At 56.9% G+C, this 139,129-nt stretch overlaps 3 protein-coding genes across 4 annotated transcripts in view; 2 read left to right on the forward strand and 1 right to left on the reverse strand.

Annotated features, from left to right (window-relative positions):
* Positions 1 to 8,703: 8,703 nt before the first annotated feature.
* Positions 8,704 to 74,355, forward strand: Ahrr (aryl hydrocarbon receptor repressor). Its single transcript, XM_077791392.1, has 10 exons — positions 8,704 to 8,765; positions 15,307 to 15,488; positions 35,487 to 35,584; positions 60,842 to 60,931; positions 66,110 to 66,236; positions 67,554 to 67,690; positions 69,029 to 69,228; positions 72,189 to 72,250; positions 72,493 to 72,634; positions 73,365 to 74,355. Exons 1-10 carry the CDS (start codon positions 8,704 to 8,706, stop codon positions 74,353 to 74,355), a joined length of 2,091 nt encoding a protein of 696 aa, XP_077647518.1.
* A 9,181-nt stretch (positions 74,356 to 83,536) lies between these two features.
* On the forward strand, positions 83,537 to 100,614 carry Exoc3 (exocyst complex component 3). Of its 2 annotated transcripts, none has more exons than XM_026381441.2 (13): positions 83,537 to 83,573; positions 84,305 to 84,475; positions 86,136 to 86,355; positions 87,491 to 88,172; positions 90,372 to 90,489; positions 91,253 to 91,378; positions 92,408 to 92,508; positions 94,244 to 94,354; positions 94,429 to 94,579; positions 95,819 to 95,941; positions 98,347 to 98,508; positions 99,041 to 99,168; positions 99,917 to 100,614. In XM_026381441.2, exons 2-13 carry the CDS (start codon positions 84,332 to 84,334, stop codon positions 100,086 to 100,088), a joined length of 2,238 nt encoding a protein of 745 aa, XP_026237226.2. In that variant the 5' UTR covers positions 83,537 to 83,573; positions 84,305 to 84,331; the 3' UTR covers positions 100,089 to 100,614. The 2 variants fall into 2 exon arrangements, with proteins under 2 accessions (XP_026237226.2, XP_026237224.2); XM_026381439.2 differs by having other exon boundaries at positions 83,549 to 84,027.
* A 6,487-nt stretch (positions 100,615 to 107,101) lies between these two features.
* Positions 107,102 to 139,129, reverse strand: part of Slc9a3 (solute carrier family 9 member A3) — a 34,555-nt gene continuing 2,527 nt past the window's right edge. Inside the window, exons 2-16 of the mRNA XM_026381445.2 lie at positions 119,651 to 119,953; positions 117,589 to 117,749; positions 115,653 to 115,731; positions 114,957 to 115,134; positions 114,271 to 114,491; positions 113,796 to 113,998; positions 112,813 to 112,902; positions 112,601 to 112,671; positions 111,749 to 111,878; positions 109,705 to 109,820; positions 108,987 to 109,116; positions 108,576 to 108,752; positions 108,228 to 108,300; positions 107,707 to 107,820; positions 107,102 to 107,355 (exon numbers count right to left, since the gene is read on the reverse strand). Of these exons, the coding sequence (XP_026237230.1) occupies positions 107,102 to 107,355; positions 107,707 to 107,820; positions 108,228 to 108,300; positions 108,576 to 108,752; positions 108,987 to 109,116; positions 109,705 to 109,820; positions 111,749 to 111,878; positions 112,601 to 112,671; positions 112,813 to 112,902; positions 113,796 to 113,998; positions 114,271 to 114,491; positions 114,957 to 115,134; positions 115,653 to 115,731; positions 117,589 to 117,749; positions 119,651 to 119,953 (2,300 nt within the window). The remainder of the gene's footprint in view (positions 107,356 to 107,706; positions 107,821 to 108,227; positions 108,301 to 108,575; positions 108,753 to 108,986; positions 109,117 to 109,704; positions 109,821 to 111,748; positions 111,879 to 112,600; positions 112,672 to 112,812; positions 112,903 to 113,795; positions 113,999 to 114,270; positions 114,492 to 114,956; positions 115,135 to 115,652; positions 115,732 to 117,588; positions 117,750 to 119,650; positions 119,954 to 139,129) is intronic.

The following is a 139,129-nucleotide window of genomic DNA, read 5'->3' on the forward strand; positions in this document are numbered from 1 at the left end:
TAGATAGAGGACTCTATGGAGTATCTGTCCTGTTGGAGTGGATAGAGGACTCTCTGGGGTATCTGTGTCTTGAGGGAGTAGACAGAGGATTCTCTGGATTATCTGTGTCTTGATGGAGTATACAGAGGACTCTCTGGAGCATCTGTGTCTTGACGGAGTAGACAGAGGACTCTCTGGAGTATCTGTGTCTTGTTGGAGTAGACAGAGGACTCTCTGGAGTATCTGTGTCTTGATGGAGTAGACAGAGGACTCTCTGAGGTATCTATGGTGTGTTGGAGTAGATAGAGGACTCTCTGGAGTATCTGTGTCTTGATGGATAGACAGAGGACTCTCTGGAGTATCTGTGTCTTGTTGGAGTTGACAGAGTACTCTCTGGAGTATCTGTGTCTTGATGGAGTAGACAGAGGACTCTCTGAGGTATCTATGGTATGTTGTGTTAGACAGAGGACTCTCTGGAGTATCTGTGTCTTGTTGGAGTAGACAGAGGACTCTCTGGAGTATCTGTGTCTTGATGGAGTAGACAGAGGACTCTCTGAGGTATCTATGGTGTGTTGGAGTAGATAGAGGACTCTCTGGAGTATCTGTGTCTTGATGGATAGACAGAGGACTCTCTGGAGTATCTGTGTCTTGTTGGAGTAGACAGAGTACTCTCTGGAGTATCTGTCTCTTGTTGGAGTATACAGAGGACTCTCTGGGGTATCTGTGTCTTGTTGGAGTAGACAGAGTACTCTCTGGAGTATCTGTGTCTTGTTGGAGTAGACAGAGTACTCTCTGGAGTATCTGTGTCTTCTTGGAGTAGACAGAGGACTCTCTGGAGTATCTGTGTCTTCTTGGAGTAGACAGAGGACTCTCTGGAGTATCTGTGTCTTGTTGGAGTAGACAGAGTACTCTCTGGAGTATCTGTGTCTTCTTGGAGTAGACAGAGGACTCTCTGGAGTATCTGTGTCTTGTTGGAGTATACAGAGGACTCTCTGGAGTATCTGTGTCTTGTTGGAGTAGACAGAGGACTCTCTGAGGTATCTATGGTGTGTTGGGGTAGACAGAGGACTCTCTGGAGTATCTGTGTCTTGTTGGAGTAGACAGAGGACTCTCTGCAGTATCTGTGTCTTGTTGGAGTAGACAGAGGACTCTCTGAGGTATCTATGGTGTGATGTAGTAGACAGAGGACTCTATGGAGTATCTGTCCTGTTGGAGTTGATAGAGGACTCTCTGTGGTATCTGTGTCTTAATGGAGTAGACAGATGACTCTCTGAGGTATCTGTCTTGTTGGAGTAGACAGAGGACTCTCTGGAGTATCTGTCTTGTTGGAGTAGACAGAGGACTCTCTGGAGTATCTATGTCTTTATGGAGTAGACAGAGGACTCTATGAGGTATCTATGGTGTGATGGAGTAGACAGAGGACTCTCTGGGGTATCTGTGTCTTGTTGGAGTAGACATAGGACTCTCTGGTGTATCTATGGTGTGTTGTAGTAGACAGAGGACTCTCTGGAGTATCTGACTTGTTGGAGTAGACAGAGGACTCTCTGGGGTATCTATGGTGTTTTGGAGTAGACAGAGGACTTTCTGGGGTATCTATCTTGTGTTGGAGTAAACAGAGGACTCTCTGGAGTATCTGTGTCTTCTTGGAGTAGACAGAGGACACGTTGGGGGTATCTCTAGTGTGTTGGAGTAGCCAGAGGACTCTCTGGAGTATCTGTGTCTTGATGGAGTAGATAGAGGACTCTCTGGGGTATCTATGGTGTGTTGGAGTAGACAGAGGACTCTCTGGGGTATCTATGGTGTGTTGGAGTAGACAGAGGACTCGTTGGGGGTATCTATGGTGTGTTCGAGTAGATAGAGGACTCTCTGGAGCATCTGTGTCTTGAGGGAGTAGACAGAGGACTCTATGAGGTATCTATGGTGTGATGCAGTAGACAGTGGACTCTCTGGGGTATCTGTGTCTTGTTGGAGTAGACAGAGGACTCTCTGGGGTATCTATGGTGTGTTGGAGTAGACAGAGGACTCTCTGGGGTATCTATGGTGTGATGGAGTAGATAGAGGACTCTATGGAGTATCTGTCCTGTTGGAGTGGATAGAGGACTCTCTGGGGTATCTGTGTCTTGAGGGAGTAGACAGAGGATTCTCTGGATTATCTGTGTCTTGATGGAGTATACAGAGGACTCTCTGGAGCATCTGTGTCTTGACGGAGTAGACAGAGGACTCTCTGGAGTATCTGTGTCTTGTTGGAGTAGACAGAGGACTCTCTGGAGTATCTGTGTCTTGATGGAGTAGACAGAGGACTCTCTGAGGTATCTATGGTGTGTTGGAGTAGATAGAGGACTCTCTGGAGTATCTGTGTCTTGATGGATAGACAGAGGACTCTCTGGAGTATCTGTGTCTTGTTGGAGTAGACAGAGTACTCTCTGGAGTATCTGTGTCTTGATGGAGTAGACAGAGGACTCTCTGAGGTATCTATGGTATGTTGTGTTAGACAGAGGACTCTCTGGAGTATCTGTGTCTTGTTGGAGTAGACAGAGGACTCTCTGGAGTATCTGTGTCTTGATGGAGTAGACAGAGGACTCTCTGAGGTATCTATGGTGTGTTGGAGTAGACAGAGGACTCTCTGGGGTATCTATGGTGTGATGGAGTAGATAGAGGACTCTATGGAGTATCTGTCCTGTTGGAGTGGATAGAGGACTCTCTGGGGTATCTGTGTCTTGAGGGAGTAGACAGAGGATTCTCTGGATTATCTGTGTCTTGATGGAGTATACAGAGGACTCTCTGGAGCATCTGTGTCTTGACGGAGTAGACAGAGGACTCTCTGGAGTATCTGTGTCTTGTTGGAGTAGACAGAGGACTCTCTGGAGTATCTGTGTCTTGATGGAGTAGACAGAGGACTCTCTGAGGTATCTATGGTGTGTTGGAGTAGATAGAGGACTCTCTGGAGTATCTGTGTCTTGATGGATAGACAGAGGACTCTCTGGAGTATCTGTGTCTTGTTGGAGTTGACAGAGTACTCTCTGGAGTATCTGTGTCTTGATGGAGTAGACAGAGGACTCTCTGAGGTATCTATGGTATGTTGTGTTAGACAGAGGACTCTCTGGAGTATCTGTGTCTTGTTGGAGTAGACAGAGGACTCTCTGGAGTATCTGTGTCTTGATGGAGTAGACAGAGGACTCTCTGAGGTATCTATGGTGTGTTGGAGTAGATAGAGGACTCTCTGGAGTATCTGTGTCTTGATGGATAGACAGAGGACTCTCTGGAGTATCTGTGTCTTGTTGGAGTAGACAGAGTACTCTCTGGAGTATCTGTCTCTTGTTGGAGTATACAGAGGACTCTCTGGGGTATCTGTGTCTTGTTGGAGTAGACAGAGTACTCTCTGGAGTATCTGTGTCTTGTTGGAGTAGACAGAGTACTCTCTGGAGTATCTGTGTCTTCTTGGAGTAGACAGAGGACTCTCTGGAGTATCTGTGTCTTCTTGGAGTAGACAGAGGACTCTCTGGAGTATCTGTGTCTTGTTGGAGTAGACAGAGTACTCTCTGGAGTATCTGTGTCTTCTTGGAGTAGACAGAGGACTCTCTGGAGTATCTGTGTCTTGTTGGAGTATACAGAGGACTCTCTGGAGTATCTGTGTCTTGTTGGAGTAGACAGAGGACTCTCTGAGGTATCTATGGTGTGTTGGGGTAGACAGAGGACTCTCTGGAGTATCTGTGTCTTGTTGGAGTAGACAGAGGACTCTCTGCAGTATCTGTGTCTTGTTGGAGTAGACAGAGGACTCTCTGAGGTATCTATGGTGTGATGTAGTAGACAGAGGACTCTATGGAGTATCTGTCCTGTTGGAGTTGATAGAGGACTCTCTGTGGTATCTGTGTCTTAATGGAGTAGACAGATGACTCTCTGAGGTATCTGTCTTGTTGGAGTAGACAGAGGAATCTCTGGAGTATCTGTCTTGTTGGAGTAGACAGAGGACTCTCTGGAGTATCTATGTCTTTATGGAGTAGACAGAGGACTCTATGAGGTATCTATGGTGTGATGGAGTAGACAGAGGACTCTCTGGGGTATCTGTGTCTTGTTGGAGTAGACATAGGACTCTCTGGTGTATCTATGGTGTGTTGTAGTAGACAGAGGACTCTCTGGAGTATCTGACTTGTTGGAGTAGACAGAGGACTCTCTGGGGTATCTATGGTGTTTTGGAGTAGACAGAGGACTTTCTGGGGTATCTATCTTGTGTTGGAGTAAACAGAGGACTCTCTGGAGTATCTGTGTCTTCTTGGAGTAGACAGAGGACACGTTGGGGGTATCTCTAGTGTGTTGGAGTAGCCAGAGGACTCTCTGGAGTATCTGTGTCTTGATGGAGTAGATAGAGGACTCTCTGGGGTATCTATGGTGTGTTGGAGTAGACAGAGGACTCTCTGGGGTATCTATGGTGTGTTGGAGTAGACAGAGGACTCGTTGGGGGTATCTATGGTGTGTTCGAGTAGATAGAGGACTCTCTGGAGTATCTGTGTCTTGTTGGAGTAGACAGAAGACACGTTGGGGGTATCTATGGTGTGTTGGAATAGACTGAGGACCGTCTGGGGTATCTATGGTGTGTTGGAGTAGACAGAGGACTCTCTGGAGTATCTGACTTGTTGGAGTAGACAGAGGACTCTCTGGGGTATCTATGGTGTGTTGGAGTAGACAGAGGACTCTCTGAGGTATCTATGGTATGTTGTGTTAGACAGAGGACTCTCTGGAGTATCTGTGTCTTGTTGGAGTAGACAGAGGACTCTCTGGAGTATCTGTGTCTTGTTGGAGTAGATAGAGGACTCTCTGAGGTATCTGTGGTGTGTTGGAGTAGATAGAGGACTCTCTGGAGTATCTGTCTTGTTGGAGTAGACAGAGGACTCTCTGGAGTCTGTGTCTTGATGGAGTAGACAGAGGACTCTCTGGGGTATCTATGGTGTGATGGAGTAGACAGAGGACTCTATGGGGTATCTGTGCCTTGATGGAGTAAATAGAGGACTCTCTGGGGTATCTGTGTCTTGATGGAGTAGCCAGAGGACTCTCTGAAGTATCTGTGTCTTGATGGTGTAGACAGAGGACTCTCTGGAGTATCTGTGTCTTGATGGAGTAGATAGAGGACTCTCTGAGGTATCTGTGTCTTGATGGAGTAGATAGAGGACTCTCTGGGGTATCTATGGTGTTTTGGAGTAGACAGAGGACTTTCTGGGGTATCTATCGTGTGTTGGAGTAGACAGAGGACTCTCTGGAGTATCTGTGTCTTCTTGGAGTAGACAGAGGACACGTTGGGGGTATCTCTAGTGTGTTGGAGTAGCCAGAGGACTCTCTGGAGTATCTGTGTCTTGATGGAGTAGATAGAGGACTCTCTGGGGTATCTATGGTGTGTTGGAATAGACAGAGGACTCTCTGGGGTATCTATGGTGTGTTGGAGTAGACAGAGGACTCGTTGGGGGTATCTATGGTGTGTTCGAGTAGATAGAGGACTCTCTGGAGTATCTGTGTCTTGTTGGAGTAGACAGAAGACACGTTGGGGGTATCTATGGTGTGTTGGAATAGACTGAGGACCGTCTGGGGTATCTATGGTGTGTTGGAGTAGACAGAGGACTCTCTGGAGTATCTGACTTGTTGGAGTAGACAGAGGACTCTCTGGGGTATCTATGGTGTGTTGGAGTAGACAGAGGACTCTCTGAGGTATCTATGGTATGTTGTGTTAGACAGAGGACTCTCTGGAGTATCTGTGTCTTGTTGGAGTAGACAGAGGACTCTCTGGAGTATCTGTGTCTTGTTGGAGTAGATAGAGGACTCTCTGAGGTATCTGTGGTGTGTTGGAGTAGATAGAGGACTCTCTGGAGTATCTGTCTTGTTGGAGTAGACAGAGGACTCTCTGGAGTCTGTGTCTTGATGGAGTAGACAGAGGACTCTCTGGGGTATCTATGGTGTGATGGAGTAGACAGAGGACTCTATGGGGTATCTGTGCCTTGATGGAGTAAATAGAGGACTCTCTGGGGTATCTGTGTCTTGATGGAGTAGCCAGAGGACTCTCTGAAGTATCTGTGTCTTGATGGTGTAGACAGAGGACTCTCTGGAGTATCTGTGTCTTGATGGAGTAGATAGAGGACTCTCTGAGGTAACTGTGTCTTGATGGAGTAGATAGAGGACTCTCTGGGGTATCTATGGTGTTTTGGAGTAGACAGAGGACTTTCTGGGGTATCTATCGTGTGTTGGAGTAGACAGAGGACTCTCTGGAGTATCTGTGTCTTCTTGGAGTAGACAGAGGACACGTTGGGGGTATCTCTAGTGTGTTGGAGTAGCCAGAGGACTCTCTGGAGTATCTGTGTCTTGTTGGAGTAGATAGAGGACTCTCTGGGTTATCTGTGTCTTGTTGGAGTAGATAGAGGACTCTCTGGGGTATCTATGGTGTGTTGGAATAGACAGAGGACTCTCTGGGGTATCTATGGTGTGTTGGAGTAGACAGAGGACTCGTTGGGGGTATCTATGGTGTGGTCGAGTAGACAGAGGACTCTCTGGAGTATCTATGTCTTGTTGGAGTAGACAGAAGACACATTGGGGGTATCTATGGTGTGTTGGAATAGACTGAGGACGGTCTGGGGTATCTATGGTGTGTTGGAGTAGACAGAGGACTCTCTGGAGTATCTGTGTCTTGAGTATCTGTGTCTTGTTGGAGTAGACAGAGGACACGTTGGGGTATCTGTGGTGTTTTGGAGTAGACAGAGGACTCTCTGGGGTATCTATGGTGTGTTGGAGTAGACAGAGGACTCTCAGGGGTATCTATTTTTTTAAAGTGATCTGTGGGTTTTGTGTCTCTCGTAGCTTTCCTATTCCACCTAAATGTTTGAATAATGAAGAGTCTGTCTTAGTTGCTGGGTGCCATAACAAAGTACTGCAGACTGAATGCTTTGCATAAGGACCGCTCCCAGGATTCTTCCGGAGGACAGTTGAGGGTGAAGCTACATCAGGACTTGGTTTTGGGTGGGCAACTTCTGGCTAGCAGGTGGCCTTTTTCTCACAGGGTGGGACAGGTGCTCAGAGTGTCTCACCCCTCCCTGTGGTGCCAGCCCTATGGGAGCAAGGCTCTCTCCAGTACCTGTTGTGACCCTATCATCTTGCCGCCCTGGCTTCAGTGCTGTCCTGGGAAGCATAGGGTCAGCATAGGATTTTGGGAGGACACAACTCAGTCCATAACAGATTCTCTGACATTCCTTTTGGTGTCTGTGGGATCTGTAGTGATGTTTCTTCTTTCTTTCCTGTAAATCATGACCTTATTTCTTTGATGGGTCTCGCAAGAGGTTCTTCAATTTTGCTGATGTTTTAAGGAACACCTGGAGGTTTTTGTCCTTAGGCTGCAAGTCCCACTGCCTCCTCTTTATTGTTTACACCCTTCTTGTTTGGGGTCCATTCTGTCTTCCAGTTGCTTGCACTTGAAGCGTAGATTGTTCTGAGTTGGTCCATTTTTCCAGTGAGCATCTGATGCATGGATTTCTGTCGGTGCTCATAGCTGGGTCCTGTGGCACTGGATACACTGATGTTTTCCTTTTTGTTCTGTTTATAAGAGTATTCCTAAAATTTCTTTGATGCCTTCTCTTTGGCCGGGTGATTTTGAAGTGTGTTGCTTTCCAGGGACTTGGTATTTTCCCGCTGCCTTTCTAGTTCAGTTCTGTGGTCTGTGATTGCTGATGTCCAGGCACCATCTCTCCTGGACAGTGTTCTGCTGTCATTGGACAGCGTGTTCTGCACCTTCCGTGAGCTCCATCTGCTGCTGTTTGGACATCTGCACCCTTGCTGATGTCCACTGTCCTTGTCCTGCTGACCACTGAGAGAGGCATGGCCATGTCTCCAATGTCTCCCTTCAGTTTAGGCACCTTGGTTCTGTGTGCTTGGAAGCCCTGCTGCTGGGTGTGTACACATTTAGGGTGCCATGTCCTCTGGGAGATGCGACTACCATGCGATGCTGCTTTGTCCCTGGTGATGCTCCTTGTTCTGAAGGCCACCTGATCGGGACCTCAGGCGGCTGCCGGTGTCTTCATTTGGCATCTGTGCGGTGGCCCTTCTGTCCCTGTACTCAGCTTACCGCTGTCTTTAGTTCCCAGGGTCCATGACCAATCCTGGTGCAGTTGGTGTGTGTCTGTCTCCTCCTCCAAACAGCATGTGCCTGAGGTCAGATGAGGGCGTCTCAGCACCCCCAAGGCCAGAGCCTGGGCCACTGCCATTGTCTGAGGAAGTTTTATTAGGGCTCTGATACCCTAAGTGCTTGGTAAATCAAGACCCCCTAGGTGAACGGGGCTGTTTCCCTCAGGTGGGGGCAGGTGAACTGGGCGGCCAAGCTGGAGGCCAGAGTGGAGCCGAGCACACAGAGTCAAGAAGAGGCTTTCCACAGCAGAGGGGAGGCCAGGTGGCCCCAGCAGAGGCCATGAAGAGAGACCCTTCACGGCGCGGCTCCTGGGCCCAGGCCCTCCTCCCCAGTGCCTGCGAGGAGCCTTGCTCAGACCGACGGCGGGCGAAGGCCCTGCTGCAGTCTGATAACCCTGCCCAGCTGACCTGCACTGGGGTCAGGACAGTGTGGACCCCCAGAGCAGAGTGGCCTCAGCTGACCTTCCTGATGCTGGTGGCTCTGGGACATGGTGGTGGACTCTGGAGGGTCACCTGGGGTCCTCTGGTGCTTCCAACTTGATTGGCCCCTTTTCATTTTCAGGCCCAGAGATGATGATCCCCCCAGGGGAGTGCACCTACGCGGGCAGGAAGAGGAGGAAACCGGCTCAGAAGCAGTGAGTGTGACGTCTTCTGCCCGGCGGCCGCCACTGGGGACGCCGTGCTTCACTGAGAAAGGGAGCTCAGGGAGGGTGGGCGCGTGGGGCTGGGCCTGCTGGTGGCCAGGCGCGGTCACCTCTGCTGCCGGCCCTCTGCAGAGGGTGCCAGAGGGTTCTAGAACCTCCTGCCCTTCACCTGAGAGGCCCGATGGGGAGGACGCCCAGAGCCATCTCGCAGGTGGTGCCCAGTGGTGAGGAGACTCCCGGGCTTCTCCTGCCTGAGGCTGCGGGGGAGAGAGTTAGCACCAGATGGGACCCGGGACTCTGTGCCCAGGGACACAGACACCTCTGTCCTGGCCCCTCCACCTGCCCTTGGAGCGACCTGAAGCAGGAGGAATGGTGTGTGGTTTGGTTGGGGCCACCTGTTAGGAGGGGTGCAGGGGCACACATCCTCAGGAGCCCAGAGGCCGTCGCCGCCGAAACTGTGTGACAGTGTGGACTGTGGACAGTGTGTGATGCCAGGAGAGGCTGAGGCAGGGTCTGCCTGGCAGCCTGTCCACGTGTGGCCTCTGTGGTGGAGCAGGCCTCCTGTGTGAAGTCACCGTGGGCTCCAGTCCCCTGCCCACGCCAAGGCTGGTGAAGCTTCGATCGACCGGTTGGGGGCCGGGTTTGGGAGGCAGCTTCTCCCTGGTGGCACGTGGAGCCGGAGCCACCTGGGCTGCAGGCCTGGAGAGGGCTGGGTGGGGTCTGTGGACCGGCACAGGTCCTCGGGGGCTGAGCTGCACACACTAAGGAGGAGCTGGGGTGTGGAAGCGAGCTCCGAGTGTGGGGCAGAAGGAACGTAATGGCCGCTCAGCTGAAGTGCAGAGCTCTGGTGGGCAGTCCGGGGCAGCAGAGCCGAGCTCCCTGCCTGTCAGGCAGAGTGTGAGTGAGCCCTCAGGCATCTGCTTCTACCTGCCCATGATCTGGACAGGTGAGCCCCTCGCCTGGTGGGGACCCCAGGGGACGGCGGGTCTCCGCTGTTGGTCCCCTCCCCGAGGCACCTGAGTTTAGCTGCTTCTCATGAATCCTCCTGAGATATGTGTGGGTAGACCAGCACAGGCTTCCCTCCTCCTGCGAGCGAGGCGCTGCGGTGGACCGTGCCCTGCAGCCTGCTCTGCCATCGGCCTGTGAGTCTTTGCAGCTCCAGGTTCCTGGGCTGTAGTGCAGATGTGCTGTGCAAGTGATGCCCACCCAGGCCTCCCACATGTCCCTGTGGGATGGGGACGCGAGTGAAGGACACACCCGCTGCTGCTGCTCACCCTGCCGCAAGCTCAAGGGCTTGGTCCCAGGAGGGTCTTCTGTCCCCATGGCCACCCAGACCTGGTGTGGGGCTGCAGCAGGCAAATCAGACCCCAGGCTGGTGCCCATGTTGGGGATTGGCCTGCTGCTGGCCGGTGGCAGGGGCCGGGATCTGGTGGTGTCACCCTCACCAGCATCAGACCAGGTACAGTTTAGGCTTCCTACCCCTAGCCAGGAGCTTGTGATGCAGTCTCCCTCCCTTGGCCTAGAGTGCCGTGTCGCCTCCTCGGCCAGGCCTAGATCCACCGTGTCGCCTCCTCGGCCAGGCCTAGATCCACCGTGTCACCTCCTCAGCCAGACCTAGACCTGCCATCTCCTCCCCGGCCAGACTAGACCTGCCATCTCCTCCCCGGCCAGATTAGAGTTGGCGCATCTCTTCCTCAGCCTGACCTAGAGCTGCTGCCTCATCCCTGGCCAAGCCTAGAGCTGCTGCCTCATCCCTGGCCAGACCTAGAGCTGCTGCCTCATCCCTGGCCAGACTTAGAGCTGCTGCCTCATCCCTGGCCAGACCTAGAGCTGCTGCCTCATCCCTGGCCAGACCTAGAGCTGCCGCGTCTCTTCCCTGGCCAAGCCTAGAGCTGCTGTCTCATCCCTGGCCAGACCTAGAGCTGCTGCCTCATCCCTGGCCAGACCTAGAGCTGCTGCCTCATCCCTGGCCAGACCTAGAGCTGCTGCCTCATCCCTGGCCAAGCCTAGAGCTGCCGCCTCATCCCTGGCCAGACCTAGAGCTGCCGCCTCATCCCTGGCCAGACCTAGAGCTGCCGCCTCATCCCTGGCCAGACCTAGAGCTGCCGCCTCATCCCTGGCCAGACCTAGAGCTGATGCCTCATCCCTGGCCAGACCTAGAGCTGCTGCCTCATCCCTGGCCAGACTTAGAGCTGCTGCCTCATCCCTGGCCAGACTTAGAGCTGCTGCCTCATCCCTGGCCAAGCCTAGAGCTGCTGCCTCATCCCTGGCCAGACCTAGAGCTGCTGCCTCATCCCTGGCCAAGCCTAGAGCTGCTGCCTCATCCCTGGCCAAGCCTAGAGCTGCTGCCTCATCCCTGGCCAGACCTAGAGCTGCTGCCTCATCCCTGGCCAGACCTAGAGCTGCTGCCTCATCCCTGGCCAAGCCTAGAGCTGCTGCCTCATCCCTGGCCAGACCTAGAGCTGCTGCCTCATCCCTGGCCAAGCCTAGAGCTGCCGCCTCATCCCTGGCCAGACCTAGAGCTGCCGCCTCATCCCTGGCCAGACTTAGAGCTGCTGCCTCATCCCTGGCCAAGCCTAGAGCTGCTGCCTCATCCCTGGCCAGACCTAGAGCTGCTGCCTCATCCCTGGCCAAGCCTAGAGCTGCTGCCTCATCCCTGGCCAGACCTAGAGCTGCCGCGTCTCTTCCCTGGCCAAGCCTAGAGCTGCTGTCTCATCCCTGGCCAGACCTAGAGCTGCTGCCTCATCCCTGGCCAGACCTAGAGCTGCTGCCTCATCCCTGGCCAGACCTAGAGCTGCTGCCTCATCCCTGGCCAAGCCTAGAGCTGCCGCCTCATCCCTGGCCAGACCTAGAGCTGCCGCCTCATCCCTGGCCAGACCTAGAGCTGCCGCCTCATCCCTGGCCAGACCTAGAGCTGCCGCCTCATCCCTGGCCAGACCTAGAGCTGATGCCTCATCCCTGGCCAGACCTAGAGCTGCTGCCTCATCCCTGGCCAGACTTAGAGCTGCTGCCTCATCCCTGGCCAGACTTAGAGCTGCTGCCTCATCCCTGGCCAAGCCTAGAGCTGCTGCCTCATCCCTGGCCAGACCTAGAGCTGCTGCCTCATCCCTGGCCAAGCCTAGAGCTGCTGCCTCATCCCTGGCCAAGCCTAGAGCTGCTGCCTCATCCCTGGCCAGACCTAGAGCTGCTGCCTCATCCCTGGCCAAGCCTAGAGCTGCTGCCTCATCCCTGGCCAAGCCTAGAGCTGCTGCCTCATCCCTGGCCAGACCTAGAGCTGCTGCCTCATCCCTGGCCAAGCCTAGAGCTGCTGCCTCATCCCTGGCCAGACCTAGAGCTGCTGCCTCATCCCTGGCCAGACCTAGAGCTGCTGCCTCATCCCTGGCCAGACCTAGAGCTGCTGCCTCATCCCTGGCCAAGCCTAGAGCTGCTGTCTCATCCCTGGCCAAGCCTAGAGCTGCTGCCTCATCCCTGGCCAAGCCTAGAGCTGCTGTCTCATCCCTGGCCAAGCCTAGAGCTGCTGCCTCATCCCTGGCCAGACCTAGAGCTGCTGCCTCATCCCTGGCCAAGCCTAGAGCTGCTGCCTCATCCCTGGCCAGACCTAGAGCTGCTGCCTCATCCCTGGCCAGACCTAGAGCTGCTGCCTCATCCCTGGCCAGACCTAGAGCTGCTGCCTCATCCCTGGCCAGACCTAGAGCTGCTGCCTCATCCCTGGCCAGACCTAGAGCTGCTGCCTCATCCCTGGCCAGACCTAGAGCTGCTGCCTCATCCCTGGCCAAGCCTAGAGCTGCTGCCTCATCCCTGGCCAGACCTAGAGCTGCTGCCTCATCCCTGGCCAAGCCTAGAGCTGCTGCCTCATCCCTGGCCAGACCTAGAGCTGCTGCCTCATCCCTGGCCAGACCTAGAGCTGCTGCCTCATCCCTGGCCAGACCTAGAGCTGCTGCCTCATCCCTGGCCAGACCTAGAGCTGCTGCCTCATCCCTGGCCAAGCCTAGAGCTGCCGCGTCTCCTCTGGGCCAAGCCTAGAGCTGCTGCCTCATCCCTGGCCAGACCTAGAGCTGCCGCGTCTCTTCTGGGCCAAGCCTAGAGCTGCTCTGTCTCTTCTGCTGTGAACTCTGGGTGGAAACCTGTGCTCATTTTCCTGAGAGACGATTCATGGTTTTGTGCTTCTTACTGGGCATCGGGGACCCTCCTGTCCTCTCTAGGAGGGTCTACTTTCCCCAATTCCCACTTCGCTTGTGGAATCTTTGCCATGCAGAAAACTTGAACTTCTGTGGAGCTGAGTTGATCACCTTTCCTTTGTGGGTGATTAAACTTTACGTCTGATTACAAAGAGCTTCTGTGTTTCCAGTTAAGAGGATTTCCCTGTTTTATCTTCTAACACACACACACACACACACACACACACACACTTTTTTAAAAAAAAAATTTAGACCTTTAAGCGATTGGACTCTCCCTGAATGGCTTTACTGACCTGAGGGGGTACTGGGCAATGTGGAATTGTGGCTTGAGGGGTCATGTGGACAGTCACTGTGTTAGTCTGCTCTCTTTTACTGAAACAAAGTGCCTGAGCTGGGTAATGTATAGAGAATGAAGGTTGGTGCAGCTCACATTTTGAGGCTGGGAGTCCAAGGCGTGGTTCTGGCTCTGGCAGGATGGGTCATGGTGGAGGCCTATGTGGGAGGGGGAGGTCAGCGTGGGGAAGGACTCCATCAAGCCCTTTGGAGAGTGTGGCCTTAGGACCTCCCCCCGGCCCCGAGGTCCCACATGGAGGCCCAGGGCCTCAGTGGAGACCACACTCCAGCAGGGAGCTCTGGGGCTCTGAGCTCAGCAGCTGCTCATGCTCACACGCTTTCCGGCTGTTGTGCAGTGCGGAGGCTGAGGCCAGCTGGTCTGGGGTGGGCGTCCCTGTGAAGGTGGCCGTGTCCATCCTGTGGGAGACATACTCTGGGAAACAGCTGGACTTGGCTCTGTTGTTGGCGTCCAGAGAGCCCCTCCTGCAGCCCCTGCTGGTGCTGGCTGCCCACATCTGCAGGGGCTCTGGCCTCCTGGCCAGGGCTGAGGGCTGTGGCTAGGTGTGGCCTGGCATCCTGGTCTGTACGTGGGTGGGCTCAGGTCTGCCTGTGCCATCTCCTCCTGAAAGGGCAGGTGGTGAGGTGTGGAGTGTCGGCTGGCACACAGCCACAGAGGGACGCGTGGAGATGCTCCTGAGCACCCCAAGGCACAGGGCAGGGCAGCGCTGGCCCTGGGGGGCCATGTGACTCTCAGTCGCAACTTTCTCCAGAGGTGAAATGCCTGGAACAACTGGTAGCGTGCTCCTCTCTCCACTTCCCGTCCTCTGGGGTGGCTGAGCCTCCCCAGGGACAGTGTCCGAAGCTCGGAGCAGCCTGGAAGTGTGCTGCTTCCCTCTTCACTGGGATGTGACTGAAGTCCATGTTTCAGTTCAGCGGATGAAGTGAATGGGCTGATGGAGCCTTGCCGACGACACCATTTTCGAATCAAGATCACGAACATTCCCATCACTCCAGGTCTCCCGCTGCCCCTGGGACACTCCCGTCACTCCAGGTCTCCCGGTGCCCCTGGGACACTCCCGTCACTCCAGGTCTCCCGGTGCCCCTCGGACACTCCCGTCACTCCAGGTCTCCCGCTGCCCCTGGGACACTCCCATCACTCCAGGTCTCCCGGTGCCCCTCGGGGACCCTCCACCTCTGCCCCAAGCAGCCTCTGGCCGGCTTCCTGCTGCTGTGGGCGAGTTTGCATCTCCTGGCATTTTGTGCAGATGGGATGGTGTGTGTTGTGCGTTGGGCTCCGCTGCTGGTGCGGTGGGTCTGGGATCACTGTCCTTCTGGTGGCCAGAGGTGTCTGGCCGCATGGCTGTCCCGAGGGTGTGACGTGCTGGTTCTTCCCAGGTGGGGCAGTGCCTGTGAGCACGGACCTCCGGTGCTGCCGAGGAGAGCGCCCAGGGTGGTCAGAGATGCCCAGGGTGGGTCTGGGCTCACCACCTGGGGGGACTCCCTTTCTCCTGGAAGGCATCGGCCTTGTCAGGCCACAGGGACCACTGCAGGAGGTGGCGTGAACACAGGTTTTCCACGCACCGTCTCTGCCCAGACAGCCTGGCCAGGCGTCCTCGTCCTGCTGGGCTGTGGCACAGGGAGGTGAACAGCATGTGACCCTCCCCTGCCCTGCTGTCCTCTGCAGCTGGTCTTTTTTTAAATATTTTAATTGTCGATGGACACGAGACCTTTATTTTATTTACTTACTTTTTACGTGGTGCTGAGGATCAAACCCAGTCCTCACATGTGCGAGGCAAGCGCTCTGCTACTGAGCTACAACCCCAGCCCGGTGCTGGTCTTCGTCCCCAAGCTGTAGCCTGAGGCGTTGGGCACTGGCCTCCTGTGCGTCTTCAGGAAGGGGTTTCAGTTCTCGTCAGCACTTGCGGCTCCTCTGCTCATGTTCCTAGCAAGGCAACTCCAGAGACCAGGTTTCCCGCCCCTGAGGCCAGAGGCGCCTGCCTAATGTGGTCTTTTTCCCACAGGAGGCCTGCCCTGGGGGCCGAGAAGTCAAACCCTTCCAAGAGGCACCGGGACCGCCTGAATGCAGAGCTGGACCACCTGGCCAGCCTGCTGCCCTTTCCCCCCGACGTCATCGCCAAGCTGGATAAGCTCTCTGTCCTGCGCCTCAGTGTGAGCTACCTGAGGGTGAAGAGCTTCTTCCAAGGTAGGACTCTCACCCGCAGCCACCTGGACCTCATCTGATCCCACCTGTGTCCACCTGAGTGCCAGGGGTCTCACCAGGGCCCCGCTGTGATCAGGGAGTGTGGTGTGCGGTGCATGTGCATCTCCTCCTCCCGCCTCCCCAGACTGCCTTGCTCAGCCCATGCTCAGGCCATGGGCTTTCTCTGGGGCCAGGTTACAGGGCCCTGGCTGCTCCTCCACACTCCTAGGCAGGGGCTTTCCACCACCTTGATAGGATGGCCCTAGGTGCACTGAGTACTGGGAGCCAGGGTAGCTGAGGAGGCCTAGATAGCCCTAGCCCTGGGCTCCCACACCAGGGACTCCAGAGGAGCAAGAGGTCTACTTTATGAAGGAGCAGGCTCAGCCATGGTCAGAGGCAGGTGTCTACTGTTAATTGTGTGATTTGCCCTGGGCACCGTGGGTGCTGCAGCTGCTGGGTGCATACCCCTGTCTACACTCCAGATCGGACCCCCTACCCTGGGCACTGTGGGTGCTGCATCTTCTGGGGTACATACCCCTTGTCTACACTCCAGATCAGGCCCCCTGCCCTGGGCACCGTGGCTGCTGCAGCTGCTGGGAACATACCCCTGTCTACACTCTAGGTCTGGCCCCCTACCCTGGGCACTGTGGGCACTGCAGCTGCTGGGTGCATACCCCTGTCTACACTCCAGGTCTGGCCCTCTGCCCTGGGCACTGTGGGTTCTGCAGCTGCTGGGTACATACCTCTGTCCACACTCCAGGTCTGGCCCCCCTACCCTGGGCACTGTGGGCACTGCAGCTGCTGGGGTGTACCCCACCTCACCCACAGTCCAGGTCAGGCCCCTCCCGAGCTGCACTGGCTCCAGGCACCCTGGGCGGCAGGGTTAGCGCCCTTCCCCAGCGTGTTGGGCCTTTGTTCCGTCCATCTCTGTCCACCAGGCTTCTGCTCTCTGTCCCAGGCATACTTAGAACTGTACCTAGTTTCTCCTTAGCATATGATGTAGGTGATGGCCAGGTTCTGTCTTGCCCTCCTGCTTCCTTGGACTTCCAGCTCTGGGTGGTCCTGGGCTGTGGATCTCAGATGGCCTCGAGAAGGCTACACGTGTGGACTGTGGAGGGTTTGGGCAGGCTCCGGCAGCCTCTGCTGTCCTACAGGTTTGCATTAGGCAGGGTGGGTGGGGCCATGGATGCTGTGGGCAGGCCTCTGCAGGTCCTGAAGCAGAATGGGACCCGTCTCCATGTGTGTGCCACCCCTGGCCCTGGTGCCCCTGGGCATGGAGAGGAACAGGGAGAGGAAGGCTCGGCACTGACATCTGAGGCAGCTGTCCTGCTCTGGTCTTCTGTGGTCCTCTGCCCAGTCCTCTTACCCTAACCCCAATCCCCACAGGAACTGAGTCCCAAGGCACTTGCAGAGCTTGTCCCAAGTGTAAAGGTGATGGCGCACTGTGATTCTTCTCTGGGTTTCCAATTTCTTGTGGAAATGCCCTGGCTTTACCGTTTCTCCACCCAGACCAGGTTCCTCCCACCCAGCTCTGCCTGGGTTGCCTGCGGCCGGGTCAGTGCCCACAGTTTGCACATCTTCTCCAGGAGGGTCTGTGTGTACAGAAGGGTGTGTGTGTCGTTTGACCTTGCCACCTGTGGGCAGCTGGAGTGGAGTCTGCCCTCCAGATCTGCTCTCCTTGGAGCGTCCTTTTTATTAATGAACCATGTGAGCTGGGCACAGTGGTGCACACCTGTGATCCCAGAGACTCAGGAGGCTGAAGCAGGAGGGCTGCAAGTTCAAGGCCAGCCTAGGCAATGTAGTGAGACCCTGTCTCAAAATAAAATAGAAAGGGCTGGGTGTGTAGGTCAGTGGTAGAGGGTGCATTCCACAGAAGTGCTAAAAAAATGTATATATGAAAATAAGTAAGCCAAATGGGCTCAGTGAATCCCAGATGCCCTGGGGATAGTTAGCAAACATCAAGGACAGGAGGGGCAGCCTCGGGGTCTGGGCAGCTTGAGGTGTGGTCACTTCACCTTCCTGGCACTGACACACACAGACTCAACCTCGGGGTCAGATTGGGTTTCCTCGCTGGATGGATGAGAAGAGCCCCAGTTCTGCTGCCTCTGGCTGGTCCCCCCTGAACCTCCACACTGAGCGAACAGACAAAATGAATTCCTGACTCACACCTAGCTCCAGAGCTGGTGGCGTGAACTGCAGGAATCCTGGGTCGCTGGGCGTGGGCTGTGCTGAGAAAGCCAATCCTTGCGGACACAGGCTTGTGGGAGCCTTGCCACTCTTACCATGAGCTCAGTTTATACCCGCCTTGCTTCCTCCACCATCCGGTCTCCACCAAGGATCCTGCACATGATCCTGCCTGGTCCCCTCATGTGGTTCATTAATAAGAAGGACGCTCCACTTGAACAGATCTGGAGGGCAGACTTGAAGGGGACCGGTAGATTTCGAGACTTTCCTGAATTCGTGTGCAGTGTGTGCTTAGAAGGGAGTCAAGCTGCAGAGATTGGATCTCCATCTGTGCTTCCTGACTGAGAAGTGGACAAGCTTATTGCACTGAGACTCTATGAAAAGTCACCTTTGGGAAGGACTTGACCTGGGAAGTTCCAGCCTCGGAGGGTGAAGACAACCTGGAGGTGTGACGACGCGTGACACGGGCTGAGAGCTTTTGTTTTTATTTACTTGGTTTCTTTTTTTTTTTTTTTTAAAGTATTTTTTTTTTTAAAGAGAGAGTGAGAGAGGAGAGAGAGAGAGAGAATTTTTAATATTTATTTTTTAGTTCTCGGCGGACACAACATCTTTGTTGGTATGTGGTGCTGAGGATCGAACCCGGGCCGCACGCATGCCAGGCGAGCGCGCTACCGCTTGAGCCACATCCCCAGCCCTACTTGGTTTCTTATAGAGCACTTTCAAGTTGCACAACCCTCTGCTGCCGCCGCCTTCTGTGGGCAACTGTCAGGCTGGGATTTTCCACCCTTGTAAACTTCACCATCCACAGAAGGGGAAACTCAGGGTGAAGACAGCAGTGGGGGAGGTGATGTGGAGGAGGCGGTCACATCCTGTCCTGGGGCAGGAGCAGAGCTGGGCCCCTTCCAGGCCTGAGCTGGAAGTGGGACCTCTGGCCCTGGGCACTGACTGGGAGGGCCTGAGAGGCCCCGGCCTACCCTGTGGACGGCATCCTCTAGATGACTCAGGAGGACAGGAGCATTGATCAGATGAACAGAGGTACATTCTGTGGAGAGACTGGCCTGAGAGAGAACCGCCCGGAACAGCAAGCAGAAGGGGAGGCTCAGCCAGGACCCAGGAGGACCTGGAGACTGTGGTGGAGTCTCGGGTGTGTGCTGGGAGGCGTCGGGGCTGCCGTGGGAGTGTGGCCGCTGGAGGCTGCTCTGGGTTCAGCCTGCGGCACCCAGGCCCGGGCCCTCCTGGGGCTCCTGCCTGGGTCCCCCATGGTCTGCACTCACCTGGTCTATGCGGCATGTCTGCTGCGCTATGACCCTGGGACAAAAGGTCTCTGACACCAGGAAGGTATGTCCTGGGCCCTGAGTTCAGGGATGTGCCTGAGCGAGTGCTGGAGACCAGCAGGAGCTTTCAGGCCGTGGATGGAAGCCGCAGTTTTCACTGAGACCCTGACTTCAGCTCTCACCCTGGGGTTGTCCTTCTCAGCCAAGTGTGGTGGCGCTTCCTGCTCCGCGGAAGGCGGAGGCGGAGGATTCCTTGCCCAGGAGTTCCAGACCAGCCCGGGCAGCACAGTGAGACTCAGCTCACTGCAGCAGTTACCCTTCTCCTGACCATCCATCTTCATCATGGACTGCGCGCTGGGTCCCCAGCCCAGGTTCTGGAGCAGCCTGGTGGCATTTGGAGATGAGGTCTCTAAGGAAGCATTTCAGATCAAGTAAGGCCCTGAGGGGGTTCTCACCTCACGGGAGGAGACCTACCTGAGGCTCGCCAGGCGTGCGCCCCACAGAGGAGCACCACACTGGAAGGCCACCGTCGCCAACACCCAGATCAGGTGCCTCTGCGGTGCCTCCAGCCCTGGGTCTGGGTGGTGGCATTGTGTGACCAGCAGCCTGCGCAGTCTAAGACCTGGGCACTGAACTCCAGGTGGCTGCAGGAGCACCAGGTGGGTGCTGGGAGGCTGTCGGGGCTGCGGTGGGAGTGTGGCTGCCGGAGGCAGCTCTGGGAAGGTCGCAGCTGGCCTCCACGGTGCTAGAGATCACCTGCCCTCACCGCAGCATGGAGGTCAGAGGCAGCATGAGCCGGGCTTCTGGTGAGGACTCAGAATGGGTGCGTGGCTGGGGACCAGAGGGGAGGGCACACTCCTCAGGAAGTGGCAGAGCTGGCTTCAGGGTGTCCGTGCAGTAGAACCTGCACGGGATGAGGCTGCATCTTCAGCCGAGTTTCCTAAGCAGGGTGTTGGGGACTGATGCCTCTGCTATGGTAGAACGTGTGAGGAGAGACACAGGGTAGGAATGGCTAGACGGAACCAGACCTGGAAGATCTGGAAAGTTCCTGGCCTACTCATGCCCAGCCATTTGCTAAGGCCCCTGTGGGTGTGGACCACAGCCCTAACTGTCCCAGTAGGACCCAGGGGAGCTGGTTGCACCAGCAGACACTGCCCGCGTGGACGGCAGGAGCAGGATGGACAACAGGACACAGGTGCTCCCTGTTGCTCTGGGGAGCAGAGCTGAGGCTGGTCACTGGGCCTGTGGTGCAGTAGGGGAGTCCTCCTGGGCGCGCCTGGCCTCCCGTAGCCTGAGGTTCCCCTGCTTGGCTCTCAGCTGCAGGGAGCATTGCCGGGAGGAGCCTCCTCAGTCCCATCTGGGCTGGTGTTTAGACAGCGCTTTGGCTGGGACTGGAGCGGGTGCCGGAGGGAGGGGAGGTGTGGCAGCTCCTGGGGTGGAGTGGACCCTGCACCGTGGTCTCGTGGGGTACTCTTGGTGGTGTCCTGGGCTGGTCTTCTTTTCCTTCCTCTTCCAGCTGCTTCCAGGAGGTGAGCCTGGCCATGAAGACAGACTTGTTCCTTCCCTCCTGGCGGAGCTGGCTCTCCCCAGGGCCCAGGGAGGAGCTGGCCTCAGTTCTGTGCTTCCCTGGCACTGCCCAGCAGTCTCTCGGTGGCTGCTTCTCCCAGCCTGGGAGTGTCCAGACATCCCCAGGCATCACCATCCTTCTAGCAGCTGTACAGCACCTTTGGTCAGGTGGCCCCACAGGCTGCTTGAGCCTAAGGGTCAGTCTAGTGACATGTTAAAAACTGAGTGTCTCAGGTGAGGCCAGGGGGCTGCTGAGGGTAGGATACTGGGGGCCAGGTAGACTGCTGGTCCCTCGGCCCCTGCACTGGTAGCTATAGTTCCTGGGTGGGAGCAGCAGGAGAGGAAACAGGCCAGGAGCCGTCCCCTGAGGCTGGCGTGGCTGTGAGTGGAACCCAGGGGGCTCTCAGGTGTCTTGGGCACGAGGGAGACCACCTCGCGTCTCTGGACAGCCTGGTATGGGTGGCACCCTGCAGGTGGTCCCTGGCATTTCCCTCCTGAGCCTGGCCCTTGGTGCTATCTCCAGGCACCTCGGGCAGCATTTGGACCCCCAGCCTAGGGAGCCGCAGTGTGGCCTACCAGGTCCAGGGCTGTGCCGTCCAGCTGCCAAGGTGGCAGGGTCCCCACCTGCAGCCCATGCCCGTGGAGAGCTCCAGGCACATTTGCCCCTTGGATCAGCGTCAGAGGGGTGGTGGCCTCGGGGCCCTCACCAGCCCTAGGAGACAGACCACTGAGGGGCCTGGGGAGAAGCTGCTGCTCTCCTAGTGCAGGAGGGGAAGTGACTCACAGGATCCTCTGAGGACACCCTCCTGTTGACTCTGGATGTGCCTCCTCTGCCCAGCTTTCTCTGGGAGAGTGGTATCTGTTGTCCTGGGGCCTCTGCTAAGACTCATACTGAAAGAGCCCCTTCTTCTTCATGCATGTGGGCTTAAATGCACAGTCCTGGCCCCCCTGGGATTCAAAAGTCTCATCTCTTCCATTTCCAGCCAGCAACCAATTCATCCTTCTGCTGACGGCAGCCAAAAATGCAAGATAAAGCAGGATAACCCTTTCAACATTGATGGATGAGCTGGCAAGAAATTAAGGAGTACTCAGAGATTAAAAACAAGGAAGCTGAGAACACAGAGAGAGCTTAGCAGGAATATTAGGGTGTACCTCAGGCAGAAGGACGGGAGTTCCAGGTGAGGATTTGTGATGCAGAAGTGACAAGGAGTGGCAAGGTGGTCACTCGGAGAGAAGCAACCTGAACACAACTGTGCAAAGCTGTAGCAACAACATAGTGAGAGCAGAACAGGAATAAAGTGTGGCCATGATGGTGTGTGGCTCTGAGGATGGCGATTCAGGTCAGAGCATTCTCAGGTCCTGGTATTGACCCTGGAGGCTGATTCTCTAACTTCCATATGGAAGTGGACTTTAATTTTCAAACTAATGGAAAGGGAAAAATGAGAAGGAGATAATGTGGTCCAAAGGAAAAGACAAGAAAGTAGGGGAAAACCACTACAGGGGTGGAATAGATAGGCAGCACAACAATAAACGTGAATGGACTAAGCCTGCCATGTAAAAGGTAGAGATCGTTGGCGTAGATCACACACGCTGTTCACAGAAAGCCCATCTGATACTCCAGGGTGCAGGAAGGGCCGGAATAAATGACAGGAAGGTACTGCGAGAAGTCTGAAGAGAGTATGTTTCTTTCAAAACATTGATTTTGGTCTAAAATGTTTATTGGAGTGAGAGCTGGTGGGGGAGAGATTTTTCAACAAAATTATTAAACAGTTAATCTCATCAAGTGGATAAAATAATTCTAAATTAGTACACTTCTAATATCTCAAAATGTATCAAGCAAATATTGACAGAACTATAAAAAAGAATACATAAATTCATCATTAGAAAGATTACAAATAGCTCATATTTAGTAAGACATATAAAGAATAAAAATTATAGATTTGACAAATGCAAAAAATATAATGGCTATATCCCAAAACAAAATTATATATATCCAAAACAAATTTATAAATGAATTTTCTAAGTGCATTGAACCATTTTGGTCAATAAAACAAATCTTAATAAATGTCAAAAGTCACAATCAAGCTGGGCACCATGGCACACCCCTGTCATCCCAGCTTATTTTGCATTTGAGGTCCCACCATGATTTCTTTATGATTGTGACTTTGTGGGGGTGGTTACAGGGATTGAACTCAGGGTCACTTTACCACTGAGCCACATCCCCAGACCTTTTTATTTTTTAATTCGAGACACTAAGTTGCTTAGGGCCCGGCTAAGTTGCTGAGGCTGGTTTTAAATTTGTAATCCTCCTGCCTCAGCCTCCTGATCACTGGATTGCAGGCTTGTGCTATAATACTCAGCTCAATTAGTTTTGATAAGGAACAGTATGATAAAAATAGAGCCAAAGAAAGGAAATAATACAAAATAATATGTGGATTGAAATAGAAGAACAAGAGAACATTAAAATGATCAACTTTATAAATTCTGGTGAGATTGATCAAGGAAAAAAGTGACCAGTATTAGGGGGTTGGGGATAAGCTCAGTTGATGGAGGGCTTGCCTCACATGCACAAGGCCCTAGGTTCAATCCCCAGCACCACAAAACAAACAAACAAACAAAAAACAGTATTAGGAACATAAAGAATATACACACAGAAATATATAAAGCAATATATATACAGTATTAGGAATATAGATGCATCTATATAGATTTGAAAGCTAACTTCAGGCTGTTAGGAACAAATAAATGCTAATAAATTTGCAGACAAATGAAAAATTCCTAGGAAACAAAGCTTCCTAAAACTGATTCAAAATGAAATAGAAAACCTGAATAGTCATGATACCATTAAAGAAAGTGAGTCATTAGTTTAAGTCTCTCCAGAGAAATCTCCACACAATATATAAGGGGAAATAATTCCACTCTGTACTGAATCTGCGGTTTTGAATTCGAATTGGAGGTATTGGTGTGAACTCAGGATTTTCAGAGTATGCTGAAAATATAGTGTACAGAGAAATACAGTCTACAGAGAGATGGAGACATGCCTATGTATATAAAGAGTGTATGATTTACCCCTGTCTCCTGAGGGGCCTGGGGAGAGTGCACCCCAGGAGCAGTGAACACACCTAACATCCTGTTATGACCTGGATATGAAGTGTCCCCCAGAAGCTCATGTGAGAGAATATTCAGAAATGAATCTTCAGAATTGAAATATTCAGGAATATTCAGAAATGAAATGACTAGATGATGAGAGCTGTCACCTAATCAGTGGATTAATCCACTTGCATGGATTAACTGGGTGATCACGAAAGGCAGGCAGGGTGTGGCTGGAGAACGCAGGTCACAGGGGACATGCCTCTGGGGCTGATATTTTGTCCTTGGCACATCTCTGTCTCTCTCTCTCACCATCTCTCTCTTTCTCTCTCTGCTTCCTGGCTGCCATGTCCTGAGCTGCTTTCCTTCACCACACCCTTCCACCATGATGTTCTGCTGTGGAGGTGGCGACCAGGGACTGAACCTCTGAAACCGTGAGCCACAAATAAGCTTCTCCTCTGCTGAGTCGTTTCTGTCCAGACTTCTGATCACAGCAACAAGCTGACTGCCACACATGCAGATCTTCCTTTCTAAAGACCCCACACTACTAAAAGCCACAAGAGCTTTTGGGCTCCTACCAAAGATGGATTGGGAAAATACAAGATGACCTCAGAAGTTCATTCACCAGAGGGCAAGGTGGACTCAGAGTGGTAGAGTGTCATTGTGAAGGGGCCACGGTCATGCCAGGGTGGACTCCGGAATTACGATGAATCACAGTAGCAATGGCTGACCACCAGTAAATAAGTTGGGACTCCGTCAGTCCACACTGACACAAACGAATGTAAAATAACCAGGAGCTCTTCCTCACAGCGCACTGCTAATGAACAAATCCAGGAGAGATGGTGTTAGAGAGGAGCGGTCACTTGAGCTGGTCACTGGTTGACCCCTGCAGTCAAACTCAGGCAAAATCATGCTCAGGTGCTGAGATCAGTGGTGAAAGTGGGTGAGAAATGAGATTTTTGTCGTCATGAACAAAGGGTCTGTTAATGGCCTTAATTACCCAGGGGGAACCCAGCATTTGTTGTTCTGGGGTCTCACTTCACCCTGCCAGAGTGGATGTCCACACTGTGCCACTGCAGGACCTTCTGGGGTGATGGCGAGCAGTCTGCAGAGTGAGTGTCCTGGAGTTCATGACAGCCAGGAGCACTGGGCAGAGGGCAGAGGGGCAGGGCCAGCCCAGCAGGCTGGTGCAACCCCAGCCTCTGCTTCAGGATGTTGGCATGTCTGGGAAGGGTATTTGGCTGCTTCGTATTGTTAACTTGGTGCTGTCTCTAAATAAAATAAGCCCATGGAGGAGCAAAAGCCTGAGAAGTTGTGGGGAAGTCACCAGGGCCCTCCACTGTGATGACACCCAGCCTGGCTCGAGGGGAAGAGGCCATCCCCAGGGAGCAGTGAGGGCATGCAGAGCTGTGGTCCTCGAGACCGGGGCAGGCACATGCATCCCGAGGGGGGATGTGGGGTCTGCAGGAGCAGGGCTGGGTGGGTGTGAGGAGGCTCTCCAGGGCCTGGGGGTTGGGTGCTGATGAGAGGGACCCTGTGACTCTCCTGCCCGTCCCCGGCCTTCTTGAGGCCTTCTGGTGCCTGCTGAGCATGTGACATCTGTCCTATGGATGGGTACCAAGACACCTGCACGCAGGAGTGTGACGTCGTCAGTGGTGCCGTCAGAGCCACAGGGCTCCAGCTCCTCCAGAATCCTCTCTGGTTGTCTGAGTGAAGGGGACAGTCCCCACCTCCCCACCTGCCCTGTGGTCTGCTTGCTCTCTGCCATGCCCACCACGCCTCTTTCCCAGAGGGCAGCATTTCAGCTTTCACACGTGGAAGAGGACGCGTGGCGTCTGGTGCTCAGTGCTCGGCTTTTCACCGACAGCACCCTCTGGTTCAGCCCATGTTGCGCCAGTGACCGGTGGTGTCCTTTTGAAGGCTGTGTAGCGTGCCCTCGTGTTCACAGCTCGTCTTCTCAATCCCGTCACCCTCTGCAGCCATGTCGTTCTGGTCCTTGCCATAGTGACAGGACCCTCTGCAAGCACACTAGGGGGGTGGCCAGTGCAGAGCTGCAGGAGCCTCCTATGTCTCCATGGTGGATGTCGCTCTGCACTCCCACCAGCAGGGGCGAGAAGACCCACTCTCCACTCCCTGCACGGTTATTGTTGCCTTTCTGACAGGTCCTCCTTACTGGGTGGGGGACAGCTCTGGGGGCTTGACTTGCCTTTCCCTGTTCCACACTGCTGCACATTTTTTCATGTGCTTTTGGCCTTTATAGGTCTTCTTTTGAGCAATGTCTGTATGGATTATCGGCCCACAGATAAGCATGTGGAGTGATTTGTGAATTTTCTATTTTGCTTCTTTGGTCTGTCTTATTTCTCCGCCAGCACCATGCTGAGTTGGCCATTGTAGCTCTGCATTACTGGGATGGTGAGCTGTCCATCACTCTGACTGTAAGACCAGACATAAGCTACTTAAGGAGGCAAAGGTCTGTTTGGGCTCATAATTTTGGAGTGTTCAGTCCATGGTCAGCAGACTCCATTGCTTTGGGACTAAGTGAAGCAGACATCATGGCACAAGGTCTTGGTGGAGGAAGGCTGCTGGGCTCCTGCATCTGGGAGGCAGAGCTGGGACAAGATGCCCTTCCAGGGAACACCCGGACAGACCACTTTCTTCAGCCACACTCCACCACTGAGAGCCTCACCACCTTCCAGTTGTCCGTGCAGCTGTCAGTGGATTGAGTCACTGCGAGGTCAGAGCCCTGATGATCCAGTCACCAAAGCCCCAGCGCTGTGTATTCCCTCCCAGGGACCAGCCTTTAGGGGACCCTCCAGAGCCAGCCTTAGCGAGGGTGTTTTGAAGTCAGGTTGTGTTGCCTCCAGCTTGTTCTCCTCTCTTGGGGTTGCTTTGGCAACTCTGGGTCTTTGTAGGTCCATATGAAATTTGTGAGTGTTTTTCTAGTTGGGTGAACAATGTCATTAGTACTTTGATGGGAATGGAATCTGTAGGTTGCTTTTGGTTGTGTATAAAAAACAACGTTAGTTCTTCCAATTCAGAATGGAATCCTCCCATTTTTGGTTTTCTTTATAATAATTTTTTAAAATTAATGCTTAATAATTTTCACCGTTGAGATCTTTTACTTCCTTAGCAATATTCATTCCTATGTGTTTTGTTTATTTTGTGATATTGTGAGAGGGATTACTTTTTGATTTCTCTTTGAGCAGTCTCTTATTGAAAACGCTGTTGTTTCTTGTGTACTGATTTGGGGTCCTGCAGCTTGATTTGCTGATGGACTGTTTGGTGGATTCTCATTCCTGAGATGCATCATCTGCAGTGGGATGATTCCACTTCCTCCCTTCCAGTGTGGGTGCCCTTGTCCCCTCTCTGGCCTGACTGCTCTGCCCGGACTCCTAGCACTGTGTTGGGTGGGACTGGTGAGTGACATCCTGGTTGTGTTCCAGATCTTGGAAGAAACGCTTTCGGCTTTTCCCCTGCATGACACACACAGTGTGACGGTGGCTGTGGGTTGTCATTTGTTGCTTTGTCATGTTGAGGGGTCCCTTCCATTCCTAATTTGTTGAGGGTTTGATTTGTCTTCCTCTCCTGGTTCCTTGTGCTGATTGTCAGCCTGTTAACCTGTGATCTTTCTGTTTTTCCGTGAGTGCTCCTCACTGTAGACTGTAGGATGGCTTCTGCTGTTTCCCGTAGGTCTTTGTTATGTTGTGTTTCCATGTTTATTGTTTCAAGAAATTTTAAAATCTCTCTATGCATTCACCCATCATTCCACGGCCTGCTGTTTAATCTCCATGTATTCAGGCAATTTATAAAATTCCTTTTGTCGAATTCTAGTTTTATTCCATTGTGGTCAGAGAAGATAACATGATATGATTCTTATTTTTTTGAAAATTTGAGGCTAGTTTTGTGGCCCAACATATGACCTACCCTGGAGAATGTTCCAGGCCCTGAGGAGAAGAATGTGTGTCCTGCAGCTGTGTGGTGAAGGGCTCTGTAAATGTGGGTTTGGTCAGTTTGGCCCATGGTCTAGCTCCGCTGTTGTTTTTTGTTTTAACCATCTGGATAGTCTGTCCACTGGTGAAAGTGAGGAGTCATACAACCACAACAGCTTTGGAGCCTTCTCTCCCTCTAGATCTAATAATGTCTGCTTTCCATAATCTGGTGTCTCAGCATGGGTGTATATGTGTTTATTTATTTATTTTAAGAAATTAACATTGGTATAGTATTATTATTTTTAAATAGAGAGAGAGAGAATTTTAATATTTATTTTTTAGTTTTCAGCGGACACAACATCTTTGTTTGCATGTGGTGCTGAGGATCGAACCCGGGCAGCACGCATGCCAGGCGAGCACGCTGCCGCTTGAGCCACATCCCCAGCCCCTGTATATGTGTTTGTGATTGTCATTTCCTCTTGTTGAATTGTTCCCTTTATCTCCTTTTCTCTTTTTACAGTTTTTGGCTTGAAGTCTGTTTTATCTGAAACGAGCAGCTGTTCCTGCTTACTTTGGGGGATCGTCTACTTGGAATCTGTCTTCCAGCCCTTCCGTTCCAGTCTGTGTGTGTCTTTACTAGTGAAGTGAGTCTCCTGTAGGCAGGACGTAGCTGGGTCTGAATGTATTCAGGCCCTCTCTGTCTTTTGACTCGGGAATTCAATCTGTTTACGTTCAAGGTTTTAGTGATGAGGACTTACTCCTGCCTGGTTTTCTGGTTGTTTGTCCATTCTTTGTCCCTTTGCGTCTCTCTTGTTGTTCATATTTGTGGTTTTCTGCAGTGGTGAGGTTTAGTTCTTTTTTCCCTTTTTCCTTTGCATCTATCCTTGGCTTTCCTGCGCTCACTCGCTTGCCTTCCTTCCTTCTGTGTGTGTATATCCAGTTTTCCCACTTTCTGAAGAGCCTGTCCCCTGGGGCACCATGGATTCCGGGACAGAGGCTCCATTCTCAAGATGGCTGTGGCATCTTGAGCAAGCTCCTCTAAAGCAGAGCTGCCCTGCGTGCTCCAGGCAGTCCCCAGTCCCTGGTGTCCAGGCAGACTCCAGTCCCTGGTGTCTGCTGGGGCTGGGGCACAACTGACATGTGCCCCATCCTCCTCTCTCTGCCACCTTCCACGACTCTGGTCCTGCCAGGCTCCCACCCCCCATGCTGAGTTCCGGCACTCTCCCTTAGCCACTTACTCTGAAAGGCAGTGTTTTATTTGTTGGGTTCTCTGGGGCTGGGTGAGCGTGGGCACCTCTGACCGGCCATCTCAGGGCCTCCTCCTTAAGTCTCTACTCAGCCAACATGCAGCAGCCACCTCGGCCATGTACTCAGCCTCACGCCACCCAGAAGACCTGATAGAACCTCTCGACCTCCCTGCTCCCCTCTTCACACGTGGCCTAAAGTGGCTGGATGCTGTCACTAATTCCCTGCTGATCCCCAGATGGGGACTGGCCATGATGCTGAGGAAATGAGCCAGGGCCTGGGTGGATGAGTGACCATGTCCCTAGGAGGTCCAGGCACTGGCAGCATCAGGCCCCAGAACACTCTACTCCACCAGGCTGTGTCTCCCATGGTGACATTGTGAAACTCTTATGGCTGCTGGAGGCCCACAGTGACGGCTGATGGGAGGTTTATGGGAGGAAGCAAAGACCTGGATGATCACAGGCAGGCCAACTCTTCATCAGTGTTATTGGAAAGTTTATGGTTATATAACTTATGAATTTACTCATAAGTTCATTATAAAGAAATCGGTTGCTCTCTCTGGCCCCTGAGCTGGACCATCGTCATGGACATGAAAGTTTACAGGTGGGGCAGGGTCTGCACCTGTACATGTGAGGTGGGCTAGCATCCTCGCCTGAAGAAGGTGGGCTGGCATCCTTGCCTGTGAAGCGAGGCTCTATCCTGCGGAAGCCTCAGGACGGCTCTCGGCCCTGGGGCAGTACCCAGGCACATTCCTCTGCACACCTCAGAACTGTGCTTTATTAATGGAATAAGTATTGGGCTTTGGAAGATCTGATTTCAGCAGGCACTTTTTTGTTTTGTCATGTTTTGTTTTACAAAACTTCTCTTGACTTTTACTGACCCTGATGTACTTTCTCTTGATATGTCTTGCTGAAACTTGCATTTCTTGTTGAAACTGAACAAGAATGACCAAATGATTAGCTTAAAACAGATGTTTCACATCAGGAAGAAACATGGGTCTACATTGTGTATACATAATGCTCTTTTTCCCCCAAAGAGCTATTTTTGGTTGCATCTTTCAGAACTTCTCAGGGCTTGGAGCAAGGGTGCATTTCGTCTGCAGGACGCCCTGCAGCTCTGGTTGCTGTGACTTGAGAAAGTGGTTAACAGGAGATGGTTAACAGCAGGCTGCTGTTCCCCGGTCCTCGGTGCCTCAGAGGAAGTGCATCTTTTGTGGTTCTTTTTGATCTGTATGGAAGTGAGAAATCTCTAAAACTCACTGGCGCATTTTGAAAAATCTGGAACTTCTTTCTACAGAAAATGCAGCAGGTTGATGCAGTGCCCATCTGGGACTCTGCTCCTGCCTTCTAGGCATTGCCCCTGTGTGAAGGAAGTGTGTGTATTTATATTCCGGGTGCTTTTCTTGCCCCAGAGAATCCAGGCTTCTGATGCCTCTTCTAACCTCTTCCCCACAAGCTGTAGCTTGTGGAAGGCCTCGTGCCTTTTCCCTCCTGGCACAGCTGTGGGGATCACAGCACCTCCACGCACCTCCACGCACTCTCATGCTGCCACTCATGCCCTGCCATGAGTCAGCCATGCCCACAACTGTGCTTCCCCTCCTCAGACCCTCCCTTCCCGTTCATTCTTACACCCCACAGAGTTCCCACACACCCTTGCCATGTTCACACGCACCCAATAAGTAATTGCACTCAAACACACAGACGTTCACACTGCTTACACCAAGTGTCCACACACCTTCTTACACTGTGCTCACAGGTGGACACTCACCCACACACTGTCACAACCTCACACTCTCTCACACACCCTCACACACCATCTACAGTGCTCACAGGTGCACACACACACCCTCACACGCCATAGCATTCATTACCCACACTGGCATGCAGCATTTACACACACCCTCACACACATCATCTCACTCACGTGTACACACACTCATTTCCACTCTCACTCTCTCATTGGCACCTGCCATCACATTTATGGTCACTCTAGAACATAGCCATGGCCTCCAAGGTGACAAGTGGTAGCCTTGCCACCTCCTGGCCCCCAGTCTACATCTGGCAAGGTTCCTGGACAGGAGGTGTCAAAGGAGGCTGCCAGCAGGCTCAGGTGATGGGGGCACATCCCCATCACACTTGTCTGATCTCCCCATGTGGTGGGAGGAAGAACTGACCCAGAGGTCACCTGCCCAGCGTGTGGCATAAGAGATGAGACGCAGCACCAGGTCCCAGGCTCTTGGCCAGTGCTGAAATAGTGGCATCTTGCTGCAGGGAGAACTCTTCCCTTCCCACACTGTGTTCTCCTCAGGCCCTCCGTGGTTGGATAGTGTCCACCCACCCTGGGGAAGCTGCACCTCCTGTATTAGACTCAGTTCAGACTCCTCCAGAAACACCCTCTAAGACACACCAGGGAAGTTCCTCTGTGGGCGCCCATGCTTCCTGGGGTTGGCATATAACCACGGCACTGGGCACGGTCCTTATCTAATAAGGGCCTCTGTGGACATGGACCTCTTTCCCAAAAGCTGCAGCTGACCAGAATTGGGCATGGGGCCCTGGGCTTCTCTTCTGAGTCCATGAGGCCCTGTGGCAGAAGTCCTGTGTCCCAGTTTCAGAAGGTGCAGCAGGGGCTTGGCAGGACCTGTGGACCCAAATGTCCTGAAGGACAGGTGGCTCTTGCTGTGGGGATCCTATCTGCAGTGGGGGTCCCCAGGGTGGCTGTGGTGGCGGGCCACCTCAGGAAGCTTTATGAGAGGGAGTCACATCTTCCCTGGTCACTCTAATCCTGTAGAACCTGTCCCTGTAAGCCCTGGTTCTTGGAACTGCTGTCCTACTAAGTGAGGGTGGACAGTGGAAGTGGGGTCTGGGGCTTTCCTCCTGTTTGGCTGCTTCTGCCCTGGGTCACTGCTGTGTGTGCTAGGTACCAGCACAGCCGGCTGGGTCCCATGGGCCTCTGGGTGCACCTGTCCCTACACCTCAGCCTCCCTCACAGGTTTGGGCTGGTGAAACCTTGATGCATGGCATGGCCTCAGCATGGAGCTGTTACCACCCACCACCGCTGTCCACCTGCCCTCGACCCTAGACCTGGGCAGTGGGTCCATCTGCCTTTCCTGCCCAGGGGGTTGTGGAGCTGAGTGCAGAGCCTCTGTGGATGAGCAGCTAGGGCTCTTTACAGCCTGAAGCCTGCCTGAAGTTCCAGCCAGACCCCTCCCTGGTGCAGATGGAGGAGAGGCCAGATCAGGCAGGGAAAGTCTCCAGTGCAAATGGGGGGCAGAGCCGACCCCCCATTTCTGTTCTGGGTCTGTCTGCCTTTCTTTGCTGCTGTCTCGTTTCCTACCTTCTTTTTCAGGACCCCCTGCTCTGCCTGCACCCTCCTCTATCTGTAGAAGATCTAAAATAAACATTATTCAGTCCTATAAACAATTAGGAACATCTCTGCTCCAGCTGGCTTGTCCAGCCTTATCCCTGACCGTGGGGAAGGGTGACCACAGGACTGTCTGACCCACACTGCTCTGAGGTCCAGGAGCTGGTTTCACGGGAGCCTGGAGCAAGGAGGCTGCCACTTTCCAGGGATCACAACGCTGTCCAGAAGCAGAGATGGCTTGGTCTTTACAATTCTCCTTCACTGAGAACACTTGGCCCGGCCGAGGCACAGGACCTCTCTGTAGCCACTGGAGGGGATGGTCCCCCTGGCACAGTATCCTTGGTATGTCTCCTGGGTATGGAGAAAGGGTCTCACAGCAAGGAGGTAGGAAGGGTGGGACACCTTCAGGACTGGGTGGCCCAGTCCAGGTCACAACCCTCCCTGCCTTGCTGCAGGTTCAGCTGTTTCAACTGTCTCCATGGTAACTCCTCACATTCGGGCTATTCCCAAAGAGCCTCTTTGGGATGCAAAAAAAATCAACCCAGTGAGAATGGTTCCAGTGATTCTGCACCAGCTGGAGGGCTGCTTGGGGTGTCCCCGCGAATCTCCAGCACCCAACCTGGCTGAAGTTCCTGGGGTCGGTGGTTGGCCGACCCACCCCCTGCGTTTTAGCAGGGGGAGGATGTGGGCTGGTATTTAGGCTGAGCACAGCAGGGGCAGGGGAATCCTGCTGGTTTCCAGGGCCAGCCCTGATGGCGCCTCTCTGGCCTGGGAATGCAGCCTGGGGGCTCAGCAAGAGGGCTGCCCACTCTTTCACTGCGGGGGCCCACGAGGCCGTCCTCTCCCTGCAGCCCTGCCCGGGATCCGCGGACAGCGAGGATGGCAGTGGGCAGAGGCGGTTAACTGGGGTCACAGAGACCCTCGGCACCTTCGCTGGCTCCCAGAAGGGACACCTGCTCTGAGGAGCCGCCGGCGCAGGCTGGGCTCGCTGGGCGGTGCCGCGTCCGGCCCCGGCAGCTCCCCGCTCCGCTCGCACGCGATCAGCCGCCCTCGCGTGACGCGGCCGTGGCCGCAGGAGGAAGCGGCGGCGCCCGGGGCACGCGATGGGCGGCGGCAGCGGCGGGGGCGCGAGGGGCGTGGGCGGCGGCAGCTGCGGGTGCACCGCCTGCGGCAGAGCTGGCCCCGCCCCTCGGTCCCCGGCCCCGCCCCTCGGCCCTCGGCCCCGCCCCTCGGCGCCCCGGAGCGAGCCCCGTGCGGCCCCGGCTGGCGGCCTCCGGACTCGCGCGTCCCCTGCGTCTCTACTCGGGCACCCGGGGAAACGGCGGAGGAGACAGGCTCAGGGATACCAGGGCCTCGGCTGCCTTCCAGGGCCCCGTTCTGCCTACTCTGCGCCGAGGGAGAAAAAACTTGTGGTTTATTAAGGGATTAAAAGTAAAGTGGCTTGGAACTTAGTGCCGTGAACAGAAATCCAGTGCTTATTAGCTGTAGGAGCCAAGGCCAGAGAGGCCGCCATGCAGCCACCATGTCACCATCTCCTGGGCTCGGCCACCGGAGGGCCTCACCTCGAGGGGGTTCTGCGCCTGGCACCAGAGGGTCTGACATTTCCCCCAGCGTGGCTTCTGGGGGGAGTGGAGGTGGCCAGCCCAGTTTCGGCAGAGTGAGGGCTCATTCTGTCCTCAATGCTCCAGCCCATCCTGAGGCCAGGCCCAGATCTAATGGGGAGGCCTGTCAAGCAGCATCTGGACCCCAGACTGTGCAGGTGGGCCTGGGGCTGGAGCCTGTGCTTCTACCTAGCTCAGAGCATGCCCATGTGCTGGTCCCTAGACACCAGAGTGCCGAGAACCCAAGGGAGATGGTCAGTGGGTTCCACATGGACATGGGACAGAGGTCTAGGGGGAATCGAGGCATGGCACTGAATGTCTGTGGCCTGAACCTCACCGTGGGCAAGTGGCAGAACCCCACTTGTTCCAGAATGGGGGAGAAGCCCAGCCCAGCCTGAGTGGGAGGTGAGGCAAGCTTCATTGAAGCACCACTTTTATCTCTTCGCAGCAGCATAGCCCACTGCAGCCTCTCCAGAACAAGGTGGGCTGTGGACAGGCAGTGGGTCTCTTCCGAAGGTGCCGTCCCGTGCTGGCTGGTTTTTGTTTGGGCTGGGCTCCCTGGGTAGTGGGGGTGGAGTCAGCCAGCAGCCCACCTTCATGGGAACCTGGCTCCATGCAGGAACAAGGGGCTTCGGGGTGCTGCTTTGGAATCAGAGCTCTGTGATGTCCCTGACAGGCGAGAGGGGGCAGATCTGATGAGAGTGGCACCAGATGAGACAGTCCTTCCCAGGACCAGTCCCCAAATGGAAGATTCCCCAGTTGCCCTTTTGGAAAAGGAGCATGATTCAGGTGCCCATGTTACCAGTTTATTTATCTTAAGATCAGAACAAGTACCTGGGGTCACATCTGTCCGAGAGGACAGGGCTCCCTCGAATGAGGTGCAGCTCTCCTCCTCAAGTCTGAGGGGCGAAGGAGGCTGCTTCCCCCCCCAGCCTTTCTACAAGGCCAAAAGTGGTAGCCACCTGCGATCCACCCTCTGAGCACCTGGGCCAGCTCCTTACTGGGCCCCTCTGGCCCCTCAGAAACCAGGTGGCAGCGAAGATGCTGGCTGTGGAGTTAGAGGCCAGAGCAGTGTCCCAAGATGAGCACTTGTCAACAGGGCTGTGAAGGAGTCTGAGTCCCCTCAGACCTCACCCCAAAGCGATAGGGGCACCCCCAGACTGCTCTTCCACCCCCCAGGCCCCATCCTCGGGCTTCCTTTCCCACCATGCCTTGTCTGGTCTGTGTCTCGGTCCTGCTCATGCCAGATGAGGGGAAGAGAGAATATGCAGGGCACAGGGGGACAAAGGGGCTTTGACCAGCCTGGGAGGGGCATGGGCGGGGCCATGTTGGGGTCTACCAAGGCTTGAGTCTCAAGAAGGAGCTGTGAGGACCCTGTGAGCTAGGTGGTAGACAGGACGTAGCAGACACTGGACTTCATCCAGGGTGCTGGAGTCAGGGCAGACTGAGAGCAGCTTCTGGAGAGCAGAGCTGGCAGGTGGTCCTGAGGGACCACTTCCCATCTGGGCTCTGTCCCCCATGCTGCCTGGGGCCTGGTCCCTGTTCCTGCTGCCCCCACCCCACAGAACTGTAGGGCTTTCCAGAGCTGCTGGACAACTCTGTGTGTCCTGTACAGGGTAGCAGCCCAGCCCAGACTGGACGTCCAGCAAGAACCATGGGGTGAATGCTGGGGAAACCAGAAAAGTGTGGCTTAAGAGGATCCACAGCGGCCTGGGTTCTCACGAAGGGCTCACTGTCTCTCTTCTCTGACAGCCGTGCAGGAGACACACGTGCAGTCGGCCGGGGCCTCCTCACCTGGAGACGGTCCACACAGAGGGTCCCCCGTGCAGGAGGGACGGCTGCTATTGGAGGTGAGTGCCCACTGAACGGTGGCCCTGTGCAGCCTGGGTATGCAGGAGGCCCTTGGAGTAACAAGGAGCTGAAGTCCCCACATTCACTCTTGCACAGTGCCTGAGACTGTCCCCAGGTGGCTTAGGCTGGGGTCTGCAGGTGGTGGGCAGCTTCTTGGGGCCAGGCCCCCAGGCTGGAACAGAGCCACCCTGGCCTCATGGCCCACCTGCTGGATCAGGACTGTTCCTCATTCTTCCTTGTCTGGTCACTTGTCACTGAGACAGAACCTAATAAAAAAAATAAGACATTTATTTTCCAAGTTAAGCATCCAGAAAAGTCAGCACCGAGCTTCTCCAGGTGGGTTCCCCCTGGGCTGGCAGTAGAGCCAGGTGGGGCCATTCTCCTCTCACCAGAAGTTGGGCTTTTCTCTTCCTGGAGGGAGTGCTGAGCCCTGGGTGCTGGCTCTCCCTGGGCCAGTCCTGCCAGGTCTGTGACCCCTTCAGGGAGCAGGAGAGAACAGCCTGTGGGGGCCGAGGCCTACCACAGGGTCCTGCAGGAGCTGGTGGGAGGGATCTTGGGTCTGACGTGGAGCAGAGCCAGGGGGTGGCCTCGGGGCCAGTGGGCAGTATCCGTCTGTCCCCCACATTTGCTGGGCCAGCCTGGGCTGTGCCCCCAGGTGACTGTGCAGATGGAAGGTGTGGGCAGATCTCTGTGGGGGGCTCCTTGTGGGCTCTGCTGAGCCCTGGACCCTCTGCAGCTCCCTGCACCCTTTGTAGCTGGATCTGGGGGAGTGGGCTGTGGGAAGGCACTGGCCATCTGATCACCCATCCCCAGTGCCCAGGCATCAGGCCCACCCTGTCCTCAAGTGCTAGATCTTCAGAGCCACCCACAGACAGGCCAGCACCCTCAGGCGAGGCTGCACCTACTGGCCTCGCCTCCTTCCCTCGTGGCTTCTCTTGAAGTTTGAAACTTGCACAAAGCAGAGAGGAGCGGGCTGTGGAGGGCCGGGCGCCAGTCTCAGACTTGGCGAGGGTCAGCCTGCGCCCCTTGTTCAGGTGTCCTCACTCTGTGCTGGCCCTACCCCTTCAAGTCCTGCCTGCGAGGTTCATTGGAGCCCTCTGACCTGTGTCTGTGGTTCCTTGACCTTCCCGGTGCCCAGGGGTGCCCAGAACACAGCAGGCCCAGAGGGGGATCTGAGACGCGGGGTGGCGGTTTCTCCGAGGTCCCTGGCCTCTGCCGAGGGGATTCTCTGATGAGAATCGAGGGACTTACAAATCACATCCTCTGCCGTGTCAAGCACAGGAAGGAGCCGCGTCCTCCCAGTTTCCAGGGTTCCTCTGACTCCGTGGGCATCTGTGGAAGCTCAGCCACCTTTTCCTGAGCCTCCATAAGCCCTGGACCTGAAAGCCAGGCGCCTCAAGTGGGGAGGCAGGCCTCGCTGGCTTCTGTGCTGCTGCCTGGCAGCCTGAGGGATGCTTGGAGCCTCCTCCTGGGAGCTTTCCCCAGGAAAGCGGTGGGAGGGGCCCCAAGGCTGGAGGTCAGGGTCTACTGCCACCTGATCCCTGGAGCCCTCGGAAGCCCACCCACCCTCCATCGCCAGCCAGGTCAGAGCCAGTTCCCCCACTCTGCTTTGCAGAAGGCAGTTCAACAGTTACTGGAGAAGGCAGAGAACAAGTTCCAGTTCTACCTTGTGGGTCCATGACTCCGTGTCTCTGTTTCTGGACATTTGCTCTGACTGGAACTGGGTGGGTGGATCCTCCTCCTCCCATTTCTAGTGCAGGGACTCTCAAATGTTGGGGCCAGAGGTACTTTTTGAAACTTAAGAATCTTCCCAAACAGCAAAGTAAGTGAATGAAGCCACAAAAACGCCAACATCACTCTTCCACCTGACCCTCCACCTCTGAAAGACACTGGGAAGGAGGGCTCCTGGCAGGGGTCGGGACTCCAAGCTGCCTAGCGGGCAGGGGCAGTGTGAAGAGCCTGTCGATTCAAGACCGAGACTCAGCAGCAGGGCCCTCAGCCTGTCCAGGGTTCCAGGGGCTGGGCCTGGCCTGGCTATTTGGTCCCCATTCTTTAGGCTCTTGGGCCCAAGTCCTGGGCTCCTCCAAGGCCAGTGCCAGAGGCCACCCCAGTGTGTACCTGGACCCAGGTGCTGAGTGGGAACGGGCAGAGGAGGGAGATTGGGAGGGACATAGGATGGGAAGGGCTGGGGCCGGAGCCTGCACAGCCCGGTGAGCCCCTGTAGTCAGGGCCATAGGTTCTCGGTTCTGTGCTGGGTGGGACTTGCCTTTTGAGGGCCAGGGGCTTCCATGACAGCTTGGCTCTGGTGGGCTTGTGGCGGTGGGTGGGCTTTGTGGCACTGGGCCTGAAACCCAGGATCTGGCCTTGGCTGGGAAAGTGCTGAACCACTCAGCTCCTCTCGGGCCCGCCAGGGTTCTGTGTCTTCAGCACAGAAGGCCTGTGTGTGTCTGCTAGCTTTACACCTGAGTGTTCTGCATTTTTGTTGCTACTATTCATGGACTTTTTTTAAATTTTAAGTTTCTGTAATTTATTGCTGGCATCCAGAAAATCAATCTCTATCTTTTTTTTAACATTCTCTATCTTTTAATTGTTACATTCCGAGCATTTTTATTAGAATGACCATTGATGTTATTGGACTCCAGGCTGCATTTTATCTTTGGTCTCCCCGATTTCATCAGTTATGTCCCTTTTTGGTATGGGAATATTTTTTAGTGTTCCACTTTATGGCTTTTGAGTGTATATTTTATTTTATTATTTCTTAAGTGCTCTAAGGATTATAATATATGGCCAACCTGACGTTTAGAGGTAAGATTCTGGCACTTCACGTAAGACCTAAACACCTCATGCCAGGTACCCCTCTGCCCTTTCCCTTATGTGGTGGACTCTACATACATGAAAACCTTCAGATCATATGACTGTTTCTTTCTATAGTCGTACTTTAAGAAACCTAAGAGGCGAGACGAGCCTGTCCTGCGGCTGCAGGTCGTCTCCATGTCTGATGCGCTCCCTCCTCCTGAGGAACTCCATGGAGCACTGTTACAGTGTAAGTTGCTGGTGATGAGCTCTTTGGCAGTTTTGCTGGGTATAGAATTCTGCTCAGGTGGTTCTTTTCTCTCAGCACTTTAAAGATGTCTATTCTCTTTTGTTCTCCATGGTTTCTGATGAGAAATAGAGTCATTCAGATTATTGTCCCCTGTAAATGATGTTTCCTTTTCTCTAGTTGCCATTAGAGCTATTTCCTTTTCTTTGGTTTTAATTTTAATGCTTAGCTATGGTGCATCTTGTTTAAATATTAGAGATTGTTCTGTTTTAGGTTCCCTCATCTTTTTGAACCTATAAGTTTATTTCTTTCACCAAATTTGTGGAAAATTCAGCTATTTTTCTCAAAAAAATTACCGTGCCATCTTTTTGTCTTCCATTTCAGGAACTCAGCTGAAACAGATGTTAACTCTTTCTGTATTTCCTCATGGCTTCCTGATGCTCTGTTCTTTTTCTCTAATATTTTCTTTCTCAGAATGGATAATTGTTATTGAATTGTTTTTAACTTTATAGATTCTTTTCTCTCTCACCTTCATTCTATTATTGAGTTCATCTAGTGAAGTGTTTATTTCATATTTCTGTGAGTTCTAAAATTCCCATCTTTTTTATAGTCTCTTTCTCTGTAGAGACTTGATTTTTTTTTCTGTGTGCTTGTCTCGGGAGTATTTACCTTTACCTTGTGGAGTGTGATGACATTTGCTATTTTATAATTCTTACCTGATAATCTCACCTTTGTGTCACCTCAGAGTCAGCTTCTGCTTATTGTCCTTTCCCTTGAGTTCCTTCTTCTACTTCTTAGTAAGCAACTTTGTATTGGATGTCGGCAGACCCATAACTCCAAAGGTGTCCCCGTCCTGATCCCCAGCGCCTGTGGGACTGATGTGTGTGGTCCGAGGGATGGTGCCGTGTGACCAGGGGGAAGACCTTGAGGTGGGAGATGGCCCACCAGATCCTGAGAAGGGCAGGACCTTTCTCGCCTGCATCCTTCTCAAACAGGATTTTGCAGGTGGAAGAAGAAGGAGTGGGCCAGGGAACGTGGGTGGCCCCAAGAAACAGAAAGGCAAGGAAATGGGTTTCCTGAAGCCTCCAAAAGATCGGCCGCCTCTTGGCACCCGATTCTAGTCCAGTGCTGTGGCATGAATGTGGCTTATTGTTCAGTTGTGTCCCCCAAGGATCCCTTGTGTTTGAGGGCTGGGTTCCCAGGGTGGCACTGTGGGGAGGTCCTTAGGTCATTCTGAGCATGTTCTTGGAGGGGACTGTGGAACCCTGGTCTCAAGTGGGGCCAGGTGAGAGGCCCAAGGGCCAAGAAGCCCCAGTCCCTACGGCATACACAGAAGGCAGTCTGCACTGCCCACATCTGGGGTCCTCCTAGGGCACCAGGTTACACCCACGAGTCACATGGTCCCCTAGGCAGCTACTGCTGGCCTGGGATGTCTTTGCTCACAGTGAACCCTGGGATAACTGACAGTGCTGGCAAGACAGTGACAGAGGAATCTGGGGGCTGGGGACATAGGGGGCCAGCCAAGGTGGACATGGGGGACCGAGGATGGGTGAGCAGGTAACAGGTGGGTCGCCAGCAGACCAGGCCCAGGAGATCCTTTTAAGGGTGGAAGTATTCCATGTTCTCCGTGGTTTTTACACATGGTCCTTGGACACAGAGAAAGCCACAGGAGTCACTAAGCATGGTGGCCCTGGGTACTGGTTCCTCAAGGGAAGCTGTCACCAAGCACCACCAGGAGCCCACCACCTGAGAGCCTCGCTCAACCCTGGGCACTGGGAGCCCGGGCCAGACACTGCTAAAAACAGTTACCAGGCCCACCACTCTGCTGAGGGAGGGGGAGGGGTGTGCCGCTGCTGGGCGGTGCCTGACCCCATGGTCAGTGGAGTGCTGGACCCCAAGCCCAGGCCACCTGCTCCAGAGCCCTGACCTGTGCCCCTCCAGGCACTGTGGGGAGTTTCTCCACCCGGAAAAGAGCACAGGGCACCAGCACAGCAGCAGACTGCAGGGGGAGGCTTCCGAGATTAGAGGAGCTCAGTGGTTGAAAGTGTGAAAGCAGGACTCCAGGTCCTGAGGGTCCAGGAGGGAGGGAGGGAGAATCATGGAGGCAGCCCCTTGCTGTGTGTGTGCACTCACTCTGGGGCAGCTTCTCCATCGACTGTCCTGTGCACAGTGCTCTAGATTCCACTGTGGGCCCATTTCCCAGCCCAGTGCCCGGAGTGCCTCTGCCACCCTCAGCCCTGGAGGCTCATAGCCCTCATCCCTCCTGCTGTCCTTATTTTGGGGAGCCAGAATGGTCCAGTCATTGTTCCTCCATGTTCCTCCTGGGTTCTGCTGCCTCTGGCTGCCCTCGTGGGCCATCTCACGGCACCACAGCTTGATGCTGGGCCCTGTGATCACCCCGTGCCTCCTGTCCCTGTCTTGCCGAGACCTCCTCATTTCCTGAGGTTATGTATTTGGATGCGTATTTATTTAGAGGCATGCTTGTGTTGGCCTGTTGGTCTCTGTGTTAGTCAGCGTCTGTGTCACTGTGACCAAGAGACCTGACGAGGACAAGGTGCAGGAAGAAAAGTTTATCTGGCTCACAGCTTCAGGCCAAGGTCAGCCCTCTCCCTGCTCTGGGCCCGACGGTGAGGAGAAGTCCATGGCAGCAGGGCTGGGTGAAGGAAGCAGCTCGGACATGGCCCCAGGAAGCAGAGAGAGCTCCCCTCATCAGGCACAAACAAACCCAAAGGCACTCCTCCTCCGCACCCCACCTGCCACCATGTCCAGGAATTAACCCATGGACGAGGCTGCACCTCTCATAGTCTGATCCCTTCTCCTCTGAGCCTTCTTGCATTTCTCACCCAGGAGCTTTGGAGCACCTCATATCTAAATCACAATGGTCTGATCTGGTGCTACCCCACGTGGTGTCTCCCTGGCTCCTAGGATCCTGCTGGGGGGCACCAGACACACTTGTGCTTCCCTACCTCAGTCTGGCCCCTGGCCCCAGCCCTATGTCACTGCTCACACCTGGCAGGGACAGTCCCCTGTGCCTGGAGAGGAGATGAGCAGAGTGGAGATAATTTCTTCCACTTCTTCTTTGGCTAGTCCCCAAGATGCCTGGACCTGGGCAGTAGCCCAGGCTCCTCCACACTCTGGCCTTTCTGGAGATCCAGCCTCACTTCCCCACACGTGGCTGCCCAGGTGGGTCATGGGGTCACCAGGTAGTCATCAGCCAGCAGTCACAGTTTTGCTACTCTGGTTTTACTTACTTGTATCTATGACCCTCAAGTCACCCATGACACAGTGATATAGAAGAGCTAGAAAGTGTGAAGGCAGCCACCATGGCTCAGGAGGCTACACCAGGAGCAAAGGCAGATAGGGATGCAGTCCTTGCAAGTTGTCAGAGCTTCAGGGCAGAGCTGTCCAAGCACATGAACTACTCTAGGCCTAAGTCCACAAGGGTCAGCTCGAGATGTCGGCACGGAGTCGGCTGGGTCTGGTCCTCTGCAGGAGGAACCGTGCTCTGCTGAAGCCACAGGACAGTCAGCGGTCATCGCCATGGCGACTTTCCAGGGCAAGGATCATGACAAGTGACCAGGTGCCAGGGTCAGCATGCAGCATGTCCAGGCTCGGGGTGCTCCTCCATTTGTGCGCCTTAGGGGAGGGGCTGCATGGGGGGTCTGGTGTGTTCCATGAGCTCACGGGCATGATATTTTCCCATATGGGTTTCGCACACGCGTGCGTCCCTGTGCATCTGATTAATTCAGGAAGTCCACAGGTAGTCGTTCCTATTAGCACAATTAATTTACTTACCAGCTTGTGTGTTATGGTGGTGCCAGGCAGACGGAGGCTGTTGACTTGTAAACAAATGGGTGGAGTCCTTCCACCAGCACTCAATCTGAAAAGGGAGTAAGTTAGGGAAAAGCACTGCTTTCACAAGGTAGAGTCACCAAGGGCAGGTACAACCTGAGGACTGCTGTTCTGCACACCATGGAGCCACTCAGGGCAGGCACAGCCTGAGGACTGCTGTCCTACACACCATGGAGTCACTAGGGCAGGCACAGCCTGAGGACTGCTGTTCTGCACACCATGGAGTCACTCAGGGCAGGCACAGCCTGAGGACTGCTGTTCCACACACCATGGAGTCACTCAGGGCAGGCACAGCCTGAGGACTGCTGTCCTACACACCATGGAGTCCCTAGGGCAGGCACAGCCTGAGGACTGCTGTTCTACACACCATGTAGTCACTAGGGCAAGAACAGCCTGAGGACTGCTCTTCTACACACCATGGAGTCACTCAGGGCAGACACAGCCTGAGGACTGCTATTCTGCACACCATGGAGTCACTCAGGGGAGGCGTAGCCTGAGGACTGCTGTTCTACACACCATGGAGTCACTCAGGGAAGGTGTAGCCTGAGGACTGATGTTCTACACACCATGGAGTCACTCAGGGCAGGCACAGCCTGAGGACTGCTGTTCTACAAACCATGGAGTCACTCAGGGCAGGCACAGCCTGAGGACTGCTGTTCTACACACCATGGACTCACTAGGGCAGGAGCAGCCTGAGGACTGCTGTCCTACACACCATGGAGTCACCAGGGCTGGCACAGCCTGAGAGCTGCTGTTCTACACACCATGGAGTCACTAGGGCAGGCACAGCCTGAGGACTGCTGTCCTAAACACCATGGAGTCACTCAGGGCAGGCGCAGCCTGAGGACTGCTGTTCTACACACCATGGAGTCACTCAGGGAAGGTGTAGCCTGAGGACTGCTGTTCTACAAACCATGGAGTCACTCAGGGCAGGCACAGCCTGAGGACTGCTGTTCTACACACCATGGACTCACTAGGGCAGGAGCAGCCTGAGGACTGCTGTCCTACACACCATGGAGTCACCAGGGCTGGCACAGCCTGAGGACTGCTGTTCTACACACCATGGAGTCACTAGGGCAGGCACAGCCTGAGGACTGCTGTCCTAAACACCATGGAGTCACTCAGGGCAGGCACAGCCTGAGGACTGCTGTTCTACACACCATGGAGTCACCAGGGCAGGCACAGCCTGAGGACTGCTATTCCTCACACCATGGGGTCACTAGGGCAGGCACAGCCTGAGGATTGCTGTTCCACACACCATGGAGTCACTAGGGCAGGCACAGCCTGAGGACTGCTGTTCTACACACCATGGAGTCACTAGGGCAGGCACAGCCTGAGGACTGCTGTTCCACACACCATGCAGTCACTAGGGCAGGCACAGCCTGAGGACTGCTGTTCTGCACACCATGGAGTCACTAGGGCAGGCACAGCCTGAGCACTGCTGTTCCACACACCATGGAGTCACTAGGGCAGGCACAGCCTGAGGACTGCTATCCTACACACCATGGAGTCACTCAGGGCAGGCACAGCCTGAGGACTGCTGTTCTACACACCATGGAGTCACTCAGGGCAGGCACAGCCTGAGGACTGCTGTTCTGCACACCATGGAGTCACTCAGGGCAGGCACAGCCTGAGGACTGCTGTTCTACACACCATGGAGTCACTCAGGGCAGGCACAGCCTGAGGACTGCTGTTCTACACACCATGGAGTCACTCAGGGCAGGCACAGCCTGAGGACTGCTGTTCTGCACACCATGGAGTCACTAGGGTACACACAGCCTGAGGACTGCTGTTCTACACACATGGAGTCACTCAGGGCAGGCACAGCCTGAGGACTGCTGTTCTACACACCATGGAGTCACTCAGGGCAGGCGCAGCCTGAGGACTGCTGTCCTACACACCATGGAGTCACTAGGGTAGGCACAGCCTGAGGACTGCTGTTCCACACACCATGGAGTCACTCAGGGCAGGCACAGCCTGAGGACTGCTGTTCTACACACCATGGAGTCACTCAGGGCAGGCACAGCCTGAGGACTGCTGTTCTACACACCATGGAGTAACCAGGGCAGGTGTAGCCTGAGGACTGCTGTTCTACACACCATGGAGTCACTAGGGCAGGCACAGCCTGAGGACTGCTGTCCTACACACCATGGAGTGACTCAGGGCAGGCACAGCCTGAGGACTGCTGTTCTACACACCATGGAGTCACTAGGGCAGGCACAGCCTGAGGACTGCTGTTCTACACACCATGGAGTCACTAGGGCAGGCACAGCCTGAGGACTGCTGTCCTAAACACCATGGAGTCACTCAGGGCAGGCGCAGCCTGAGGACTGCTGTTCTACACACCATGGAGTCACTAGGGCAGGCACAGCCTGAGGACTGCTGTTCTGCACACCATGGAGTCACTAGGGCAAGAACAGCCTGAGGACTGCTGTTCTACACACCATGGAGTCACTAGGGCAGGCACTGCCTCAGGACTGCTGTTCTGCACACCATGGAGTCACTAGGGCAGGCGCAGCCTGAGGACTGCTGTTCTACACACCATGGAGTCACCAGGGCAGGCACAGCCTGAGGACTGCTGTCCTACACACCATGGAGTCACCCAGGGCAGGCATAGCCTGAGGACTGCTGTCCCACACACCATGGAGTCACTAGGGCAGGCGCAGGCTGAGGACTGCTATCCTACGCACCATGGAGTCACTAGGGCAGGCACAGCCTGAGGACTGCTGTTCTACACACCATGGAGTCACTCAGGGCAGGCACAGCCTGAGGACTGCTGTTCTACACACCATGGAGTCACTAGGGCAGGCACAGCCTGAGGACTGCTGTTCTACACACCATGGAGTCACTAGGGCAGGCGCAGCCTGAGGACTGCTGTTCTGCACACCATGGAGTCACTCAGGGCAGGCGCAGCCTGAGGACTGCTGTCCCACACACCATGGAGTCACTAGGGCAGGCACAGCCTGAGGACTGCTGTTCTGCACACCATGGAGTCACTCAGGGCAGGCACAGCCTGAGGACTGCTGTCCTACACACCATGGAGTCACTCAGGGCAGGCGCAGCCTGAGGACTGCTGTCCTGCACACCATGGAGTCACTCAGGGCAGGCGCAGCCTGAGGACTGCTGTTCTGCACACCATGGAGTCACTAGGGCAAGCACAGCCTGAGGACTGCTGTTCTACACACCATGGAGTCACTAGGGTAGGCACAGCCTGAGGACTGCTGTTCTACACACCATGGAGTCACTCAGGGCAGGCGCAGCCTGAGGACTGCTGTCCCACACACCATGGAGTCACCAGGGCAGGCACAGCCTGAGGACTGCTGTTCTACACACCATGGAGTCACTAGGGCACGCACATCCTGAGAGCTGCTGTTCTACACACCATGGAGTCACTAGGGCAGGCACAGCCTGAGGACTGCTGTTCTACACACCATGGAGTCACTCAGGGCAGGCACAGGCTGAGGACTGCTGTCCTGCACACCATGGAGTCACTAGGGCAGGCACAGCCTGAGGACTGCTGTTCTGCACACCATGGAGTCACTCAGGGCAGGCGCAGGCTGAGGACTGCTGTCCTACGCACTATGATGTTACTCAGAGTAGGGCATAGCTTGCTCTCCACCAAAGGCCTATGATATGAGGCAGGTTGTAAACAGGAAGATTTGCTGAGTCATGTCCCAGAAGGAGGGAATTTCTCTACTTCTCTGAAAGCAGCAGGTCCAGTTGAGCAGATAGGGTGGCTCCTGCCAACCTGGGTCACCTGCTCCTTCCAGCTCCGTCTGCCAGTGGCCCCCACAGGCCCAGTGGGGCCAGCCTTATGGATGACCTGCAGGTTGGAGTCGGGCCATCTGGTCCTGTAGTAGCAGACAGTCACCGAGTCGTCCTGTTGCTCTTATGTGGTTTCAGAAAAACCACCCGTGGTTCCTGAGCAGTTCCCAGGAGCCATGTGCCTCCCCTACTTATGTGTGCAGAATGGGGGGCTGTGTTTGCTGACAAGCTGTTCTAAAGAGACCCCTGGAAACGCACCTTCCCAGAGGGGACCTCACAGTAGCTGGACTGACATCTGGCCACGCTCTGGTGGGGTCATTGTGCTGCCCTGTGGAGAGGATGGAGCTACTGGTGATGTGTGGTGGAGCAGCAGGGGGAACCTCCGACCCTCCACTTCCACTCCAGGGGTATCAGGTAGTCTGGTACAAGGTCAGGAGGCCAGGTATCCTGCAGAACCTCAGGTCAAAGGAAGCCTGACGCCCCAGAGATCTCGCCACCAGCACTCAGGGCTGCAGGGCACAGAGCAGGGGACTCTGTAGGAATTGGCCCAAGAGGGCCGAGTGGTGCCATCAGGATCAGGGACCCTGCAGCCAGAAGCAGGGGACCAGGTGCCTGGGTGGGGCTGGGACTGGGACACAGAGGCTCTGGGATGAGGCGTGTCCTTCCGGCCAGGGCCGTAACAGGAATGTGCTTTGCTAACATCCTGGCCTGGTGTCTTTGGGTTCAGTCGGGAGCACAGGGCCTGGCAGAGTCACCGTTATGGGAGCCACTGGGTAGAGACAACACCCCACCCCTCCTCTGTCCCTGACTTTTGGAGGGATGAGGGTGGGGATAAAGTCCCAGGGCTGGGAACCAGGAGATGGCACCTGGGCATGGCTAGGATCTGTTTTTCTGGGATACCCTGGCTCCTGTCCAGCTCCCCTGGAAAGAACTCTCTGCTGCCCCAGGCCTGCTCCATGCTCAGTTCTGAGGACTCCCCAGTCAGGAGGCTGCAGAACATGCTGTCCATCCCCTGGTCCAGGGCTTCCTGCTTCCTCTGGGATTTTCTGCCGCAGAAGCCCATGTTATTACCATGTGTCAGCACTGCTGGGCCTATTGTTCCAAAATGCCTTTGAAGTGGCTTTCCCTTGAGGGTTCAGCAAATACAGATAAGTGTGTAAGCAGGTTTCAGCCAGAGGGACGGCACTGGCCTGTGACTGTCCTGTGAGGCAGGCCCAGGTGACAGGTGGTCCAGCCATGCATAGGGGCGTCCAAGCCTGCCCAGGGCAATGCCTGCTAGAAGCGCCCTGTCACACATTCCAGTGAGGTTGTGCAGCCTCCCAGCTCAGCTGACCCTCACAGGCACAGCCCCTGGCTCCTATCCCTACCCCAGAGGGCAGTTCAGGGGTCTGGGACTGGGCCTGGCCTCTCTGTGACTTTTAGACCCCCAGGACTCTCCACCAGCAGCCCCTGACTATCCATCATTAGCCTCTGATTGTCCACCATCTGTCCCCTCACTGTCCACCATTAGCCTCTGACCATTGGCACTCACTGGGCAGTGGTGGTCGCCTGGCCCCTGCCCTGTTCTTGCCCGCTCCAGGCCACTGGCCCTGGGTTCTGAGTGCCGTGTCCATTGTGCTCACATCGCTGGGGCAGGTTGTAAGTTGGACACTTGCTGAGGAGAAGCAGTAGAGTTGTCCTGCCGTACCCCCATTGGCTCCAGGAAAGCCTGCACTTTCAAGGTCCTTCTGCCCGAGTCTTGGGCCCTTCGAGTCCATGCTCCAGGGAGAGTGGTGGATGCAGAGCTGGGCACCCAGGCTCCCACTGGTCCTGGCACAGACTCAGCCTCTCCTGGACTCCATGCACTGTTGTGTGAGGCTCCCAGGAGGAAGCAGTCCATCCTCACGGCCATGCTCCCTACAGCGGGCCTAATCCCAACCTCTTTTCTGGCCTCTTCAGCTGGAGCAGGATGGCCCTGGGCTCTCCTGGGAAAGGCCTGGAAACTTGTCTGGGGCAGATCTGACCCTGAAGCTCTTCTAGACTGAAGCTACTTGTACAGGACATACCTGGAGAGGGTGTCCCGGGTCTCAGGGCAGCAAAATGCAGCTTCTGCTCCAGGACCCTGAGCAGGAGGGCCTTTTCCTGGATGGAGGGTCGTGGCATGCTTTGCCATCAGCACTGGGTCTCACCATCTGTAGCTGGGCTCTTGGTGCTGAACTTGCCTCCTGCAGGTGTCTGCACACAGAGATGGGCCTAGGAGTGGTTGGTTTGGTCCTGGGGATTGAACCCAGCTCTACCACTGAGCCACATCCGCAGCTCCCTTGATTTTAAATGTTGAGTCAGGACCTCATTAAGCTGCCCAGACTGGCCTGGAACTTGTCATCCCCCTGCCTCAGCCTCCCTAGTGGCTGGGATTACAGATATGTGCCACTGTGTCCAGCTCAGGCCGGGTTTTCCTGAGATTTATTCTCTAGGAGATGACGCTGGGCTTTGGTATGGCCTCAGCAGTTCAGCCCAGAGCTCCGGTCCTGAGATGTGTTGGTGGATGTGGGTCCTGTGCCCGCTCTGCTGCACGGTGCTCAGGGCCAGCTGGCCCTCACAGGTGTCCCTGCTCTGGTGAGCCAGACAGGTTGCTTCATGTGCTAGGGCCACACGTTTTAAGGGACTTGGAGCCCCTGAGGTCCCTGCCCCAGCCTTTGAAGCCTGCCTGGTGTCCCTGTCCAGCCTCTCTGCCCCCCTAGTGCCTGTGCTGCAGCCAGCCACTCATCTGAAGGAGAGACAGAGGCAGGTGAGCTGGGCCTGACAGCCAAACAGCAGCTCCCTGTGGCCCCACAGCACACCTCTGGGTCTGTTTCTAAGGCTGTGCCTGCTTGATGGAAGAGGTTCAAGGCCAAGTTGACTGTTTGTGGGGTCTGTAAACAGCTAGGCATTCCCCTCCCCAGCGAGAATGCTGCTCACAAGCACGCGAACCCCATGTGGCGCCCTGCGAGTGATCTGGCTCCAGGAGGCCGCGCCAGCTGCCTGTGCCGCCCGCTCGCGTGACTGGCCGGCCTGTTGCTGCTCGGTCGCCTGGGCAACAGCTCTCAGGGGAGGACAGGCTCCCAACTTCCCCTCTGCCAAGGAGGAGCACGCAGGGGGCTGTTTAGAATTGTTCCTTTTTCCCTCTTCTTTCCCTTTGCGTGACCTTGACAAAAATAATCTTTGAAGTACTTGCTATTTTTCTGCCTGGGGCTGGAAGAAATCAGGATATTCCAAGAGTTTGCCAAAGGAAGTCCAGATGCTTGAAGCTCTGGCCTCTCTGCCTGCAGTGGCCCTGGCCAGTGGGCCTTGCTGCTGCCCACCTTCCCAAGCGGCAGGTGCAGCGTGCTGTGGCTTTTGGTAACTGAGCAGAGACCTGACTTTTCCCCTTAAAAATAATGCAACCTTTGGGCCTAATCCTTTTTCCACTTGGAAAAGTTACCTCATTTTCCATGTGCCATGTTTGAAAAAAAACCAAAATACTCTTGCAGGATTAAAAAGAGAGAGGGAAAGAAAACAAACACTCACAAGGCATATTTGGGAGATGGCTCCACATGTGTACAACTGCTTGGCGTGACAATTTTGGACCAGAAAGTCAGTCTGATATTGAATCCATATGATTCCACAAACAGCATTTTATGGTCTTTTAAAAAAAAATTCTGCCTTGTGAGTTAAAATTAAGATTGTTTTTTCTTGTGACTAATCTCATAAAGTCTTTTTTAAGAAGACATTTTATATACTCAAGCCTTGAAAGTCTCTTTGGTCTTTGAACTATTCTTAGTAGGATATCGTCCGTGCGTGCAGTGGCGGCACTGGGAAAGGCGGTGGTGGAGCTGGCAGGCACAGCCCAGGGGCAGCAGGGGCTCTCATGCCTCCTGGAGGGCGTCCTGCTGAGGACCACACCTGCCTGGCTGAGCCAGGCTTCTGTGGTGGCCCTGCAGGGTGGGACTGGACCCTGCGACTGCCCTTCTAGCCAACTCCACCCCTAGCTCCTGGGTTCACACATGAGCAGACGGCAGAGTCACAGGTGGTCACCGGAAGTGACCCCTGGCTTCCTGCCTGCCTCGGGGCACCCCAGCACCCCATCTCTGCCTGAGTCCCCCAAGCAGGGGCTGCCAGGGCTCAGAGGTGGGCACCAGATGGCCACCTGTACCGCCAGCCTCGGCCGTCTAGGTCTTCCTGTTCTGGGACATGGCCGCAGGCTCCTGACTGAAGCCAGCCACTGCAGGGATGGTGGCCCTGTCCAGTGAGACTGATGGGGCCAGTGCCGGGCTGGGCTTCCCAGGTGGTCTTCCATGCTCCTGTCATGCTTGGAGGGGGTAGTGCAGACTGTCCTTCCTGCTGTGGCCCCGCAGCCCACACCACTGTCTGCAATAGCCCTATCCGTCCTGTGTCAGCCTTCCAAGTCACTAGGGTCACAGTCAGGCCACTGTGCCGGCCGCAGTGCCGAGAGCAGCAGGAGCTGTCCACACTCCTGAGCCTTCCCTCGTCCCAGGGGTGTTCCCAGGACATGTGAGCCCTCCCCGTTGCGTCTTCTCGAAGCTGTCCTGGCTGCCTGCACACCTGTTCCCACCAGCATTACGCACCAGGCCAGTCCAGGGAGCCACCAGTGTCCAGGAGAGAGGAAAAGAGGAGCAGGACAGAGGGACAGGATCGCCTCCCACACAGAAGAGGAAAGGGCCAACCCAGGAGGAGACGTGTGTGGACCATCCTCTGAGGCCGGCAGCAGCTCAGATACAGGACTCGACTGCGACCAGAAGGCAGCCTGAGCAGAAGTGTGCAAAGCCCGTGATCCCAGCGGCTGGGGAGGCTGAGGCCGAGGTTCACAGCTCAGACCAGCCTCAGTAACTTAGCATGGCCCTGAGCAACTCAGCAAGACCCTGTGTCAAATAAAAAGGGCTGAGGATGTGGTGTGGCGGTTAAGCGCCCGCGGGTTCGATACCCAGAACCAAAAAAAGAAAAAGTGCAAAAGACTGGAAGACATTTCTCAAAAGAAAACACAAATGTCCAACAGGCACGTGAAAATATGCTCAGCCTTCCTAATCTTCAGGGTCAGTAATCAGAACCACAGTTAGGCAGCACTCCCCCAGGAAGCACCACAACGGCCAGAACACTGTGGGTGAGGACGTTGGTGTGCATGTGAGGAAGGTATGGAAAGCTCAGGTATTAAACAGAACTAGTGCAGGATCCATCTGCATCGCCAAGCCCACTGCAGCACTGTTCACAACAGGTGAGACAGGCAGACGACCAGATGCCTGTCACCTGGTGACTGGTGAGGGACATGAGCTATTGTTCTTCGTGTGCACAAAGGAATATTATTCAGCATTAAAAATTAGTAAGTCTAGGCCTTTGCAGTAGCACAGAGGGAGCAGAGGGACTGTCTGCTCTGAAGCCCACATGATCTCACTCATGTGGAAGCTGCAGAAGTGGCACTCAGGACGGAAGGAAGGACGTGACACACACACTGCAGCACGGATGGCCAGAAGACGCTGTGCCGTGGGCAGCAGGCCGATCTCAGAAGGACGAGGGCTGCGCCCTTCCACTCACAGAAGTTCAGATGCACAGAGAAGGCTGCGTGGAGATCCCCGGGGGCTGGCTGGGGTGGTGCTCACAGGTGCAGGCCACGAGGTGACGCAGTGAAGCCGTGCACTCAGGAGTGGTCACAACGGTGGGCCTCACATCCCTGTTTTATCACATCTCTGAAGAGTTGGAAACAAACTCTGTCTTGGCCAGTGGCACGAGGGACACAGCAGTCTGGCTTCAGTGGGTTGCAGCCTCAACACAAGTGCTAACACTAAAGGTGCTTTCGGAGAACCTTCCGGAAACATTTCTCTGAGCTGTAGGAGGACTGGCTTGGGTTTTGAGGTTAAGTGACTCTGGAGTGACCCATAGGTGGTGAGAGACCCTCTACACCTGCTGTCTGCAGGTGGGCTCCGGCCACTGGCACTCTCCAATGAGCCCCTGAGCACAGGAGACAGACCTGAGGAGGGGTCTCTCACGCCTTCCTGGTGCAGCCCCAGCCCCAGGAGGAGGAGCTGTGTCCTTCTGCAGGTCAGTGGGGAGGCAGACTTGGCCTCCCGTCTGGTGACATCAGCAGATCCCAAGTGTTCCAGGTCCCCAAGGAGGACTGAGCCTCGTGGGGGAGAGTGGGCCATGCTGAGGTGGCCCTGCGGCACCCTCCAGCTCTCCTCGCCAGCAGGGCGCCCAGCTGCGCGGGGAGGAAACGCACAAGGCTGTCTGCATTGATTCCTTACAGACTTCCAGGGGTGTCCAAGGCTGCCACAGCCCCGCAGGCGAGAAGGCAGCAGCCGGTGGCTGGGCTTCCAGGCTGGCAAGGCAGGGCCCCCTGAGGGCTTCCGGGGGTTTGGTCCTGCAGTGCCCACGCCTGAGACGCCTGCTCCCCAGTGCTGCCGCGGGTTTGTCCCTGCTCCTCTCCCTTCAGCTTCGGGAAGGTCCGGCTGCGTGGGACCAGGACCTTTCCTGGTTGAGTCACACCTGAACCCTGGGAAACAAACTGCAGGGGAACAAGGCAGGGGTTCCGGCTCACGCCCTGGGTGTCTGTCACCAAAGGGCTCCCTGCGTCTGGCCTAACGAGGCAGGAAATCCGTGGCAGAGCTAATTGGGGTGAATCAGGGAGAACTGCAGAGACAGGCAGAGGGAGGAAGGGGCCCTCTGCAGCGTGGCCCAGCCCTGCTTGGCGCCCCGGGGAGGTCCTGGCACTGCAGGGCCTCCACCCAGGGGGGTCCCCATTCCCGCCATCGCCCCCTGCTCTTCCTGCCTCTGCTCGATGCTTCCTGCTGCACAGTGCCAGGGCACAGCCCAGCGGCTCCCTTCAGGAAGTGGATTTCTGTGCTGGTTCTGCCTCATGACCAGACTGCCCCGTGTGGGAGCTGGGGACCTTCTGAGTAGGGTGTACCTGAACAGTCGTCACAGCGCTGGAAGGGAGAACGGGAAGTCTCAGGATCAGGGGAGGCGGGGATCTGGTGTTTAGGGGCAGGCTCTGGGAAACCTTGAAGAAACAGAAAATCCCCAGCTGCTTGAGCCCCCCAGCATGGAGCGGGGAGACCACCAGCCGTGGGAGCCATGAGGTGTGCAGAGCCCTGGGGCCCAGACCTGCCACACAGCTCAGGAGAGAGTGGCCTGGAGGGTGTGAGTGAGCTCAGGCCTCAGTCCCTGTCGGGGGCAGGCAGGAAGAGGCATGCTCCCCTGGACACGGAGCCACCGTCCTGGGACAGAGGGAGCGGTCCTCCCAGACTTCTCCGCTCTTCCTCGACACACTGATGAAAGCCACGGAGCACGGAGCCCAGCTCTGCCTTGGACTTGGGTGGCACCTGTCCCCTACACCAGGCTTCTGCCCATCCTGGACCAGGGTGGACGCTCTGTGGATGCTGCTGGCAGATGCTGTCCCCTCAGCCTGTTTGTCCTCTGTGCCTCATGGCCACTCGCTTGTCACTCTCCACATGGAGTGTGAAGAGTCAGCTCTTGGGGAGTTCCCTGCTGTGCTTGTCAGTGTACAGCTCAGGTCCACCATGTTCCCCAAAGGCTGGGTGCTGAGGGCTGGGTCCCTGGCTGGTGGTGCTGTGGGGAGGTGGTGGGTCCCTGGGGCGGGCCTGTGGATGTGCCACTTCCCCCGCCCTGCCCCTCTCCTCTTCTCCCTGCTTCCCGGCCCCCCTGAGCTGAGCAACTCGGATCCACACCCCATCTCACCATGCTCTCCTCAGCCCAGGCCTACGGTGGAGCTGGCGACCGTGGACTGAGACCTGGAACCACAGCTCTTGCTCCTCTCAGCCGACTTTCTCAGGCACTTGGTCCCAGCTGTGAGCAGCTGACTGGCCACTGACATTGCAGTGTGTTCCCAGGTTCACCAGGGAAGACAGCTTCGTGGTGCTGACTGACCTCACGTGCCCCTGGGGAATCTTCCATTTGTTCAGACACAATAGGTGACTCTTGAGATGCTCTGAAGCTGTCTTCATGTGGGTTTTGCACACTTTGTGTCAGGTTTATTTGCACGTTGTTAGCTTCCTCGGTGTCTCTGTAAGTGGGTTTCATCTGCTGATGCGTCCTCTGGTTGGGCCAGTTTTCTAGTAGAGGTCATTGGTAAGGTGGGCTCATTCCTCACCGATCCCTTTATTGGCTGTTTCCTCATCGACTTGCTAGGGCTCCGGGCTGCACGGAAGCAGAGAGGAGCTTTGCTCTCTCCCATTTCCTAGGCCCCAGTCAGTCGCTCACATCTGCACATCAGTCAGCTCCTCTGATGAGCTTCAGGTGGCAGGACCGGGCAGCACCTCTTCTTTAAGTCCTTTGGGCTTTGTGGGTGTGCTGTGTGTCTCAACCACCCAGCTTGGCCACGGCAGTGCAGCTACAGGCACAAGTTAAGAGCTGGTGTGGCGTGTCCCAGTGACGGTCATGCGTGGACAGTTTGCCCACCGCGGGAGTGGGCAGCAGGGACACTTGGCCTCATTTCTTGATCTTACTGGAGATACCTTGAATGTTTCTCTGACAAAAAAGTCGCTATCTCAGGAGTAAAACACACATACATATGCTAAGACCGCATCAACAATTCCTGTTTTTTCAGTGTTTTTCTTTTATCAAGAGTGAGTGTTGGATTCTGTGGAAGACTTTTTCACATCTATGGAGAACAGTGAAGATACTTCTTAGGTCAATAATGTGGTATATCGTATTAATAGATTCCCAACGTTACCAACCTTGCATTCCTGGAACAATGATCCTTGTCATTGATATATTGTTTTATTCATGTGAAATTAATTGAAGTCTGTTGGTATTTTGTTTAGCACATTTATGTCCATGTTCAAAGGTGGTGTGGGTCAATAATTTTCCATATCCAGGTGAAGTACCAGTGCCATACTTAAAAGGGTTTGGAAGTTTCCCTTCACTTTCTATGCTCTGAGACAGTTTATGGGGCATTGATGTTATCTGATCTTTGAAAATTGGATAGAATTCCATGTAAGAACCATCTGGTGCATTTGGGTGGGGTAGTTAGTTCCTTGGTAACTTTCGCTATTCTTCTGATATTGATCTTGTAAGCTTGTACTCTAATGGGGTCAAGACTGTCAAATTATATTTTATTAGGAAAATACAGACTTTATTTGGGTTCTCGAATTATTTGTAGAGAGAACTTTCTTCCACTTTTATCCAGTCCACCCGCCTGCCCCAGGGAACCACTTTGTGATACTTCTCGCTGTCCATTCATGCGGCCTGTTCTTGGACTTCCTACAGACAGACTGTGCACGTGCCTCTGGGTCCCTCCTTGACTTGACACGATGATTCTGAGATCCGTCTGTGCTTGTGCACCATCACTAGTGTTTTAAATCTGCTTCTCACTGTGTGATGACATTCCAAGACGGGACTCTTCCTGCAGTGGTGGTCACTGGGTTGTCTCCAGCTCCCGGTTTTGATGCACATGGCTGCCATGAAGAGCCTTGACCAGGTTTTTTGTGAACATTCCCGTTCTCGTGGGTCAGCACTGGGTGTGGATCCTCATGGACACAACCAGCGTGCATGTTTCATGTGTGGGGCGCGGTGTGGTGCTCTGATGTGTCCGTGCCGTGGTGATGATAAGTTAGGGTGATCAGCCCTCCATTCTTTAAACACCTTCCGTGTTTGGCGTGGGGAACATGTGAACTCCTCATCCAGAGCTGTACAGACCAGAGCTTTTGCTTTGTGGACAACTGTCACCCTACGACGAGCTGTGCTTGGTGCCTGCGCCCTCAGCTCCCCCCACCCAGTGACCTCTGCTCTGTCCTCCACTTCTAGGAAACCAGCTTTCTTAGCTTCCCTCATGTGTGGGAGCCTGTGCCGGCGCCTGGCAGTCTTCACTCTGAGATCTCCGCCTGCTCCACCAAGTGGCTGCAGACGGCAGGACCTCCTGATTTTTTGTGGCTGACTAGGGCTTCCGTGTGCACATGATCCAGGTTTCTTTACCCATCTCTCTGCCGATGGGCACGAGCGTGGTGCCCTGCCTTGGCATTTTCCCAGGACGAACCTGGCATGGGCCTGGTGACCTCCAGCTGCTCTGTGGGCACGGTGGGTGGCATTCCCCCCAGCGGGGCACGAGGGCCCCCCGTGCATCCTCTCCAGCACTGCTGCCCCTTGTCTTTTTGATGAAGACCATCATCTGGGGGCAGGGGGTCGCTCACCTGTGAGTCTGACTGGCCCGGCCTGCGGTTGCTATGCCCGGTGTTTCTGGGTGCGGTCAGCATTTGTGTGTCTTCCTGGCAGGAGTGTCTCTGCGGGCCAGCTGCCCTTTCCACTGGGCACTTGCCACTGTGTTCTGATGTGGTGCCTCTGCTGAGGGTGGCCTGCAGACCCCTCCCGAGGTCCCCCCTGCCCCGACGTCTCCACACCGAGCTCATCTTCTGGGTCTGACAGGCATCCATTTTTGCTTTTGTTGCCTGTGCTTTTGGGATCTCACCCCAAAGTCTCCCCTTGTGTGTCTTAAAGTGCCTCCCAAAACCCAAGGAACGAGAATGAACGTTTAAAAGCAAAACAAAACAAAAGATGGGGGCATAGTCATGTGACCAAGTGCTACTAAGCCATTTTAAAATTTTAATAAAAGAGAAATAAGTCATTGATAAAAATACCAGAGTGGAATTTCCGGGCACCTAGTGATGTAGGACCACTTTTATGAGGAACTGAGAACAGTTTCCCAAGCAGCCACCGTGTTGGGTCCACATCCCACCGAGATGCCCCGTGACCTCCAGCGGCCCTGCTGTCAGCCGCTCTCACAGAACCGTCCCGGTGTGTGCGATGGTCTGCACTCCCCAGTGACTGACGGTACACAGCATGTTTCATTTCTTTTCCTTTGGAAAAGTCTCTGTGTAAGTGTTTCGTCCATTTTTCCAAAATCGGGTTGTGCATCTCTCGTGGTTGATTTGTGGAGGCCTCTGTACATGGTGGATAGAGCCTTCGTCAGTGTGCTCGAGAGGGGCTTCTCCGGTCAGGGCCTCCTGTGCTGTCCAGACCCACCTGCCTCAAGCTCACGCGGTGCTCCCTGTGTGTCCTCTGGGAGCTCCACGGCTCCACTGTGCATCTTGAATCAATGTTGGTGCCTGCAGAGAGACAGGACTTGGGCTCACTTTTCCTGCACAGTGGCCATCGTCCCAGCCGTGACCGTCTGCTGCTCTGTCCCTGTTGGATGGAGCCTCCTGCCGTCTTGCCCTCACCCCAGGGCGGTGTTTCCTGGGGACTGTGGCTGGCCCTGGTGCCTGCCCTCGAAGTTCTGCTACTCTGCTTTTCCTCAAGAAGAGCTCCTGGGCGCCTTGGGGGTCCACACCCGCTTTAGAATCAGCTTGTGATTCCCAGAGGAGCCAGTGCACTGCGCTATGGTCGGGTCGCACTGCATCTGCAGAGGTGCATCTCTCTGCTGGGGACACGGGTATCCCTTGGCCTCTGAGGCCTCTCGGCAGCGTCCACAGCTTCCCATGCAGGCCTCACATGCTGTCTTTTAGGCCTGCTCCCAGGTGGTTGTGCTTTCTGATTTGGGCCTACCGTTCTCTCTGTGGGAAGCTGTGGATTACAAATTCAGTGTTTTCAATAGATACCAGGCAGAGCCGGGGTGTGCTCAGCAGCGGGCCTTTCCTGGGTTCCAGTGCAGGACTGCTAATGAATGAATGAATGAATGAGCAAGAGGAAGAGGAAGTTCCTTATAACCCTTTTACTTTTTGAAGGAGCTGTGAATTCCTGGTGTGGTTTGTATTTTTCTTGAGGATTCTTCTTGAGAGTTTATTAATAAACATAATAAAGAACAAACCCTCCTGCCGCAGTCCGGCTGCAGCAAAATAACCGGGGGGTGACGAGCAACTTGTGTACATTGATCCAGCAGGAGTGGGAGCCGTTTATTGTAGGACAGGAGGGGTACATATACGTTCCACCCAGCTTATCTAATTAACATAAACTAGATACAGCAGTCAACCAATAAGGAATCTCCACACTTAATGGCTCGCTGGCGTTACTTCACAAACCACTCCCTCTGCAAAATGCCAGGCGCCATCCCGACTTGTTTACAGACCCTAACACCCTCCCTTGCTGGTGATCTCTGCGGCTGGAGCCTTTCCGCTGGCTTTTCGCTCCGAGTTCTGCTCATTCCTCCCCCACGGGTGGAGCAGCTGTTCTTCTCCTGACGGATCTTGAGGGCCCTGCCTTCTCCCCTGGGGCACCTGGGCCTGACTCCTTGGTCCTGGCTCTGACCCCTGCCTGTGGGTGGGATGTCTGCAGCGCTCTGCTCTGTTGCTGACCGAGGCTGGGTCCCGGCATCTTGTCCTCCTTCATCTTCCATGGTGAGTGGGGACTTGGGTGGAGGTGCAGCCCTTATCCACCACCTATGGGTCTTCAATACCAACATTTCACAAACTCTTGGGAATGGATACGTAAAATCCCAACAGAAAAATCAGCACATGACCCACACAGGCAGGTCGCCGTGCAAGAGAAGCACGTCCCGTGAATTTGGAGAGGCTTTCATCTCTTCATGATCCAAGAAAGGAAACGGTGGTGGGAAATTGAGTCTGCACTTAGCAGATTGGCAAAGTTCAAGATAAAATGGGGAAAGGCATCTAACGTGTTCAGGAACTAAGGGGACTGAACTATCTAACACACCAATAAAAATATGGAAAAAATAATTAAGGGAAATGAGTCAGTGTTCTGCCCGTTGCCAGAGATTTCTCAGATGCTGCAGGCTCTGACTGTCCGGGTCTCACAGGAACAACTGAGCCCTCTAGGAACAGTGCTGTCCAGGGGGCCAAAGCCCTCGCACCAGCTGTTGCACTGCCCAAGTGGACTCATGACTAGTCCAAACTCACAAGGGCAACGTGAGACTGAAAGGTCTTCCACTTAGCATGGTAGTGCTCACTAGGGCTCCCTGGGCATGCTGATGGACAGGTGAGAGAGAAAGAGAGATGTTGTCAGGATGATGGACAGATGCGAGGTAGAAACATGATGATACATGGTAGGTGATAACATGACAGAAATGATGGATAGACAGAGAGATGATACATAAATTATACTGATAGATGATAGAGGTGATCAATAGATGGATAGATACATGGTCAATAAATGATTATCATAACAGACAAAGGATGTTATAATGAAAGATAAATAGGTGGGATAGATGAGTAGGTGATAGAGATTCATCCAATGAATGGATGATAGGTAATAAGTAGAGATAGATGATAGGTAATTGATAGATGATAGATGATAAGAGAGATGACAGATAAATAGATAATATATGATAATAGAGATGAAGGATGAATAGATAGTAGATGATAATAGAGATGATGGATGGATAGATGATAGTACATAGATAATAGGTAAATGTGATGGACAGATGATAGGCGATAATAGAGATAATGGATGGATACATGATATACATGAGGTAGAGGTAATGGATTGGTGACAATAGGGATGATGGATGGATACGTGATAGAATACAGGTAGAAGTGATAGCTAGATGATTGATGATGATACATGGATGACAGAGACAGGCTGGCATGATGGATGGGAGGATGGATGGCAGTCACCATGGGTGGGTGATGGATAGGCACACAGGTGGGTAGGTGACAGATAGATGGTCTGTAGGTATCTTGTGCATCTTCACGGGCTGTGGTTGTGGGAAGCCACCACAGGACAGAGTGTAGGACTTGCTGTGAAGTCCAGCACAGCACAGTGATGTGCCTTAAAAAACCCCAGTTGGGGGCTGGGATCATAGCTCAGTGGTAGAGCACTTGCCTTGCACTTGTGAGGTACTGGGTTCGTCCTCAGCACAGAAAATAAATAAAATAAATATATTGTGTCCATTAAAAAAAATCTTTTAAAAAAAGAACATACCTAACAGTCGTAAGGAGTGCTGTACATAATGAGCATGGGTGAATTTTAAAGTCGTGCTTGATGGTGGCGTTCCGGGGAAACAGTGGATATGAGGAGGATAAACACCTGCACGCGCTGACATCGCACACATCAATGTGGTGTGGAAGTGCACTGCGTCACCAGCGTCTCCCCCGGGGCCAAGCCAGATGAAGGTGAGGAGACCCAGTCCCTCCAGGAACACGGGCCCTGTCCTGCATCAGTGGCCTGGGAGAGAGCCGGGGTGGGGCCTCTCATGACCCCTTGCTTGACACCACACTGAGGGGAAAGTGCTGACCAGTGTCCCTGCACAGAACACTCCCGCAGGAGAGCGCAGGGCGCGTCCACGCTGGGGTCACCAGCAATGCAGGCTGCTGCAGGAAGACAGGAAGAGCCCAGGTTGTTTCAGCAGATACCGGAAACACTTGATGGAGCTCCGTGTCTGTTGAAAGCTCAGAGACGCCAGGGACTTCCTTAAGAGTGGGCAGCAGGGGGGCAGGCCTGGCGGAGGGCAGCGGCAGGCCCTGTTCTGCCTGGGTCTGTGGTTTGTATCTCCAAGAGCACGTTGACTCCCAGCAGAGAAAGGAGAAGTGACTCTTGGCCTCTGCTGGGGACCTGGCGGGACGCACTGAGGTCGAAGGGTGCTTCTGGAGGCGTGGGTTTGAGGGCGAAGCCGAGGGAGGGTGGGGACTCACGCGGAGCCTTTCTCCCTCTGAGGTGGCCCACTGGGCTCTCTTGTCTCTTCCAGTCTCTCAATGGCTTTGCCCTGGTCGTGAGTGCCGACGGGATGATCTTCTACGCGTCGCCCACCATTGTGGACTATCTGGGCTTCCACCAGGTACGTGAAGCCAGCCGCGGCGCCGGCTGGGTGCTGGGCTGTCAGCTTTGCCCTGCACAGTAGGAGACAGCAGAGACCAGCCCTCGCAGGCCGAGCCCTGGCAGGTGGGTCCCCCTCAGCCTGCAGGAGGCTCCAGATGCTCAGCAGCCATGGTCTGCTGCCGTGGCTCCTCCTGGATCTCCTCACCAGCCTGGTGGGGTGTCCAGACCTGGACAGAGCTGGGCTGGGCTGAGGGGCCTGGAACACGAGCTTGGAGGGTGACATCCAGGAAAGGTACCACACAGAAGGCCCCTCTGCGGCCCAGAGGGGACAGGGAGCTTTTTTGTTTGTTTGTTTGGACTCTGGAGGGAAATAAAAGTCCGAGGGGAACTCGAAAGGTCAAGCCGAGAATCCACGCTTCCCCCTGGACTTGCTGGGTACTCAGAAGCATATCTGGGGCCCTTTAGTGCATTGAGCAGGCCACCCCACAGAGACGTCCCCTCTGGAGAGAAGGGACACAGTCCTGGAGCAGGAAAAGCCATGAGCGGAGGGAAGAACCCGGGACACAGACACCCCAGCCACTGGGGAGTCAGCAGTCGGAAGGAATCGAGGGCCGAGGAGGCGGCTCTGAGTAGGAGACCGCAGCGACCCCCCAGGAGCAGCAGCCGTGTGAAGACAGCCCACGGGCCACAGAGGGAGCTCGCAGGCTCCCCACCCACTGAGAGGCCCTGGCCCAGGTTGGCAGAGGGCCCTGAGGGTCAAGGGCTGGCCAGAAGCAGGCCTGTTTGCCGGGGGGCCGCCTGGAGGAGGCCCCTGGTGGCTGGGCTGCCCAGCTGAGCCTGTGGGGCAGGACAGCTGGCTCCTGCCTCTGCCAGCATGGAGGGACATGAGGGGTGGTGACATGTGTGGAGTGACATGTGTGGCCATGTGTGGAGTGGTCAAGACCAGCACCTCTGTCAGGCAGAAAACCAGGCCTGCACAGAGCCAAAGGCAGCAGAATCCAGGATCCGAGCGTGTGGGTCCCCAACATGTTAAAACTCAAGTCTGCCTGAGGCCCCCGAGGCCAGCATGTCTTTTACTTAATTTCCAAGAAAAACTTAATTTCAGATAGTTTCCCAGAACTGAAATAGCTATAGCAGTTCCTGGCCCCCACCTCTGAATTCAACTTCCTGCCACCTGAGTCCAAGGCCAGGCTCCCTGCAAACCACGGGGATCTGGTGAGCACCAGGCCTTATCCCGTGGTACTCCTGTCCTGTTCTAAGCCCCGGGGAAGCTGTGTGGAGGACAGGCACACTCACTCACACCCTGGGGCACCTCTCTCCCAGGACACAACCGCGTGTGTTGGTCGCCCCTCTGGACACCCATCACTCCACCTGGGGCAGTCCTACAGCCCTGTGTAGGACCCGACAGGGGGACTGTGTGCTGGACCTGCGGGCTTCACAGCAGCTGGGGGGACACAGCACAGGGGAGGCCGGCTCTGCAGCTCCACAGTCACCTGTCTGCTCCGAGCCTCATTTCCTGTTCGTGCACCGGGCAGTGTCCACCTCTGCCTGCTCCTAGGAGCCACGAGGGGCCCTGGGCACTGGCAAAGGCTCTTGCACCTCGGGGGGGGGCCAGCCTTTCTGTCTGCTCTGGCTGGCCTGGGGCCTGGACCTGCCCTGTGCTGTCCCCACGGTCTGCTGCTGGAGAGCTGTCCATCTTCTGGTGATGCACCAGATCTCCAGGGACTAAGGTGGCGGCAGAGTCCCTCATCCCTCAGGTGACACCAGCCCCTGAGCAGTCTGAGGGTGTCTGCCACTCATGCTCAGATCCTCAGATGTCACTCTCATGGTGGGAAGTAGAGAAGTGTCTGTCGGGAGGTCAGCTGTGACTTGATGCCTCCCTCACTGTGGGGTCCCAGTGCTCTTCACAGCCCAGAGCTTGAGGACATGGACAGGTGGGGACATAGCCCTGGATACGGGCCCTTTGGTGGCCTGTGCAGGGTCTGAGTTGGCGCTGGGCCCCTGCCTGCCTTCTTCATGCTCAGAGGGACCTCACCTCTTTCCCAGTGCCTTCCCTAGCATCCATGAGCTCCACAGCACACAGGAGCCCACTCCCAGGAGTGTCCCACCTAGGATTTGGCTCTGGGGACAAAGGGAGGTGCAGGAGGGTGGCATTGATTCCCAGTTGGAACCTGATCTTGGGATGATTGTTTCCTTGGAGCTTCATTATTCCACCCCCCACCCCCAGTGTTAGAGGTGGAAAACAGCTTTCCTTTATTTTAAAGAAATTGTTCCCAAATGCCATTAAATCAGGCTTTGCAGAATTTTCATGAGATGCCACAACAGCTTGTGCTCTTGAAAACATCTCATGCAGAGCACTTTGCCAGAAGCCAGGACCCGTTCCCTACTGTGGCAGCCTGAATGCTCTGTCCCTTGTGTCTTCGTGCCCAGCAGGCCTGTGATGAGCAGGTGGGTTTAGATTCCTGACACTCAGGAAGCTGCCAACCCCTCCTGGTCACTGTGGCAGCTGTCCCCAGTGAGCCATCACAGATAAGACCAGCTCGGTGACCCCTGCAGCTACTACTCTGCAGCCAGGGTCATGCTTATACAGAGAGGTGGGAAGGACAGACTGCAGGAAGGGAGCATGTGTCCGAGCTAGGAGCTGGTTTCACTGCACTAGCTTAGAGCTGCAGGCTGGCTGCCCTGGATGGCAGCACCCATGCTGCACTGCCAAGCAGTGGTGTCCTTCTCTCCCTCCTTGAATGTATTCTCTGGACACTGCCTTGTGGACCTGCTCGGGAGGTCAGGTGGGACATGGGCAGTCAGATGTGCCCAGCTAGTTGTGAAAACAGAGCTCTGTCTGTTCCCTGTCTGCAGGCTTGCCTTAGCTGGCTGTGCTAGGCCTCTCCCGGGTCTGTCTGTCCCCAAGTGGTTAACTGCAGACCCCACACACCCCTTTTCTTATGAGAGAGACTGGGGTGGCCTGAGAGTGTTGGGGATAAGCACCCTCCAGCGGTTCTGTGAAGCTCAGAGTCACCCACACACCTGTGGGAGAGTCTAGTGTGAGTCATGGGCCCACTTTTCACCTGCCCTGCATCACGCCTGCCTGCTGCTGGGGGTCAGCACCCCACTTCCTCCAATCCGAACTAGAGGGAGAACACCATTACAACAGGATCTGAAACACCACCTTCCAAGGAACAACCCATCAACAACACACAGTAGTTCCTCCACTCAGAAGATATAAAGCATCAGGCCAATCCAGGCACCACAAGAGCTATACCATGTTTAAGGGTTGGAGACATGACATAGCTATTAAGATGTCATTTTTGTGCAAACCAAGTTACAGAATTGATGAAATTATAACAAAAACTTGATAACTTTTTGGTGGGCATTGACACACTAATTCTAAAATGTCCATGGAAATGCAGAGGTTAAGAATATCCAAACTATCCAGAGGAAGGAGGAGAAGGGAGAAGGAGAGGATGACTGCTGGGCACTTGTACTCCTGGGGTCACAGCTTCACAGGCTATAGGCCACGTGGATTGCACTAGGTCACACAGACCCACAAGCAGCAGTGTTCTGAGGCAGAGGGCCTGGGCTTGTGGTGAACGCTCAGTGCTGCTGTTGGCAGGAGGAAAGGGCTCTCTGTTCAGGAGAGATGCAGTGCCAGCCAGACCCGATGGGAGGAAGAGGGATCTCATCTCCTCCTTCACACCACATGCAGACCATGGAGGCACACTTTCCCGGAAGGCACACAGCAGGGCAGAGTTAGGAGATCCGTGAGGAAAGATCTCTTAAGCAAGACCAAAAGGCAGGAGTCGGACTGTGCATTCCCTGCAGAGTTGAGTCAGCCAGGGGCACGCAGCCCAGGCCCAGGAGGAAGAGGCAGATTGGACGGTGACCACGAGAAGGACAGTCTGGCAGCACACACCTGCATGTGTCCATGCCTCCACATGCAGCACACGGCACGCATACATCTGAAGACCAGTGAGTACATGCAAAGACACTCAGTCTGGATGACACCCGAGTTGCCGCAAACAGGAGGCCTGTCCACCTTGGTGGCTGTACTGGGACAGACTGAGCTCCAGGTGTCACTGAGGGAGTGTGTTCTGGAACCTGCTCACCTCTACCATGGAACCTCCTCTCCCCGGGACACAATGGCCACCTGTGGCTGTCCCCATGGACCTGTGGCATCCTTTGCGCTGGCCAGTGTGAAGCAGCCAAGCATTTACTGCAGAACAGCCCAGCTGGAGTGTGGTCACACAGCCAGAGCACAGCCTGAAAATGAGAACCTGCCACCACGCCTGAGCCAGCCTCAGTGGTGCTGTGGGCAGGACCGACCAGAGGACGTAGCTCCCCACTGCTGAGCCTTGGAGGATGGCAGAGCACCTGAGGTGGGGCCCAGACCACGATGGGGATAGAGGGGCCTTGGAAGGCCAGACCCTGTCCCCTCACCTGGCAATGTCCCCTCACCTGGCCCTATCCACTCACCTGGCCCTGTCCACTCACCTGGACCTGTCTCCTCACCTGGGCCTGGCCCCTCACCTGACCCTGTCCACTCATCTGGCCCTGGCCCCTCACCTGGACCTGCCCCCCAGCTGGCCCTCTTCACTTAACTGGCCCTGGGCCCTCAGCTGGTGGGCACACGGGAGTTCTCTGCCGGCCCAGAGCTGCCTGTCCCATCTGGCCCACCAGCCTGCACCCTGCTCATTCACAGAGCTCCTGAAGAAGCACAGAGCCACCGGCTCTTCAGGGAGGCCTCCGGGGGCCACTCCCACCACGAGGAGTCCCTGCCCATGGCCCCAGGCTACCCTCCCCAGAGCCCGACTTGGACAACACTGACCAAGGGCAGCGGCACATCTGGGCTGCTCTCTGCCCCTTCTCTGCGAAACCCTGTCGCCTGTGGGCGATTGAATCTACCTCTCAGTCATGGCCACAGTCACAGCCAGGCACCCTTGCCACCCACCCCTCCAGGTCAGGGCCACAGGTCTGACCACAGAGCTGCCGGACCCCTGGAAGAGGTGGCAGAGCTCATCCCCTCTGCATGAGTTTACTAGTCACATTCATCACAGGGAGCTCCTTCCAGGGGACCTTCTCTCCATAAACGTGGCTGGCTTTTACAGGTGGACCTAGGGGTTTTGCAGTTTAACAACTGGAGTAAGAGTCCCTGGAATAAGGGCCAGCTCAGGTGAAGGCCGACACTTTTTCCATGTTTCAGACGGATGTGATGCACCAAAACATTTATGACTACATCCACGTCGAGGACCGCCACGACTTCTGCCGGCAGCTGCACTGGGCCATGGACCCCCCCCAGGGGCTCGGCCAGCCCCCGCGCCCAGACACAGGTGGGTAGGCAGCTCGGAGCACTGTGCACACAGCTGACACCTCTTTTTCCTCTGCCACCATGTGGGACTCCACACTGGATCCTGCCTCCTCAGAGACCTCCCTGCCCAGCAGTCCGACAGTGGGCTGGTCACACAGTACCATGAGTGGCTCCCGAGGGTATTGGTGCCCCGGCTGCTCTGCTGTGCTCTGTAGCCAGGCCTAGGACACCCTTTGTGGTTGGCCCTCCACCCCTATGACAAGAACCGGAGGTGACCGATTTATAAAGAAGGAAGGTTTCGGGGCTGGGGATGTGGCTCAGGCGGTAGCGTGCTCGTCTGGCATGCGTGCGGCCCCAGGTTCGATCCTCAGCACCACATACCAACAAAGATGTTGTGTCTGCCGATAACTAAATAAATAAATAAATAAAAAGAAATTGGGAGGATATAAGAATTAAAAAAAAAAAAAAAAAAAGAAGGAAGGTTTCTTTAGCTCAGATTTGGTGCTTCATCATGGTTGTGGGATCACTGCTTTCAGACCTGGGGGGGGGGCAGCCCATCGTGGTGGGGGCTGCTGGAGGAGCAAAACTGCTGACCTCCTGGAGGGAGGCTGGGGTCCCACTGCCTTCAAGGACATGGCTCAGTGACTGACACCAAGGCCCCAGCTCTTAGAGCTACGTCACCTTGCAGTGGTACCACGAGCTGGGGTCTGAGCATGTGTTCCTGACCCTTGGGACACAGACTGCAGGCACCCTGCGGGCTGAGACCCAGTCCTTGCCGCCTCTTGGAGTTGCGCAGTCTCTGGCTTCACAAACTCCCTCAGGCTCCTGTCTGCCAGGAAGTTTCTTGGCCCAGTTTACAAGATCTGAAAAAGCCCCTGGAAATGTTGGCTCCTCAGGGCTGGTGCCCCTTACCTGTGGGGAACAGGTGATGGTGGACGTGGAGGGGCCAGGGCAGGGGTCCTGGGGTGGGTGGCATCTCCCTGGGATCCCGTTCACTGCATCTTTCACACCACACACACACACACACACACACACACACTGATAATTCCAGGAAAGGTCTCCAGCTCAGCCTCAGGCAGCAGCATGATCCAGCTTGCAGAGTTGGATGAACAGACCAACCTCAGGCTTCTAGAGCAGGGAGGTTTTACAGATATGGTAAAGGCAGGGGACCGTGAAGGTAGACCCTCGTGGCAGCAGTCTCTCCAGGACTGCAGGGAGTCAGGGCCACGTGGAGGGCTGAATGGCTCCCACACAGTGTGAAAGCCCATCTTGGGCACATGTGGCTCCCTCCTGGCCCACGTCTCCCAGCCTCACCACCACTCCCTGGGCTGTCCTGCAGGAGATGACAGTGTTCTGCGGAGGCTGCTCAGGGCCCAGGAAGGAGGCTCCGGCTCTCCCACCGAGTACTCAGCCTTCCTGACCCGGTGCTTCGTCTGCCGAGTGCGCTGCCTGCTGGATAGCACCTCTGGCTTTCTGGTGAGTGGGTGGGACCTGAGCGGGACCTGGCCTGCAGCCCGCTCTGGCTCCCTGACACCTGGGTCCCTCCTGTCCTGGGGTAGAGGGGACCCTGCATCCTTGGACAGAGAGGAGGAGCCCTGGTGGGGTCTCCAGAGGCTCCACGTGTCCCCTTGACACCACCAGGTGTGAAGGACTGGTGAGGGGGGCAAGTGGGACCCACTGCAGGTCACAGGCAAAGCACTTGGAAACGGAGGTCACTTGGTGTTGGAGGGGAGTTGGGCCTTACCTGAAGCCGTTCCTGACACACCCTAGCCTTCAGCAGAGTCTGCTGGGACCCCCGTAGTCCTGCCCAAGCCTCTGGTTGCCGCCTCTTCCTTCACAGACTTGCTCTGGGGGTTTCCACGTCTTGACCCATGGTGTCCTCTTCCAGCTCCTCACTGAGAGGGAGGCGCCCTCCTCCTGGGAGTAGCTGAGCAAGGGTCCTCCGGCCCACGCCCACCCCGCAGGCCCCCCGGCGTTTGCCTCTGTGGAGCCTGCACCTGGGTCCCTGCACCTGCCCACTCCTCTGGTTCATGCTGTGCTGAGAGCCACAGGGCCCTGCCCTCCTCCCAGGCAGCCACCAATCAGCACCTGCAGGTCTCTCACCAGAGCCCTGGCTGCACAGGACCTTGGGGCTCAACTTCCAGGCCTGTGCCAGGGCCCATGACCAGGGACTCCTGTGACCACTGCCTGTCACACCCTAATGGGACCGAGGGCTGGGGGTCCCACCTCCCTGGGCTCTGGGTGTCCTGTCTCCTGGACTGTGGGCTCTGGGGAATCCTCTCTCCCCATTCCTCACCTGGACTTTTGGCTCTGGGGGTCTCTTCTCCCTGACTTTGAGCTCTAGGGGTTCCCCTCACCCCATCTGGACTGTGGGCTCTGGGGATCTCTTCTCCTCACCTGGACTCGGGACTCTGGTCTGGTCCTGATAATTTAGAAGTGGAACATTTAAGCTGAAATAGCCCTCAGAGGACCACCACAGTTGCTACCGGGCAGGCAGCTGGTGGCTTAGGCTCTCCTTGATGGCAGCCTAAGCCAAGGCGCCGGTGCCACCTGTGTGCAGGCACACAGCCATGAGCGCTCACACAAGAACACCCTGTCCCTGCAAGGCGACACCCGTCACAGAGCCACCAAGGTCACCCGAAGGCCTGGGTGGGGCTGGTCTGCAGGAGGCAGACCTGCACGTGGGTGGGGCCCAAGGCTCCAGAGCAGGGCGTCGTCCACACCCTCCCCAGCCACGCTTCAGCTGTCCTCGCCCACTGAGCCGGTTCCTTCTGAGGCTGTGAACGCCCCTTTCCTTCTGCTTTCACCTGCCAGATGATGCAGTTTCAAGGGAAACTAAAATTCTTGCTGGGACAGAAGAAGAAGGCACCATCAGGAAGCATCCTGCCCCCGCGGCTCTCCCTGTTCTGCACCGTGGCGCCGGTCCTCCTGCCAGCCTTGGCAGAGGTGAAGATGAAGGGTGCGTTTCTGAGGGCCAAGCACAGGGTGGACACCTCGGCCACAGTGGACCCCAGGTGAGCAGGAGTCATGGCAGCACAAAGCACCTGCACATGCAGCGGGCCCAGTGTCGTCTTTGTTCATTTCTGTCAAGTAGTGTGTCACCAGGTAGGTGACAACCATTAGGAAAAACTGTTTCAAACCCTCGTCTGCAGACACTAGCTTCCCATCCTGCCCATCCTGACTGACCCATGCTGGCCTGCCAGAGAACCACTCCACACGAGGACGGTGCCTTGGTCTGCCGCCTCCGGGCCTTCTTCCTCGCCCGCCTCGAGTCAGTGGCCCATCCGGGGTCAGTGGCTGTGCTGCTGCAGGGCCCTGGTCCATCGAGCCTGGTCCTGCCAGGCTTTCTGAGCTTCTCAGAAGTGGAAAACGCCCAGGGCGAGGTTTTCTGGGGCACACTGTCTGCTGTGTCTTAGAAGGGGCCACCTGTGTTTCCCATTCACTTTTCCCCCGAGCGCGGGAGATGACTCCTTGGAATCCCATGTGGGGGCTCTGTGTGGGAAGGTCCCCAGGCCCCAGCCCCTCCTCCGGCCTCAGTGAGCTGCAGAATGCTCCCAGAGCACACTCAGAGCCAGGGCCACAGAGGATCGCCACGGCCAGTGTGGCTTGGAGAACATGGTGCCAGAGGCGTGAGGCTCTCCAGCACGGTCTCTGATCGGCATCCCAGTTCTAGCCAAAACCACCTGGCCTCCCCCTCACAGGAGCTGTCCAGCTGCAGGATGCTCAGGGAACAAGGGCCCTGGCATCTCCTCCTAGAGGCCTGGTCCCTCCTAAGGGCAGTCGGGCCTGTGGACAGCACTCCTGGGCCTCCTCAGGGCTGTCCTCCTTGCCCCTCTTGTGGGATGGGCCTCACAGAACTGGGCCGGCCCCTCTGCAGGTCCTCAGGTGAAGGCCAGAGACCTGGTCTCTGTCGCGAGTCAGCCTCTGCTGTGCTCAGCCCTGGCCCTCGGCCTGTCCCTTCAGCCTGCAGCTGCTCTCAGAAATCGCTTGTGGACCTGCGTTTCTGTCCGTGGTTCTCCACTTCGAAGGGCAGCCAGGGCCAGCAGGAAGGAGACTTGAGCAGGCCTCTGACTTGGCACACTGATGGGGTGGGTGTGAGCCTGCTGCAGCTCCCAGGAGCCATCGGCTAGGGCCCCCCACAGCCTCCAGGCTGTGGGCTCTGCTCACACACAACAAGCCGGCGGTTCTGGAGAGGCTGCCCGCTCCTCCCTGGCATTGCCGGAAATCCTGCCCCATCGTTCTCCCTTCACCCTCTAGCTGCAAGTCCTCCGGCTCCCCTGGGACAGGAGCAGTGTGCTGGCTGTTCACAGGGACCCGGCGAGGCAGGCTGGGTGGCACTGCTCCCCAGACAGGCCTGCAGAGCTGTTCTTCCTCCTCTGGCTGTGTTCCTCAGCTCTCCCGAGATCATCTAGATGGGCCCCGGAGCCGACGAGGGCTCAGGCCTGGGGCTCCACCACACCAGCACCCGCCTGCCCAGCAACCCAGACGACTGTCCTCAGTCCTCGTCCACGGAAAGGGGACTCAGCTGGTCAGGGTTGGCCCACTGGACCCCACAAAGTGGTGGGTGCCTCATCGTGGGCCCTGCCTATGCCAAGGCTGGAGGCCAGGGCCCAAGGTCTGTCCTTCTGCAGGGCCTCCCTCACCTCCCGTCCCTCTGGGAGGCTCTCAGTGAGGAGATGTGGTGGCCTCAGTGTTTCCCCCCACAGCTGGGTCCGTGTTCCTCCTCCTCGTTCTGTTGTGTGCAGGGCGGATGGAGGGTGGCTTCCAGGACAGGCTCCAGCCTGGGCACACCAGGTCCCCTTTGGTTCTGCCTGTCTGACAGGCCTGTGCCCATCCTTACTGCTAAGGACGAGAGATGGGAGCTCCCAGGGAGGGCCACCCCCCAGTGGAGAAGGGGCGAGGGCGAGACCAGGCCAGGCCAGAACCCGGCTCTGCTCAGGCGGACAGGTGGGGCAGCCTGGGGCCTGCTGGGCCCACTCCGAGGAGCCCCAGCTGCACGCACCACGTTCTCCTGCTCTCTGGGTTGAGCTGGTTCTGACGCAGGGTCCCAGGACTCAGCCTGGGCTCCTCTGGAGCTGACCTGGAGAGCACACCCCTGCCCCCTGGAGCCCCAGCAGAGGGCGCAGGTGTGGGGTCCCTGTGGTAGATGACCGGGCAAGGGGAGGCACCGCAGGGGACCCCACACTCACAGCCTAGGAGGATGAGGGACGGCCACCGGAGGACACAAACCCTCCAGTCTCCCCCTCGAAGGCTGCTCTGGGGCAGACAGGCCGGCAGCCAGATGACAAATGTCGTCTCCCGGAGCCTTTCCTGACAGGTCTGGTGACAGGCTGTGGCCCCGCTCCACACTTGGAGCCACTGTGCGATTCTCTTCCTCACGAGTATTTACTTCTGATGCAGAGTGGACACTGGCTGCACTCTGTGACCACAGACTCACAGTGATGGAAACGGGGTTCCCAGGAAGTGCGTGCTCCCCTCAGAAACCCTGCCTCTCTGGCCTCAGCTCCCCAGAGGGAGGGAGACTCAGCCAGGTTGGGCGGAAGTCCTCTGGTATCTTCTAGTGGTCAGCTCCAGGCCCTCAGCTCCTCCTCTAAAAAGAAAACAGACTATGAGGAGGAGATTGTGGCTGTCACTGCACACCTCCCCCAGAGCTGCGGCCGGTGGTCTCAATCTGCTCGTACTGACTCTTGGAGAACTTTGTCCCTGGAGTCCACTGTTCTCCCTGCGGCCTTCCAAGAAGACGTCCAAGCCCTAAATCAAACGCCTTGTGTGGGCAGATCTACCTCCAGAGCAAATTCCTTGTCCTGGCTCAAAAAATGGCGTGTCTCAGATGGTCTGGAATCTGTCCCCGATGAAGGACCTGGCAGTCTGTGGGAGTCAGCGAGTGGGAACTCTGGCCCCCTCCTCGGGTGACAGTGCCACCGTGTGCCTGCCCCATCTGCACACTCATGCCACTCGGCTCTTGTCTCCACAGGGCCCAGGCCACCGCAGCTCTGTGTGGACCAGACCCACGTGCAAAGCCCAGCTTCACTGCAGGTACTTCTTGAAGTCCCTCTGACGCCCTTCCCACCTGGGCGAGACACAGCGTGTCCCCTGGAGAGCCGGCTCCCTCAGCCCTGGGGATCTGTGGAAATGCCACTTCTGAGGGTGGAGGGTGCCCACAGGGACAGTTGCCCTGTTGCTCTGGTCCTACGGCTCAGGAACTTGGGGGCCACACTGCACCTAGACCAGCGCCCTCCAGGACCCCAGTGACAGGCTTTCCCTCTGACCCCCCGCAGGAAGCAGCCATGGTGAAAACTGCGTTCCCCTGTTCAGGTCACAGGTGGACACTGGCCACTGGACCCGGGCTCCCAGCAGGGCCCTGTGCCTGTGCCTCAGGGGTGGCCCTGAACTCATCCTGGACCCCACAGGGGCTGCAGGGTAAGTGGTGCCGGCCACCCCACCCCGCCCCGTCACCATGGAGGCCACAGAGGGAGGTGGGGAGAGGAGCCAACGGTGGCCTTGACTGCTGGGAGAGGACCCACTAGGCCTGGCCATTGGTGCTGTCCACACAGCTCTCAGCCTGGACGGTGTCCACCTGCAGGGGCAGTAGGGAGGAGTGGGCTTTTCTTGGAAACCCTCTGCATTCCCCATCCCGTCCACACCACCCGGCGGCCCCTACCTGCCACTCTGCCCTGACCAGTGGGTCTGCCTTCCCAGACTGACCACCATGTGTCACCCTCAGCCAGTCTCCTGTGATGCAGGTGTGGTCCCTGTCACACCTGGCCTGGCCACAGAGTGGCTTTTCAGTCTGACAGCCTTCCCACCATGGCAGACCTGACTGGCGGGTGCTGCTGGACTGCACATGTCCCAGAGAAGTGCCTCCTGCGGCACAGGGTGGGAAGCAGGCCGGGCCTGGCACCAGCCTGCCCCCCTTGAGCCTTCCTGGACTTGGAGCTGTGGGAGCTGAGGTGAAGGACAGGAGGGGGCAGGCCTGCGGGCTGCTGGGTGGCTGTCAGGGACCACCTGGCCTGAGGCCTGGCCTGCAGCTGCCCCTGCACATGGAGCTGGGGTTTACCAGCACAGATTTACCCCAGCACCCTTCCGAAGAGGTCGACCCCAGGGGAGGCCCATCAGCTGTCACTCAGCCCCACACTGTCTTGCTCTGCAGCGACGGGGAAGACGCAGAGCAGGAGAGAGTGCTGAGCGGCTGTGCTGCAGGGAGAGGCCGGCGGGAGACACAGGCACACAACTGCTGCTGGGAGACGCCAACACCCATGAGGCACCCCAGCTGGACGGCAGACAAGCGAGACAAGCCGAAGCCACAGCCCACCAGGATCGAGCGGCCATCCATGCGCGGCGTGTCCCACGTCTCCTGCATGCCTTACCCAGAAGCCCAGGGCATGCTCAGTACCAGTGGCACAACCCCCTTCAGAAGTTCACCCCTCTCGCCCCTGCCAGGCTCTCCCCACAGTGCCTACTGCAGCAGGCCCAGCAGACCCCTACGGGACCTCCAGCAGGAACAGGGGCATCCTCCCTGCCACACCCTGCAGAGTGGTCTGGAGAAGAGGCTCCCTGTGCCCGGAGCACAGTGCTTCCCAGCTGGGGGCTACTCTACTGAGGATGCCAAGTTGCCTGGCCTGCTGGTGTCCCCAGGGGCCCCACGCAGTCCAGCACTGTTGCTTGAAGTGCCAATCAAGGTGGAAAATGACTCTGGGTCTGAGGAAGCAGTGGACATCTGCACCCCCAGCCAGGTATGGCTGGGAGCCAGCAACATGGCCAAGAGACAGCTGGTCACTTTTCCTACCAGGATGCACCTGAAGACAGAGTTGGACTGCAGGCACCAGATCCACACCCCGCACCTCGTGCATGGTGTGGTAGGGGCTCACCCCCACAGCCAGGCCACCACTGAAACCAGCAGGGAACTTGTTCCCTTCTTCCCTTCACCCTGCGCCTGCCTGGAGCCAGAGCCCCCCCTCCACCTCTGCACACCCAGCTGCCCCGAGCACCAGCACCTGGCCCGGGGCTGTGACTGCAGAGCTCCCAGGGCTGCTGCTGTGGTCAAGCGCGAGCCCCTGGACTCGCCCCCCTGGGCTGCTGCTCCCGGCCAGGGAGCCGTGCCCAGGTTGTTTCCCAAAAGCACCTCAGCCTTCCTGCCCTAACTGTGGCTCTCCAGCAGGCCAGTCGGTCCACACTCAGTCCACGTTGGCTGCCTCCCCCAGGTGGTGGGTGTGACTGGAGCCAATTCAAGTGGTGCTCTTGACAGTGCTGCCCCAGGCACCTCCAGCCCAGGGTGGTGCCTGTGCTGTAGGGCATTCTGGAGTTTGTGAAGTTTCCCAGGAAATCATACGTGCAAGCTTGAGTCTATTCAAGCAGGATGGTGTTTCTCTTTGAGAAGTCAAAATGTGTCAGGGAAGGGCCAACATCCCTTGCCCCCAAGGCCACCATCAGAAGCTTCCAGTGATGTCTCATGGCCTCCTGAGCTCCCACCCCTGCCACCTCCTGTCTGTGTGGACATCTGAGGCACACAGACTACATGTGCAGCAGGCCTCACTGGGGGAGGCTGAGCCCAGCCACGGATCTGGAGGTTGTGGGCACCAGGTCCTCTGCAACTCCAAGCCAGGGCTCCAGGCCACGCCTGGCATGGAGGTGGATGGGTCCCTTCCAGGAACCTCCCAGTGTTCTCTGCGGGGCCCTGAGGACCGTTGACTCCTCAGCCTGGGTGTCTGGCAGTACCCACGCAGCCAGCCTGGGAGGCGCAGGCAGGCTGAGGAAGTGGTGCCCTCCAGGGTGTCCAGTGTTCCTGGATGCTGCAGCCAGCCTGCTGGAGGACTCGTACGGTGTCCACTCGTTTTGCCTGTGTGGCCCCCTCTTCCTCAGGGACCAGTGGTCCTCTGAAGGCCTGCCCCGGATCTGGGAGTGCTGACGTCTGCTGGGCGTGCTCCCAGGCTCCACCTCCTAGGGGTCCTCATAGGTGGCCTGGGGTCAGTATTCAGCTCCAGCTTAGAGCAGAGGCTGCTGGGATGCACGTCTCCTTGGTCAAAACTCAGGTTTGTTCTGCAAGATGGGTCTCCTGCCAGCCCCTGGTCTACCTGGTGTGTCAGGAGAATTCGCCTGGGGCAGGAATGGGGCTGAGAGTGTCCCACTCACCCACCTAAGCCAGGGTGGAGAGTGGCCACGTACAGCCTCTCCCTCTCTGCCCAGCCCTCAGCGGCCTTTCAAAAGGTGACAGGGGTGCTGCTCTGTCCTGGCAACCGGAGGACTCCTGGCCTCCACTCCTGCCACCTGGCACAGAAGTCAGGACGGGGAGCCCAGCTTCTGCTTCCCTGCTCAGTCCACTGGCCCAGTGTCCCAGTGTTACCCAGTTCTGCCCCACACAGCTTACCCCTGCTCTCTGGGAACTTATGGATTTAGTCTTGAGAGTAGAAGTAGATCCAGGATTTTCACTTTCTTCTCTCACCAAATGCCCAGCTCCTGACTGTGGAGATCCCTTTCCCATCAAGGTGACAGAATGCTCCCGTCCATGGCCATGCCACCCTTGCCTGCCCAGAGGGCTTGGCCCAGCCAGGTCCTCCTCATCTCCCCGCCCTTCACCTGAGGACTGCTTGCCTCCCAGAGGGGAACCAGCTCTTGCTCTGCAAGGGCCGACAGAGGGCAGAGAGCGCTGCAGACAGTCAACACCTCCTGTGTCCTAGAGCCAGGGAAACCTGAAACAATGAGGTCAAGAAGATGGAGCGAGGGATGTCTCACGTTTGCCAACAGTAGCCAGACACCCCTTCTCCCCTGCACCACGTACCTACCAAGAGCTGCGGATGCCCGAGGCCTGGACAGCCCTGCGCAGAGGGCCATTCGACCCGTATTCCCTCTGAGAGGACCGACAGAAGTCAGGCGAGGGCCACCTGGAAGGCCATGCTTTGTGGACAGAGCTCAGCATCCACTCCTCCACTCTGCAGGCTTGATATGTGGGGACAGCCACGACTGCTGTGGACCTTGGATATGTGGGGCCCACGCTGTGCCTGGGCAGCACCTCGCCCTGCCCTCCAGTCAGAAGTTCTATAGCTCAGTCACCACGTGCCTCCTGAGAACCGGTGAGAGTGCCTGGCCACTCCTTCATGTTCGCCACGCCCTGCGGTGCACTTTGTGCTGCCCAGGGCCTCGAGAGCACTCAGCCATGTCTCACACACTGCCTCTGTCACACTTTTGCAAAATCTATGTAAAAAGTTGCAGGTGCAGGTGCGTCCAGTGTCAGTGGAGCCTACATTTCCAGACAGAGTCACTGTTTCCTGCCACAAAGGGGTTGAGTTTACAGTGGCACCCTCCCCAGGTGGAAACGCTGGAGTTAAGGGCACAGGAAACACCGCACCCTCACCAGGCCCTCCCCTGTGTCCCTGAGGGTTGGGGACCCTCTGGGGCCTCAGACCCCCAGACTTGGGCTGTCCTGTAAGGGCAGAGCTGAGGGACCCTGTCACAGGACACTGGTGACAGGTGTGTGGGAGGGGCAGGGACCAGGGAGCTGGGCTTTCACTCCCTCTGGTCCAAGAGCACCCCTGATTGAAGAGTTTCAGACCCCTGGGCAGAGTGGTGGTCACCACAGGCCTCGCCACCTCTCCCCCGGGGAGACTAGCCAGGCCCCTCTGCTGGGATGGCTCGGCCATTTGCAGGACCCCAGGTGCACTTCCACCTTCCCAGCAATGGCCGGTGGACCTGAGGGGTTGCTCCACTGGCCCAGGCACCGCCCCAGGTGTCGACTGTGGCTGGGAGACAGGGCAACATCCCTTCACCAGGCACCATGGGGGCCCTCCCATGGCAGCACCCTGGCACTGTGGCTTCTGGCGGGTGAGTGGGCAACCACTTCACAGGCACTTGTCCCTCTCACACATTCTGTTGTCACTGTGGAGCCCCTGCTAAAAACTAGAGGGCCTGTGCCAGGTGCCCGGGATCCATGCAGGAGGAACACAGGGCCCAGTGCATGGTGTCCTGTGGGCAGCTGATGGCGGCCACAGGAAACACTTGAGCTCTGTGCTGGTGGCAGAGCACGGGCACTCTAAGACAGAGTGGTGGGGAGGCACATCCTCATGGTGGCTGCACGTGGGGAGGCTAGAGCTCAGGGCAGGAGAGGCAGGACTGGGTGTGGGTGCAGGCCCAGCCTGTGAGCCAGTCTCCCCAGACCAGGGGAGCCACGCTGCCGGGGGGCAAAGGCTGGGGGACCCAGGCCTCCCTCCGGCAGGCTGAGAGAGGCAGGGTCCTGGCCTCTCCACCCGGGGCTGTGTCCTCCCACCCTTGTCACGCTTGGGTCACTTGCAGTGTCATTCTCCCACATAGCAATCTCTGCTCAGTTACAAACACCCAACGTTTTCTCTCTGCTCTACCTTGTCTTTTCATTCCTCATATCATACAGCCATTTAGCATTTCCACACAGAATTTGGTGTCTTCATGGCTTTCTGTGTCTTTGTTACTGTCTCTGGCTGTGGCTTCTGACAGAACTCACGCTGTCTGATGTTAGCGTCACCCCGAAAACCTCCTCAGGCCTTACTGGCTGGCATGCCAAAGCCCCTTCACTGCGAGCCCTTGTTCTTCATGTGTACATACCTGTTTCACTGTCTTTGACCCATTAGCCAATGACCTAGGTCCAGATTATTAATGATTTTGAGCATTTCCCCCTCTTTCAGTTCAATTTCCCTTGACCTGGTCCCCCTTCCTAGCCTCCTCTGGAATCCCTGGCACTCTCCTCCCTCTCCCACCTCCACTTGTTTGGAAGCTGCAATTCTGTCTCCTTAATGGCTATTCCTAACAACATGGGACAAAGCAAGATGTCTGTCCTCCCTGAACCAGGCCCAGACCTCAGACACCTCAGTACTCTCCCTCTGGCTCCCGAGCAGCCCCTGGGGGGTTGAGGAAGCACCAGGAAGCCTCCCAGGGTGAGGAGGGGAGTCCAAGCTCAGTGCTCTCTGGGCCTTCCCCACTCCTAGTCCAGCAGTCAGGCAGGACGATGCTCCACGGAGGTCACTCCACTGCGGGAGCCAGAGCTCTGCCCCGCTCTGCCCTGTGTGGGTACAGAAGCCCAAGCCTGGGTTGTAGGCCCTTCACATGCTCACGGGGGGCAGAGCCTCTGCTCAAGCACCCCCTTCTCCATTCTTGTTTCTGCCATGTCCTCCTGCGCTTACCCATGACTCAGCTGACTGCACAAGGACACTTGCTGTGTTCACCTCACATCCCTGGGTGTGGGGAGGTTTCTCTTCTATTTCATCTGCTAAACACCCCAGAAAGTTTTTTTTAAATGCCTTTATGTAGCATTTATTTTAGATAATACTGGATTCTCAACAAGTTTTATTAGACTTTTTCCAACCTGAAGGCAGATTTAAACTATCTCCATCTTGCAATATGTCCCAAGAATTAGAGACACGATTACAACCACATCAGTTCCGGTAAAAAGAAGAAAGTAGGAACATCACATTGTCATGACTTAAAAATTCATAGGTAACTGCTGCCCTTGAGAAGAGGGAAGAAGATGATCCCAATCATGGAGGCTCGGACAGAGGCGGGAACACAGCTCCCACACTCAGCCCTTGGTTGTTCATGAACATCAGAAGACCCTTAACGTTGTTCACGTCTTCTGCTTAAAAAGAAGCGGGGCTGGCCAATCTGCCTTCCAGGCTCACTTCAGCCTAGAGTCGGGGAAAGCACACAAAGACAAGTGTTTCCTAGGTATCGGCAGACCACAGGCTGGAGAAGTGGGGCTCCAGGCGCCCCCCCCCCCGCCATCTTTACAAGATGGTCAGATGCAACAAGATGCTCAGCCAGGTGGGTGAAACCACCTGAGCCACGCTGTCACCATGCCAGGGTCCTGTGACCTGCAGGTTCCCACAGCATTTAAAGACGTGTGACAGATTAAACCAAAGTTCACCAGAATTCCTAGCCAGGGTGTCAGACATCAAGTAGAACTTCCTCTTGGTAAGTACCTCCTCCACACCGAGGTGTGCTCTCCATGCAGAGGTTCACCTCAGGACCACAGCGCTCAGGAGGCACTCTCATGGCTTGACAGTGACAAGACGGTCACTTTATGTGGAGTGACACTAGTCTGTGTGCTAAGAGCCAGTTCAGAGACCCTGAGTAAAAACCCAGGCATGCTGAGCCCCGGGTCCAACCATCGAAGATCGTCCAGTAAAAACCAAACACACGCCCTCAGGGGCTAAGCTGTAGACTGAGCACCTGCTTATTTCCCTAGAGCACATGCCCTCATCCTTCCTGGACAGGCCTCATCAGTGGACAGACCCACCCACCATCTGAGAAATGAGTGTGAAGACTGTTTCCCACCCTAGAGGCAAATGCACAAAAGGAGCGGCACTACTGAGATACAGCTGTGCACGCTCAGGTCCCCACGCTCCTGCAAGGTGCAGCTAAGATCGGCTGAAGCAGGAACACCACACATCGTCAACACTAAGTGCCATGGAAGGAAGAGCAGAGAAGGTGTGTGGGCGTCTCTAATGGTATCTTTCCCTGTCCCCACCCCACGGGCCAATCTCAGTCCATTCCATGTGATTCCAGGTCATGCGTTCTACAGGTCCTGCCAGCTGCGGCCGAAGAGGCTAGAGTCCACAGCCTGTAACGGTGGCCAGCTGTACCTTATGTGTTCTCAAGAGAAAGGCTGTAGTTAGAGAGGGGTGAGCTGGCTCACAGCAACTCATCACCACCTAGCCACAGTGGCCACGCTGTGTCTCCTAGAATGTGTCTGGCTATTAAACTGCTGAGGGAGCACCCCGGAGACCATCCAGAGAAGCTGGGCCTCGCCAGCCCAATCCTTGAACACACGACCCACGTGAAGATGCTGTGAGCTGAAACACGAGCACCTCTGTACCTGCAGTAGCCACCACAGCCCTGCTTCACCACAGATGGACGCTAGGTCACGCGGAGTGCTTCTTGCTTGGTACTCTCTCATAAAGAAAACTACATGCACCAGTAAACGGAGTCTCATGCAGGATGGGGACCTCACCAGTGTGGGGTTAGAGCCTCTACAATGAGTGACACAGTCCACCTGTGCCACCCAGAGGGGAGTGGAAGCCTCTTAGCTGTTTAAAGGCATCTGGTGTCAGCACCTCAAAGAAGAGATGCTCTGAAACGACTCTTACAAGAATACCAGGGGCCTGTGGGCTCGTCTTCACGAGTAACCCAGTGTCCATGGCTTCGACCTTCTGCCCTCCTGTGGGGGTAGGCGACAAGATTCATCCACACAACAGCCTCCAGCTGTTCTCTGAGAAGCCTGCGTGATCGAGGTCTTGTCCCTGGGGGAGCTCTTCAGGACAGGCATGGGTCTGAGGGCTTGCTGAATAGCAGCACATGGACTGTCACCCAGGGGCTTTCCGTGGAGGAACCTCGCTGTCCTGCTCTTGTCCCCCTCCACAGAGTGCACAGGCTGCCTCTGACAGCGGCTTCCTACACAGGTGCTAGAGTCTTCTGCCTTCCAGTCCTTCTCCCCCCAGCATTTTACGAGTGAATGGGTGCTTGTTTTTTGTTTTGTTTTTGTTTTTTACTGGATGATCTTTGGGGTCTTGTAACTGCTTTCCTGTTTCCTCTGGCAAATAAGGCATTTGACTGCTATTGAGGACAGAAAACTTGTCCTTTCATTCTGGTTTGCTGTTCAGGTTTTTCTTCCACATCTTTCACTGGCAGTGCTGGCTGTGCTGCATCCTGCTCCTCCCAAGCCTCCGTGCCCTGCTCCCCAGCAGGCCACTGGGACTCCTCCAGCACTGAGGCCTCTGTGGCTTCTGTGAGCACGCACCAGGGTATGGGGCTGACATCACCGAGAGGCCACATTGTCCTAGGGCAGTACTGTCACCAGGCGTTCAGAGCCAGGGCGCACGTGCCTGCTCCGGCAGCATGCTGTAGCACTGCGCATACTTCCAGAACAGCTCCTGGTAGCGCTTCATGTACTGGCTCTTTATCCCACTGCCCAGAGGCATGGTGTGGTCCTCCTCAGGGGTCTATTCCAACCCCATACCTGCGGGAACCCATGACACAGAGAAAGAGTTTTAATTAATATTTTTTGGCAGCAAGGAAGAATTTAAACTTGCAGTAAGACAACCCATCTCTAAGCATCCTGGTTAACTGAGGAAGGTGTGAGAGCTGTAAATCCAAATCCTACCAGACCAAGAGAGAATGGTTATGCACTAAATGTCTGTTTTGAAGTAACTGTCCTAAGGCTTTGGTCATTCTGGCAAATTTTCTCTTAATCTCAAAACATATTTACAATTATATTTTCAAATATAATAGAGGCATTTTATTTACATTTATTCATTGTTCAACTAGTTGGTGTTTTCTGAAGTTAGTAGATAAAGAAGGTGAAATCATACAGTGAGGTTAGCTGTCAGCTGGCATGCCACTATGGTGCTGCTGCCTGCTGGTCAGCTGGCACAGGCTGTGGTTGTAGTTGCGGTGGTACTTGGGGTACCTCCTCTCCCTGCTATCTTCGGACTCTTCCATTTGAACTACCTTGGCTGGTCTTCAAGAAGTGCCATGCTGTCTAGCAGCTGGTAACACAGTAGAAGATTGCCTCCTGCTGGCGGGTGAAGGCAAGTAGTGTCCCCATCAGCCCAACCAATTCTGAAATCCTGGTGGCTAGCACACACCGTTCCTGCTAAGGGAAGGTGCAGCCCTGGATGGTGGACCTTTCCTCCAAGTAGGAACTCAGACCCGCCTGCCTGGACTCCTGGACTCTGCACAGCTTCCCCAGCTATGTCCTTCCCAGAGGCTTCCATGTCCACTCCTGTCAAGGATCAGTGTTGCTTCCAAGACCCAACGGCCCTCCTGAAGCTTCCCTGACTCAACCCCACGGTTGCCCCTACTGGGTTTCTGATCTGTTGTGTTCCTCCAGGGGCTGAGTTCATTTTTATTTTAGGAGTCACAGGGCAGTACCCTAAACAGCTGCCCAGTTGTCTCTGGGTGGCAGTCATGACCAATGTGATGAGCTACCACCTGTTGCACATGTTGTCTGCCCAGTACCATACACTGGGCTACAGCAAAGGAGACAGCCCTGCCACCGTGAAGTGGGGGCAACAATGGGACATGAACACATGAAGAAAAAACAGGACAAAGAGCTGGTGCGGGGGGTAGGCAGGAGGTGAAGGAGAGGAGCTGTGGGCACTGGAGCTGGGGATGAATCCTGAGAAGCGGGGGAAACCCGAGGAGTGCGCAAGCCTGTGGGAGCCCTTGAGACAACAGGCAGGAGGGCAGTGGGAAGGGCCAGAATGCTGGAGCGGCCGGGTCAGGCCAGCAGTCCCTTCAGCAGTAAACCTGCCCAGGTGGGGACTAGTCCTCCTCAGAGCCCAGCGTCCACGCCAAGAAAAGTCCCGAGCGGTGCGCAGCCACCTCCCCCGGAAGCCCGACCCCACCCTGCCCGCGGGGGTGCGGCCTCTCCGCTCCCAGGCCCTTCCCAGCTGAATCCCCTGGCCAGGGCCCGGGCCCCGTGGTCCCGCCATGAGGTCCGGTATCGACGCAGGGTCCCAGCGAGGCCCCGCCCCGAGGTCCTGAGTGGCGCAGGGTCCCCGCCCCGAGGCTCGCGGGTCCCGCCCCAAGGTCCAGAAGTCCCAGTCCAGAAGCCCCGCCCCGAGGTCCCGTAGGTCCCGCCCCGAGGTCCCTGAGGCCCCGCCCCGAGGTCCTGAGTGGCGCAGGGTCCCCGCCCCGAGGCTCGCGGGTCCCGCCCCGAGGTCCAGAAGTCCCAGTCCAGAAGCCCCGCCCCGAGGTCCCGTAGGTCCCGCCCCGAGGTTCCGCCGTCCGGCCCTGAGGTCCTGAGTGGCGCAGGGTCCCCGCCCCGAGGCTCGCGGGTCCCGCCCCAAGGTCCAGAAGTCCCAGTCCAGAAGCCCCGCCCCGAGGTCCCGTAGGTCCCGCCCCGAGGTCCCTGAGGCCCCGCCCCGAGGTCCTGAGTGGCGCAGGGTCCCCGCCCCGAGGCTCGCGGGTCCCGCCCCAAGGTCCAGAAGTCCCAGTCCAGAAGCCCCGCCCCGAGGTCCCGTAGGTCCCGCCCCGAGGTCCCTGAGGCCCCGCCCCGAGGTCCTGAGTGGCGCTGGGTCCCCGCCCCGAGACTCGCGGGTCCCGCCCCGAGGTCCAGAAGTCCCAGTCCAGAAGCCCCGCCCCGAGGTCCCGTAGGTCCCGCCCCGAGGTTCCGCCGTCCGGCCCTGAGGTCCCGCCCCCAAGCCCCACACAGGTCCCGCCCCGAGGCCCCGCCCCGAGGTCCCGCAGGTCCCACCGGTAGGGTCCCGTGGTCCCCGCCGGCTCAACCCCCCCGACCTCCCGGTGGCCCGGGCCCCGCCCCCGGCCTGTCGCCGGAAGCGGAAGTTCCTGGTCCCCGTCCACTTCCGGTCGCCCCAGAGGCGGCGGCGGCGCAGTCCAGGTGAGGCGGGGCGGGGCGGGTCGCGCGGCCCGGGTCCCTGGCGAGGGATCCCGCCGCTCGCTCGGCCTTTCTCGGTCTCCGGCGTCCGCGGCCACCGGGGCCGGCAGCTGGGAAGGTGGGCGGCTCTCGGTGGGCGCCCCTCCCGGGCAGGGAAGGGCTCTGCCTGCCCACAGTGGGAGCCCGGCGGCCGGCAGCCGCGGGAACGCCCGTCGGTGGAGTCGGTTGAGCCCCGGTTGCCACGTGCTCATCAGGAGCCGCGCGTGGAGACAGTCCGCCCGGCGGCTGAGCGGGAGACTTGTGCTGGGGGGACGCGAGCTGTCAGCCCGAGTCCCTTTCCTCACCAGGGCCTGACGCCGCCGCCCACAGCGTGGACAGGGTGTGGGTGAGGGCTCCAGAAATGAGAAGCTGGCCCCGAGCCGGGGAGAGAGGTGCCTGGGAGATGACGTCAGGCTGGGTGAGTGGGCTTGGGTCCTGTGCAGACATCCCCTGTGTGTCCCTGTCTTGCCGCTGTGGGGGGCCCCCGTTTCTCCCTTAAGGTGAAATTTCCCACACTTCAGTTCCAAAGGTTTGTGTTCTTGTTAAGGAGTTCGTGACTCGAATTCCACTTTCCGGTTTCCTGGATTGAACGGTCCCTCAAACACTTTCCTGTGGCTCCATTGTGGTCATTGCTGTGGCAGTACTTTTGGGCCAGCACTTCCTTCTTCTCACACACCCACCCGTCTTGCACACAGGTTCCTTTGGATGTCTACTCGTTGACCATGAAGGAGACAGACAGGGAGGCTGTAGCCACAGCGGTCCAGAGGGTGGCTGGGATGCTCCAGCGCCCAGACCAGCTGGACAAAGTTGAGCAGTATCGCAGGAGGGAGGCTCGGAAGAAGGCCTCTGTGGAGGCCAGACTGAAGGTAGGAGACTTCACTCAGGCATGACTGGGCCATGTGTCTTGAGTTTCTGGTCCTTATTTGACATCATGGTGATTTCACCAAATTAGGTTGTGATGGAAGAGGAGGCAGAGCTGGACTGAGCAGCTCTTTCCAACAGTGTATTGCCAAAGCAGTCGATTCTCAAAGAGAACTGGAATGTTGTTGGCACCAAGGGAGCAACCTTGTTGCCTACCTGAAAGAGTCCATTTAGCTTTTTAAGCATTACCTGGAAAGTGACAACTGCTTGTTTATTTAAAGCTCTCTTGAAGAGTATCAGTAAAGAGAGTTTTGTTTAAATCATTTTAACGCTTACTATAGTGGACCCACAGACATTCTGTGGAAAATAGGTAGGCATGAAAGTGACCATGAGCTTGATGTGGTGGTGGCACTGTGGTCCCAGAAGGCAGGAAGTTGAGGCCAAAGGATGACTTGAACCCAGGAGCTTGAGGCCGGCCTGGGCAGCATTGCAGGATGTCTAAAAAATAGGGGGGATGCTGGGAATGTAGCTCAGTGGTGGAGCACTTACCTGACATGCATGAGGCTCTGGGTTCCATCCCTAGCACCACAGAAAAAAGAAAAAATGAGAGACAGGGAAGGAGTCATCCCTTTTCAAGCTATTTTCTGATTTGGATGGGCTTTCAAGTTAATTGCTCTGTGAAGGCAAGGTTTTATTAAAATAAACATTTAGTGTTATTATAAAATGTTAAGACTATGACCTTCTGCAGTTGACATGCAGCAGAATGTTTTTTGGGATTTTTGAGAGTGACCTTGAGGAAAGTTCATCCTAACACTGACCTGGCATTGAGTGTTCTCCCTTGAGAACTGTACACTTGCCCAGGGAGCAGTAGGCTTAATGTGGTAGCTGCATCATCAAAGCACCCCACATATTCTGCTCACTAATTGAGACAGCAGTTTTGTACTAATTTAGAAAGTAGTTTGGACTTGCTACATTTTTAGCCTGAATTTTTATCTGTTCTAGAAACTTGTGGGATTAACTGGTGATACTCAATAGTGACTTGGAACCCTCAAGTGATCATTGTGGCCAAATGTAACTGACACTCCTAGATGACAGCTGCTCCTACCATGGCTGATGCAGCCTGGTCTTTTCCTCACCTCCTGTCCCCCTGCATCTGTTTTCCATGCCCTTTACCTTATGGCTGGCATTGGGGCTGCCTCACAGTGTGGATCTGAGTCTCACCTGTGCAGTCAGTGTCACAAGGTCGCTGTCCTTCAGCTGAATCTGGTCTGGCTGGATGCCCCCTCTCCCAACAATGAAGAAATCTTGAGAATGTTCTCTGCCTTGATAAGCCCTGTCAAGAAATGAAAATGCCCAGGGAGAAAATGGGCTGTGTCCTTTTAAAGATGCATTTGATAATGGCCATGAGCCTGGCTGCCTCCAGTGGCACACAGCATTATAGGCCGAGGGGCTGGCAAGCATGCTGTGAATTGTTTGTAAATGCTGTGTTCCTAGAGAGCAGTGAAAAAAGTGGTCATGTGAGTTGGGTCCCTGTCAGTTTTAATCCTTTCTCTGACAGTGGCTGTTCTGGCTCCTTGAATTTGACACTCCTGAAGAAGGTCTGTCCATCAAGAAGCAGCATGTGGCCATCCCTGGCCTTGCTTACTCTATGGTGTCTCCCTGCAGGCTGCGATCCAGTCACAGTTGGACGGGGTGCGCACAGGCCTGAGCCAGCTCCACAATGCACTGACTGATGTCAAAGACATCCAGCAGTCGCTGGCCGATGTCAGCAAGGACTGGAGGCAGAGCATCAACACAGTCGAGAGTCTCAAGGATGTGAAGGATGCTGTAGCGCAGCACAGCCAGCTGGCTGCAGCTGTGGAGAACCTCAAGAATATCTTCTCAGGTGAGTGGCAGGTGGCGGGATGGTAACCGCCAGAAGGCTCACGAAGGCACCTTTCCACAGCCCACTTCATGGATCTGTCTTTACAGTCTTGAGAATTACTGTCAGACACGAATATGGTCTGATTGGGGAGGGTCCATGTATGCTGGAGGAGAGAGCATGTGCTCTCGGTTGTGCTCATGTTCCTTCTCTGTTTCCTACTTTTGTCTGCTTGTTCCGTCCATGACTGAGAGGAGGTACTGAAGTCTCCAGATGCTGCCACAGAAGACCTGTTTCTCTCTTTGGTTCTGTTAGTGTTTGCTTCATACATTTTGATGGTTTGTTAGTAAATGCAGAATTTGCATAAGTGCATAATTGTTTGCAGTTGTACAGTCTCTGCGGAACCTTCTGTGGATATGTGACGGCCTTCCTTTCTTTTGTCAACTTTTGTCTTGAGTTTTTATCCTTCAGTTAAATGCCCCTTTCAACCGGTTCTGCTGGTTCTTGTGCTTGGTTTGGTGCAGGCCCTTTGCCTGGGTTGTTGAGGCACCTGAGCCTTTGCCTGTCAGCACAGTGACTTCAGATGTCTCTTTAGGCAGTTTGCTTTTAAGTGTTAGTGTTCTTGAAAGTCTGGATTCCAAAAGTAGAAGGACAAGCAGATGAAGGGATAGTACTGGCCCTTTCTACCCCTGGAACTGCTGGAAGATGGGGGTTCCCACCTTCCCACCCGAAACTCTTCAGCAGGAGGAGTTCTGTAGTCCGTTGCACCCTTTGTGCCTACTCCCTGGTGATCAGGAGTCCCTTCAGCACTTAGAGCACACAGTCCCCATATTTGGAAGATAGTGCTTTGCCCATCCTGGCTCTTGAGAGGGGCTCAAGTTGCTTCTAGGCACATGCCCAGCCGGCTAACTGCCACACAGTGGGTGGAGTGTGGGCAGCATTGCTGTGCTAAGAGCTGAGATTGGCCAAAAATAACCCAATTTACCGTGCAGGCATCCTATGGGAGTTACTGGCCTTTAGCAGATTCTGGTGTTCAAAATAGTTAGGTCAGATTCTAGGTGGGGAGACAGAGACCTCAGGCTCTTTGTCCCGCTGTCTCACAGAATCCTGCACACAGCCTTGTATGTTTTTAAGGGACCAACTTGTACCTTTTCCCTAGTGCCTGAGATCGTGAGGGAGACCCAGGACCTGATTGAGCAGGGGGCGCTGCTACAGGCCCACCGAAAGCTGATGGACCTGGAGTGCTCCCGAGACGGGCTCATGTGCGAGCAGTACCGCATGGACAGTGGAAACACACGAGACATGACCCTCATCCATGGCTACTTCAGCAGCACACAGGGTCTCTCTGATGAGCTGGCCAAGCAGCTGTGGATGGTGCTGCAGAGGTCACTGGTTACTGTCCGCCGGGACCCCACCTTGCTGGTCTCTGTGGTCAGGATCATCGAAAGGGAAGAAAAAATTGACAGACGTATACTTGACCGAAAAAAGCAAACTGGCTTTGTTCCTCCTGGGAGGCCCAAAAATTGGAAAGAGAAGATGTTCTCCATCTTGGACAGGACTGTGACAACTAGAATCGAGGGCACACAGGCAGACACCAGGGAGTCGGACAAGATGTGGCTCGTGCGCCACCTGGAGATCATAAGGAAGTATGTCCTGGATGACCTTTTGGTCGCCAAGAACCTGATGGTGCAGTGCTTCCCTCCCCACTATGAGATCTTTAAAAACCTCCTGAGAATGTACCACCAGGCCCTGAGCACAAGGATGCAGGAGCTGGCGTCAGAGGACCTCGAGGCCAGCGAGATTGTGAGCCTCCTGACGTGGGTCTTGAACACCTACACCAGGTAGAGCCTGATGCGTTCTTTTGCCTAGAAGCCTGTGTGAGAATGTGTGGAGACACCTGTAGGTCTCCTGGGTGGTTTCCTGGGTAAGGCTTGGTGTCCTTGCTGTCTAAAGGCTTGTAAAGGGCCCCCTGGCCTACCCAGAGAGGCTTGGCCTGGAGCATGCTGACTGTGGTCTGAATGTCCTGTCTTTGGGTGTCTGGGTTCCATGTGAGCACCCCAGCAGGCACTTGGTTTTCTGTGCCCACTGTGTCTGGACATGCTTCCTCCCTGTGGCACCCTCTGGCAGGTTGCTGCTGCCTAGCTTTTCAGGTGGGAGCATATGACCCTATGACCTGCAATCACTGGGCAGGTGAGGAGACCACCAGGTTTTTGTTTCTTCTCACCCATACAGTGTAGCAATTAATCTTCTAAAAATTGGCAGTCATAAGTTAGCCACAGTGGTACATGCCTGTCATGCCAGCACTGAAGGATCACCTGAGCCCAGGACTTCAAGACCAGCCTGGGCAACAAGGGAGACCTGTCTCTGAATAAATAAACAGATAGCTGGCTATAGGCATGTACAGTTCTAGAAAAATGGGCACTCCTTTTACTTTTCAGCATGGGACTTTGTTTTGCACATGAGGGAACGCAAGCCAGGTGGTGTGCAGAATGGTGTGAGATGGCATCTGCAAGCAGTGGTGGGGATGGTCTGAGTCCTTGGAGATTGGGGAGCCAAGGGTGATGCTCTGTGACTTTGCATGGCTTCATGGACAGAAGCAGCATTTAGTAATGTGCTGGGATATGTGGCTTGACTTTTGCCCTTGTGGTTGCTGCTGGGGAGGAATTAAAGAAACCTTCCTGTTTATCAGCGAAGCTTATTCTCATGTGTGCCATGGTTCCCTGGTAGCTGCTTGTGGTAGTCTGTGCCCTTCAGCACAGATGTGTGAGAAAAATATCAGCCACCCCTGGGAATCAGTGTCTGTCAGTTTCACCGAGTAGTCCTGCACCTCCTTCCTCCTCTGGTCCCCACCATAGCCATGACGTGTCATAGTCACCCATTCTCTGTCCTTTACCCAGCGTAGTCTTGGCCTCAATGCACTGTGTGCTCCAGCAGCCCATGAGGCAGGGGGTGTTGTGATCCCCTCCCATGGTAGGTGAGGAAACTGAGGTGCAGAGGGAGTAATGTGCCCCTTTGCATGGCCAGCAGGTAAGCAGCGGTCATCACAGCTGGGGTCTGGCCCTCCCTACCTCTCGCCACTGGAAGGTGCACTTAGGGAGCTTACTCAGTTTTGTGTCTTGACTTTGTTTCTCCCTAACACACTGTAGCATCTCCTGTCCTTGGGAGTGTTCTCCAACCTGGCCACATGTGTCCCATCGGACTGTCCTGGAGAAGTCATGCTGAACACACTCATGCGCTGCAGCAGGGGTCTTGGTGCAAAAACCCCTCAGCTGAAAAAGTGTCAGTACTTGCAGAACCTCACAAAGCACGTTCTCACCCGAGAGATCCTGAACTTGGGTAGAGAGTGGACTAGTGTTAGTAACTGCTCGGCACTGTTCTGAACACCTGGAGAACATGGCACCAGGGCCTGTGAATTTTCTGAGTACTCAGACCTTGACTTGTAAGACCCCTGCACATGAACAAGTAGTAAGTGTCCCCTTAGAAAGCCTCCCTGGGACTTGGTTTGTCTCCATGTATTCTGCATGGCCAGCTGTAGCTTTTCTCTCTTGCTGATTTGTTTTGTCAGAAGTGCCAAGTGTCCCATGCCCTGGACTGCGCCCTCCTGCAGACATTGGTGACTCTAACTTTGGGGTCTTCTGTGCTCGTTGTGCAGGTTGCAGTTCTTGCTCGTTGTCTTCTTATAGAATGAAGTGTGACCATCAGCAGCCCTCTTGGCTAGTCCTGCTCTCAGATCCTGAGACACAGTGAAGGGAGCAGGGGATCTCAGCTTCCAAGGGCTTTTTCGTACCCTCAGCCCTGATACAACTGCAGCTGGCACAGTGGGATGAGGTCAGGGTCAGGTGACTTACATGGCCAACACAACCAGTGAGATGACATCATGGAGGGATCCTGGGTCCCTGAACCCCTTGCCTACAGTCTCCACAAGGCCCTCTGCTTTTTCCCCCAAGTTGTGGACCTTTTCCATGTGAACCAGACACACACTCACTTGAGAATGTTTTCTGGGTCCCTTGTTCATCTGTCACTTGCGGTTCTTACTATAGTGTGGAGATGATGGGGAACATGGAGCTGGCCCCAGAAGTGGATGTGCACTCCCTGGAGCCGTTACTTTCTCCGAACGTGGTCTCTGAGCTGCTCGACACATACATGTCAACGCTCACTGTGAGTAAAGTCTGGCCTGCAGTCCTAGAAACTGTCTTGGTGGCCACCTGTGAACTTGGGAAGAGAAGGGTAGCCTTTCATGGCCTGTGACTGTGCCTGTCTGGGGTGCCTGTCCTGTGGACACAGGAGCCTCTTCTTCTGCGGGAGCAGCCCATGCCATCCCAGTTAGACCCCCATGTCCAGATGGCTGTGGTGGTGCTGCCAGGTTCTTAGTGCTGATTCCTGGCTGGGGTAGCAGTTGGGGACCAAGGAACGGGGTCTGACTGCAGCTTCATAACCATTGGCCAGTCTCAGTAAGATGGGACGTCACGGTGTGCGTGTGCCTGGGCAACACAAAGGTGTGCTGAGTCTCATGGAGGTTCCCTGGGGCAGAGAGTCTTCTGCTGCATCCTGAGCTGGCCTGGTTGCTGTGTTGGGTTTAAGTGATTTGAGCTTGACCACGCGCCTGCCTGCCTATCTCTGGTCTTCTGACAAGTCTGGCCTTGTCTTCCAGCACAGTGCTCATCCATGAGGTCCCTGGTCCATTCTCCCTCTGTACTTGCAGCGAGGGTTTTGGTCTACCCACAGACACTGGTGTGGCTACTACACGCCCTAGCACTAGGGCCACTGGAGAGGGATCTTCTTTGGGGGCCTCTGCTTGGAAGCAGGGGTTGCCTGATGTGCTGCATATAGCCTATGCAATAGCTACACATGGCTGCAGGGGATCCTTGGACATAACTACCCACTCCAACCTTCCCTTCTCTTCATGATGCCAAACCTGTAGTCCAACATCATTGCCTGGCTGCGGAAAGCACTAGAAACAGACAAAAAAGACTGGAGCAAAGAGACAGAGCCTGAGGCTGACCAAGATGGGTACTACCAGACAACACTTCCTGCCATTGTCTTCCAGGTACAAGCCATAGGCTCCATAGACTGTTTCTTGGGTGGCTAGAAGGGTTGTGGGTCTCACCAATGGAGGCAGAGCTTAGTAAAGATGTTGAGAACCCTTAATGTCCGTCTCTGGAGTTAGGATCCAGGATCTGACCTGCCAAGTAGTCTTGCCCATGGTACCTAGGTTTTCCTGTGAAGGCTTTTGGGGTTTGAACCGGACCTAATTTTGTGTTAGTTGTATGTAGCTCTCCCGTTCTGAGTTTGCTTGTTTAAATATCCAGGATTTGTCTTCAAGTGCCACATGATTGAATTTAATCTGGGGAGTTTGGAGGAGGCCTACAGCAATAAAGATGCTTTCCTGTTCATGAGTCAGAGTGTTTGGTGTTAGACTCACCTGTGTCCTTACCATTAACTCACTTTCTGATGCCCGGCCCCCAAGCTGTGTCTTCTAGTTCCTCCTCTCCTCTCAAGGCAGGAGTGGGCTGGAGTTGTGCCTGGGAGGATGGTGTTGGTTGGGGTTCTACCTTGCCTTTCTTTTGGAAACTGACATTATGACACATGGATCATGACCAGAGCCTGGCACGCACTCTGGGCACCTTGCACTTCTCCGTCTCTCAGAGCCCAGCTCTCCTAGCTCCAGCATGGCCACCTCCTGATTCTTAAGAAACCTTCATTCCAACACCCTTAAAAGTGGGTGAGCGTGAATCACTTTGAGCTGCAGTGTGAGAGCTAGGACACTGATTTCCAGCCCAGCACCTGGGATCCACATGGCCCAGTCTCTTGACCTACCTGGCCCCACTCCCTGTCAGCCCTCTTCACATCCTAGTAGATTCAGTGGGAGAACTTGTATTCCTCCATAGAAACCAATCTGCAGGTCCCAACTTGGCTTGGTGCCGCCTAAGAAAGTTGTTTGTTTAAGTAACTTTATTTTCCTAGTGGTTCCTCTTTTTCTCTAATTTGGACTATCCTAGCAGATGGGCTTTATAAATGGGGAATGTGTACATCATATGAGATTGTTACTAGAATTCACAAGTTCTCCAATTTTTAGATGTTTGAACAGAATCTTCAAGTTGCTGCTCAGATAAGTGAAGATTTGAAAACAAAAGTACTAGTTTTGTGTCTTCAGCAAATGAATTCTTTCCTGAGTAGGTATGTATTTCTGCCAGTATGCTGAGTCTTATAAACTGTATTTTTAAAATTTAAAAGCAAAAATGCGTTGATTGTAATATGCTGCTGTTAAAATTAATTTAAGCCTCAAGATTCCCATAAGCCATTTTCTATTTTACTGAGAAATACAAAAATGTGGGGTGTGGTTGTGGCTCTGTGATAGAGCACTTGCCTAGCGTGTGTGAGGCACTGGATTGGACTCTCAGCACCACATATAAATAAATAAAATAAAGGTCCATCAATGGCTAAAAAATTTTTTTAATTAAAAAAAAAAAGGCAAAAAAGCATTGCAGGTTTTCTCCTAATGTTCCTTGGAATGGACCACACCGTTCCCTTGGGATCCTGGACCTGATGAGCACTGTAGCCAGTTGTGCTGGCAGAGTCCGGGTGAGTGACTGCCCTAAACATCGGTGTTACCAGCCCTCAGCAGATGGGACTCAAAGTGATCTTAGTGTGCCTCTCCCTCTGAATTGTTCTCGATGAAGATCTTTAAACCTAGACAGAAGAAGGGATGGCATTAAGTCTGTGTGTACCATCATCCTGGCTCAAAAAGCTCTTCCTTCCAGACCACTCCACCTGATCTGTTCCTCTTCCCCACCCCTCCCCCCATCTTCCCCCTCCCCCCTTTTCCTTCATCTCTCTCTCTCTGTGGCCCAAACATTGCAGCTGGTCGTGTCCTGTATTTTCAGCTGTAACCATATATGTCACCAGCTCACATATAGAAGGGCTCAGCTGACAGTGTTGGTGCTTCCTCTTACCTCAGTGGATGGGCTAGCAGTCTGCATGGCATATGGTCTGGGACACTGGGGCTGCCCTTTAGGCACTGGCCTGTGGAAGAGACAGACAGATCACAATCCCATAACATCTGTCTGTGGGGTCATCAGCCTCGTTCCTAAACTGCTGTTTACACTTGGACCAGGAGTCAGCTTCAGAGACTTGACTTGGTTCCCTCTTTATTACCCCATGTTGTAGTTTAGTGGACTCACATCTGTCCATGCACCCACGAGGGTACAGTCTAGCTCCCCAATCGTGCACCCATGGGGCTATGGCCCAGCTTCCCATCATGTACCCATTGGTCTTCTGGGAAGAGGAATTTCCCCTGACCAGTTTCATCTGTTTGGTTCTGGAGTCACATGTGGACAGAAGGGCAGAGCAAGCAGATGCCTACCTCTTATGGTGAAGCCTGTGGTGTCTCAGTTCTTGACATTTCAAAAATCTAAGTTTTTTCTTGTTATTGTTCGTGGTGCCAAGGATTGAATCCAGGTGCTCAACCGCTGAGCTATGCCCCAGTCCTTATATTTTGAGACACAGTCTCACAGGTGCCCAAGCTGGCCTTGACCTTGCGATTCCTCCTGCTTTAGCTTCCTGAGTCAACTCAGTGGGATTACAGGCCTGTGCCACCTTGCCCAGTTTGAAGTTCTTTTTTAATTTGATTTTTAAATTAAGGTAGCACTTTGAAAACGGACATTTTACACCTAGCATTTGATGTTTTCCTGATTACTTATAATCATGTATTTCACAACATCTTCATGATCAGGACCTGAACCAGATCACAAAACCTGACATAAAATTGTTTTTTAATATTCACTTAAAGCAGACAACTTTTTTCATTCATATGACCACCCAAGACCCATCCTGGTGCTGTTGGGCGTGAGGTCAGCATGGTCCTGGAAGCAGCTGTAGGGCACCTTTACTAATACTGTCATGTGGTTCCCAGATATAAGGATGAAGCCCAGCTGTACAAGGAGGAGCACCTGAAGAACCGGCAGCACCCACACTGCTATGTCCAGTACATGATCGCCATCATCAACAACTGCCAGACCTTCAAGTAAGTGGTGTGTGGAACGGGAGGAGAGTGAGCACACATGGCTACATCCCTGAACCCAAACCTCTTCGTTGCAGAGAGTCCATTGTCAGCCTGAAAAGGAAGTATTTAAAGGGTGAAGCAGAGGAGGGTGTGTGTCTGAGCCAGCCTAGCATGGATGGGATTCTAGACACCATTGCCAAGGAAGGCTGTGGCAGCCTGCTGGAAGAAGTCTTCTTGGACCTGGAGGTGGGCCTGGTTCCTGCTTCCTGGGCTGGGTAGAAGGCCTCTGTGCTGCCCCAGGGGTGGGGGTTCTGGCTTATCCCTCCATTCCTGGGCAGATCACAAGGGTCTCCATGCTGCCCTTTGGAACATACTACCTCCTGCCCAGTGTGGGTGCTGTACAGGACCTGAGCTATACCCCTATGTCTGCATTAAACCAGAGTGAGGGGCTTCCGGGGCTCCTGCTTACTTTGGATGACATGGGGTCCGTCTTAGGCACATCTGTGGAGACTCCCACTAAAGTTGAGGCATCAAGCTGCATGTGAGTTAAGAGATAGAGCAAGTGTGAAGAGACCATCCCCAAAGCACAGTGAGAGCACATGCACAGCCTGGCTCTGGGGTGAAGAGTGACACGCGCGCCAGCAAAACTTAGAGAGTGAATTTTGCCGTGGAAGACCTACCAGGCCATGAACAGGCAGGATCCACTGCATAGCACAGCCATGGCCTGGTGTTCCTGGGAGGCACTGGCAGAAACCCCTGTGCCTGCTAAAAGTAAAGCTGGGCATTACAGGTCCTGCTGGGAAGGGAGTATTACCCGTGGTTGTACAGCAGTGGAAAGGCACTGGCAGGCATCCAGGGCTGAGGAGGCATGCCCCGGCAGCCCTGGGCCATAGTTTAAAAAGGAGGAGGGGTTTACCTCTGAGACAATTTTAAAATGTCAAAAAGAGACATAAAAATTAACAAAGGACACAAATGATACAAAGTCATGAGGGTCCTCAGTGTGAAGCAGTGCCCAGTCCTGACCGCCAGGGAGGCACAGCTGAGGGCCTTCTTTTGTTCTGGGTAGAGCCGGATTGGTAGTCCTTGGAGGGCTGTTTGATTTGCATACATTTGAGTGAGGAGTTCTACTCAAGAAATTGGACGTGTAAAATGTGCATTTGTTGTAGTGTTATTTGTAATTGCAGATGTTCATCAGCAGAGACTTGGGTGGGTACATGATAGGGTCAGTGTCCACACAACAAGCGTGTGTACCCTAAAAGGCAGTGTGCGTGCAGGTACTTGCGCCTCTCACCTGCGGTTCCATGATATCACAAGGTTGTGTAACATACACTCCTGTTTTTAAGTACAGGTGTGCAGATTACACAGAAGTAGATATTTTACCTGACCATGAATTGCTGTTGTAATCAAAAGACAAAATCCTCCCAAATCACATGACCCCAGGCATTTTGTGGGCTAGGATTTCTGTGACCTGTCTCTGCTTTTCAGCAACATCTGAATGAACTGATGACAAAGAAGTGGCTGTTGGGGTCGAACGCTGTGGACATCATCTGTGTCACTGTGGAAGACTATTTTAACGATTTTGCCAAAATCAAAAAGCCTTACAAAAAGGTAAGGATGTGGGAGGGCTTATCTCAAGTCTGGTTAATCTGGGGAGGGAGGCGGCATAGTGTATGCACAGTGGTCTTTTATGCCTTTTCCTTGTCCACTTCCTGATTTTAAAGGAAAATCTTCTAGCTCTTTGTCTTTAAGAGTGACAGCCAGGTGCAGTGGCAATGCCTATAATCCCCACAACTCAGAGCCTGAGGCAAGAGGATCACTAGTTCCAAGGTGGTCTCAGCAACTTAGGAAGACTCCCTCTCAAAACCAGTGAGAAAGGACTAGGAATGTAGCTTGGTGGTAAAATGCCCCAGGTTCAGTCCCTAGAACCAAACAAGCCCCAGAAGTGATTTGAACAGGGAGACCATGTGCTTCAAACTGACCAAGCTAATTTGGCCATCCTTGTTGGCCGTTGGGAGATCTGCTAGAAGTTGGTGAGGCCCTTGTGTCCACACCCCATCTCTGTGCCTGTTGTTAAGAGCATCGAAGGCCAGTATATGTTTGCAGTGGGCAAAAGACAGCTCCAGGCTCCACAGCTTTTTTCTCAGACAAAGCAGGGACATGAGACAGTTCTGATGAGGCCAGGACTCAAGTGCCACACCAACAGCTTATGGGTAGAGCCTACACACCCTTGATCTCGGGCTCCGACACCCACAGTGAGCCTCATGATGAGGGTGGGACCTTCTGGACTCAGAGCCCTCGTGCTCAGTGCCCTGCTGTGGGTGAGAGTCACCTGTGCACCATGGGGCACAACACTGTTTTCAGAAAGGGATACAGTGGAAAGAGAGAGCTGCAGTCTCCTGGCCGGGGGAGGGAGGGACTCCAGAGAGGCTGTGTGTGGGTGTATGTGCATATGCTAATTACAAGTGCATGTGCACATTTGCCATTCCTGTATGCGGTATGTGTGTCATACACGTATGTATTGCACATATGTATACACACCTGTGTGTACTTATGCATGTGCAATGCATGTGTGCTATGTGTAGGATGTGGAGGCATGCGTGTTTGATGTTTACACAAGTGTTTTATGTGTATGCTTATGGTGGCATATGTATTGTGTGTATTGCATATGTGCATGTTGAGCATGTTATATTGCATGTGTTTTGTGTATGCATGCATGCATAGGTAGTTTTACATGTGAATTGTACACTTGTATATTTTGTGTGCTGTGTGCATATTCATGTGCATGTTGTGTGTGTTGTTGCACATATATACGTAAACATGCTGTGTGTTGGCCACAAACCGGGCTTTCAACAGAGTTCTCCTGCCTGTCAAGCTTACATTAATTTCTATAAGCCACAGTTACTTTTCAGACTAATCTGGTTGGTTTTAAATCTTTTTGCCCACATGCTTTTGTTCTTTTTCAGCATTTGTAGGTATTCTTCAGTGGGTGTTTGGCACCCTCTCTCAGCCAGTGGTGCATGCATCTGCAGGGCTCTTGGAGCCCTGGGGCCTGAGGGAAGGGGCTGTCGTCCAGGGAGGCTGGTGCTCTCCTGGGCACACTGCCCCCTTCCACGGCTGACAGTATTGCCATAGGGGTTGTACAGCTGAGGGTGACCACTGATGCCTCTCTCCAGGCCTTGTCACCTGTGGCAGGCACTGTCTCTCTGATGAGCCTGACCACCTGTGTTGGGCTTCCAGCCCTCTCCTCCCTGTGATGCCCTAGGTTTTGCTTTATTCATTTGTATCCTTCCTGGGACCCCCAGGTAGCTGTGCCATGTGTCCCAGGGCTCTTCTTTTCTGGGAAGTCCCTGTCATTGTTCAGATGTAGCATTGCTGGGACCAGCACTGACCTGAAACCATGGGACATGTGCTGCATGTTTGGCCCACACAGGGTCCTACAAATCCTTCTGGTCTGTACCCAGGCCTTGCCCCTGCTGAGCCCATGCTCATTTATGGGGTGAGATGCTTGCAGCCCCAAGATTGCTATCAGCTCAGGGAGCATTCATGTTCTGGAACCCCCAAGAGTGCTGTGGGCCTCAAGGAGGGGTCATGTCCTGGGAATCTGGGGAGGGCTGAGGTCAGCAGTGCTGAGCTGGCCTAGCCTCTTGAGCCTGCTTGAACTTGTTCCTGCAGAGACTGTTCGTCTCTGGCTATGAGTCAGATGGTGTGGGAAGTGAGTTCCTGCCCGGGCACATGTTTCTGCCTGCTTTCAAGGATGGATCTGTGTGGTGGGTGCCCTCCCCACCCATGTGTGCCAGTGCTGCAGGTGGCCTGTGCTGGCCATTGCTTGCTGTGTGCTGTTGGGAGCCTCAGGGCATTGTGGATCTAAATTGGCTGAGTTGCCAGCAAAATATTGCCAGCAATCTTGATGGAAATAGGAAGAATGGGCTGCAGCCTGGTCCCATGTCACCCAGGTTTAAGGAGCACGACGAGTCTGCCAGAGCAGCAACTGCAGCTGACCGTTTTTCTCTCAGAGGATGACTGCCGAGGCGCATCGACGTGTGGTAGTGGAATACCTGCGGGCTGTCATGCAGAAGCGCATCTCATTCCGGAGTGCCGAGGAGCGCAAGGAGGGCGCTGAGAAGATGGTCAGGGAGGCCGAGCAGCTCCGCTTCCTGTTCCGGAAGTTGGCTTCAGTGAGTGTCTCAGGAAGTCTGTCAAGAGCTCACGGCAGGTGCCATGCATAGGATCTGGTCCTTCTCTGTCTGGCTTTCAGTTTCCAGCCCCAAGCCATTTTAGGCCAGTAGGTAGGAACCAGTTGCATTAGCAGGAAGGCAGTTCTTCCTCCCTAGGGTCGGTGGGACACAGCCCACCTGGCTTCATGGTTGAGAGACATATTAGCACAGAGGCCACTGTTAGCTTCCTAGCAGCCATGACTCGATGGTACAATGCTCCCTTCCCATCCTCTGCCCTTGCCTGTGACCTGTTCTATACTATGCTGGTTGCCACCTGGTCTGCAGCCCAGGATGTGACCAGGCACTCCTCACCCCAGGCTCCGCAGCTGCATGAGCAAGCCAAGTAGTCACACAAGCTCAGCTCCCCTTTGGAATGAACCTTGAGGTGTTCACAGAAAGAGCAAGGTGTTGGCCAGGAGAGAGGGTGGGAGGTGTCAGGCTAGCCTCTGTTCCTGCAACCAAGGGCTGCCTTCACCCTGCTGCTGTTGTCCAGGGGTTTGGCGAAGACGTGGATGGTCACTGTGACACCATCGTTGCTGTGGCTGAGGTTATTAAGTTGACGGACCCTTCCCTGCTCTACCTGGAAGTCTCGACCCTGGTCAGCAAATATCCAGACATCAGGTAATAGCTGTGCACCTTCCTGTTTGAGCTGGGGAGCAGCTGCCATGCCCAGTGTCACTGGGAAGAGGAGGAACACATACTTGTCCAACTGGGTGCCTGAGGGAGGTGGCCAGGGCACCAGTGTGTCCTCTGCCTAATGCCTCTTGCCTAAGCCGAGGCCCATATATTCCTGTGTGGCCCATCCCTGATGCTGTGGGGCAGAGGCCGTGGAGAATGTTCCAGCTGGACGCTTCAGAGGATGGTGGGGTAGAGAAGGCTGGGGTCATGTGCGTAGCCCAAAAGGAGTAGGTTATATCCGTCCTGTGGTGCTTTGGGGACCTAAGAAAGAAAGCCCACCTGCCATACATGGCCCAGACACTTTCCTGCACACGTGATCTTGTTGGTCCCCAGCCTCAGGCGGAGGAGGGGGAGGACCTTCCACCTTGAAGCCAAGTACAGCTGACTCCGTTGAGGCCCCTCCTCTCACTGCCGCAGCTCTGTTGCAGCAAGAACCCCCTGGGGCCCCCCTAGTTAGCAGTGTTAAGCCACCAGTTACAGATGCAGCCTTTGGCACCTGTGGTTGGAGAGACCACCACCAGCTGAGACTCAGTTTCTCTGAGAAGGAAACGCTGCCCTTTGTCTGGGGCCTGAGCAACTGCCCTGTGGGGGCGAGGGGGGGTGGAGCAGGTACAGGCTGACCCCTAGAGACAACTATGTGGGGGACAAGGGAGGGCAGAGTGGGACAGACTGACCCCTGTCCAACCCACAGAGACGACCACATTGGTGCACTGCTGGCCGTGCGAGGAGATGCCAGCCGGGACATGAAGCAGACCATAATTGAGACGCTGGAGCAGGGCCCTGCACAGGCAAACCCCAGCTACGTGCCCATCTTCAGGGAGATCACCGTGCCGAGTCTGAATGTGGCCAAGCTCCTCAAGTAGCTGCATTGTCCTGGCCTGTGCACGTCACTGTGGCTTCACCTCCTTACCCTCACACACATTAAAACAAAACCTACTCCAGGCCACATTTGGTGGTCAAGGTGACATGTACTTATCTGCTCTGGTGCCCGGATGCACATGATGTGAAGTGCTGGGGCGTGATTTTGTTGTGGGTGTTCTACCCCAGGAACATGCTCTGTGAGGACTCTTCTGCCAATGAGACCCTCTTGCGGCTTGTGGTGGGAAGGTGTAGTGGGTGTCCCCTGGTTCTCCCGGGGTCTGGTCTCCCTGTGTGGGAAGGTGTGGTGGGCATCCCTCATTGTCCCCACGTGGAAAGGTTTTACCCTGGCCTTCCTGAAGGTGCTTGACTGGTTCCTCAGTCCTGTACATAGGAAAAATCAGCTGCTGGTCCCAGTTAGCCTGCCCAGTGGTCAGAGCCCGCATGGGCATGCTACCAGGTCAGGTGAGCCAGTCATGTGGGATGAGCATGTCCTGAGTGCTGGTTTTGATAAAGGCATGTATGAAAATAGTGTCTGGAATACATCTCTGGGTCCGTGAGTCACTTATTCTTGGTGCAGAGTCCCTAAAATTCTTTTTCCCTGCATAGCTCCCCCTCTACAGCCTCACCTCCACTGGCAGCACCCTCTGCATGTTCATCTTCAACGTTACTTGAAAGGATGGCAAGCCTTGTGTCCTTGCTGTCCCTGTGCCATTGTCTGAGAGCCAGCTGCCCACTGCTCAGCACAGCAGCATTGCCACCAGCCCTTCACATGGAGCGGTCACCCACCCTCGTCACAGAGCCTGGGAGGCTGGGCTGTGGGCATCTCACCTCTGGAGGGGACTGTGGGCCTTGCATGGGAGAGTGCTGTTCCTGTCTCACAAAGGCAGAGCTGTATTCCGCTTTTATTCCATTCTCACAAGATGTGGGAAATTCGCAGGCCTTGTTTGTTTGAAAGAATCAAAACCTAAGTGGAATCCAATAACTGAACATGGAGGGTTATGGAAGATACGGCCTTCCTGGCTGCATTCAGCAAGCCTGTGCCCTTGAGTGCCTGTCTGCATGCCTTCAAGGGTGTGTCCTATGCTGGTGAAGTCTCAGCATATGTGAGCTTCTTCACGCCCTTACAGGAATGAAGGACACTCCTATCCCACTGAGAGTCCTGACTCCAGGCTGCCGTGGGTGTCCAGGTGGACATTCAGAACAGCAGTGTGCCCACATGGCACCTGTTGGCCCTGCTACTGTTGCTCTTCAGGACCCCTGAAAGCTAAGCATTTGACTCCTGGCTCTGCCTGCAGACACAAGGTGTGAGCAGTTTTCCAACAGCAGGACAGTGTGATTTTTGGAGGTGGGATGCTGGCTGGGGTCTGCCGGAAGCCATGGGTGGCACCAGACCACCCACATCCTTCTGGGTGGGCAGTATTCATCCTGACACTGGGGCCAGCCCTCTCCTGGCCACTCAGTGGAGAATGCCCACATACAGGCCTGGACAGGCAGCACTCAGCCAAGAGCCCAGCTGCCCCACCAAAGGCCAGTGTCTGCTTCCTGCCCAGGAGTCTGGCTTCTGAGTGCCAGCGGGGGAGAGGGACCCAGAGGGAGCTTGGGAGGCTCCTACAGCATGCCCACTCATCTTAGGATTGTACTCCATCCAGGGGTCATCAGTTAGGGAGGGAATTCCACAGCAGCAGAATTCCTTGATTCTAGGTCATCGGTGGGCAGAAGCCAAGGACGTATTCCTAGGTTGCTCATGAGACCAGAGCACCTCACATTCCCATCCTCCTTTCATGTCTGTACAGTGCACATTCCAGCTGCTTCCTGTAACCTGCACACCCCAAAATAGCCCAAATATCTGTCAAGAAGAGGCTGGTGGGCAAAGCCCCCTCTGTTCAAAAGAATGGATGAACATCCAGGCACATACATACCTGGGGCACTGCAGCCCAGCTGCCCACACCCCAAGCCAAGGGGAAACTAGAGAAATAGCCACCTCTGCTCACACACCTTCCTCATTGTGATAGGCAGAGTTATAACCCCCCAAAAGAGAAGTCAAGGCCTGTCACAGTATCTTAGTGTAAGTGGAAACGGTGGTACTTGATGGGGATAGGTCAAGGTGAGAGGAAGTCATGTGGGGGAAGGGCAGAGGCCTCTTGGCAGCCACTGGAGCCAGGAAGAGCCCAGAGAGGACCCCCCCCCCCTGCTGCACTGCCTCCAGGCCTGCAGGAGTGACCTGGGAGCCCCCAGTCTGTGGTTCTGGTTCATTCACATTCACTACTATATCTTTGAGGTGGCTGTGAATTTACCACTTACTCGTCTCTTATAATCAGTGTCTGTGGACTCTGCTATGCAATTTTTATTAATAAAATTTAAAAGTGCATCTGAGACCTAGATCTTATATCTGACATGCTGGAGGCTCCACCTACAAGTGTGGCAGGTGCACCCATACCCCTGCCTCTGTACCATCCTCACCTCAACCTGCAAGGACCTTGTTGGCCACCAGGCTCTGAAGGCCGATATTCCTGGCATCTCAGCCTGTGCCCAGCCACTCAGGTGCCACCTCCTCTCACTCAGGCCCAGTGGATGCTGTTCCAGCTGCCCATGGCCCAGTCACTGCCCAGATACAGACCCCTCTTTGGCATCTGAGAGAATCTGACAGGCATCCTCTGAAGGGGGATGCTAGTGCCCAGCGCTCACTCTGCCTAGTACCTTGGACCGCTTCACAGCTGTGCCATACAACATGCTCCCTCCAGCCAGGGATGCTTTACAGCAGGGTGGAAACGCCACACATAGATCATGTTGGTGTTCATGCAGAATATCTGCTCCTTAAGTCCTCATTTATAAACAGAGTTTGCACCCAAAATGCCTTGAAATGTTTTTAATAGAATTGGTCAAGCAGTTGGTTATTGCATGGTGTTCGTGACAGGCTCCCTGTTTGGCACAATAGGAGGGGTGTTTTAAGGCACATCATCCTGTGATCAGAGGTACACAAAAGTTTGATTACATTCACAACATTGACATACAGTTTTCACCACTCAGAAAATACACTTCCAGTTTTGACAAAATTCTTTTAACAAGATCAGTAATATACAGAATATTGAACACCATAACAAAATTTTCAATAAAATGCAGATAAGAAAAAGAAATTTCCTAAATTTTTGTACTTCATAGTACCACAAAATAGAAGTTCTTTATTAAATAAATAATGTTATAACAACAGTTTTCCTAAGGAAATACATCCACAGGATTTTGCCTTCTGCTTTAAAACAGTGGAGAGGAATGGCAGGATTCCTATCTGATTTGCAGCCACAGTGCTGGTCACAGCATGGGGGCATCTGAGCACACATGGTGAGCTTCTGGTAGCAACCCCTTCTTGCCTGGAGTCTGGCTCCATCATGATTGTGTCCCGCTGTGCTGATCACACAAGCCGAGCAACATGGTGGACCTTGGTAGATGGAGTGTCAAGGAGGTGTCGGGCAGGCTCACACCCTGGCTGCTGGCTTTGGTATTGGTCCAGTGCACGGCCACGGGGTGCCATCTGAGCTGCTGGTCTGGCTTGGCTTCTGACTCTGCCATGGAGATCAGTCCCCATGCCCAGCAGTCCAGGGGTGTTAAGGCAGCTTCATCAGAGGGCAGGCGCAGGAGGCTTGGCTGCAGGGGTATAGTGGGTGCTGATGGGCTTTTCTCAGAGAACCCTTGGGTGGCCCAGTTTGCCCCCAACAAGCACCAACAGTGCTGTCTGGGCTGTCTGGTGGGATCACTGCTGGGCCAGCTATGCTATGCCCTGGCAGAACTTGGCCTCAGAGTGGATAAAGATGGCTGCAAGCCAGACACTTGCTCCGACCACTGAGAATGGGCAAGGGTTAAGTGATGAGCTGATGTTTCCATCACAGAAAGCTGTTCGAGGAGAAGCCATGGAGGCTTGAACAAACTGGCATGGTCTTCATCTGTTTCTCCAAACAGTAAAGCTGTCAATAGGAAATGGTATGTTTTCCTGCCTAAGAAAAGACCTGATGTGCAGTGACAGTGCACACTGCCGCTGACCTCCTGGACTCGAGAATGTCCACTTCTATCCTGAGACATGGGCTTTTAGTTTTCCTGAGAGAAAGCTGAGTGGTTTCAGGAAAGCTTCGGGGGTGGGTTGTGGCTGAGTCCACTTTAGTCCCTCTGGTCTTCCTCAAGTGAGACCTGCACTGCAGCCTGAAGGGGGGATGGGGCAGAAGGAAACACAGGCCCCGCTCAGGTTCTGTGGAATGGAAGCAGCATTCCTCTCACCACACCAGGGACAGGGCTCTGTCCTGAGCCCTGGGGAGATGGAAGGAGTCCAGGACAGGCACAGGATGTCCAACCAAGCCCTCCTTGGAGCCACCCGTGGCCCTGAGTGCTCTTCTGCCACTGTGTCAAGTGGGGTACAACTAGCTCTGATTCTGAACAAAGGGTGCCTGTGAGGCCCCCTCTATGCCCCAGCCCAGCCAGGCCATCTGCAGCCACCCCAGCAAAAGAAGGAAAAGCTCAAGTCAGAGATCTTTCTGATGGGACAGGACAGTCCTAAGGGAGCTTCAGTGGGGGAGGACAGGACAAAGGCTGGACTGGAGGAGCCCAAACACCAAAGCGAACAAAGATATTCCTGTGATTGCATCTATAGGCCACGTGGCCACCGGGAAGTTTGGAGACCTGGCAAATGGATATGAAGGGGTCAGAGGGGCTTGGGCCCCCACTCTGGGACTGGGAGATCACTGAGGGTGGTGAGAACCAGCTGGGGGCGGAGGCGGGCGGAACTGGTCAGGGCCTATCACTTGGGCAAATCTCCTTTTGTTCGTGACCTAGTGGCCTGGCGTGATGAAGATGGTCACAGGCCTCTGAGGCCTTTCCTGTCCCTGAGTCACGGTGACAACGAAAGATCAACATAGAAGTGCCGCTGGGCTGGAAGCGGCAAGCGGGCAGCAGCCCAAAATGGAGCACCTGCCAGACCTCCCGACTGGAGGCCAGGTCTGCACCTGGGCGAGGTGGGTGTAGGCGCCTCGGGGCGCCAGGTTGGCAGGGCGGGGAGACCCTGGGGGCCAGGCCACCCTCGGGGAGGCCGGGGCGGCGGTCTTGGTTACAGCGGCGTCTCCTCCTGCTCAAGCGCGTGCGGCGGCAACTCGGCGGGGCCAGGAGGCTGCAGCGATGCGAGCTTGAGCAACGCAGGGCGGCGGCGTGTGCGGGGCCGCTGGAACGAGCGCCGGCTGTGTACCCGACGCGCTGCCGCTGACCGCGCGTGCGCGCTGGGCAACGCCCTGCGCTCCGGCCCCGCCCCCTGCGTGGGAGCCGCCCCTGGCTCGCGGGCGGAGAGCGCTGCGGCCACCGACTCCGTGTTCTCGGGCGGCGCGGGGCTTGCAGGGCGCGGCCGCGGGTGCCGCGCCGGCAACTGGGGCTGCTGGGCAGTGGCGGGCGACCCCCGTCGCGGAGACGAGTGTCCTATCAGCGGCGTGTCGGAGCCAGTGTCACCTGCAGGAGGACAAGGAGGCGTAAGCTGCTACTGGGCACCCATGGCCCCTGGCCCAGATAGTCATGCCTTCTGCCCAATGTTCCTTTCCCCTTGACTTTTCTTTTCCTGAGGTGCCACCCCAGGCAGGGCTTGTTCAAAAGAAGGTGCAGAGCGTAGCACTCCCCCCATCCCCGCCAGGGGCAAGGAGGAGCATTTGACCGCCCTTCCAGCTGACTGCTGGGGCCCTTTCACTGTATGCTGTCCCCTAAAAAGTAAGCAGGGGGGGTAGGGGATACTAGCCACCAATAAGCATCCCTGGGCCAGGATGGCTGGACCACTTGGAATGTTCTGTGACAATTTGAGGCCATGCCCTTGATAGATTCCCCTTCTACAGAGGGACATCTAGCATCATGCCCACCCCCTGCAGCTGCTCTGCTCAGGAAACTTGGCCAGAAGCTTCTCTGAGTACCTTACTCTAAGGACAAATGGGATTCCAGGATGACACTGGGGGGGGGGGGGGGGGAAGGGGAAGCAAAAGGTTCAGAGGCAAAAGCAAGGATCAGGGGAGGGACAGCAGGTGGGACCATCACTGCTATGCCTTTTTCTAGTCTCAGTGGAAGCCCACTTATTGCTCTGGGTCCAATACCCATTCCTGAAGCAGGGCCCACTGGAAGAACCCCAGCAGTGAGGGTGTGGGACAAAACTCTTGCAGAGGTATCAGGTAGACTGGTAAAACCCTCTGCAAGTGTCCACCAGAGAAAACACTTCCTCTTTGTTTGACAGGGAGCTGAAACCTGGTCTGGGCCAGACCCACCCACAATAACAGTTCTACCTGCCTGTCAGGCACCCCAAGGAAAGTTGGAATGCCTCAAGACACTGCCCAGGGTGGGTATCACCCTGTTCACTGCAGACAGTAATGGGCAACAGGGAGAGGGCTCTTTGTGTATCTGTTCATCAGGCACCTTGCTCCCCACCCAGCATCAAGGGCACCCCACCTCCTGCAAGATAAGGCCCACAAGGCTGCTGTTAGCCAGACGGTGGGCAGAACCCCCTAGCTGCTGGTCAGCCCTCACAGGGTTCCCTCCTAAACCCTGCCCCTGCACCCCTCTGTAGGAGGTGGGAGAGGCCCACTGCCTCTCTCCTGGATGAGCTGGCAGCTGGATGCTTCCCCAGGCCATGGGCCTTTGGATCAAAATGGACATCTCCTTCATACACAGGCCTGGTCAGCTCAGGAGTGAGATTCAGGGCTGATCATGCAGATACAGCTTATGACCCAACTGACAATCTAAAAGCAAATTCTCACAAGACAGCATGACAACATAAATCCAATCAATCCTCACACCCTCTGGATCCCTAAATCTTAGCTGGAGAAGCAGAGAATCAGATGAGTATTGTTCATCAGCATCACCTAAGAAATGTGCAGTAAGTCAGACTCCCGTAGGGACAGGCTCTAGAGAAGGAAGAAAACTGCAGGAGAGAGCTTGTGAAAGTACAGGTCCAGGAGAGAGACCTGGAGGAAACAGCTGAGAACAGAGAGGGTGTTAGGAGCCAGGGTGACAGTTACATGTGTGTGGACTCAGGGAGGGCAGCGTGGGGCCGTTCCTCAGTGCCATCAGCCAGCAGGAAGGAGTCCACTGACTTGTTGCTGAGGCGTAAGGGTGTCAGGCGCCGGAAGTTGCCAGGAGAGTGGGGGATCTGTACTCGGGCCCTCTGGGAGGGTACCACAGTCTCGCCAGGGGACAGCCAGGGCGGCACCCTGGCCAGGATGCTCGGGTCCAGGTCCTCATCGGGGGAGAACACAGGGTTGTCAATTCCTAGGAAAAAGGGCAGCAGCTGATCAGCCTCCCAGGAGCACCCCCATCGGCAGCAGGGGGGAGGCACTGCCTGGTGCAGCCGCCAGCTTGTCCTGTAGCAGCCACCTGCAAGGTCACCTGGAAGGTCAGTCCTTTTAGCCTGCAGCTCTCACACCAGGCCTTCCCTGCACACTATAAACCCACACACTATAAGCAGGTGAGCCTGCCTTCTGCCCAGGGGAGGGTCATTTGGATAGAGGGGCCATGCTGGGAGCCTGTGCCTGGGCCTCCAGGAGCAGCCAAGCCTCCAAGGCAGGGGGTTCCTCCTCCACTGACAGAACTCACTCCACCCCGCCTTAGTCCCTCTCTCACCTGCTTGGGAGTCAGAGGCTGTATCCTTTGTGACACTGGCCAGGAATTCGATGCCCCCACTGGTCTCCTCTGCTTCATAGTCAGGGGCCTCCTCAGGGTCTGAAAGCTCCAAATCTATGGGGCAGGGGACAAGAAGAGGGTGAAGGTGGCCTGTGTCCCCTGTGGGTTGTCATTGAGGCTCAGGGATGGCTGGGCATCCCAGTGGCCAGGTCACTGTGCCAAGGAAGAACCATCTCTGTGGCCCCCTTTCATGACCCCCAACCCTACCTGGACTTCTGAGAATTTCATTGGAGAGGGGCTGGAACCGCCCGGTTGGCAGCAGGGAGGGATGGGGCCCGGGTCTGATGGTCTCGGGAGGAGAGGGAAGGAGTGCCAGGCCTGGCAGCAGCCTCGCAGCCCAGGGGACTGCTAGGGTTGCAGTGGGAGTGAAGCACCAGGGGAGAGGGGGCAACGGGGCAGGATCTTGGGAGACAGCCCAGGCACACATCCTGTGACGGGCAGGCACAGCGGAGCAGCCATACCTTTCTCCTTGATGGTGAAGTGGTGCACTGGGCTCTCCATGGGCAGCTTCCCATTGGGGATGCTGCTGTTCCTCTGTGGACAAGCACCAGGCCTTACGTTCGCATCCCGTGTTCAGGCCCAAGCCTGCCAGGACGGTCTCCCTCCGAGGAGGTTCCGAGGGTCCGTCCACGGGCCATTCGGTGCTGCTGCGCCCACTGACCCGGCCCCGGCGACTGACCTCCATCCCAAGATCCATGACCCTCCAGACTTGGATCGGACCCCCAGACACGGGTCACCCTGCGGGTCCTGCCTCTCCCGCCGGCCCCGCCCACTGGCTCGGCCCCGCCCACGCCGGCCCCGCCCCTCACCCGCTTCTGCGCGCGCTCCCTCTTGTAGAGCTTGGAAGCCTTCTTGTTCTGGTTCTTCCCCAGCTTAGCCGACTTGAAGGACTCCAGGCGTTTTCGCATCGTTCTGTGGAAGATCTCCTTGTCCTGTTTCTCGCTCTCGTTTGGAGTTAGCTTGTGCCGACTGTAGAGATGCTTGTACTGGGGGGAAGCGGGCAGTCGGGCTGAGCGGGTCAGAGCGGAACTCCTGCCCGGCCCTCCCGACCACTCGGCCTGGGGACAGGGAGGACGCTACCCCAGGACTACCCCGGGACTCCAGGGCTCCGCCAGTGCCGGGAGGGCAGGGGCAGACGCCCCACCCCAGCACAGGGGAAGGGATCCCGGTGGACCCCGCCTCCAGAAGCTGGGAGGGTCTGGTGAGCCACCCCTGCCCACCTCCTGCCGGGGCTTGTACAGGTACTGCTGCAGCGTGTGGTGGGTGACCATGTCCTCCGTGTCTCGGATGCTCCTCCGTCTCTGCTCCAGGGACTGCATGTCCAGGCGCACGGCGCTGACATTCTCCCTCCTGCAAGAGCCCCAGGGGGAGCTGCTCCCGTGCACTCCTGCCCAGGTCTGCACATCCAGGCACCTGTCCTGCTCTGCTCTCCCTGGGATTCCAGTCAGACTGACTCCCACCAGGCCTTCCCAGCCTCTTTTAAAGGCAGACCCCTGGAATCCCCTGAAAAGCCCAGCTGTGGGGCCCTGGAGCCAGCCTGCCCGCTGCCTTTCCCTGGTGCTGGGACCCCTGTACCTGCCGTCTTCAGTTAGAACTGGCTATACGCTGCCCGGGGCAGCAGACACAAAATCCTGACAGACCTGGTCTGTTTTCCCCTGGGCCGGGACAGGCACATGGTAGCCAGGGGAAACAGACCAGGTCTTAGCCCCTAAGTGCCCTCTGCCCCTGGCAAGTCATTTCGGTGCTCTTGCCAGTATCATAGTGAAGTAGGTTTGCATGGTGGGAAAACGCACTTTTCCGTGCTTTCCCATCCCAGTCCAGGCCCCCAAACCTCCCACTGGCCCATTTATGATTTCCCCAGGCCTGGAGGAGGAGTGACCCAGGGAAGACCCCACCCAGCTGCAGGCCAGGGCAGCAGCACCCGAGGTGCACACGTACAGGAGGTAGGACACAGAGGCCTCCACGGTGGATGGGCGCGGTGTGCTGAAGTCCACGTTCACCATGTTGTCGGTGCTTGGGGAGCGGATGAAGGCCAGTGACCCGCGCCGCTCTCCCTGCAGGGACAGGCAGATGTCTGCTGAGGGAGGGAGGCCCTGGAAAGCACCTGACACTTGGAAGCCTGGGGGCCCTGCTGCCTGTGCTTGGGCCCACAGGGCCTGGGAGGTGGGGGCAGAGCCTAGGGAAAGTCAGCCCAGCGTGAGACTGTGCACGGTGTGCCAGTGCCCACCCACAGCCTGCAGGGGTCCAGAGGCACAGACGGCAAGGAGACCAGCTCCCGCAGGGTCCAGACAGTACACTGCCTGAGTGGCTGGAGTTGAGGATGGGTCCAACACACAGCTGTTCAGAGGAGAAAGAACATCTTGGAGGGCATTTGGGGGGTCTGGGAAGGCAGGTCCTACTTGCAGATTATGGGGGGGCTCTCCTCATTGGGGCTTCCAACCCACAGGCCTCAGGCCCTGATGGGCTCCAGTAGCAACCCAGAAGTTGCTGGAGGACAGAGGAGCTGTGCTCTGGCTGGGGCCTGGGTCAGGAGGGTGAGAAGCCTCAGAGGACACGGATCACGGTGGGCTGCAGCCCAGGGAATGCTGGGGAAGATGGTGGCCGGAGTTGTCAGGCTGCTCCTGTCTTTAACTAGCTTCGACAGGTGCACTGTACTTTCCAGTTCAGGAAATGCTCCCCAGGAGCCTGGGTGGGGGGTGGCTCGAGGGTGTCTGGGTCATCCTCAGCCACACTGGTCCCCTCCAGGGCATGCCTCTTACTTCCAAGCCCTGCATTCTCCACATGCCCTTCCCCTCCCACAGACTGGCAAGGTCAGGTCTGCAGCAGTTCCTGGCATGCCCTCCCCCCAGGGGATCCTTGGGCTGGGGCTGGGACGGGAAAGGGGCTGGGTAATGAGCACCCTCCAGGGTAGGCTTGGGGCTGTGAATGTGCACCCTCCTGGACCTGGGGCCATTTCTGCTGGGAACTCTGTTGGGGAGAGAGCACAGCCCAAGGTTGTGGGTCCTGTGTCAGGTACTGCTGGCTGGTGGGGGTAGAGGACAGGCTCAGCACCCTGTTTGGTACCCGTCACATAAAGTGAGGAGTTGAGGAGTTCTTCAACGACAGGAAGCAGCACTCAGAAGCCACCAGAGACCCCTGCCTGCCCTCGCCTTCCCGTCCTCATCCAGCTCCAGAAAACAGATTGTAGCCTTCTCTAGGATTTCGGCTTTTGGAGGAGGCCCTCAGCCATCTGAGGTTGAGGCCCTGCCACTGTGGGCAGCCATGTGGGGCCTGCCTGGACCTCGGCCTGTGCAAGGGACAGGGAGACCATCTGGGCACACCTGGGGCCAAGGTGGGGAGGGCGGGGGTAAGACTGCACTCTGCCGTGACCTGTGTGCCTCCCATGTCCACCCACACATCCCGAGTCCTGACTGTGTGCAGGGGTGGGCTGTGCACTCCCCTAACCACATGCCCTGAGAGCCATGACAGGACTTGTCCCCCGCCCCCCACGTGCATCTGAGCCGGCTCCTCTGTGCCATGCCCTGGACACATCCAGCCACCAATGTGTGGGCAGTGTCCACTCCAGCCTTGACTTGGGGGTGGATTCCTTCACCTGGTGAAGCAGAGGACAAGGTAGAAGTCCTACTGCTTCCCCCAGGGGTGCCTGCCTGTGCCAGGGCCTGGGCTCCTGACCTCCTCCCTGCTCTCTCCTCCATCTTGAGAGATGGGCCAGAACTCGGGATCAGAAGTCCTGACCCTGTGCACAGACCCCCAGCCCCAGTGTCTGTCTGAGCATCAGCTGCCCAGGGCCTCGTGGCCCTCGGAAGGGGGCTCTGACATGCCTGTCCCCAGGGATCCCAGGAACCCTGAGCTGCACTTGAGTTTTGGGGGCAGGCCCCTTGTGCACAGAGGGCAGGCAGGCCCTCTTGCGTGCTCCTGGACCACATCCAATGAACCCTGGCTTCAGCTCCCAACTCCAGAAGGACATGGAATGTTCTAGTACCTCAGCCACATAGCTAATGGCGTCTTTCAAGTTCAGCTCATGGAAGACATTCAGAATCCGATCTCGAGACTTTTGGGCTGACCTTCTCATCAGGACCTTGCTGAGGAACTTCCTGTCAAAATTGGACCACCTGGGGGACAGACAGTCACATCAGCAGGTGGGAGCTGGACAAGGCTGGGTAGACCTTTCATTTTCTGCCACAGGTCTAGAGGTGAGTTTTAAGTGGCAGGCTGAGTTCACCTTGCACTGCCTGCCCCCTGAGCCTTGCTGTTTGGTGGCAGTGGCCTGCAGAACACAGGTGACACCATGCTCCATGTCCTTGCCTGGTGGACAAGGCTTCCAGGTGGCACCTGGCCCTCAGAGGTGGTGCAAGCAGCTCAGGTGCCCGAGGCTGTAAGCCTGGGTGTTCTGCCAGGTGAGCTGCAGCCCCTGGGAAACGTAGAGGATCGTTTCATGAAGCAGGGGCCAATGAGGGGGCTTGATGTGCTTTAGTGTTCAGATTCATAACAAGACATAAATCGACAATTCCAATTCCATGAACAAAGTAATTTTAAATATTGAGCGACACTAATGTGCCCCTCTTCTGTTCCTACATTGGGGGAAATGGTTTACTCTGATTTTTCAGTTTCCCACAAGTAAACAATATAGCTGGTCAGCCACAGTAAAAGGCACCTAAGCTCAGCAATTGGGCCAGGAAGGGTCCTCCTGGCAGCTGTATCCCTCAGACCATGGTGACTCCATCTCTGTGCCATTGCAGGGTCTGTGGTGGCCCTACCTGAGCCCTGTGGGTCCCACCGTCTTAGGGAGGAGTGTGCCTTTGGTTCCCGCTTTGGTCCACCTCTGGCCACTTACTTATCTCTGAGATAATTGTGTCCAATTTGTCCTGAGATGTCCTCGATGGCAGAGAGGATATGGTCAAATGCCTTTGGGACAAAAGACCCTCCTCAGCCTCACTGGGACCACACAGCTTCCTGGAGCCCCAGGCCCCTCCCTCCACCTTCGCCAGTCCCCCCTCCACCCCACACTGCTCCCCTGCCCATGTCTGCCCATGCCCACTGCCCTACCCGACCATGCAGCTTCTCGTTGAGCTTGGGCTCCCGCTGCTCACTCCTCTTCACCTTTAGCCACTGCACCAGAGGCTTGATGGTCAGGCCCTGGAAGACCAGCCTCACTGATCCTGATGCCAGGCAGGACTCCCCGACCCCAGCCCTTGTGTGACCTCCCTGCCATGCTGGGAAGCCCAGGGACACCAGCCTCTGTGACACTGCCCTGCAGAAACGAGCCCTAGCCTATGCCACAGGGTTCATAAGGACATCCCGGCCCCCACCTTGCTCCTTGGACCACCAGACACAGAGCTGAGGGCTTCCACCAGACCTGTCACCAGACTGAACCCTGAAACTGACAGCCCATCCCACTGCCCGCCTGCAGCAGTGAGAGGCTGGATGGGTGGCTGGGTGCTCCCAGGTACCTACCCATGTGGGACCCTGCTCCAAACAGGAGGCAGCCCAGACTGTCTCCGTGTGGTCTGGAGGCCCCAGAGCCACTCCAGGCCTGGGGCTTGACATCTCATAATCAGGGTAAAGACATACCCACCAGCAGGGTTGGTCTGACTTCACCCCAGTTAGGAAAGAAGGAAGTGGCACCCTGAGTCCTGGCCACCGGCTCCACAGCCCTGTCAGCACCCAGCCTGCCCCAGGAGGTGCCTCACAGCCTGGGCTCCCTTCCCCTTTCCTTGGCCAGCAATTTCCTGCCCACTCCCAGAATCCTCTGGTTGTGTACAAATGGTACCCAGAATGACAAGCACCGGCGAGTCTGATGACACTCAGTTGGGTGTCAACAGGGGCTCTACTCATCAGCACAGCCAGCACAGCACTCAGGACAAACTGTGCTATGTCCCCTGTGGGGCCACGTGAAAACCTACAAAACGCTCCTAGTTACTAAAATTACAAGACCCAGTTAGGTCTGGAGCCTGGGAATTGGTCCCGCGGCGCTGAGGTGGGCCCAGCCTGGCCTGTGGGGACAGGACTGCACGGCCAGCCAGCCGCACCTGGAAGATGACCGTGAAGAAGACCACAATGATGGTAGTGCTGACAAAGAGGTTCTTCTCCTTGACCTTGTTCTCATCCAGCAGCACCACCAGGGCGTAGGCCACGGCCCCGCGCAGGCCGCCGTAGGACATGACCACCTGGTCGATGGGTTCCAGCTGCACCATGCGGTACCGGTTCAGGATCCAGGTCTGCAGGACGATGCCTGTGGTGGGGAGGCAGGCTCAGCCAGTGTCCCCTTCCCTGCAGGGACCCTGGGGCCCCACTGAGAGTGAGTCAATGGTAACAGGTGGGTCCCTCTGGAGCCCACAGCCCTCCACCGTGATCCTAGGCCGTGCCTGCCCTGGCGCCCTGAGGAAGCCTGGGCCTTCCTTGCCAGCCAGGGTCCAGGTCTTTGGGGCACGGTCCCAAGGCTTCCAAGCCTGTGGTCACTGGGCTGAGGGAAGCCTGGTGCTGTGAAAAAGGCCAGGTCCTCACCAATGGCCCGGTACACAGAGATGAAGACCAGCGTGAGCAGCACGAAGGCCGTGTTCCAGGTCCAGATGAGGGGGTCCACCGCCGAGATGCCCAGGAACATGAAGATGATGGTCTCGGCCGCGCTGGCCAGCATCTTCATGGTGTAGCGGACAGTCGTGGCCGACTGCTCTGAGATGTTGGCCTTCACGTACTTCTGGCAGCAGATGCCACAGAAGGTGATGCTGTGGGCGGCAGCACATGAGCCTGGCCAGACGCTGCTGAGGCCCCCCGCTGACCCCCACGGTCAGTCCTGCACTGGGTGGGCCTGGCAGATGGGGGCCAGCCCTGAGCTGGGCCAGCTCTGTAGTCTGTGCTCCCTGCCCCCAGCAGGCGCTGCATCTGGCCCTGGACCATTCTGTGGAAACGCCAACTCCTTATTTAAAAATCAAATACATCAGATTCTTTCTCCCTGACCATGAATTTCCACCCAGCCTGGGGCTGAGGCAGCTGGGAGGCCTGCTCTAAAGGTCACACTCTGAGGAGGGGTGTGGCCCCCGTCCACGTCCCCTGCCCGGGGCAGGCTGTGACCTTGGGGTTGCCCTCCACCCACCCCCAGGCCCCCTGGCAGAGGCACCAGCCTGGAGCGCTGTCCAGGCCCAGTGCAGGGCTCTCCAGCCTGCCACCAGGAGGACAACGGGATGGCTTACGCCAGGATGGCCGACAGGGACAGCATCTCGGAGGTCAGGTAGGACAGGTAGGAGATGACGAAGACGAAGCCGGGCTCGATGATGCGCACGTGCTTGGTGAAGCGGGTCACCAGGGACAGCAGGAAGGCGAAGACGACCCCCACCAGCGTGCCCCCCAGGCTCACCACGAAGAAGGACACTGTGAGGGCGAGACCAGGACTGAGGCTGCCCGAATGGCCCTTGGTGGCCAGCGTCGTGGGCGAGGCTGCGGGGGCTGGCCTTCCTGGCCACTCCTCAGGGAGGGTAGCCTGGTAATTCCGCCTACAGGGGCGCCAAGAGCTCAGGAAGCAAGAGCAGGTCCCTGATGTCTCTGGGAGAGAGTCAGGTTTCAGCACCAGCCTCAGGAGGAAAGGGGAAGAGGACGGTGCTGTGGCCACAAGGCCCCACTGTGGGGGCATCACCCAGACAGACCACCCTGAGGACCAGGTCCTGTCCTTGGATGCCACATCCTTTCCTTCCTAGGGAGGCCCAAAGTGGCCGTTCCTCCTGCCCAGCAAGCCACCAGGACCTCCGTCAAGTCGTGCTTCCGGGGTGTCTGGGAGGGCTGTGTGACAGGCTGGGCCCCGAGACAGTGCAGACGCCTGTCCCTCAGGGCTACAGGGTCCCAAGCTGCAGGGGCCAAAGGCAGCTGAGCTCTGTGGGCCCCCCGCCACGTACCTATGCCTTTTACACAGTCCACACCGGTCACCTTGTCACCACCCAAAGTCACAAAAGACTCGAAGACATTGTACAGGACCTGAAAGGGCGGAAGACAGCCACACATCTGTGGTCAGCACTGACCGCTCCCATCTCAATGCCTGGGACTCACTGGGGTTGGGCCGGTTCGGACTCCACAGCAACTAAAGGCCAGCACAGGGAATGGCAGTGACAAGGAGGGGCCCACAGTGCACTAGTAGGAGGGAGGTGTGGGCGAGAGAATGTTCTGGAAGGAGCCAGAGCTTCAGGAGCCAAGTTGGCCTCTTCCCATCCTTGGCCAGAGGGGGCAGCCGAAGCTGACCTCAGGACTTAACCCTCCCACTTCCTCTGCCCAGACAACCAAGTGCCCTGTCCGGTGGCTTTTTGCTGTGTGACTGGGCTGCGGGGTTGCGCCCTGTGACCTCGGCATGTCCACATGTGACTCTAACCCATCCTGTGCTGGTGCTGGGCGATGGCCATGTCCAAGTCCCTGTTCCCTCAAGGCCCACAACCCCAACTGAGGGGCACGGGTGCGTCTCTGCCCTGCCCTCTCTGAGGTAGGTGCTGGGGGCCCCAAGGGCAGGCGAGTGGTCTGGGGGTCAATTCCTCAGTGGCCACTGAGTCCCCAGCACGGCCTCACAGGGCTGTGCCCTTCGTGGGAGTGCAGGAGAGAGCTGGCGGGCTGTGTGGGCAGCGAGGGCCCTGGCTCCCAGGGAGGCTCCTCTGCAGAGACACGGGAGCCACAGGCTGCCCAGGCCCAGGGGCACAGGAGCTAGGCGCTGCACTCCTGACTGGCCTCAGAGGCCCTCAGCTGCCCTGGGAAAGGCATCTGGGCACAAGGTGAGGATGTCCCAGGGTCCCGGCCCCTTCTGGAGGCCAGTGACAGGTCACATCTCCAAACTTCTATGTCCTGTCTCTGCAAAGTCCAGGAGGAGGCTGCATCCACGTCCCAACTTGCCCTGACCCCTCCCAAAGAGTGTCCGTCTGGAGGTGGAGCCCACCCTCCCCAGGCAGCTGTGAAGCTCCCCACGCACAGGCCTGCTGCTCAGCGTGCAGGGCCCACAGTGCCCGCCACTGCCCACAGCCCAGGGCCCCCAACACGCCTCCACGGGGCGGCGCAGCCAGTGCAGACTGAGTCTGCTTCCTGACTCCTACGAGGGGCTGGCTGTGTCCCCTGGAGCGCCCACTGTCCTGGCCTGGACCTCAGACCATGCCTGGGTTTGGAGACGGGGCCTTTGAAGAGGGCTTGGGTGAAACGGAGTCTTAGGACAGGCCTGCTTTGCTGACTGGGGTCCTCAGGACAAGAGGCGATCAGGGCACAGTGAGCAAGGGAGGAGGGAGAACAGGCCATCGACACACCAGTGGGCAGCCTCGGGAGGAGCCAGTCTGCCCCACCCTCTGCCTCCAGCCTCCAGCCTCCAGGAGGCTCCCGGACCAGCCAGCTGTGGCCCGGCCGAGTGGTACCAGTCTTATGAGAGTCTGCTCATTTGTCCCCCTGTATTTTAGGAAGCTAGGAATGGGTGGCGCCACGGGTAGCCCACAGTTGAAGAAGAAGGCTGTTCTGGGACCTGGCGGCTGTGGGGTGGCAGCCCTGGCAGCCCTGACCTGGAAGGCACAACATGGGCGGGTCCACAACTGGGGAAGGAAGGTGAGGAATTGGACAGAGGGAGTCGGGAAGGGGCAGAGAAGGGGCACTGCGTGAGAGGCAGGGCCTGCCAGGCTCAGCAGCTGCCCCCACGGACACCAAGCATCCCACACAGGCGTGCGCTCCCAGGCAACTGTCCTGCTGGACAGCTGGCTGCGGGCAGCAGAGCTTCTCATTGGCCCGAGGACAGTGGCAATGCCCCCCGGGTGGGTCTCCCTGTGCCTCTCAGGACTGGGCCCTGTGACGGGCCCCGAGGACCCTGCCAGGCCTCACCACAGTGACGGCGTCATTCAGCAGAGACTCCCCGAACACGATGATGAACAGGACCTCGTTGACGTGCACTTCCTCAAACACGGCCAGGACGGCCACCGGGTCCACAGCCGCGATCAGGCTGCCAAACAGCAGGAAGTCCAGGAGCCCGATCTGCAGCTCGCCTGCAAGACAAGTGGCCAAGGGAAGGGTCCAGGGCCTGCAGTCAAAGGAGGCTGAGGGCAGAGCCCAGCCCCATGCCCTGGGGGTCCACGGCCAGCGGAGTCCCACCGGGCTTCCTTCTTCTTGCTGGGCTGAGGCAGACCCTGCCCCGGGTCCGCGGGGCCAGGCCCAGCTTGCAGGTCATGGCCAGGGCAGCACAGGGGGGTCCACGGCAGGGAACTGAGTGGGGATGGGACATCGCCATGACTGGACGCCTAGGCTCCTGTGAGGCGGGCAGCCTCCAACACTCCCTGCATTCCATCTGGAAGGTCAGCACAGACTTCGCTGCCATCGGAGGCCCTGCCTGGCCTGGCAGACCAGGCCCCCTTCCAGGCCCGTCAGCTGCCTCTGGCACCACCAGCCTCTTGCCCCAGGACCCTGTCAGACCTTGCAGTGGTACACTCTGGAAACTGGCCGGCTCCCAGCAGGAAGTGCAGCCAGCTGCACATGCCACCCAGGCTGGCCGGGAAGGGACACCTGCCAGGAGTGTCTGGAACTCAGGGGTCACTCCACCAGGCTGCCTGCTCAAGGCCCTCTCTCCACCTTAGGTAAGAAGAATGGCCACTGCAGGGCCTCTGCAGCCAGCCCAGCTGACCCTTCTGTGATGGGTGCACCTGGCCTTGGTCACTGGTCGACAGCCTGGTCACTGCCGGCCTAGCTCTATCACACCTGGATTTCCTGCTGGGACCCAGGGACTGAGTGCAGACGGTCAGATCTGTGTCTACTGTGCAGAAGGGACATGGTTACAGCACAGTCCTACATGGTCACAGCAGGAAGACAGACCCGGACGTCCCTGGCAGCAGGAATGTTCTGAGTTTGATGGCCACATGGCTCAGGGGCCAGCACAGGTGTACGGTTCAGCCAGTTGACCGGCAGTAAGGACCTTAGAAGAAACCCAGGTGCTGTGCCTGACCAAGGTGGGCAAGGGAAGCCTGACAGCTGTGTGAGGCCAGGGTCAGGGAGCCACAGAGGGTGCCCACTGCAGAGCAGCCGTGGGACCCACCGGATCTGTTGGAGGCTTCTTCCTGCAGAAACCACCCTGGGGCGTCCCAGGCCCTGACCTCGTGGGTCACAGGGCGACCAGGGCCATAGGCCCAAGGGTCCCCTCCAGACCCTGAGTCATCCCTGCATCCAGTGGTCAAGGCAGCCGGTCCTCTGAGGTAGGTCCCGGCCACCTATGGTGACACCTTCCTGGAGCAGGTGTCTGCTCGCCTGAGGGCCTGCAGGGCTCACCCTGGTGCTCTCTGGGTGACACTGGTTGGCAGGCTCAAGGCAGCGCTCTGTGGTGGTGGCCCAGTGCTGAGGGAGCAGGCACCTGGGAGGGACTGCTGTCCTTGTCACCACACTTCTCTCGGTCACTAGGGTTTTAAGGCCTGAATTCAGGTGGTGAGTGCTGGCCAGTACTCTCCCTTGAGCCAGAGGGAAGGTCACCAATCCTGGGCCCGTCCCTGGGAATGCTGGCCCACTTGGCCTCTGGGTGACCCAGGCTGAGTGAAGGACCGCTCCGTGCAGGAACAGGAGCAGGCGGAATGTGGGCCAGAGACAGGGCATCGCAGGCGGAGGCCAGTGAGGTGTGCTGAGCTCGGCCTGCGGTCCAGTCGGTGAGACCCGGATGCTGCCTGCTCTTCTCCCTGGGACCTTCCTCCCAGCCCAGGGAGGACAGCCATGGCCAGATCCTACCACACGCCACCTGTCAGAAAGGGTCCTCTCCCGAGTCGGGCACGGACCCCGGCCAGGTGCGGCCATGGGACTCTGCACTGGGGTCTTTCAGCGGCTCACCAGCGACATCCCTCTCTGCCCACACTCCACCCCTGGGCTGTGTTCTGCACCCCGACCTCCCACCCCTGGGCAGCACAAGACTCACCCATCAGGCCGCTGAGGAAGACCCCATAGAGCGACAGGCCGGTGGTGGCCGCGTTCCACACGGTGCCGATGACGGCGTACAGCAGGATGGTGCCCAGGTTGCCAAAGAAGAGCCGGTTGGGCATGAAGTAGCCAGCATCGAGCACGATGGGGGGCAGCAGGTAGAAGAAGAAGACCGTGGGTGTGAGCGTGAAGGAGGCGATGTGGTCCGCTGCCCAGACGATGCCGCCCAGCACCAGGCCCAGCACAATGAGCAGAGCACTCTCAGGGACGACACTGGTGACCTTGTGGGACAGGTGGAACACTGCAAGGAGGACAGAGGGTCAGGGGGACGAGGTGCAGACTCATGGGACAGGGTCACTGCTAGAGGACAAAGGGTGGGGATGGGTGGGCAGGAGGGGAGGGTGCTGGGGTGGGCACCCCAGCCAGGGTCCTCCCAGTCCTCATCCCAGGTCCCAGGGCCATCTCCAGAGCCCTGCTGCCCTCTGGCTGTCCACACTTGGTGGTGGGTGGGAGTCACGTGCCAGTGGACAGGTCCCTTCACCAGAGACTGGCACCCAGACAGTCGGGACAGGGCTGCCTGGGCCTCAGCCACACAGCCGGTGCCCTCTCCAGGGGTCTGCGTCCAGGTGGGGAAGGGGGTGGTGTGCAGACTGGCCGAGACCCCGTGTCAGTCTGGGCAGGAGGAGGCCAGGCGGTGACTGAGCGGCCAGGGGCCGCTGGGTCCAGCCCACAACCCCTGACCTGCCCAGCCCCCAGTGGGACTGCTTTCTGTCCTCTGGGCAGCCACAGCCACTCTGCTCCTGAGACCGCCTGACCAGACTGATCCTGAGGTCCAGGGCCTGCTCCACGTTAGTCACCTGGTGGACTCTGGGCTGTCCTCCCTGGCTCTGCTTGACCCCTCCCCTGAGTCACCACCTCCAGGAGCAGTGTCCCCAGGGACAGGCACTAGAGCTCACAGGAGCCACAGTGGCCCCCACCCTGGCCACTCTGCTGGCCAACCCTGCTGGGACCCTGGAGGGCGCTCGGCCCTGCCGGTGTCAGCTCAGGCCATGTGGCCAGCTCCCCAGTCCATCTAGGCTCAGGACAGAGTGACACTTCAGCGGCTGGAAGGCCAGCGGTGGGGGTGGCCCTGCTGGCATGGGCTGTGATGGCGCGGCAGACCCCTTCCCTGTACGAGGGTCTCTTGCCTGAAATGACTTCTTGGATATGCAGAGGAGGGTGGCCACCCAGCCCCCAGACCCCAGCTGCGCTGACAGTGTGGAGAGCAGGGACCCTCAGCGCCCGTCTCAGGGGAGCTGCTGCAAAGCCCGAGTGGGCGGCAGTTCTCAGGCTGGAGAGGCCCCAGCCTGCCTGGGGGTGGCCTGCACTGGCTCCTGGACTGCTCTCCGCGTGGAGTCATGGCCCACTCCTGGGGGGTGGTGCCCTTCCTGCCGCCCTGCCCTGGGACCTCCTGGCCTTCACCAGGAGCGGGGCTCTGCTGGCCACTCCCTGAGCCTCAGGCCCCCGGTCCCCACTCTGGACTCCAAAGCACCAGCTCCAGGGGGTGGGGACGCCCAGCAGAGGAAGTGCTGGTTGGAGCCTCCAGGACCTGTGTGGACCCAGCCCCCACGGGCCCTGCAGCCTGCGCCCCCACCTGGCCAGGTCTTGCCTTCAGCCCAGGTTCTGCTCCCCCCCCCCCCCAAGGGCCTTCCAGGGTCAGCTGGGGTCAGCCGCGAGGGCTGCCCTGTGGAGCGCCATGATGCTGGAGGCCTGGCCACGTGACTGATGGCCAAACCAGCTAGACATGCGTGAGGAGCACGTCACAGAAGGTGAACGCCCGGAACATGGGAGGCTGCTGCCAGGAAACCAGGAGGGCTGGTTCCCTGGAATCCTCAGGGCCCTGCCTGGGACTGGCCCTTGAGCTCCAGGGCTCACACAGGAAAGCCTTCAGAGGGGTCGGCCTTACAGGTGGCCCCAAGCAGATGCGCAGAGAGCCTCCAGTCCTCCGCAGGGCCTTCCCTGACCTGGGCAGATGAGGTCAGGCTGGCGGCAGGCCCCGAGCACCCCTCTCCCGGCGGCTGCCTTCCTCTGCTCTGCAGCAGCTGGGGGACCGGGCTGGCGGGACTTGGGGAGGCCCTTTCCCGGCACCACAGGGGAGGCCAGGCTCTTTCAGTGGCTCTGAAGCCCCAGGTCCAGGCAGCCCAGAGCTCCTCTGCAGGCTCCAGGCTCAGCAGGTCCTGGCCAGCCAGGAAGCTGCCTTCCAAGGGCTCTGAGGCCATCGGGAGTCATGCTGAGAGTCCACCGTGGTGGACCCTGGACCCGGAGCCACGCACCAAGCTCTGAACACCTGGATGCATGTCTAGCGATAAGCCCGGGCACTGCTCTCTGATCTCCCCAGCCACTGCGCTGGGTGTCCTGAGGGTGCTCAGAAAGACCAGGGTCCCTGCCCAGGCCACCCTCCTGTGGGCTGCCCAGCTGCTGCCCTGACTGACCACTGCTCCCCAGTGCGAGTGTGGGACCACTCCCTTCTCCAGGAGGGAAGAGATGTGCCTCCCAGCTGCTGTTCGGGGTCCCCAGAGTCCCCAGCACAGAGCTTCCTGGGGGTGTGTGGTCCCCACCCTGTGACTCTCTGGCCTCTCCTTGAGGCCTGGGGCGGGATCTTGTTTACAACAGCTGCACACCCACCCACCTGTGTGAACAGGGACGCCTGGCCTGGGGAATGGTGTCGTGCCCTTCTGTGACCTGGTGAGGCAGCATGGCGGCCACTGGTTAGACTGCAGAGGGACCTGGGAGACCTCGATCCCCTCGCCCAAGCTGGGGCTGCCCTCAGACCTGTTGCACTCAGACCTTCACTCTGGTACTCCAGCCTTTCCCCAAACAGAGTCTGCTGTGACTGTGCCTCTGTGAGGTGCAGCCCAGCAGCCACAGGGCAGAGACAGCGCCCAGCCAGGCTTCTCTAACACACAGCACGGCTGCCCTGGAGCTCCAAGTGCACTGGACACCACCAGCCGACCCTTCTCACATTCCCATGGGCAGCTCAGGCTGTACCATCCACAGGTGGACGAGCACGGGTGGATGCGGCCGGGCCGGCTTCAGACCCCACGCTCTTGCTCAGAAGTCTGAAACCTCAGAAGACGGCGAGCTCTCTGAGGAGGACCTATGCCCACAGACAGCGTCCACGGGGCTCTGGCTGTCTCCAGCCTTTTGCCATCTTGACGTCAGCAGGGACGACCTGTCCGCGGCCTCCTGAGTGCTCTCCCAGGGCACCTCCCTGCTGGAGGTGCCTGTGGCCGCCGCCCACCTCCCTGTTGGCCGGTGCCGGCCCTTCTCTGGCAGTGAGGCCTGGCCCTCCACAGCTGGGGCAGTCCTCCTCTGTGAGCTGGTTCTGCACGTTGGCTCCACCACGGGTGCTAACTCTGCTCACCCACTTGTGGCTCTCTGTAGCTGAAGAGCCCGGCCCTGCCCCGCCCAGGTCTCTGCCACAACAGCCCTGCTGTGGCACCACAGGGGACAGGGGACCTGGGACAGTGGGGGCCTGTGTCCCTACCTTCTGTGGCCTGGCCGTGTCAGTCACGGCAAGAGCCCCTCAGCAATCCAATTCCCTCCAGTGCAGGAACACAACCCTCTCGCTGTCCTCTCATCTGGGCTATCTGGTCCTGGGCAGTGAAATCCCGACTCTCCTTCATGTTTGCAGGGCACCTGGTCCTGACCCTGGCTTGGCCTGATGGCCTTCTGGGCACCCCCTGGACTGCAGTGGCCAAGTGGCTGGAGGTGAGGCCCTGGTGTCAGCCCCGGGGAGGGCCAGGCAAGCCGGCTCTACACTTCAGCACAGGCTCTTCCTCCGTTTGCTCTCCCTGTCTGTGGTCACAAGTAATTTCTCATCCCCAAGAACGCGTGGGTCATGAGATCGGAGCACTGCAGGCTCTGTCTTAGGTTCTCCATCTCCAGGAAACTTCCTGAGGCTTCCTGAGCGCCCCCCAGGGCTTCCCTGTTGCTGGCCCCACCCACCGATGCATTTTTACTGCTGCCCCACCCACGGGTGGTTCTCTGGCCTCTGGTTCCGCCCACTGATGGTTCTCTGGAAGCTAGCCCCGCCCTCGGGCACTTCCAGGGGCTGTGGATGGAGTCTCTCCGCCAGGTGTCTGCTGGTCTCTGCACAGCCCAGGGGGCACTGGGGTCTTCCTGGCCTGCACGGTTTTCCTCTGGCCACTTTTCCTCCTCTACCTTCACCTGGATTCTCTCCAGCCTTCTGCCCTGCCAGTGTTAGGGCTGTCGGTGGTCCCACAGCTTCGAGCCTCTTCTTAGTCTAATGCCGCTGGACTGCTCCGGGGGCCAAGATCCCCTTTGCACTGTCCAGGCTCTTGCCCCTGCACGGAGCTCGGGGAAGTGTCTGGGCTTCTCTCCCTCCGCTTCTCCTCTCCTGGATTCCTGGCCGCCCCTGCCGTGCTGAGCTGTTTCTGTACCCTTCCTGACCTGGACAGCTCTGTCCAGCTTCTCTCTCCTGCTGACCCTGTGCCTTCTCTGGGGCCTGAGCATCTTCCCCAGAGCTGGACTTGGGGCTGGACTTCACTTTCTACCGGTTCTCCTGCAGTCAGGACTTGCTGTGGTCACAGGGAAAGGCTTCCACAGGGACCCGGCTCTGGGCCTCAGTCCTCACACAGAAACTGGGCTGTCTGGCGGACAGGAGGCTCGATGCCGGTCTGCCGCTCTTGCCCTCACCAGCACTCCCCTCGTACCTGTGGCCACCTCTCAAGTGTCAGTCTGCATGGTAATTAGCTGCTTAAATCAAAGACTTGGTTGATGGTAATTAGCAATTTGCTAGTGGCTCCGCAATTACGGGCATAATGGGTGTTTCAGGAGTCACTCAGCCAGGGCCTGCAGATAGCCTACGGCGCCCAGTGCCTGTGTCTGCAGCTGGCTGCGGGGGCCCAGTGTGGTGGGCCATCCACACCCACGTGGCCTGGCCCCAGGCATGGCTCTGCTGCAGGTCAGAGCTGTCCCTCCCAGGGGCAGTTCTGATTTCAGTCTCCGTCTGACTCTGAGGGACAAAGGTGTGAAGCGCCTGCGTGGCAGGCCTTCCCTCCTTCTCTCACCCTCTACCACATCTCAGATGCCGCCTGAGGATCGCTGTGCTCCTCCTGCTCAGCTGAGCACTGGTCACTCCTGCTCCAGGGAAGCCTACGTCCCAGAAAGCTGGGAAGGAGGAGGTGGGCAGAGCCCGAGAGGGGCTGCTGCTCCACTGTCCCCGTCCGCACATGGACGTCTCCCAGCCAGCTCGAGTGGGGAGAGACCTGTACTCCGGGGAGAGGCGGCCCCAGGGCGGCCGAGAGCCTGGGCAGCCTGGGTGCCACCTGGGTGTGGGGCTCTCAGTCCACGCAGTTCACCAGGGAAGAGTGTGGCCCTATGGGTCGAGAGTGCAAAGCTGTTTGTGTCACAGACATCCCCCCAAGGCCACGTGTGCACAGGTGGGTCCCAGGGTAGTGCTGGTGGGAGGGGTGGAACCCGAGGGTCGGCCTGGGGGGCTGGGGTCCCTGGGAGGTGCCTTTGCAGGGGACTGTGGGATGTGCCCTCTTCTTGGCTCCCAGCCTGAGAGGCAGTGGCTTTTGCCGTGCTGCATGATGTGCCACCACAGGACCCGAGGGACAGGGCCACGTGGCCGTGGCCTGGTATCTCCAAGCTGTGAGCCAACCTAAAACTTTCCTCCTCAGAAGGTGGCTGCCCCGGGTACTTGCCACAGGGGCGGAACACTAGCAGAGGGTGACAGAGCCTTTGTGACACCGAAGAGCTCAGTGCCCACAGCATACACTGTCCCAGGGCAGAGCACAGCCCAGACCTGTCAGAGCGGCCATGCAGAGTCGGGCTCCGTGAGCCACCGTCAAGGCCAGACTAAGACGGGCGGACAGGAGGCTCCATGCCGGTCTGCTGGTCTGGCCTCGCCCTGGCCAGGGGGAGGGAGGGAGGGAGCCTCCTTCAGAGGACAAAGCGGGATGCCTGGGAAGCAGGAGGCACAGGCTGCGGGGGACAGAGTCAGGCGCCTTCCAAGGGACAGGACGGGGTGAAGGGACATGGCTGAGCCCACAGAGTCACAGCTAATTAAGCACAAATGGCCCAGCTCCTGAAGGTAATGCGGGGCAGCCGGAGCTTTAGCTCTAATTACAAACCCTCTGGAGGGAGTGAAAGGTCACAGGCACCGCATCCAGCCCCGTCTGGACCAGGCACCGGGAATCGCCTCACGCTGGGCCCCCAGGCCGTGGGCTTGGGACGGCAGGGCTACCCTGTGCCGCCCCTCATGATGCAGCCCTGCACAGGCCTGGTCAGCCTGGAGCCACCCCTGGCCAAGGAGCTTTCAAGGTGACGGCAGATTTAGCTGAGTCCACGCAAACGCAACAGCACAGTAAATCCCTTGGTTTTACTTTAACACATAGGAGCCCCAGTGAATTAAACTCTGCTTAACGAAGCAGCTGAGCCAGGCGAGAGAATGGGAAGTGCCCCGGGCCACAGGCCACCTCCTCTGCCCAGTGAGGGCCACGTCAGACTGGCTGTCACACACACCGGTACCGTGGTCTGTGCACCCAGATCCACGCCCGGTCCTCGTGTGCCCCCTGAGTCCCCCCAGCTCCCCAGCCCACGAGGAGCAGACCCCATTCCTCTGACCTCGATCTAGCTGCACTTCCCAGCCGGTGAGAACAGTAAGTGTGTCAGCGCAGAGCAGGCAGGCGACGCCGTATTTAGTCTGACTCTGTCTCTCTGGGTGTTACCTAACTGCCCAGCCCGACCTGCTCCACTCCAGGCATGTGCCCAGAGGTCCAGCTTGCTGGGGAGGCGAGGCCCGCAGGGAGCCCCCACCCCAGCAGGCTCTCCACTGGGCCTGGTGGCCATTCAGGACTGGCCCTGCTGCCCACAGGTCATGAGATGTTCTCGACAGCATCCACTTATTAAGACTAGGCAGACCTTTCAGCTTTCAAATTTGAAAATGGAAACTGCTGACGGCTTCCCATCGGGGAGGCAGGTAGCCACTCCTTCCACCCCGAGCTGGGGACAGCAGAAGCCCCGGCAGATGCAAGGCCAGGGCCCTGCAGCCGCCTGAGCCCCAGGCCAGCTCAGACCGGCCTCTCTGCAGTGGCCACAGCCCCTGGTCCCCAGCGCTGAGATGGCACCCAGCCCTGACGTGCTCACTCCTCTCCTGCTGTGGGCCTGTTCCACAGCCTGTCACCCCTTTCTGTCTGTTGTCTCCTGAGTAACTGGTGTGCTGCTCATCAAGCCCGCCTCCCTGGACCAGTGCAGTGTGCTCCGGGGGTGGAACCTCAGGGGACGGGCTGTGACCCACCTGGGGCTGAGCAGCGTGGGGAAGGCAGGGAAAGCCTGAAGTTTCATGACATGAGAAACCCGCAGCCTGGTTCAGAGGTATCTCCATGGTGCTCTCTGTCACGGAGCAAGCAGCAGCAGCCACATGGCAGGTCACTCACGTGGCACACAATGTATGCATCAAGAGCAGGAAGGGCAATTGCTTGTTAAGCTAATTGCCCTTCCTGCTGTTGATGCATACAGCAGTGTCCATCCACTCAGGTCAGTGAGTTGCCTGGTAAAACAACCATCACAAAACAAAGCCCAACAAGCGATCCTTCCCAGAGCAACACACAGAATACAGTCAGTCACCGTGACCTGTATGCCATCCAGAATCACGAACACGGTCCCAAGGGAAGAGGGACCGGCCCTTGAATCAATCAGTGGAGACCCCAAGAGGATCCAAACATGGGAGTTCCCAGCAAAAGACTTGAGAACGATCAGGATGACGACTGGTTCATGAGGACGTGGGCTTGTCTCTGATTTAAGAGCCGACGACCTCAGGGGAGAGCGGGGTCGGCAGACCTCGGGGAGGAGGCAGGGTCTGGGCTCCGCGGTCAGTTTCTCGGCCCATGTGCACTGACAAGAGCGTGGGCGAAGGGGAAGCACAACTTCATCACAAGAAGAGGGGCTGCCCTGGGTCTGGTCTGCTGCCCTCTAAAATCTAAGCTGTTGGAAAGAGCCAGTGGAGACTCTGGACATGAAGAATGTAGTATCTGAGATAAAGACCCCACGGAGGGCTGGGGACGTGGCTCGCCTGTGAGACTCGGGTTCGACTCTCAGCACCACATATAAGTAAGTGAATGGAAATGAAGGTCCATCAACAACTGAAAAAATATTTAAAAAAAGGATCCAACGAATAGGACTGAGCACCTAGAAATGGTAGACACAGGAACAGAGAAGATCAATGGGAAGGATCCGATCTGCAGAACAGATGAAAACAGATCTTTAAAACGTGACGGCGGGCAGCCTGGAAAGGGTTAATGTTGGTGCAGCTGAGCTTCCAGAAGGAGGGAGAGGAAGCCAGGCACGTAAGAAATAGCAGCCAGAAATGTCCCCAATCTGGTGACAGACACAAATTCATAGATTTGTGGAATTCTGCAAACCCCAAGCCAGCAAATACAAAGAAGGTCACCTCTTAGGCCCCTCTGGGCCACACCACCAACACCCAACTGGGAAAGCCTGCTGCGTGTGCACTTCAGGTGACGCCCTCTGTGTCCCCAGAGGGGGAAGGCTGTGGTCCGCTGGGGACTCCAGGCGGCTGCAGCCCCTTACCTGAGGATGGGCTGCCTCTGTGGGGCTGGGAGTTCTGTGGCCTGAGTCCCTGACCGACCCCAGATTCTCCCGGACCTTCAACACCCCCTTCCACTGCCCTGTACAGTCCCAGTGACTTGGGTCAGTCCCCGGATCCCCTCTGCTGTGCCGCAGCCACCCGGGTGCTCTGCCGAGGCTGCGGGCAGCAGGAGCTGTGGGTGGCGCTGGGTGCTGGGGCCGCAAGAGGCACACCCTGCTGGCTGGCTTCGTCTCCCTCCTTCTGGAAGTCCAGCTGGTGGCTGGCCTCCAGTGCGGCTCCACCAGTGCAGCTGTGGACGCCTTCAGGTTGGGCATCCAGGCGGGGCAGGTGGTGGACAGGCGGAGCACCCTGCTGATCGGGGGCAGAGGAGCACCAGGAGAGGTGCCAGTGGCCGCCCTGCCTCACTTATACTCCGAATGCCAGAGTGGCCACCAGGAGAGGCTATGACCAGGGCCCAGGGGCCAGATGTGTGGAGCCAGGATGAGCTGGGTGCAGCTGTGTCCTTCAAAGAGACCTCCAGCATGTGCTGACCAGGGAAGGGGAGGGTGCTGGCTCCCCTGAGCAGTAGAAAGAGTTTCCTTAGGCAGGGGCCTCCCTGTGGCCTCAGGCCTGGCCACTCTGGCTCCCCAGGAACCCCGGTGCTCTTCACACCAGGCCCAAAGGTGCAGGACGGCCTGGGCTCAGGCATGGGCTGTGGGCAAGTCCCTGGCTGCCCAAGATAGGACCTTCCTTGGGGCTGTGGACACTGGATGCCCACCCCGTAGTGCTCAGGGGCTTCCTTATCCCTGACCGTGAGGGCTGTGCCAAGTGACAGTCATACGGCCACTGAGTCCTGGCCAGCAGCATGACCTGGCCCAGCAATTGTGCCCAGCACCCTGTGTTCCGAGCAGACCCTCGGGAGGGTCCCTGGCCCTTCCTCACACAGGTCTCCTCGCTGACTCCACCTTGTCCCACCAGGGTCGGTGGCCTTTGGCTCACAGGGGTCGGGGGCATCCCCACAGGCAGCCTGCTGGGGCCTTTCATGGAGAATGGATGGATCTTGGGCTTGGCAACTGCTTCCCCATGGACAGGGAAGAAAGGAGCCCTGCGCTGGGCCTGCGGTCGGGGTGAGAGGGCAAAGCAGCGGAGAGACGGGTCCCTGAGCCCAGGCCTGAAGCCCAGAGCAGCAGAGGCCTCCTCCCCAGCACTGCCCAGGGCTCCCCTGCTGAAGCAGGAGAGGCCAGGGAGGGGCCGACCCGACCACACCCTCCGTAGGACTCTGTGTCCAGGGTCTGGGTGGCCCCAGGAAGCCCCAGCGTGGCCTGCAGAGCCACCCCAGTGGAAGAGGAGAGAGACCCTGAGGCCAAGGCCCGAGGCCACCGCTTGGAGCGCGCAGGGCTGCAGGTGTGATCTCTCTGACCTTTGACTCTTCCTGTGAAAATTCCAAGGAGACTCTTGTCTGAGGACTTCTGTGCAGATAAACTGTGTGGCCACAGTTCAGGGCTGCTGTACTCTCGCCTCTGCCGCAGCCACCATCATCTGGGAGTCCCACCAGTCCCCGAAGCCAGGACTTTGTCATCAGCTGCTTCCCGGAAAGGATGGGCACCACTTTTTTCCAGGGATTGGGCCAGGGCACTCTGTCACTGAGCAGCACCCCCAGCCCTCTCTATTTTTGACACGAGGATATGCTAGGTGGCTGAGGTTGACCTGAGCTGGGTCCTCCTGCCTCAGCTCCCAGGTTGCTGGGACGACCGGCGTGCACCAAGGCACCGGCCGGGGTGATGGGCTTGGTGTCTGTGTGGCAGGGCAGGAGTTCAAAGGGCTCTGAGGGTGGAAGTGCCACTCAGAGGCCCAGAGGCCCATCCACAAGGGCCAATCTCGGGACGCTGGGCTGAGGCATGAAGGGACTGCTGGGCCCTGCGTGGACCTTCCGCCTGAGCCCAGGCCTTGCTCACGGCCCATGGCTGGGCCATGCCCCCCTCTGGGGTTCCCTAGGGCAAGCTGACACCCCAGGGACAGACAGCCCCCATCTGTGGAGCCAGAAGTCACGGTCCCTGCACACGAGGGCTCTCTGTTCCCAGGACGGGCCAGGCCACTTGCGAGCAGGAAGTTTTATCTTTCGGACCTGGTTTCCTCCAAGATGATTATCTCGGCTTGAAGAAGACAAGATCCCCCAGGGCCTGTGGCCTGGCTGTCTGGGGAGAGGGCTCCTTCGCTGGCTTTACCTGCAGACTTTTGCTGAGTCTCCAGGAAGGAGGGAGCTAAAGACCCAGTCACCTCAGCCACGCAGCCCTGTGCCCAGGTCCCCACGTGCCCCAGCACACAGCCCAGCCCAGGGTCTGACCCGGGAGATCCTGGGCCATCGTGAGAAGCAGACACCGCACTTGAGAACGGGGGCGCAGGGACCCACACTCAGGCAGCAACGCCATCCGCTGGGAGAAGAGGCAGGTCCTGGACGGGAAGCGCATCCGAGACTCCCAGGCCCCAGCGCCCTGCCACCAGGGCAGAGCCAACCGCCGTTAAACCATGAAGTCAAGACATTTTCTCAGCCAGTAAAGGGAAAAGATCAAGAAATAAAGCCTGAGAGGAGGCGACCGTGTGGGGCCTGTGGCTGGCGGGAAGAGACGCCGGTGGGAGACATGCCCAGGGTGCTCCTGGAGGCAGCCCGGGGCGAGGAAGTCAGGCCCCGCCACAGCGCTGGGACAGTGGACCCTGCCGTGGGGCAGGGAGACTCCGCCCGGAACCCAGAGGGGCAACAGTGTCCCCTGGTCTGGGGACAGATGCTGACCAGAAAAAGCCCAGTCAGAAGGCTCTGAGCTCATTTCTGGAAATCCAAGGTCAGCAGTCCAGTGGGACCCATCAGCACGAGGCAAGGGGTGAGGAAAGGCGCAGGTTTGGGGGAGGGAGGAGGCCTCACCTGCAGCAGGTGCCGTCCTCTGGTTCCCACTGTCCTGTATCTGGGCCCTCACTTACTGCCCTCAGGTCTTCCTGTGTCTTCCCTGGGCAGGTCCCTTCATGTCTGCAGGTGCCACCATCAGCACAAGCTCACATCAAAACTCAAAATGAAGGGTCATTTGCTCACCAGGGTGAATGGGGGACCCTGGCCACATCTTACTATCCAGCAGGCATCAGCAGAAGCCTGGGCCCCTAAGAGCTCTTAGACCCCCTGGCCTTCAGGGCAGGGGCAGGAGACCCTGCTCACGGTCGACAGGATGCCCATGTGGAAAGGCCCCGCGAACTACAAGACTTCGGAGTGAGTGTAGCTGGTTGCAGAAGGCAAGGTTGATGCACAGAGTCAATGGATTTCCTCCGCCTGGCAAGGAGCTCAGGGTCTGAATCTGAAGCACCCCACCTCAGCAGGCATGCACACACACACACACCAGAGCAGAACCTGACCAAACATGCACCACGTGGAGACAGAAGTACCACACTCTGACGCAGCAGACTGAAGGACCAATGAGAGGTGGTCCATGTTCACGGATCCCAGTCTCCACACTAGCTGTGACCACGACTTGCTGCTGGGCACTGCTTCAGCGCACCCTCCCAACCCCAGAAACATGTCTCGTGATGCCAACAAACTGATTCTGAACATGTACAGAGAGGCAAAAGGCAGAGGATATTGCAGGAGAGGAGCCCAGCAGAGGATGGAGATTTCCACCCACCACCACCGTCAGGCCGAGGCCAGAGCCCAGACGGCAGGTCCACAGAACAGCGCTGGGCGCCTAGGCGCGGGCTGCCTACTTGCAGCTCTCTGGCTGCCACAGGAGCTGGGAGACGGAGATCAGGAGTCGTCCCAACAATGGCACTGGTCAGCCAGACAGCACACGTGCCCATGTGTGCACAGCCACCCGGTGTCCACAGAGCAGCTCTGCATGGACCCAGACTGCATGTAAAACTGCAAAGCTTCTCGAGGGCACATGGAGGAGAATCTGGATGACTGTGGGTCTGCTTCCAGACATAACCCCAAAACCTAAGTCAGAAAAGAAAAAACAACAAATTGGACTTCTTCAAACTAAAAAGTTTTGTTCTACAAAGTCACTATTAAGAGAATGAAAATACATGGTGTGGCGACCACGCCTGCGATCCCAGCGACACGGAGGCTGAGGCGGAAGATCTCGCGTTCAAGACCGGCCTGGGCAGTGAACCCTAACCTGTCTCAAAGGATAAAAAGGGCTGGGGTATTGCTCAGTGATATGACCCTGGGTTTAATCCCAGCAACAATGAATAGATAGATAAAATGGGGGGGTGAAAACCATCCAGAATTGGAAAAAATACATGCAAAATACCTATAGAGGCTCAGATCCAAAATACACAAAGAGCTGTGAAAACTCAGGGAGCAGGCGGCCAACTCTGTCAGAACACGGGTCAGACACTGGAACCGACTCCTCACGAGGTACCAGAGGGCACACCCAGTGTGGAACGGCACTGCACGCCTCGGGTTGGCTGGCACCCGCACCTTAAAACCAGGTGCACTCACACCTGTCGCAGTGGCCAGAGCACAGGACACCCAGTGCTGAAGAGACCTGTGGTGTGGCCACTCTGCAGGATGGTGTGCTTCTTAGGAAGCGCAACACCTCCTACCCTGGACCCGGAGGAGCTGAAAACATGCCGTGCAGAACCTGCACACAGGGCTTGTGGCAGCTTCACTCACAGGTGCCAGACTTGGAACCACCAGACCTCGCGGTGGGGGAGTGACACAAGCCCTGGGCCCCACAGAGGGGCAGTACCCAGCACAGAGAAGCAGGTGCCGTGGGGCCACACGGAGCCACAGAGGAACCTGCAGGGCACGTTACCACCTGGGGGGGCCTCCCTGGGGGCTGCACCTGGTGACTTTCTGGAAAGGCCAAGCTCAGAGGGGAGAGAGGGAGCGGTGGCCAGGGGCTGGGCAGGCGCAGGGCCTTTCAGGGCTCCGTGAGGTCCTGCGCTGGGGACGCCGGGCCTTGCAGCTCTGTCCAGGGTGATCACATCAGAGCAGCGTGGTGGTGCCCAGGCGCTCTCCAGGGCACATCCTGCCCACAGGGGCAGGGGCTGGCCTTGGGAGGGGGCATGGGACTCTACTCTCTGATCCACCACTCTCTAAGTCTGAAACTTTACTAAAAAACCAAGTCTATGATGTCTAAGCAGTGTCACAGAGGCCACCCTGGGGGTGAGTTGTGACAGCCAGGCGAGGGACACTGGATCAGGCCTAGGGATTCAGAGTGGAGGGCGGAGCCTGGCACTCCTGCTACTGCTCACCTGGGCTGAGCGGCCTCCGAGTCTGGGACTTCAGGCCAGGTCAGCTGTCTGCTGTGACCCCATGGCACTGACCTCAGATGCCACCAGGATGAGAGCCAAGGGAAGCCCCACTTTTCACTGACTGGGGAGTAACAGGAGGAAAAGGGTGCTGGTGCCTGGGAGGCTTCCCCGGTGATAGAACTGGAAGAGCAGGGCTTGGGTGTGCACACTGCCAACAGCCGGACAGCAGGGGGGACTGGACACAGACAAGATGTGCGTGCTGGGCAGCGGGGAGGGCCAGCCCAAGAAGTCAGCTGCTGGGGGCCGTAGTGAACTGGAGTGGCAGAGAAGCGTCCTGAGCCTGGGCACCCTCTCCTCCAGCTCCAAGGGGGCCACCTCCTGACACCCCCCCATGCTGGGGACTGCACATCCCTCTGAGTACAGGAACCTCCCCCGAAGGCAGCCCCAGCCCAGCCCTGTGCCTTGATGCTGGTGTCAGATGGGCCCCACACCATGGCACATTCCCAGCTGCCTCCTGGCTCTCCAGCGGGACCCAGCCCTGCTGCACCCACACAGCCCCACCAACGCCACAATGCAGGACGGAGCAGAACTCAGGTGGGCAGACCTGCTCCCAGACCTCCTGGGCTCCCGCCTGGCCCACACCAGGCTGCGCCCTCCCCACTTCCACCAGGTCACGCTCCCCATCCCGGGTGGTGTGCTCACTGCAGGGCCTCCAAGAGAGTGGCCCATCACCATCTGGCCAGCGGCCCGGGAGGAGCAGGTGGAGGCTGAGCTTGGACCTGGTGCCCCAGGGCCCTGTCCTCAGGGACCGTGCCACCCCTCCGCGCAGGGGTGCAGCTGCAGATCCTGCATCCACCCCCCAACACCCCGGAGCTCTCAGGACGCTTCCCCCGGGAGCTGCCCTTTGTTTCCACAGCTCCAGAAACCAGGCCTTCCAACCTCCCAGCCTTCCCTTCCTGAGAACTCAAAACCGGTTGGACTTTGGTACCTCGGCTCTGCAGGTGGTGAATTCAGCAGGTTCCTCATCTGGTGTCAGGGGAGACAGCCTGCCACCCCCACTTCTGCTGCCTCCCCTGGGTCCTCAAAGGGACACTGCTGTGCCCTTCCCAAGCAGCTCCCAGAGCTGGGGCTGGTGGCCCAAGCTGGGCTGGTTCCCACAAAGACCCCAGGAGCCCTCCTGGCAGCCACCTGGCTGGCTCCTGGCCATGTCCTTCCCCGAGGCAGAACTTTCTCTGGGGGCCCCGGGGCTGACTTGGCTCATCTGGCCCTGGGGCAAAGTCCACTCCCTTCAGCCTGCACTGAAGTCCCCACCGCCGGCCACCAGCCCCAGTAGCCCTGCTCCATCGTTCCCTGAATTAATCTGCCACCTGTCCCCCTTCTGTGTCCTCCTGGCCCTCCTCCCTCAGTCCCTCTGCTTGGCCCATTCCCTCTTCTGAGGACCCTCACAATGAGCATCCCACCTGCCACTCTGCCACTCTGAACCCTCAGCCTGCCAGCATGTGACTATCCCCAATAGTTAGGCAAGTGACATTCAGTGACAGCACAGCTGCCCCCAAGAAAAGGCCCGGGTGGCTGAGCTCGGACTTCAGCCCAGGCTGTCTCCCAGGACAGTGGATGACCACTATAGCATTTCCCTGGCCCAGCCACAGCCAGGATGGCCAGGTGCCCTACAACAGGGTGTCCCCTGCCCCACCCCTCTCTCTGACCCTGCCCCCTTCTCTCTGCTGTACTCACTGGCCACTGACCCCTCTTCCTGGCCAGTGCTGCGTCCTCACAGAGGCTGCCTCCTGACCCAGGGACAGCAGCACACTGGGCCTGGCTGGGTGCAGGACCTCTTGTGCATCCACAGGCAAATCCCATCAGTGCTGGGCGGGGCGCTGCTGCCTGGGCCTGGATTCACTCTGTCCCAGCACCTGGTGGGACCTGCTCAGGATGTGCCTTGGAGTCTGGGTCTCCAGAGACAGAACCAAGGAGGCCACCGACCTCAGCTCCTGTGGGGTCACAGCTTCCCCAGGTACCTGGCCTCCCCAGGGGGAGCCCCTGTGGGCTCCCAGCTGAAGCTGGGGATGCGCCCTTCCTGGGGACTCCGCTGCAGATGGGGCTGGTGGCTCCTGGGCAGCTGGTGCCTGCAAGGGTGTTCGCCTGGTGTGCAGCCACAGGGCGCTTTGTGGCAGTTTGGAGAAGAATTTGGCAAAGGTGCTTTGGGAGCCCCTTCCTGGGTCCAGTGTGCAGGGGTCTGTGGGAGACCAACATTTGCTCCCCGCCACACACACATTCCTGCCCCCGGGTAGCTGTCCCCTCACTCGCACATCCGTCCCCTCCTGCGATGCCTCTCTACACAGGTCCCTGAATTTGCAGGTCTGCAGGCGGCCACTGGGCACAGGCAGGTGCCAGCACCAGGCAGCCGCAGCCAAACAATCCCGCCCTCCTGTGTGGCCTGGCCTGGTGCCGCCGAGAGCTCCGGAGCTGGGGAAGGACTCCCGGGCGCTGGAGGGCTGGGGGCTCTGAGCTCAGAAGCCATGGGGCAGCAGGGAGGCTGGATGCCAGTGGACTTGAGGGTGGAGGCCAGGGGGCCAGGCCAGCTGGGCTGGGGGCTGCCAGCACCTGGCTTCCTCTGGCCCCTCGTTAAGGGTGCACCTGCCTTCCCGGCCTCTGACCCTGAATTCCTGACTCCCCACAAGGTGGGGCCAGGCAGGGAGGGGCTGCCAAGGGCCCTGGGCTCCCCAGCACTGGCCAGATCCCTGCTCCTGGCGAGAGGCCCCAGGAGAGAAGACTCAGGTTTGAGGAAGAGCGAAAGAGAGGAGGCTGAAGGGAGGCAGGATGGAGGCCAGAGGGCCAGGAAGTCATGGGGACCAGGCCAGGAGGCCGAGCTGCAGGCCAGGCTGGGCAGACGGGTCTGCTCAGCTCCTCATGCCAGAGACACCAGTGGCCCTGAGGTGTCCCACCCGGTGGGCAGGGACCTCGGTGGCCCACACAGTCAGACACAGCCAGGGCAGGCGGGACTGGGAAACGGCCTGCCCAGCCCAGCTGTGAGACAGGGCCGCCCAGGACCCGGTGCTGAGGCTCGGCACCGGGACACCCCTGGCCTCTGACTGGCACCTGGTCATCTGACACCGAGACCCCAGTGGGACTCAGCCAGCCCTCGGAGGCAGGACCCAGACGGCAGCCTCCACCCTCAGCGCACCCCGGCCTGCGGTGAGAGTCCCTGCACCTGGGGGCAGCACGGCCTTCAGCACACAGGGCTGGAACGGAGCCCCTCACACGCCATGACCCCATCACCTGAGTGAAGCAGAGGCCGTGGGGGCTGGGATGGCACAGCCCAGAGACGCACAACATCCTGGCTCCTGGTGGGTGTGCACAGTGCAGGGGCCTCAGGGTGGGCTCTGGGTCTGGGCTCCCTGAAAGACCTTTCCCTTCAGAAAACCATCAAGTGGAGGACAGGTCACTCTTGTGGGCAGGAAGCACTGCCAGCTCCTCCCTGGCCCTGGACGCTGTCGGCCTGCCCAGACTTTGTCTCTCTGCTCAGGAACTCTCCCAGGGCAGCCTCTGAACACCAGGCCTCCAGCACTCCTGGGTAGACTGCAGGAGTCCTGGGTCCTGGGCTTCTGGTGAGTGGTCCTTCATACAAACTGTGGGGCCAACCCTCCTGTTGGAACTGGGTCCACTGGGGCCCACTGACTCATCCTCTCCTAGGAGGGCTGGGGCTCCTGCCGTTTACCATGGCCCTCCTAGGTCACCCTTTCCCAGGTCCTGTCCTGCGTTCCTTCAAGGAGAATCCCAGGAACTCAGCAGCAGAGGAGTGAGTGAGCCAGGCTCTGGACAAGATGGTGGGACAGAGCTGGTACCTTGCTGGCCTGTTGCAGGGGCTCCTGAGAATCAGTCTTGAGCCCAGTGTTTCACCCTAGAAGGCAAACGTGACTCCACAGGGGACAGGAGTGGCGCACACCAGGGCGGTGGACAGCTGTTTCTGGAAGGAACCCATGCACCAGGCAGGGGTTCAGACAAGTCACCCCAGTGGCACAGGCTTCCCCGAGCACCCTGGACAAGACAATAGAGGGTGGCTGAGCCCCCACCCCAAAGTCTGGGAGGGACCAGAGAGCATAGTGACAATGACCTGCTGGTGCCCCACCCAAACAGGACAAGCAGGTGGTCCCTTGGGGGTGACCAAGATTTGAGGGCCAGGAACAGGGGACCTGGGGACCAGAGCTCTGGATCTGGAAAGGCAACCAGCACCTGGGGAAAGTCAAGGCCCGTCTCCCACTGGTGTGACACCCGGGGAGCAGCAGGGCCACACAGAACCGGGCACAGAGACACAGCCTCCTCCAGGTCTGTGGGCCCTGACACCATCAGGTTACCCTCTCCCCTGTCAACCCAGGGCCGTGACCCTCCCCAGAGCCTGTAAGGACCTCACGGATGATGAGATGGGCCAGGGTGCGTGGGCAGGATGGCCGCCGCCCAGCGCCAGCTCTGTCCTGGGGCCCAGGGGTGAGGTGCCTCTCCTGGGGGCACAGCTTCCCTGAAGATGGCCGGCCTGCCTGCTCCTGTCCCACCACCACCACCACCTCCCGACCCCGGCCCTCAGGCAGCTGCTCAGTAAGTGGACCTCAGCCCAGGAGCTGCACCTCACCTGGCAGCCTGAGAGCTGGACGCTGCCCTGGGCCATTTTCTGTCCTACAGCCAGAGTAGTGGTCGGAGCCCAGGCCAGAGTTCCGCCCCTCGGCACGGCCCCGACAGAGACCAAAGTCCTCCCAGGCCTGCACTGCAGCTGGGTGGCTTCCCCAGCTCAGCCTCCCTCTTCCTCCAGGACAGCCTGCCCCGGCTCCTGAAGCTGCCTGGACCCACCCCAGGTGGGCACCACCCCAGCACTGCCCGGGGCCTGCCCTCAGGGACTTCAGCACCAAGGGGGCCGGGAAGGAGTCTAGAGGAGACCAGGCCTGGACCAGGGCATCTGGCCTTTGACAGCATGGGACGAGGACAGATGACCATGTGTGCTTGCTGCAGGGGACCCCCATGGGGAGCTCATGGTGGGTGTTCAGGATGGCCAGAGGGAGGAGTCTGTCATGCCCCAGGGCAAACTGACCTCCGGTCACTGCCCCCCACAGGTGGGATCCTCCAGCCTGCCTAGCCGTGCTCTGGGCAGACTCCTGGCCTCGGGGGCCTGCTCAGACACTGCCTGTGTCCCAGGCCCCTGGCCAACCTCCCCAGCTCCCTTGCATCTTAACGGCCAGGCTGGGCACGAGAGTCGGGGACACTCAGGGACCCAAAGGCCTGGGAGGCCACCTAGAGCATCCCTTCCTCCCTCGAAGGCTGAGGGTGAACTACTCTGGACCATCTTAAACAGGGCATGGGCCTGGTCCGAAGAACTCTGTTCTGGCCCTGGTGGGGGCTGCTGGAGTCGGGAACGGTCCCCTTTTCTCTGGGTCTCTGAGCCCCTGTGTCAGTGCCAGGGCAGGTGGAGGGAGGCATCTGAGGTCGCCTGGACAGGGAGGGGTCTGGGAGGCTTCTGAGGGGGCAGATTGGGGTCAGCAGGGATCTGAGCAGGTCCAGAGTCCACGGGGGAGGGAGGAGCCATGAGGCGGGGCTGGGGGTGTCCCTGCCCCCAAGGTGGCTCCCAAGGCTAGATGCTGGGCGGTGCTGCATCCTCTT

Source organism: Urocitellus parryii, chromosome 1 (assembly GCF_045843805.1).
Source record: "Urocitellus parryii isolate mUroPar1 chromosome 1, mUroPar1.hap1, whole genome shotgun sequence".
In the NCBI taxonomy this organism is placed as follows: domain Eukaryota; kingdom Metazoa; phylum Chordata; class Mammalia; order Rodentia; family Sciuridae; genus Urocitellus; species Urocitellus parryii.

What these genes read in the sequence shown, in the direction of transcription:
- Ahrr (XM_077791392.1), top strand. Translation starts at nt 8,704, where the DNA reads ATGATCCCCCCAGGGGAGTGCACCTACGCGGGCAGGAAGAGGAGGAAA. An exon ending in ACTATCTGGGCTTCCACCAG is followed by an intron (nt 60,932 to 66,109) that starts GTACGTGAAGCC and finishes TCCATGTTTCAG; the next exon opens with ACGGATGTGATGCACCAAAA. An exon ending in GCCCCCGCGCCCAGACACAG is followed by an intron (nt 66,237 to 67,553) that starts GTGGGTAGGCAG and finishes GCTGTCCTGCAG; the next exon opens with GAGATGACAGTGTTCTGCGG.
- Exoc3 (XM_026381439.2), top strand. Translation starts at nt 83,971, where the DNA reads ATGAGAAGCTGGCCCCGAGCCGGGGAGAGAGGTGCCTGGGAGATGACG. An exon ending in CCTCAAGAATATCTTCTCAG is followed by an intron (nt 86,356 to 87,490) that starts GTGAGTGGCAGG and finishes CCTTTTCCCTAG; the next exon opens with TGCCTGAGATCGTGAGGGAG. An exon ending in TCAAAAAGCCTTACAAAAAG is followed by an intron (nt 95,942 to 98,346) that starts GTAAGGATGTGG and finishes TTTTTCTCTCAG; the next exon opens with AGGATGACTGCCGAGGCGCA.